Source organism: Ixodes scapularis, unplaced genomic scaffold (assembly GCF_016920785.2).
Source record: "Ixodes scapularis isolate PalLabHiFi unplaced genomic scaffold, ASM1692078v2 PGA_scaffold15__6_contigs__length_5221840, whole genome shotgun sequence".
Classification (NCBI taxonomy): Eukaryota; Metazoa; Arthropoda; class Arachnida; order Ixodida; family Ixodidae; genus Ixodes; species Ixodes scapularis.
The window spans coordinates 2488081-2632259 of record NW_024609841.1 but is presented as its reverse complement, the minus strand read 5'-3'; the positions used below and the strand labels follow the sequence as shown (position 1 = coordinate 2632259).

Below are 144179 nucleotides of genomic sequence, written 5' to 3'. Positions count from 1 at the left end.
CCACTTCTCTTTCTAATACACATTAACGACCTACCCGTATCAATCACGTCGCATATTTGCCTCTTCGCTCACGATTGCGTCATCTACCACCAAGTAACTAACCTTTCGGACCACCAACTCATTCAAGATGACCTCATACGCATTCAAGCATGGTGCGAAGAATGGAAGATGTCTCTTAACGTTCAGAAATGCCAGCTCGTGTCATTTGCATGTCGTGTAAACCCCTCCGTGTTTTCCTACTCACTTAATAACGTACCTCTGCAGAAAAGCCTTTCCTATAAGTATCTCAAAGTCCACCTCTCATCTGATCTTTCCTGGGCTACTCATATCAGTCACGTTCTCTCCACTGCTAATCGCTCTATAGGCTTCTTAAAACGTAATCTTAAGCTAGCCCCTCCTCATCTAAAGCTGCTTGCTTACTCATCCCTTGTCCATCCTAAACTGGAAAACGCATCTGCCATCTGGGACCCGCATCAGGCCTATCTCATCAATAACCACGAATCACTCCAGAATCGTGCAGTACGTTTTATATACTCAGATTACTCTTCCTTTTCTCGCGTAACTAATCTTAAAATCCGTGCAAACCTTCTTGTCCTTTCTGTTTGTCGTAAACTTGCTAGGCTATCTCTTTTCTACAAATTTTACTACAGTCAGTGCATCCGGTCATCATACATCATATCTTCAGAACACCGGCTTCGTCGTACGGGACATAACCTCGGCGTAAGGCGCCCCAAAGTAAGAACCGTCACTTTCTAGAATTCATTTTTTTTTTCACGCACTGCCATTGATTGGAACGATCTTCCCGAGAACGTTGTCATGACGCATGTTTCGACAGAATTTAAAAAAACGCTTGCTAGAGTCCCCACTTTAGGTTTGTACGAACCGTCTATATCTGTATAGTTTGCCTTTTACGTTCGTGTGATTTCGCTCTTTGCATGCGAGTTGTTTTTGGCGTGTTTTCTACCCTTTTGTTTTACGCTGTGTACCCACCCCTTATGTAATACCCCCAAGAGGGTCTTTAAGGTATCTAAACAAATAAATAAATATACCGTAATATGAATCAGAAAGATTCAGATAACTGGCAACCATGATTTTAAGCCACAATATGGCCAAGTATCGTTACTCTGAAGCGTAGCTCATATCGTGGCACTAGGTACTACAAGAAAGCAAGTTTAGAGCGGGTTATTAACGCTGTGTCGTAGGGAGAAGACGACGAAGTGCGAGTAAGTGGACGCCGGCTGTTTTGCTTGTCTTCATTTAATTCAATTTCATAGGGCCCCTGTTCGTCCCGGGTACCATTGTACTCGCAGCGAGAGGTTTAATGAACGAAGTAAGATGAGCTCCAGCGGGAGCAGATTTGACGGCACTTGGTGTCCAGGTTTCTGAGCGGGCAGCAGAAAGCTCATAGGACTAGATGGCTAGGTTGGAAATTTGCATCTTCATTTTATAAGGTAACAGAAGTGTCGTTTCGCCGTCTAATTATTGGAGGCAATATACCATTTACTAAATCCCCAAGCACCCCAGCCCGCACTGGAGGAATCATGGGAACGCTGGCTGTTCCTTACGTTCCCCAGTGATCGGTGATTTCAACAAATTCGATGCTCACTCACGTTTGACTGTAATCTGGAGCTATGCTGAACATGCGTCGTGCAGATTGCACAGACCTGTCATATCATTTGGAAAATTTGTCGTCAATGTCAGCGTTTTTCACACTGGGCATGCAATTCACCTTTCAGCCTGGCTGAGTAGCCGAAATTTCTTACAATATTACCAGTCTCGTGATTTTTGTTCTATCTGGAATTGCTTAAAAAAGTAAGAATTCACAATAAGCAAAACCAGGATTTAGATCATAGTCAGCGGGGTTGTTAATATAATTTTTAACGTATTAGGATGATATAAGCTTCCTTGAAGCCGTACGAGAATGATAATAAAGTAAGAGGTTTCTGCATACGTAGCGAGGCTGAAGGGCGGATCGCATGCACAGTATAAACAATGCTGTAATTGACGGAAAATTTTAAAAGCTATATGACGGGTCCCTGCAATCTGGATGACGCTTATTCAGAGTAGCCCCAAATTACAGTCAAAAGTGTGTAAGCATCGAATTGGTCAAAATTGCTGATCACTAGGAAAATGTAGGAACACCGTTCCCAAGATTCCTCGAGTGCGAGACGGGGCTCTTGGGAGATTTAGCAAGTGATGTATTGCTTCCCCCAATCAGACGCCAATACGTCACTCCTGCGACATTTTAAAATGCACATGTTAATGTCCAACCTAGGTGCGCAGGATTATCCTTCCTTGACTACCGTCAGATATGCTCGTTATTAATTCCCGTTTTCTGCATGCTCATATTACCAGACGTCCGTACAAGGCTACTGACTTGAAGGAAGCTTTATTTTCATTCACAGAGCGCAAGGACCTCCTTGGCTTTGGCCCGTACCGAATGCACCAGGTGTAGATGGCCAACTTCGCCTTGAAGCAGAAAATGCAAGATCAAAACATGCGAGCAGCATCAGATGAAGCAAAAGGGATGCATCATCACCGATTCATGCTATAAGAAAACAGGATGAAGCTTTTATGGCGGCCATTGCCTTTGCCAGACAATGAGATCCAGAAGGTCCTTGAGCTGTTTCGCACTGCCAAGGACATCCACATAGAAAGGTGGAGATTTTCGCATCTTGATGGAACGGAAAAACTGGCGAGAGTGGCGATGGTAGTTCTGAAGGGACATCTTAATGTAGGCAAGGTACCACGTATGCTGACCATTTACGGGGTGAACACGCTAGTGGTTATCCCTGGACGACCTCCTCTCTGCTTATGGTGTAAAGCCATTGGTTTCATCCGTGGACAGTGCACCACCACACGTTGCACCAAGTGCTGGCGTTATGGGCATAGGAATGAAGAATGCGTTGTCACGTATGCGTTTAAACTGTAAGGAAGCGCTGACAAAAATGAGCATATCATGGACGTGGAGGATATGTACAAGGATTAAAGCAGCACTCTAGACTCCTCTGGCGTTGTAACAACAGAGTTCAAGTTCATTTCGATGCTTCTGAACATCAAAATGTTGAGCTGGTTTTGGAAGAGTACGAAAACGCAAACTCAAACCAGCACCTTCCTGCAAGCCCATAAGCTGTTGTTCAGGCCAACAAAAGCGAGGACTCAAGAAAGCAGCCTGAATAAACAAGTCTACGGAGAGGGAGGCGAAGGATTGAAGGGCATGCAAAAAATTGACCATTGAACAATTGAACACTTGACGTTTGAGGAGCCCTAAAGTTGGAGAGATTACTTTCTGGTAACAGAGGAGACACATACAAGCATGTTCTTCTAAGAACAAGGTCAGCCTAAATTGAAGGTTTGGGGAAATGAGTTGTAACCTGATCGGATACCAACGCCGAACACGACTAGAGTGATCGAGCACCACTTAGATTGACCCATTCGGTATTTCCACTTGCAGTGTCCATGAGTTCAATTCATCAATTATTTAAGTATCAATATTTTGTTTTCTAGAGAACAATAACTGCGATATAGTTACCTTACAGGAAACAAAAGTTTGAAAAAAAACGCCTAGTTTTTTGTTAACCTAGCACAAAGCTACTCAAATGACGTATTTCACATTCCAGCTATTAAGTACTCTACTGAATGCACTATTATGTATAAAAAAGATGCTCATCATCGAATGTGCAGTTTCCTCGAAGGCACTAATGGCGCTAGACTTTTGGCCGCTAACCTGCTCATTCATACCTACCGTGGAACAAAATTGGTTTTTATGCTTACAATAAAGTAGTCCAAAGAGTAAATTCGTTCAATTAAGTACGTATCCACGCTGATACCAGGTTCAATGTAATTGTTCTAGGAAAGTTTAACTGTGGGTTGCGTATCAAGCAAAACGCCGTAAAAAAAAATTGAGAATTTCAGCACAGATGTCCTGCGAGCTATTTTTCAGGATTGTGATTAGTTTGACTCATCGTAAACGGAATGTGCTCAAATACAGAAACTTTTAAAAGTCGTCCCATGCACGGCTAGACCGTATCGGTAGTACGCTCAAATACTCAAAATTTTAAGGGTCGTCCCATGCACGGCTAGATTGTATATATATTTTGGAGTCAGAAATGCCGTGGGCGATTATAAATAGGTACCTGCTTTCTTTTTTCCTGACCACTGTATGGTTAGGGTTAACGTAGGTTATAAACAAATGTCCTGTACAACATGCCAAAATCATGATGAGTCTGTATGGTAAATGACAGGCTTCTCGACAACGATGACTTGAAACAAAATGTGGCTAAATTGCTAAAGAGCTTGGTCAGGCGAAAGGTGGACGGTGCCAGAAATGGGAAATATTCAAGCTTTAAGTAAGTGAGATAGCTATCAAAATATAATCAATTATAAAATATAAGAAAAAAAACATGAACGGCGCTTAAACAAAGACATTTTGTATCTTTGCCATATCGAGTGCCATCAATCTGGAAAATGCAAAACTGATATCAAAAACCTGGAAAAACAACTTGAAGATCATGACGAGACGTTACAAAGGAGCTGCTGTTAGAACACCAACATTAAAAATAATTAAAGCGGAAAAATCTACAGAACGATACTTATACGCTGAAAAAAAGTACGCAGAAAGAAGTTAGTGTCGTTGCTAAGACAAAGTGGGAGCGCATTAACTGATAAACAGGATATTCAAGCCGCCTTTGTATCCCATTATGAAGACACCTTTTTGCAAAGACCAACATCTTCACATCCAATAACGAACGAAATAATAACTGGAGTACCAACCCTTCGAACGAGACGTCGAAAAGGCTAAGTAAGCGATAACCTCAATGCTTAAGAGATTAAAACAAATATTGTTAAAATGAATACCCGAATGACGGATGGGCTGCCAGCCAGTTTCTACTAAAAGTGGAAAGAAGGATTTGTGCCAATTTTTCTTGACGTCTTCAGCAAGTTGTACGAATTTTTTTTTTTACCCATATTGTTCCAGAAAGTTTACACAGTGCTGATCCCGAGATCAAAAGACCCAAGGAAACGCGCAGAATGTTGAAAGATATAGATCGATATGTCTCCTGAATTACGACTATAAAATGTTCGCCCGAACACTTGCGACCGAATTCGAAGTGTTATATCCAAGGTTGTAGGTGACCATCAAACTTGCTCTATAAAAGTTAGAAACATTCCAACAACCTGCACATTGTGCGCTCAGTATTAGAGATATGCCCACAATCTAATGAAGCAGCTGATATATTACATATTGATCTTGCTACGGCCTTCAATCAAGTGGAGAATTATTTTTTTTCTCTATTTTGAAGCATCTAGAAATTGATAAAAAAATTTAGAAAGGCGTTCGACCTTGTTTCAGCAAGATTTCGACAAAATTAATATTTAACGAATTCTTTACAATGCCCATTCAAATACAGCGCTCCGTACGTCAGGGGTGTTCGCACTCACCGCTACTCTTCGACTTATACTTGGAACCCCTTTGTAGATACATCATTAACATCAGCACTGTGCAAAATGTTCGGCACTATGGCCGTCAAGTCAAAATCCTCTCTTATGCTTAAGACCTGGCACTTGTGTTTTCGAATGAGTCAAGCATGAAAAAAGCGATGACGTGTGTTTCAGGCTTCTGTGCTACTTCTGGAGCCGCTGTTTACAAGGAAAAAAGCTGTGGCTCGTGGTGGTTGGTGGACTGCGTCGACTAGATTTGTGCACATTGCATCGGACACCGCAGCTTTTGGGTGTGCCTTTGAACGCAATGGACAACCCCAAGCAAATGTGGAACAGCTTTGGCTTGAGTGTTAAAGCGGCTGCTCGTATGTGAATTATCACGTACTTTTCTATTTTTGGCCGAAGTGGAGTATGTAACATTCTTTTCCTGTCGAAACTGACATAACTCCTTCAGAACCTGTATTGTTAAAAGAAGACGGTGAATATATGCAATTAATTTTCGTCGTATTTATTTAGAGTTTTAGAGCGCAGCTCTTAGGGTCCCGTTTCCGGCTTGAGCGGCGTCGGCGTCGCCGTCGGCGTAACCGCGCGCTGCATCATGGGAAATGTCCCATAATGCACCGCGCGAGCCCCCCACCGGGGTCACGTGACTCCCCGAAGTCACGTGACCCCCTCCTCGAGGTCACGTGACTCCCCGAGGTCACGTGACCCCCGCCGATGTCGCGTGACCCCCCGATGACGTCATCGTCACTGATGACGTCACCGGCATTCACGTCGTCATCGTCATCATCACTGATGACGTCACCGGCATCCACATCGTCATCATCATCATCACTGATGACGTCACCGGCATCCACATCGTCATCATCACTGACGACGTCACCGGCATCCGCATCGTCATCGTCATCATCACTGGTGAAGTCATCAGTGACGTCACTAATGACGTCATCGGTACCCGCATCGTCATCGTCACTGATGACGTCATCAGTGACGTCAGTGATGACATCATCGGCATTGGGGGTCACGTGAACCCCAAGGTCACGTGACCCCCCAAGGTCACGTGACCCCCCCCTGGTTAGTTTAACCCCCCCCCCAGTGCCCTTCCCTCCTCCTCCTCAAGAGCTGCGCTCTAATTCGGCGTTACAGGGAGTTGTAAGCGGCTTTCACTTATTTTCGTATGAACCAATGAGAAGATGAAATTTATTTCTTTTAATTGAAGATGGCGGTCTTTTTTAGGTTTAGGTCACATTTTCGTGAGGCAGTTAATTGCCAGGTGGAGGTTCTTTAGATTACCGCAACATCCGTCCTTCGATTCAAGGAAAACTATATTTTCGGCAAAATACATAAAATTAGATGTTTATACAAATAACGTGCTTGAAATAAAAACGCTGCGAGATTTGTTTAAGAGAGCAGCAGACACACTTAATTTTTTTAGGGTTATAGATAATCAAACCTTTTTAGAATTCTGCTCGAAAAAGACTTTCGTCGAGCAGCTCCTCGTTGTTGATCATCTGCACGCGTTCTCGCGCAAACAAAACCATATAGATGAAGCCACGCGCTCGCGCCAGTAGCTTTGACAACGTTGCACGCTAAGTATGAAACAGAGTATAGGTAATTCAGGCAAGAGGTCTATTAAGCTCGCTGCACTCACGACGGCGCACCCTCTCATTTCCCCCTCTCCCTCAGTTTTTCGGAGCAAAGCTTAACTAACTCAGTAGTTACAGGAATGAGCTACTCAATCGTCTGCAAACGCGTCCAACGTTAAATTTTTTTCAGATTCTGGATAAAAAATACTGGGGTTTTAAAGGAAGATATTTACGCTTTGAAAGTTGACACGGCAGAACTGACCTGCTCAGTGCCCATTCGGTGAAAGTTTCTTGCCAATTCTTGCCGCTCCTCTTGCCACCCTACATCAACAAGATGTGCTTGCCACCCTACATAAACAAAGCGCGCCGTAAGTTCCACGTCGTTACTCTGACCCCTTGAGGCAATGGGGGACGGGATTTCCGACGAATCATTCAGCGCGAGTTGCCCGCCGTACCGGATCACGACTGCGGCCACGTGGGAATGGCGAGCGTATACATGTGCGCGCCGTCGCTGCCGCTTCATCGCACCGTGCGTTGCTCGGCAGTCCGGCGGTGGCCTCCTGACGCTGCTCGGCCGTTCCAATTCTTCCCAGGGAATTGTTTTCCCGATGCTGCGGGGTTTTCGGAAAGAACTCGGCCGTTTCTCCAGAACGCGGTCTCTGGCGCAACGATAAAGGGTGGGCCGCGACGGCATACGAACTGCGCGGACGGAATCGCCGGGCCAGTAGGAGGAGGAGGAAAGGAATGAAGGAGGAAGAGGGCGTGAGATTAACTCGGCCAGAGGCTGAAGTGTTCGAAACCGTGTTTCGAGTGATCACGATTGCGAGGCAGAGAGAAAGAGGGAGCAATGGCAATTTCGGAGAGCGCCTGGTAGAAAGAGACACGGTGTATTTTTGAGAAAAACTCTATATGAACTGTTAGTACGTCGATCATACGGATGTGATTCGCAACTTTCACGACCTATAGGGGGAGCGCTGACACCTATTAAAATGGCTGTCATCTGGATGATCGTCGTAGAACGGCGGTACGAGGCGGGGTCTGCGACGCGTAAATAATTCTAGTTTTCCGTTAAACGAGAGGCATTAGAGCCTTAGTTCATTTATTCACGCCAGGAACGTTTAGGCAAGCATCTTCATTGGGAAGCCGATCATCCAGGAGCTAGGGAGCGCGATTCTCACAGCGTGGTACCACCATCACTGAAAGTTGCGAATAGCAATACCCGATAACGATAGAAATCACGACCAAAGGCATCAGCGGATTATTGTGTATTGATATGGGGGTCATCGGGACGATCTTCTAAAACTTCCTTATACAGTTATTGTTATCGGTGTTACAGGAAGGAGCTACTAAACCTCCCTAACAATATACTCTGTTGCAGCTTAGCTTTGCCGACGGCGAAAGCTACGGTCAGCAAGCCAATCAGGGCAACAGATCGGAGCAAGGCACGTGACCTCGAAACGTAGAAGTATAGACGCGTATACAATGATAAACTATCGCGTGTTCTTTTTGTCGCCATAATTGGTACGCGGGAGCCGTACCTTACTGCCTTTACCACATTTTTCTGAAACTGAGAATATCACGACAAGCGGAAAGTTGAATCTCGCACATCATATTAAGGCCGTCGAAGGCATACGGTTGTAGCTGCTTGGTTTGTGTATTTGTTGAATGCCAAAGAGCCTCGTTTGGGGAATTTAAACGCAAGCACTCGAATTCCGGCATCAAAATGTTCCACACCCCGGACCATTCTTTCCAAAGGCACTGAGTATGCACCGCAACGGTTTGAGCTAAAAACGCCGGTGATTGGTCGTGCTTAAACCAGTTTAGCCCAATGAAAACGATGATTGGTATCGTGACCGAATGGCTTCGTGGTGTCAAAGGCGGACGAGGCAGACGCCGCCGTTTTTGCCCCTGAAACCGCATGATTATTGGAGCGCGACACCGGTGCTTTCATCTGCTGCACTGACAAAAAGAAAACCAGTGACTAGTGTCTCAAGTGCGCCGTCGACACACTACCGAGAGCGCTCCTGCGATCCTTGTCACTGACATACACACGCCAAAGTTCCCCCTTAATATCGGAAGCGCTCTAGCGATATCAGGGGAAGATACAAAAATAAACGTGGGGGCAATAAATGGTCGTGCTAGCCTTCCCATATCGGCTTGAATCAAGTGGCGAACACCAATCACTCCTAACGACGTTTCCCTTCGCAGCAAAAGAAGAACCGAGTGTAGTGACGATTAGCGGGACAGTGTTTCCCTGTCGAGGAACCGCCGAATCAACCAACCGCGCAAGTACGGTTCCTCAGCAAGACTGCTCAGAACAGTTTCCAGTCCGCCGCCGCTCGGCTCTCGTACATTCTCGATACGTGCTGCAACTCTCGACTCCCGCTGCGTGAGCACAGTCGACACTCAGAGACAAGCTCGGGAGCCGGGCACACTCTAAGAAGAAGGAACCGCAACCCCTGTCTAGAAAAGTCCTATAAATTAACACATGGAATGAAGTATTCAAGAAATTATCGTTTCCATTTCCTTAGAAGACATCAAACAGTCGTTTTGGGAAGTGAATACCATATTGTTAATTTATTGACATCACCCTCCCTATAAGTTTATCATGCAATACGCAGAGTATCGGTATATAATAACTGTACCAAGAGACGCAGGGCACATTGGTTAATTGGTGCGCGCAGAAAGTCGTCAGCTGACGCAGATGTAGAGTGTTGAGATACGAACCGAGACGTTATAGGTTCGTTTCTCGTAGGGGGACAAGAGTATATTGGTTAAAGTTGGAGGAAGTGTTTCTGTGTGTCGGTTTCCGTCTTGATGGTAAGGAGGGGGGTTTTGCTGTCATGCTTTACCATGGAGTATGCTCGGATGTATTGGGAAATGGACGGACGAAAGAAAAAAAAAACTTCGGGAGGTGAGGGGTTTACGAAAACACTCTGTGCTTAAAACAAAATTCAGCGTGTTTAGATTTTCCTAGTACACTTCTGGGTTCAGTCCGCCCCCTGCCCGTTTCGATCTGGATGAGCATCATACCGGCGTGAGCTCGTGTATCACCACTGCGTGGTGCACGTTGGGGACCCCAGGCTAGCGGTTGTACTGCACAGGCTGAATTGCTCATCTAGAGCGAGTAAGTCGTCGCAACTTTGAAACGGCTGACCACCAACACGCTCTATAAATATCCACACAACCCCCATTATTATTCCTAGTGTAGCAAGAGCTGCGCTCCGCGGAGGAACAATAAACATGCCACTTACTTTAATTAGTGATATTTTGCACATATCGTGTTTCCGAGTAAACTTTTTTTATGCAGTACACAGTATTTGCACGCGTCGTGCAGATTATTGTGATTGCCATGCGGCGTGCTGTGGGAGAAAATGGGCGCAGAGACAGCTGTATCTGTTTAGAATCCGTTGCTCGAATTACTTCTCTACAAGAACCGAATCTCAAGAGCTCCGACATGCGTGTACTGCCCGCACTGAATTCGGAGCATCACTTTAAACCGTTCAGTCATTAACGACTAGAGGTATCTCAGTGGAAAAATGGCGGTCACTTTTTTTTTTTGCCACTGTCTTAGTATAGACCAACCTCACTAGCCAGTTTCAATATTGCGCTTCTCCCGCATTGCACTGAGAGAACTGTAATATTTCTGCATGTGGAATAACCACTGATGTCTATTGTGGTAGGCTGGATCGCGGATCGAGGAAATGCATTGAACAGTATAAAAAAAACATATCCCTGGTCCAATTAAATGCGCCACGCGTATATTGTCAGAACTAGGCCGAAGGTTTGGCGCTACTCACGACATGAGATGTGCGCACCATCTATGAAAATGGCGGTCCATAATATCAGGACCATTTCGAGCTCGTGGTAAAAAGAGAATGCGTGAAAAATTAGAAAACACATACAGATCCGAAGTAGGCCAGAGCTGCCCGATAGATAGCGCCAGAGTATTATCTGAAGACTTCGGAAGCGGTTTTAACGCAGTTGGTCATAACTAAACACAAAAGCCTGAACCTTTATAGATCCTTTAGAAAATCGCCATCTGCGCGCAGCAATCTTCGTCTGCTAGGCTATGGAAGGCCTTCTGAGCCCGCGCTGTTGCTCTGTTGTGCAAAATATCAGACGCTGAGCACGCGGCCACCGCTCAGTGACTCAGCATTTTCCGCCCTGAGTGATGAGCTCCGGTAATATATATACGCTAGACGTGCTCCAAAGATCGCAATACGTCCCGCCGCGTGCTCTGGCAGAAAGCAGACTCGCAGTCATTTCCCTTTTTCCGTTTTGCAGAGATAAATTTATCATGAAGACAGTGCACGACCAGACATACACGTTACTAAAATAAAGTAACTAAATACTCGAACTCGTTACTCACTCAAAAAAAGGGGCAAGTGCGTTACTCCTTTCTTCAATATAAAAGGAACGCGTTAAATAAGCCTGAAATGAGCGCGACAGTTTGTCCTTATACTGAATGTGTAGTCATAGCGCGTCAACTGCTTCTAATATTTGCCGTCGTCACATGAATCCTCGCGTTTTAACCCGTTCATTATAGCATAACTATGGCTATTATAAGATGTCTCGTGCATATTTGGAACGGTCTATCTAGTGCTTTCTCGTGGTTCACACTAAATGCGCGAGCCGGACTGAGAACTAGGTTGGGTGTTGTACACCTCCACAAGTAACAAAACGCCGTTACCCGTTACTTGATAAAAAAAAAGTGACGAAAATGCTCGTTCCTCGTCTTAGCGTGCAACCAGGTCTTCCCTTCGTTACCGAAAAAATTACGCAAGCTTTAGCGTGTTGGTAGACTGAGCGATCACGTAACGTGTTCAGCACAGGCTAGTACGCCGAAGAACCCTCTCGAAGAAATTAAGGTCATGTGACTTCAGGTCACATGACGTGGAGACGTCAATTCTGCCGCTAAATGCAGCAGGAAAATTGACGTCTTAGGACTTCAATTCACATGATATGGTCACGTGACATCACTTACCCGCTAAATTTAACGGGTATCACGTAATTTAGGTCACGTGACGTCGTGTGACACGCCCAGAGTGTCGCTCGTTCGCGACACTAGTTTATGACGCTCATTCTCGTGGAAAACGACCCAAAAACACATTCTGCGTTAAAAGTAACTAGGTACAAGTAAGCCATTACGTACAAGTCTTTGCACGACGCTGGAGCGTGGTCGACGAACTGCTCCTGCCGCTCCGTTGGCGAGTCGCTGAGATGGGGACACCTTGGACTGCGCGCACACCGGCGGAACCTGGGCCATCGGCGACGCGACAGAGCGGACGGCAACCACTCGGCGGGTTCGCGAGGGGGTGCCCCGCTGCGCCGCGCTTCCGCGGAAGCCAGGTCCGGGCTCAGTCGCTCTTCGAACCGTGGCGGGGAAAGGTCGGTCTCCGCCGCCGCCCCGCACAGGAGGATACGCTTCCGCCGCGCTTCGGGATGACGCCTCCTTGTGCCTCCAGATCGATTGATCAGAGACAGCGTCGTCGAGGGTAAGTCCTGCAACCGAGCAATTCATTAAGTGGCTGCCACTCGATCTAGAGGGCAAACAGACACTAAAAAGCACCGCGCGCATTCCTTTCTGCGTAGCTCTTAACTCTACATCTGCGCTGAGACTGCTAAGACGTCGTACAAAAGTCAGCCTGTAGTCACTGTCTGAGACATTCCTTGTATGACGTTCCCACTGGACGTTCAAAACCTGTCTGTAGGCTCTTCCTCGAACAGCGTGTCTTCTGCATCATGTACGAGCACTGGGATAGCGACTCAAAACTTCCAGCGAGTCTACTTTCCCACAAGGCACTTGGGACAGCGAGTCGCTGTAATGCATGGACGGCATTGGGAGAGTGGCGGTGCTAAAAATATGTTTAGAACAATAAAGGTTTTCCAATCCAAAATAGACCTAGAGAACAAACAAAAATGGTCTGCGAAGTGGCGTTTCGCTCGCTTACGTCTCGCCCAGTGTCGCAGTTCAATCTGTCTCTCTGGGAGTCAGCACGTCATTTGCCGAGCTCCCTCTGCAGATTGCAGGGCCTCCCAAATGCTTTGCGGGGAAGTACACGCGCCTGATGTCTTAGATGATTGTTGTTTCCGCTATACGCGAGGTGCTTACGGCGATATCTCTTATAAGTCTCTACATTTAAGCTGTCTCGCGATGCAATGGGAACTTCGAATATTGGTCTCTCTGCAGTCAGTTTGAACAATCTGAACGAGTATCATCTTCCAGTTTCGGTGGTCAAAGGGGGCGGACGCCTTCCCGCCACTGAGAGTGCGTGCGTGACTGACTTTGATACCGTTTCCTCTTCTCATTGGGTAAACTGATTAAGCGAATAAGTGGTGCTCCGAGTGCATCGGGAAGCAGTATTCACACGGAAAATTTGGTGAGTGGTTCAGGTGAGGTGGGTTCGCGATAAAAGAAATAAAACGTTGTAAGAGATGGAATATCTAAGATAAAAACGAAAGAGCGAGCACAATGATGCCTTGGAAGCACATCTGCTTGATTGTCCCCTTTTTGTATCTGTCTATTTTAATCGACAGTCGACTACTTACGCGAGCTCAGTTCCTGTCTTCTTCTTCTTCCAAGCGTGCAGCTGTTTTTTTTTTTCCTATTTTGTTCATTGATCTCGCGTTCCTTTGATGTGATCATTAATTTTGCTGTCGGAAAAACGTCTGTGCGTCTGCTTTTCCACACAGCATTCTGACAAAAGTTCCTATACATTCTCCTTGCTTTTTGCGCCGTCAGTGCGACGGTGCATGGCCGACTTGCTAGAAACAGAATTTTAGCCAAGACTGTGTGAAAGAGAGCTCTGCCAAAGCTACCGCACGACCGGACTGCCACGCGACGTAGCAATCTCGCCCAGATTGTAGTAAGCAAATAGCGCACAGCAACCGAATAGAGACACAGACTGCGTTTTGTACCCTCTTTAGGTTTTTCGTAATGCGTGTTGTTTCTTCTTACTTGTAAAAGAAAACATCAAGGCTGTTAAATTTCGAGAGACGATCTCTGCCATCTGTGGAGAAAGCTGAGCGAATGACGAAGGCGGCACGAAATAATTTGACTTAGAAATGCAGTGCACACTGTGACACGGAGTATGACATGATATCTTGAAAAGTCATGAAAAGCGTCACTGCGCAGACTTTATTTTTTTATTGTTTTGGCCTCATGATTTGCTGAGCTCCTACCGTGGATCACAGCTATTAGCTTTACGAGTTCTTTGATTGAAGTGAGCGTACAAGATTTTATTTACTGGTTTGCCTGTTTATCGGTCAATTTGTTTTACTCGTTAAATCCAATTTGGTTGTTTTTGTCGACCAGGCTTCGCTCGCGTGGGTTCGACTTCTATCCCAGGCAATAAATCTTACATCGGAAGCTCGGGAAGCCTTTCAACCAGAGCGATGAATTATCGGAGGAGTTACGTCAACCGCTTTAAACCAACAACGCAGTACAAATCAGCGGGAATGGTAATAACCAGATATATAGGCACAGGCGCAGACGCGGCAACCCAATAAGGTCAGTCGCAAACGTAATCATTAGGACACAAACGCACGCACACCATGTTACAAGGTGATCGACCCGTCAAATCGGTATAACACAATTTGAAGTTTCTTTATATATTTTTCATTTATCGACACTATATCTTATGCAACATTCTGTTTATGATAAACTCCGGCAGTGAGCGATGCATACAAGTTCCACGACGGATACATATCTTTGTTTTTATATTTAGCAATTTCAATTTGTCACTTGTGCCCTACTATGTCTTCTAGAAGCAACCGGGCTAGACAACACTTTTTTAAACACCGCAATATATATAACAACATTGTTCTATTACTTTACCACTCAACACATTTTATTGCTCTTTATTCCTTTATTCGTCTCCCCTTTTTGTGGCACCAATTAGGAAAAAGCACAATGCCGCACGATTGATCCCTTTATGTTTTTCCCAGTGAACTAACTGACAATGGCAGTTTACAAACAGCATATTGCTGAATCAGTCGGCGACCGCTACTTCCCGATTGACTTTTGACCGCTCTTCCTCACCGATGCTGCAATGTCCGACATATCGCGGATTCAAGGAATTGTTATGGCTGGCCTTGCCCATAGATCTTTTGAATAACTGCTTTCTGAGAACTACCTTCTTTGTATACGGGGCAGCGGCGTGTAAAAGGAAGAAATCACGTTCGGCCACCCTCGGTGCGTTCAAAGACGCTACGTCTTTGAACGCACCTGCATGTACTGCATGTATTGCGTGTAACCTGCAACGCGGCGTACAAACTAAAAAAAAAAAAAACAATTATATAAAAAAAAATTTGTTTAGATCCGATTTTTTTTTTCGGGTATCATGCACGGTCAGTGGAAGAAAAATACAAAAAAACGCATCTCCACGTGGTGAATGATGTTGATTGGGGCGACGCTCTGGTGGGCTTGTCTGCGTAGAGGGTGAGCCGCAGCATGCCGAGCCTTTCGTTCGTTTTCATCCATGTCAGAAAGAGAATGTGTTGTATGGAACATGGTTATATACGCATTTGAGCATTTGACCGCAGAGTGACATGGATGAAAACGAACGAAAGGCTCGGCATGCTGCGGCTCAGCGTCTACGCAGACAAGCACCCACCAGAGCTTCACCCCAATCAACATCATTCACCACGTGAAGATGCGGTTGTTTTTTTTTTTTTTTCTTGCCCTACACGAGCATGGGAGCACGTGCTCGCGTGCTCGTGAACACGAGCACCCGACGCCGGACTACAGTGTACTACAATACTTGGGTAGTGTTGGGCCCGAGCGGCTCGGCAACAGGAGCTCGTGAGTGCGCGTGTATTGACAGTTCGTGGCGGCGCTGTAGTCGAGATATACGGAAAAAACTCGCGCAGCCCGCCTTTTTTTTTTTTTTTTTGAGCGGTGCACGTGTCGGTACCACGATTTTATAAACTCCGTTTCACCTTATTTTGTACCACAGCGAAGGCTAGAAGCGCAAGCTCATAGCGTTGGGAGGTACTTTTACCGCACGAGAGCTTGTGCCGCCGAGATGTGTCCTAGAGCAAGGAGCTCGCATGGACCTCTTTTTTTTAATTTTTGCGGTAGGCAGAGGATCAATGAACGGTTTAATGGGCCATGTTTCAATTGCAGCTTTAAAGGGAGCCATTATTAAAGGCCAGCCCAATTGAGAAAGTTCGGGAACAAACAACGAACTTCGAGCGAAACTTTGAGTGTTGTGTTTGTCCGTCCCTTCTCGTTTTCTTCCTCAAGCTTAATTAACTCTAGAAACCCGTCGTTCTTTCCTGAGGTATTCATCGCTAAAATTGTGCCTTCCTTTGCTTAATTAAAAAACCGCGCGCTGAAAGCGCGAATGAGGTTGTGCTGATATTGGTGCGTAGAAGAATGACACAGATCGTTTCTGTCCCCTCGTCACTAACTCGACAGCGTGTCTTCGGTGGACTCGCCGGCGCCACACATCAAGACGACTAAGTCACTATTCTACGTATTATTTTCATAACGCGATTTTTGAATCAAGCGAAGAAATGCAAACTTTTACGATAAATTTCGCGAACCTCGTTGCCTTTTCGCGAATTGTCGAAATTGTGTTTGCCTTTAATATTGACTCCTTTTAAAACTGCATTTGCACCATGGCCAATTAAGCCGTTAATAAACAAGTTAACTAACAGATTTTGGTTAATTATTAAACATTGCAACGGTTATTAACCCATTTGTTGTCCACCGAGCCCTACTCGGGTACAGCGCTTAGGGGGGCGTCGCGGCGGGCCACGAAAAAGGGGGGGGGGGGTGGGGGGGCGGCGGGCTACCGCCCCGGGTGCCGCTGACCCTAGTGACGCGACAGCTGCCGCATCCTTTTTTTGTAAGATATGTAAAGTTCTGTAAATAATAAAACAAAAACACCCTGTATGTCTGCGTGAAACAGATACGCTCCATGTGGAACCATGGGTCTTTCCCTTCGAATACCCAACTCAGGCGAGACTTACCTGGTTTTCAGAAAGCAGCTGTCGGTTAAATGTATTGTTATGAGCGTGTAGGTTTAAGATGGTTTACGCCCAAGAGGATAATGCGCTGCATATTGTAACCATGTATGCGCTGCACATTGTAACCATTATTTCAATGCCGTGCTGTAAATTAATTCAACTTTTGCCTTGCCTGATCTACGTGTGCTCATGTTTTCTGGTCAAAATGATGTGAAATAGTTGCTTGTTTTCTTTGAATCTTATAAAGCATTACTTGTTCAGCAAACGTTGTCTCAGTTTTTGGACTTATGTTCAATGTTAAAACGCGTTATTAAAATCGTCATGTCTTATAAGCCATTTCTTACAAGTGAACGTCGGCTGATCCTCGGATGGTCGTGGCAGCCACGAAGAAATAAAATATTCCCACCCCTTTGCGATTGTCGCTTGGGTGGTTCGTCGCATAAATAAACACAAGAATGAGTGACAAGTGAAGCGAGCTGATTAAGGTCAAGAAAAAGAAGACGGGCAGAAAAGAACACAGAGAAGTTAACCTGGGTTATTAAAAACATACTAAAACAATCTCGGACTTTGGTATGTGCCGTTTCGTTCCATTATAAAATAAGATAGAAAAAAAAGAAGTGCTTCCGAGTTATAGAAATATCTCTCAAATATCCAATGTTCGGCGTTTGCGACCAAGGAAATGGGCATTTCATTTAAAATGCTCCCCATCCGACAAACCGAAAGTCCCAGCTAATTCTACGCTGAAACAACTTGCAATCCGCTTCTTTAAAGTCGCAATTGTTTTTATGTAAAGGAATGGTAATGTGGCTTGTACCGTCCAATACATTGAAGCATCATGATGCTAACGATCGTGCCGCAGCTTAATTGAGGCCGCGGTACGACCGCTGGCAGGTCGTAGCTGTACAGTGTTGTATACGTTACCGTAAAAAGGAACTAAATACGTTACTCGTTACTTTTAAATAAATGTTACGCGTTACCGACCTACGTTACCTCAAAATAAAAGGAACGCCTTACCGTTACCGTTACTAATAAAAAGTAACGCACGTTACTGTTGCGTTAGTTTTTATTCACTAACTAAAACATTTGCTGTTTCGACGTTTGATATGTGCGTAAGCGCCATAGCTAAAATATGTCCATGCGGAAACTTAATTATCCTCTCTTTTTTAGGGTTTCACCCGAATAGTTACAAGGAAAAACACGGAAGTATATATGAAGCTGATTTATAACATGGAAAACGGGAAAGGGAATGACACGAAGGTGTCATTCTCTTTCCCAGCGGGAAGCGAAACGCAGGCTTCGACGCAGGAATCTCCCAAATCCACCCGAAGCCGGACCTCTTTGGCCTTCCAGTCGAGGCGACGGGGGTAGCGAGGTCAACGAGCCGCGGGAGAAAACCAGTGCCAGGTGGCGTGTGACGTCAAATCTGACGAGCACCGACGTCAAAGAAATGTGGAGGACAGAGGCATTTTTTGACTAAAGAATTTATGACTGGGCACTTAAAAACACAAGAAAAATTTTTTTTTTTTTTTTAAGTTTTAGGAAGTAAAGTAACGTAACGTAATTTTGTTACACGTTACTCAAAATAAGTAACGTAAGTACGTTACCCGTTACTTCTTTGGAAAAGTAACGATTCATGGTAATAAAACCCGAAACTCAGGAACACAGAAGGGGACGAACACAACACAACGTCTTGTAACGTAGTAACGAGTACGTTACTACGTTGCCAAGAAAGTAACGCGTTACCGGTAACGCCTTACTTGTAACGCGTTACCGCCAACACTGTCGCTGTATCAGAAATCCTACGTGCACTCCACCAAAGCGGCACCAAAGATTTATATTTTCGCGCGTGGAGCCGCGCATGCGCAGACCTTCTCGATAACGCGCCGGTGTCGACACCTGTCGCGATCAATACTACGCGCTTCAGGCGAGCCCTTCCGGTCCCAACACTACCCAAGTATTCACTGTAGCCGGACATCGCACGGACATACGGACATGGCTAGCCCCTAAGGAGCTTCGCCCCTAAAATATAAGTCTGTGCCAGCGGCATTTGCGAACGCGGAGCACTCGGGTCTTCAGAAGCGACCGGTTTCGAGCAGATGGTTCCTGCGATAGCCTCTGGCCTCAGCTTAATAATTCGCAAAAGCAAAACCAGAGGGCGATTTTTAAATTTCGCATCGTGCTCGCGATTAAAACTACAGGGCACTTTATAAACCCTGCAATATTTCTTTTGTTTTCTGTATTTTTTTACGCGTTACGTTTTTGCGCTACGCTCGCTTGACTTTACTCATTGGTTTGAAGTTTAACGACGCCGTGCCCATGTTTCTCAGCTCAGATGCTCCTGCGCGAAAATCCCCCCCCCCCCTCCTCCACAAAATACCTTATCCTAAAGCCGCTCTATCCTGTCAAAAGTGACACAATTCATTATTCTGGAAATGCTCGAGACACGTGCCGCGCGCCACTGCTGGGAAAAATGCCTCTATACTCACTTTGTGAGTATAGACGCTTTCAGGCAGCTGTGAATGGGCGCCGCCATAACCGACCTTCAGTTTTTGTTCCCACTTACTCCGTTCGCTTCACTCCATCATTACCAGAGGAGGACAGGTGATTGCCGTTTTAAGTATTGCCACGTCCTTATCCCCAGCATAGGCCTTTGTGGAGACTCGTCAACGCCCGCTTCAGTAACTCGGCATCTCGGTAAGACAGGAAAAGGTCGGCTATGGCGGCTCAATCTGGCGCGCGCTGAAAGCGTCTATAGAGGAGCCGTAGCCTCCTATATACTCACAAAGTCTTGCCTTTCAGCGACGGAGCCATAGTGTGCCCGGTCGCACACCGTTACTGAATACCATTACTGTATTCGCACTTCAAAAGTAACCAGCATGTTACTCGTTACAGCGACCGAAAAGTAGCGCGTTATATCAGCTTAAAAGGGACTAAATATTTTCTCGTTACTTTCAGTCTGTCGCTTTTATGAACTAGAAGCCACCTGCAATATTCGTCGTTACTAATAATCCCTCGCTTCTTACAGCGTCCAATCAGGAATAACAGTGACCATACTGATATACCTTGTGCGCATCTTTGTGTGATCTTCCTAGCGTTTTCTTGTCGCAAAAATAAAAGGCGCGGGACGGGGTGAAAAGGAGGTTGGGTACTTGGATTGTACACGTTCCCCTCCAGACTTAAGTAAACATCGTTAGTCGTTACTCTACCAAAAAAGTCACAAATATGCATTGGTTCTGCCTTCTCTTAGAAAAAAACGAGGGCGTCACCATGTTACTAAAAAGCAATCAGAAACGAAAAAATTCGTTACTGGCAACGCGTTACGCACAAGTGAACGCGGACAGACAAAGGCGTTCTTGCCGCATTTGCTGGTTATATGGAGTCATTTGTTGTTAACACTGCGTCCAGTTTAAAACTAGTATTTGTACGTTTGAAACTGAACTACCAAACCATATCGCTCGTGCATGTGATAGTCCGCCTCACCTTAAGGCCGACCTACGTAGGACGTACTCTCGACATATTTACGTACGTTTTAGCGGGCGAAATCGCGGCATTTGGCGGGCGCTTATCACAGAAGGAAAGAGGGCAATGTCGTTAAACCACATGACCCTTTTTTTGTCGGCACCTCCGAGCAATTTGGCACAGTGCAGCAGGACTCGCGCTACTAAATAGGAGTTTAAATGAAATTATATAGACGAGACAAGAAGCAGCTCGGCGGCTATATTAGCGCGTTCCGCAAAGGGACGGAAATAACCGAATGGTAGTCAGCAACGAAAGCCTAATTTGCTAACACTTATCTAAAAACTGTGCATTGAAAGTGTTAAGTGGCCAACAAGTTCCAGGAGGAGTACGATTGGAATTGGTGCTCAAAGCCCTTCTTTTTTTTTTCTTCTTTTTTTTTTACATCGTCCGCCATACAGAAAGCCCCTTTTCCAGTCTCGGTCGGTCATCGCTCGTTCAGAGGAGATATGGCGGTTATATGCAGCTCACTGATAAACCGCCGAAGGCAACAGGCGAACGGCCCTATTCGGCAGCCGAGTCGAGCAAGTCAGCCGTCCGCAAAGCTAGATAAGCCGATACTCAAGCACGTTAAGCAAGTTGCGGCTGTCAATTCGCAAGCTGATTGGCAGGCACCGCGTCGTACGCTTCTGGCCACGCCCTGCCGAAATACGCAGAAGCGTCGAGATCTGCCTCAGTCGGATCACCGAAAACATGCGTATTTATGTCGACCTTGAGGCGTCGAAGATGCGCTCGATTCCACGGCCACTCTACAATGAGAATACGCCCGCTAAAATCCTCAAAAATGCCTAAAAAAACGCACGATGTGCTTCGGCCTTTACACTTTATCGTGTTGCTGCGTGATACTGTGAACGTTATTGCATTCAGGCTTCAAACCCCCCGTTATTTAATTTTGGCAATTTTAGTGGCCAAGCCAAGTATTAGTTGGTTTCAAGGTACTCCCGTGTGTTCCTTAGTTACCTGAAAGCGAGGAGCTCTTAAACTCTTATTACGACTCTGACCTCGCACAACTGGCCCCCACTGAGAATCACATCTTCAGCTGCCGATGTCATTGGCCTTGTCTTAACCCCGTCGTGTGACCCCGTGGAATCAATTTATAACTTGTCCTGTCTCAGTAGCCATTTAATCCAACCGTTTTCCTTTATGAAGTTCCGAAATATTTTCTCTTCAAGTTTGCTAAACGCATTCGGGATTACCCCAGAGCCGATTTTGATAGTAGTAACCATGAGCTGATCGATGTCATGGAGTCGTACCTACAGCATTTTTAGACTGAACTTTTGAAGCCCAATTGGGTTAAAAATTAAGTTACATCATGGACCACCATGTGCGTCACCTTCGTGCTGTTAAATCAAACTTCAAATCACCCTGGTTTAATGCTGCTCTCAAGAGATTGAGAAATACAACGAATCGTTTGTTCAGAGCAACTAAGGAATTGATGTTATCTTGCAGTTGATTAAGGGTAAAAGGCTATCAATAACGCTTCAGACGAGTCTGTGCCATAGCTTTTAAGCTTAAAATTGGCATCCACGTTTACTAAAAAAAAAAGATCGAGGTACACCTAAGCATTTCTCATGAGTTGTGAATGCTAAATCATGCATGCCGCTCGACCGCTTCCTTTTACAATGGAGCTGTTGAGGGCCAATTTCTCCAGCATCGTGTTCCCCGACGCTACGATTTAATGGCGGTAATCAAGCAAACACCAAAAGTGCTTCGTCACACTTTGCTATCGGCATCTGAACCAATCGCGGACAGAAAAAAGCGCAGGATGTGCGGCGCAATCACTGCACGTGATTGGTTTATTCAATGGTAAAAGAAAACAAAAGCGATGGGTGACGTGACTATGGGCCTTTGGCGCCTCTTGGTTGACTCCATCGGGTCGTAGCGTGGGCTGCTGTCGGATATGAAACGGAGAATAGAAACATTCCAAGATGTATACAAGTTTCCGAGTAAAATCTTATGCGGAAGTCGTCCGTTTCTTACGCAGGAGTTGCGGTAACGTCAGAACAATGCCCAGCACTGATTGGCATTAGTTGAAAGGTAAGTGGGTAGACCTCAATGCTGGATGGCTCAAGGTCTGCCCACTATTTTTTTTTTCAATCAGTCATTAAGAGCTCGACGTTCTCTCATCATCGCAAATCCTGTGCAAGAAGCAGACGAACTTTCGCTCGGCATGGGGACATGCTGGGCGTGGAAATGCTGCGTCATTAGATTATAATAAGGCCGAAAAAACGAACCACAAAGAAAGAAACGTGAAGATAATGAGCCACGTCCCGCGTTGCTCCGAGGATAAATGACGGTATACCTGGTTCACCCGAAACATGTTCCCGGGAAGGGCGGCAATGATACGCGGACGCATAAGATACATACGTGTTACTTGGAACACAGTATAAAAACAGCTGCCTGCCTTCCCGCCAAGAAAAAAGAGAGCCAATTGCTGCGATATACGAGAAGGGCACGGAAGCACTTGTCGAACGGTGTTTGTGGAGCTTTTTAGAGAGCAGCTCTTAGGGCGGCCGTTTCCAGCTTGAGTGGCGACGCCGTCGGCGTAACCGCGCGGTGTATTATGGGACGTTTCCCATAATGACGCCACACGTGACGGCACGTGTGACGGCACGACGACAAGCTTTTCTTGCTAAATTTTTTGCGAAATTATTCGCTGAATTTAGCGGTAAAAATTCTACCCTCGTGACGTCCCACGTGACGTCATGTGTGCCGTCACGTGACGACACACGTACGTGATCCTCCCCTCCGTATTCTTTCTCTTCCCCCTCAAGAGCTGCGCTCTAATTCGGCATTACAGAGAATTATAAACGTAAAGCTATTTCATATTTTCGCGAATTTGACTAAAAATAAGCATCATTAACATTGTAAGGCCGTTGGAGGTCATCAGACACGTTCAGCCGTCAAATGCTCTTTTTACCTTCACACTGAGTTACGTTCGACATGTTCGCGTGTCCGTCTATGCTATTCGCCGAGTTCCCTCGGTTGACCGCGGTATCTCCACAGCCAATATGATTGCGGCCGTTGCATAAAAGGTCGTCAAAGAATAATCACGTAGCAAGAAACGTGAATGTATACTTTTATGAAGCTGTCAGTGGCCATAGGTCGAAATGCTCGCAGTTTGACGAAGACGTACTGCGGAAAAGACAAGAGAGATTTTTGCTGCACGCCAGGAGATCCCCAGGTGAACCTTCGCGAGTCCTCCACCAATCGTTGGCTTACATTACTTTATACTTGCTTTATCATAGCCCTAACCTTTATGAGGGATTACATAATATAAAGTGGAGGGAACAGCGGTTCGATTCGAATAGCACCGCGTCTTTCATAGCCTTCACTGTGCTGGGAAACCAATGACATTTCATTGCAGTGATAAAGAAAAGAATGACGCGATTCGAGTCGAACCGTTATTCGCCCACTCCCATTAAATACCGATTATTTGAAAGCAGAAAGGAGACTGGGATTCTTGATTCGCGTAAGACCATTAGTCAGGTTTTGTCGGGAATGTTCGATGGCGTGAGGTGGCTCCATGAAACACCGGCGGGTGACAGAACGCCAGTGCGGTGGGCGATCTAATCGGACGTCGTTCTGGCAGGCAATTACTCACCCCGAACAAATGAGGGCCTGCACACCCTCTATCGCAAAAAAGAAACATACACAAAAAAAATATCAACAACCACAACACCTGTGAAAATAACCTAATCACAAGGCCGGCGGGGTGTTCTAACAAAGGTTTATATAGTCCCTAAGAGCTTTAGGGTTATTGACACAGGGGGGAAAGTTCTCCATTTGCTCCCCAGGATGCGCATCACGTGGTAACAACGTCACACCTTTGCGCGGAGCTGCGCCGACGTAAACATCTCAGGAGAATGGGGGAGCTTTTGTTTGGGCTGGACAAGCGCCTTGGCTAGGGATCCCTCCGTAATTGGCGGTATTCTGTTCGCGTGTCTGGTAACCTTACAGGTCGCCTAACTTGTTGCGGCAGCTGCTGCTGCACTGTAAGAAAAGGAGACATAATGTAGCAACGGCGCGTTTTCCTCCGTTCAACTGACGGGCCCCCAAGCGGACACGAGAAGAAGGGAGGAGCGAGACGTTTTTCTCCTCCAGGCCGACGGGAAGACAGTTCCGCCCTTCCGCCTCACCTTCTTTCGGTTTCTTTCTCGAGCACGTCGCGCGCATTAGTGAATAAACGTTGTTGAGTTGGTTGCATTACATTCGAATTCCTTATTTCTGGATTTTAATGACAAAAAGGGCGTTTATCGCTTATGCCACTGAAACTGCCTCAGCACTGAATAACGTTACTGGCAGCCCGTTTTGTTAACGGAACTAATCGCAGGTAACCCAATGATTGGCGGGCCAGATGCATCAGAAAAAACACACACCGTCTGCTCAGGGATTGCCGACAGTACATGTTTTATCTGTCAACAGCAATGTTGGACAAGGTACTCGACAAAACATATTTAAGATAATTTACTAAATACCTCCTTCATAAATTACTTAGAGTACTATTTAGGTTACGCTCCTTGGGAGGCCATTGAGTAGAGTCCAAATACTTATAACAGTAATTCAATTACGGACGAGGTCACTTTCACATTGCGTATTTTGTTTCGACTTCGAATTCTTTATTTTCAAGCAACCAATTCGAACGAAACAAAATTACAGTGAATTTATAAGCAGCCCCAGTAGAGGAGTATTGTGATTACTGGTACATGTTGCAAGATTATATTTTTCAGACAAACGAGTAAAAATAGCTTTATCTACCAGTCCCATCACTAAAAATTAAAGATTTTCCCGTTTTTTTTTTAATTCACAGACTGGAAGTACCGTTTCACTAGCCGCCGTAACCGCTATATCCGGAGTGCATATTAAAAAAACAAATATAAAAAAAAAAACATTATGTACGCAAAATATGGAATTGTATAGCACGAAAGCTCAGGTATAGTAGGCATGGCACTTGCCTTGCCTTCTTTAAGTAGGGCACGCCAAACGCCGTATTCAGATATGACTGAACTCCAAAAAGAAAGGTAGAATGGGACACAAAGAAGCACTGCTGTCTTTCTCGCGGTTGTCGACTTCTTCATTCTTTTCACCATACCATGCTTAGGAGTCCTTTCAGAAAGGCGTATAAGTTCGAGAGGACTATGCATTTTGAGAGTTCATCTTGCTCGTAGCTATTTTCTACCTTGGTTTTACAATCTTCTTCCCTATGAAATGGTCACGCTATCACGGTTCGCCCACAGACAGTTCCTAAAAGTAATTGACAAAAAAAAAGCTGTCTTTTTCTGGTGCCCCTCCTCATTTCCTTCCATATATTTTGTTCGTTGGATGTTGAGTCTGCATATGAACTAAGGCTCTAATGCCTCTCGTTTAACGGAAAACTAGAATTATTTACGCGTCGCAGACCCCGCCTCGTACCGCCGTTCTACGACGATCATCCAGATGACAGCCATTTTAATAGGTGTCAGCGCTCCCCCTATAGGTCGTGAAAGTTGCGAATCACATCCGTATGATCGACGTACTAACAGTTCATATAGAGTTTTTCTCAAAAATGCACCGTGTCTCTTTCTACCAGGCGCTCTCCGAAATTGCCATTGCTCCCTCTTTCTCTCTGCCTCGCAATCGTGATCACTCGAAACACGGTTTCGAACACTTCAGCCCCTGGCCGAGTTAATCTCACGCCCTCTTCCTCCTTCATTCCTTTCCTCCTCCTCCTACTGGCCCGGCGGCCACGTGGGAATGGCGAGCGTATACATGTGCGCGCCGTCGCTGCCGCTTCATCGCACCGTGCGTTGCTCGGCAGTCCGGCGGTGGCCTCCTGACGCTGCTCGGCCGTTCCATTTCTTCCCAGGGAATTGTTTTCCCGATGCTGCGGGGTTTTCGGAAAGAACTCGGCCGTTTCTCCAGAACGCGGTCTCTGGCGCAACGATAAAGGGTGGGCCGCGACGGCATACGAACAGACTTTCGTCGAGCAGCTCCTCGTTGTTGATCATCTGCACGCGTTCTCGCGCAAACAAAACCATATAGATGAAGCCACGCGCTCGCGCCAGTAGCTTTGACAACGTTGCACGCTAAGTATGAAACAGAGTATAGGTAATTCAGGCAAGAGGTCTATTAAGCTCGCTGCCCTCACGACGGCGCACCCTCTCTCAAAGGCGATCTAAATACCTATCACTTTTATATGGATTCAAAAGGCCTTGTCTATTGTCTGCGGGCCACGTAGCTGCCACGAATCGCAGAGTAGCGTGCTCTCAAGCTGCACGGGTCAAACGACAGCAAATAAAAAGCCACCAAGACGGCAAAGCAGCGTATTTTACCGGTAATGCAAGTAAATTCCAATCTTAAACCACGTCGCGTGATCACGTAACATTACCGATCGCCGCTTTCGAGAGCCATTGCCACTGCGCCGTCTTGTCCTACCTGATTTTATTACAGAGTGAACCACCAAAATACTTTCTTATTTTACACTCCGTTATGCTACAAGAAAGACACAGGACCACTGACGAGCGTACACCCCCTAATACGTGATAAAACAAAATAAAAATTATTTAGGTCCGTTTACATGCTCCTGACGATATTATTTTAATATTTTGTTTATTTATTTAATAATAAAAACAACAGACCATGAGTGGTTCAAGCAGGAACCAAGAAAAACAACAGCAATGATCTTGCAAAAGAAAATAAACAAAAAAGTAACTAACACTGGTGGAGGAAAATTGAAGAAATCGGAATCACAAAACACATATAGAAACCCACGTTTATTGAATAGCCTAAATAACTGACAAGGTCTCAATAAGATAATAAAATCGTAAGGGTAGTTCAGAGCTCAAATAATAGAAAAGAAATAAGAATATATCCTATCCACTTCCGTCAAATACCGAACTCAATTTTGTCCTTCATAAATTATTAAATTTTATCTAGGAGCGTATGCAAACGGTCCTTGCTTACCATAACGTCAAAAGTCACTTACACAACAGCTTTCTCCTTTCAAGCAAAAAACGATAGAACATTCAACTCGTCAAAATATTCATGACAGCCATCCGAGTCAAAACATCCACCGACTCAAAACATCCATCGAGTCAGAACATCCATCCGAGTTTAAACATCCATGGGGTCGGCACATTCATCGAGTCAGAACATCCATCCGCACCTAAACATCCATGGGATAAAAACATCCATCGAGTCAGAACATCCATCAGAGTCAAAACATCCATCGAGTCAGAACATCCACCGAGATAAAACATCCACGAATGGATGTTTTGACTCGATGGATGTTCTGACGCGTTGGATGTTCTGACTCGGAATCTGGTGTCACGTGACATGTTGGATGTTTTGACTCGATGGATGTTCTGACGCGTTGGATGTTCTGACTCGGAATCTGGTGTCACGTGACATGTTGGATGTTTTGACTCGATGGATGTCTTGACTCGATGGATGTTCTGACGCGTTGGATGTTCTGACTCGGAATCGGTGGGGGGGGGGGGGGGGGGGGGGATGCCTGGCGAGGCGTTTGGGGGCGCTTATGGCCAGAACATCCATTGGGTCAGAACATCCATCGATTCCGAGTCAGAACATCCAACGCGTCAGAACATCCATCGAGTCAAGACATCCATCCGAGTCGAAACATCCATCGAGTCAAAACATCCATCGAGTCAGAACATCCATCCGTGTCTAAACATCCATCAAGTCAAAATATCCATCGAGTCAGAACATCCATCAGAGTTGAAACATCCACCTGAGTCAAAACATCCATTGAGTAAGAACATCCATCAGAGTCAAAACATCCATCTAATTCCAAACTATTATTTGAATTGTATATTTGGCTATTTGTCATCACCAGTCCCGACATTTCAGGGTGTCCTTAACTATCTGGACAGAATTACAATCCTTGCAGTTCTTCCGTAGAATGAACTAAACAGCACATATGGGCCAGTTTCCTTGAATGCCTCACGATGTCTTGGTGTCTTATTCAACTGAATGACTTCATGCAAACGATATGCACTACGTTGTGTCCGGTAGAAATAATCGTGACAAAAATGAGTGTAGAGACACTACGACAAGGTACGAATACCTAAAGAGTTCTAATACATGAAAAAGCAAAACTGTAAAAATTGTTCCAATAGTGCTTCCGTAATTTAAAAACTATTATTTATATACAACTGAGCAAATTCATGCAGAGTGCTTTGTGCGAGAGTGAGACTAACTTTAAAAAACCACGAACTAGAGCTGCGATTTTCTCGGAAAAACGTTACTGATCACGGCGAACGTCTGGGACAATTGACTGGCGAGGTGAAATTAATTTTTCTGAAGAGCTTATGCTGCATAATTCACCGACAACAGTATTTTGGTCCCTCGAGCAATCGCGCAGAAGCCAGCCCGTCGCGCGCTCTGCTGCTCCCACCCATGTCAAAAAAAAAAAAAAAAAGTTTTTTTTTTTAATTAATGCGGCGAAGCAAGACACTTTTAAAACAGAGCCATTCTGTTTTGAAAAGTGTTTCATCATCACAAGCTTGAGAGTGCTTTAACTTTTCATATGAATAATAATATCGCTCTTTTCATTTGGATGATTTTTATCACGTTGCTTTTGAATGAATGGCTAAAAATTGTTACCGCACATTGCCTCGAAAAAATACACTTTTCTTTCCAAACCTCTTGGGAACGCATTGGCATACACCAAGCTAAAATGAAAGAATGGCTGTCACACCGGTTTCTTCAAAGGCGATCTAAATACCTATCACTTTTATATGGATTCAAAAGGCCTTGTCTATTGTCTGTGGGCCACGTAGCTGCCACGAATCGCAGAGTAGCGTGCTCTCAAGCTGCACGGGTCAAACGACAGCAAATAAAAAGCCACCAAGACGGCAAAGCAGCGTATTTTACCGGTAATGCAAGTAAATTCCAATCTTAAACCACGTCGCGTGATCACGTAACATTACCGATCGCCGCTTTCGAGAGCCATTGCCACTGCGCCCTCTTGTCCTACCTGATTTTATTACAGAGTGAACCACCAAAATACTTTCTTATTTTACACTCCGTTATGCTACAAGAAAGACACAGGACCACTGACGAGCGTACACCCCCTAATACGTGATAAAACAAAATAAAAATTATTTAGGTCCGTTTACATGCTCCTGACGATATTATTTTAATATTTTGTTTATTTATTTAATAATAAAAACAACAGACCATGAGTGGTTCAAGCAGGAACCAAGAAAAACAACAGCAATGATCTTGCAAAAGAAAATAAACAAAAAGTAACTAACACTGGTGGAGGAAAATTGAAGAAATCGGAATCACAAAACACATATAGAAACCCACGTTTATTGAATACCCTAAATAACTGACAAGGTCTCAATAAGATAATAAAATCGTAAGGGTAGTTCAGAGCTCAAATAATAGAAAAGAAATAAGAATATATCCTATCCACTTCCGTCAAATACCGCGAACTCAATTTTGTCCTTCATAAATTATTAAATTTTATCTACGAGCGTATGCAAACGGTCCTTGCTTACCATAACGTCAAAAGTCACTTACACAACAGCTTTCTCCTTTCAAGCAAAAAACGATAGAACATTCAACTCGTCAAAATATTCATGACAGCCATCCGAGTCAAAACATCCACCGACTCAAAACATCCATCGAGTCAGAACATCCACCGAGACAAAACATCCACGAATGGATGTTTTGACTCGATGGATGTTCTGACGCGTTGGATGTTCTGACTCGGAATCGTTGGGGGGGGGGGGGGGGGGGGGGTGCGATCGCCCTTACCGCCCCCCCCCCCCCCCTTTTGGATCCGCCACCGGAAGCATCAAAGGCTTCAGATGAGCCTTTTGACCAAATCATCGTTCACAGCCGCACGTGCGATGACTGTACCCTTTATTTCTCTAATACCCGAATACTGGGCGGGCACACTAAAATATTTGGGAGAGATATCATTAAATCATTCGCCATAGGGACTCTCAACATCATTTCTTTTCCTTCACTATCCCTGACAAAGACAGAGGTCGAATTCCTAGCACCACACATGACTAGATTATTTGCACCTCGTCGTGAGGCTATAGTGCTTTTTAAACTGTTAGATGTATAGCCATTTCCACCTTGGGACTGTCAACATTATTCCTGCAGCTTTATTATCACCGACAATGACAGAATTCTAATTGCACCAGAAATAACTGGATAACCTATAGCTCATCGTGACGCCAACGCATTTTAAACTTTTTTTTTATAAAAAAAAATTCGTTTTCTTTTTAAAAAAATTTTCTCCTTTCCTCCTTTGAAACCGTTGGAAACTTGGGGAGGGGGGGGGGGTTATATTTTGCGCCATTTATTTGTTGTTGCTCAATGAAAGAAGTCCAGTTTCCGTCCCAGTTCTGGATGTTTTATCCTTTCAAGTATTCGTCACCAGCCTGTCACCTTTGATTTGAAGGAATTGCAACGCGGTGAAGAGGGCCTGTTTGAGACTCTAGTCCAAGTGGCAATACTTATTGCTCGTCAATCATTTTTCAACCGGGGTCACACTGCTTGTACCTTGTACGAATTACAGTATGTATACAGCTTCGAACGCGAGTCACCGCGAGATCCGTGCTTCGAATGCCTCATGCCAATGAGTTCGATGACGAAACTTGGGCACACGGCATTCAAACCACGAATACTACGGCGACTGGTGTTTGCAGACTGTCTCTCGTACGGTGTATGAGCAGAGTGAACCCGACTTCATTCGCGGTGTGAAGCTCGCAAGGGGCGCATCTGCTTTCCTCACTATGGGTAGTGCACGTGCTACCTACACGGCTATGAATTAATTATCATAACGCGTAGAAGCATAGCATCGCACGTGCTTGCATCAGCAAAGGAAGTAGAAGTATCCTCACTCTGGGCTGTGAAAAGAATTCCACCAGGCGGCGATACCCAAACTTCTTGTCGCGAATTTGCGATTCCAGCGACCTATAGGGGGCGCCACCACCAAACAAACATGGCGGCTGGGTCCAGGTCGCGTCGGCTCGGCCGGGCCGCCTCAATGGGTGGCGCATTCAATTTAACAGATTTTCTTTTGTTTAATACCCAATTTTATGGGTATTTGAACTGAGACGGTTAAGTGTAGCCGGTCCGCATAAACTCGCCGGTGTTTTTTTGCTCTTTTCATGTCAAACGTTCGTTTTGGAGACTTCGTCCAAAACCGAAACTATGGGCTCCGGAGAAACGGTAATAGTCTCTAATTAGTTTTGGTCATCTAAGGAAAGCGGCGATGGCTACAAAATGATTCCACCGAGAGTAATTTTTAGCTAACTCGCATGCCTCGACCATGCGACTTATCTGTCCGCGAAATTGAGCTTTTGTGCGTGTCCGCGTTTTAACAAACAGCTCCAGTCGCGTGCTCGGTCAAGAACACAGGCTGCAGGAAAATTACGAAAATTAAGCAAGCGCTTCTTGAGCCAAGGAGCATGTTAACCCGCTGGCGCTTCACTAAGCAGCTGATACTCGTATTTAAATTCAAGTTTTAGTAGCAATCGAGAAGTCATTTTGACGAATATGCGGATTGTGTATTATATTACGTACTATGTCCCACTAAAGCGATATTAGTATATTCTTCGGGTTGAAATATGAACTTAGTTGCCTAACTATTAGGTGAACTGCTGAATAAAAGTATATTTGACAGACAGAAAGATACTACTTAAACTTAGCCAAATGGTTCTAGCCGGTAGAACGGAGACGAATGCGGACAAACTGAGGAGAGTCTTCATCGGAGATTCACTCAGACCTCTCTGCAATGAACTTGACTTCGAATCCTGAACAGATAAAATGAGTATTTTTTGTGGCCGGTCAACCTGAGCAATATCGACGTATATTGCTGCTGGCTTCGACAGAGGTTGTAATATAAATATTGGTGGCGCGATAGATCCTAATGCCGTGACAGCTTCTAACTTTGCGAGACGCGTCCCCCACCTTTTGAAAGCTGACAATTTCCCTCATTAATCATATGCAGCGAGCAAGTTTTCTGAATCAAGGAATTGCGAAATCAGCCCAGCTTCTTCAGTGTGGTCTTGTTCGGCGAGAATCAGCCAAGATGAATAGCCAACGCACCGGCCGGCGTTAGTGGCTCAAACTTGAAGCTAATCGAGCACAACCAAACTCAAGAAAAGCAGATATCGAACCTTCCCATTCTCTTGACTGCAACATTGGTGTTCCCTTCATTGAAACACCTCGTCTGTCGACCTCAGTCCACTGTTCTTGGTAACTAAGAAGCCACTTATTAGTTACCAAGTAGTCGTCAGTTTGAATGTGATTCGATACAGACAAGAAATCAAAAATTTTTCCGTGATTCCTCCCCATCCAAAAAAATTGAAAGCACGCGACCGTGTGTTGAGGAGTAAACGGGCTTTCAAACACGTGATGGAAAGAAACAATCTACTGAGACTTCACCACCCTAATGTACACTCAGGCAAACTTAAGAAATTTTCGGACCTTCGTGAAATTACATTGCTCGCCCCCCGCGCCGAGAGCACGTGTCCGCGGAAGCCACCAGAGACGCGGCGGGGCGCGGAGCAACCTGGACCGACTGGTTCCCGGTTTTCCCGCTCGGCGGCGTCCGTCTTGCTGGAGTCGTGAGTAGTCCCTGTATAGCAGGGTTGGGCAGAAATACTCAAAAATGAATTTGGAAATACAAATACTGGTATACATGAAAATAGTAGTTAAAATACTTATACTGATATATATCTGTAAAGGTGTATCGCGATACGTATCGGAAATACATTTTAACTAGAGGCAAAAAGTATTTGGAAATACAAATACAGGAACACATTTTAGGGAGGGCAGAAATACAAATACAGAAATACTGATACTGCAATACATTTTTCAAATTTGTTTATGGCGCCAAATGAGATGAAGTTTGAAGTTTGAAGTGGAAGTTTTTGATCCTGAAATTACTTTCCCGTAGGCTTTGCACTTTGCCTTGAAGGTAGTGATTTCGGACGACAAAAAGTCTTCAATGGAATCAAAAAAAAAAACAACCAAAAAACGTTCCATCAAGGACTGACCGCGGTCCCTTTCCTGACATCCTGTCTGTCTGACGAGGGATGCGAAAAGGCTTCGACCTCTAAATAAATGTTATGTCATCCTAAATCAAATCAATGCGTCACCACGCCTCTGTCCAATAAAGATGCCCCTGTCAACGTTGATCACATGACGTCACGGTGGAATGAACTGGTATTTTGTATCTGTAGGTGTGGCTTTCAACATGAAACTTTACCAGGCTGCTGTATGAAAGGACAATACGTATTTTCGTTGTAGGTTACCTCGTTGAAGATCGTGCAGGCAGTGTCATTTGAAAATTTTTAGAACAGTGGACCACCTGGAACACATGTTCCAGGTGGTCCACTGTTACGGTTGATAAAACGATACGGTGGTATCCCTGTTGTGAAGGTCCTTCTTGCCGACCCTCTGCCACCGGCGCATGGATTGCAGTCCTCAAGTTTCGTCTTGCATACTCCAAATAGGGACCTCATGGATTGCGACCTGCTGTTGCCGGCACAAGTGTGAGCTCTCCGAGGAGCAGCGCGCTCGAGACGAGCCGCAGGTGTACGAAGTCTGGGTCGTCACAGCGAGCCCAAGTCTGACCTCCTTTCTGGGCTTCGGATCACCAGAGCAGCGGGTCCCTTTCCCATAGGCTGATGATGTACCCTTGAGCTGTGCAATATTACGGACGCAGCCGCAGACGCATTCGAATATCTGTTGAGCTTCCCTGCGTGAGTCATCCTACTCTTTCAAGTCAACCACAACCAGGCTGGGGCTGCAACGGACTCTGACTCAGGTTTGCCGGCTGGGTGTACTGTGTACGCTACGACAAGAGAGACGGTTAGCAGCGAGCTTTGGATGCGAGCAAACAATGACTCAAGAAACCCTTACCTAAGAACCTGCGACACAAGATGCTCTCACACCTCTCCTAGTATGCCACCTGGTTCGAGTCCCCTACTACGCAAGACTTCTCAAAAGAGAGAAGAGGACGCATAGAAAAAATAGTTTGGAGAATCGGAGGGAACCTTGGTCATTATGGTAAAAATGCCCGAGCATCTCCTTGACCCTGGTGAAAAAAAATGTATCGCGATACAGAAATACAGATAGGAAACGTATTCCTGGGCCCGTTTGCTTGAAGCAGTAACCGCAGCTAAAGATAGCCGCAGTACCTAGGAGAGGGATTTTGAGATCACGTGACTGGCTCGGTAGGGATGCGGGGAAAACATGGCGGTGCCCCAGTGAGTGAGCACCGCTCGGTTTGGAACTAATATGTCGTTGTGGTTGCAATATCGGGCGCGTTAGTCAGCAACGAATGGTGCAGAAGGCTTTCGCTTTGCCTTACCTCACTAAAACCGCAAAGCACGGGCAATGACGTCGCCGCATTTTTTAGATAGTATTTCGATTTTGGGCACTCCTAAGCCTAAATGAACGCGATAATTGTCGGCTTAGCAACGTCTTTGGAAAGCGGATTGTTGATAGCACACAAAAGCAGACGGCGTCCCAACAGATCTCTTTTTTGTTTAAAACTTTTATCGATCGGCCATATTGTTTACCACGCTTCCTGCATAGTTCATGCAGATATGGCCGATCGATAAAAGTTTTAAACAAAAAAGAGTTTGGTATGAGTCTAACCATACTGTGACTATGTGAAACGTCCGACCCAGTGCCATATCCCTGACTCTAGGGGAAAGTTTCTGAAGATATATACTGAACTTGTGGAACTTCCGCTACCAAATGGTCCTGGTAGTAGGAACCGGAGAGTTATTATGGCAGCGGCGGCGATATGTAATAGGAGACGTCAAGCCCAGTAGCGCGGTTCCAGATCTCCGTGGCGATACATTGCCGGTTCGACTAAACGTCGTCGTGCCAGCGATCGCTCCAGTGTCTCTCCAATATACAGTATGTAAACTACCGCTTCTACGAAAATAATTTCGGGAGAAGGGAAACACGGGGGACAAACGAGAGACACAAATCTCCAAACACAGCCAGGTTACTGGTGTGCGACCGAAAAAATCCGCGTGGTCCTGGTATCGGACCATGGACCTCTTCATTTCTAGTGGAGTGCTCTACTAACTGAGCTAAAAGTTAGATGTCAGTAGAGGAAACGGGTTTATCAGGTGCCACGAGTCTGATACCAACAAGGCTCGCATTTTAGGGATATGATTATAATACAAGTCAGGCACGTAGGGGGGGGGGGGGTTCACTCATGACAAAATGCTGTATGAGGGGGAGGGGGGGAGAGGAGGACCCATGCAAAATGGAAGATTTCGGGGGGGGGGGGGGGGGGGGCGGGCCCCATGGGCCTCCCCCCTGGCTACGTGTCTGATACAAGTACATGCAAAGGTGCAAGCAAGCTGGACAAGTATAACGCAAATATTCCCTGGAGAAGGGGAAGAAGAGGGACAGATGACAAACACAAATCTCCAAACACAGCAAGGTGACTGGTGCACCACCGAAAAAAATTCCGCCTGGTCCGGGTATCGAACCCGGGACTTGTCCATTTCCAGTGGAGCGCTCTACCAACTGAGCTCACCAGGGGTTAGACGTCAGTAGACCAAACAGGTTTTATCAGCTGCCACCAGTCTGACACCATCATGGGTAAATTGCTTGCATTTTAAGGATATGATTATAGTGCAATTAAATGCAATGGTGCAAGCGAGCTGAACAAGAATAACGAAAATAATCCCTGGAGAAGCGGAACAAGAGGGACAAAGGACAAACACAAATCTCCAAACACAGCTAGGTTACTGGTGCGCGACCAAAAAAAATCTGCCTGGTCCGGGTCCCGGGTATCAGACCCGGGACCTCTTCATTTCCAGTGGTGCGCTCTACCAACTGAGCTAACCAGGGGTTAGACGTCAGTAGACGAAACAGATTTTATCAGCTGCCACCAGTCTAATACCAACAATGGTGAAAGTCTGGCATTTTAAGTTTATTATTATGATGCAATTGAATGCAAAGGTGCAAGCGAGCTGGACAAGAATGACAGAAATAACCTCTGGAGAAGGGTAACAAGGGGGACAAAGGACAAACGCAAATATTCGAACACAGCTAGATGACTGGTGCGTGGCTGAAAAATTCCGCCTGGTGCTGGAAGTGAGCCAGGGACCTCTCCATTTCCATTGGGGCGCTCTTCCAACTGAGTTTATAACCAGGAGTTAGGCATCAGTAGAGCAGACGGGTTTTACCAGCTGCCACCAGTGTAAGACCAACAAGGGTGAACGGCTTTCATTTTATGGTTATGATTTTAATGAAAATAAATGCAAAGGTGCAAACGAGCTGGACAAGAGTGACGAAAATAATCCCTGGAGAAGGAAAACAAGGGGAGGAAAGAACAGAAACAAGTCTTCAAATACAGCTATAGGTGACTGGTGCGAGACCGAAAAGATCCGCCTGGTGCTGGTATCGAACCAGGGACCTCTTGTCCATCTCTCTTGCAGCTTTCATTTTAATTGCATTTTAGTACTGGGGGATACCTCGAACCCCCGCTACGTCATCAAGTATTACGAACCAGATATTGAAAAAAAAACGCTCACTTTTCTCCTTAAAATTACATTGCAACAATGCGGTATCATGGACAATGGCGCTGCGTGCGAGTATACTTTGATTCCACTGGTGCCAATAACCTCGTGAAAAGTGTAAAAACATATCAACTGAATATCATTGCGCCAGCCCTTTAAGGGTAAAAGAGTATAGCATGGTCTCCAACGCAGATCTGCACAAAACCTTCAGCGCAAAGGTTTTGTATATTGAAGCCTAGAAACCGGAAAAATGTAGCTCAAGTTTTTTGTTGGGTCGTTGCGCGGGCTCGTCGGTTCATTCTTCCAAATGGAAGTGCAAGATTATGGTCTTCATAAAAAGAGGATGTTTGTTGACGCTGGGATACTCCAGGGCAAATTTAATCCTCCTGCAAAAGTTAAGGAGTGCTCCGGGATCAAAGTGAAAGAAAACGCGACATTGTAGTATTCCAAGAAACATGTGTTTCTCAAGGTTTCTCGTCGGAAGGAACTCTCAATAATGCACGACGGCTCTGCGTCGAGAGCAGTTTATAGTGCTTGTTTAAGTGCGCCAGGCTTTCAGGGCGGAGGGCGAGGAAAAGATTCAAAGTTTTTTCGGGTTGTTTAATGTCCTGCTTTTAACTCTTGCTATAGAACTGAAAGATGTATACCCACGAGGAAGCGTCGACGAGGAACATCGATGTAACGAACTATTTAATGTGTTCCCATCTCTAAAACATGTGAAGGTAACTTTGTTGCGTTCTGGGAAGCCAGGGAACCGCCGAAACGACGCTGATTCTACTAAATGTAGATTCATTCATATTTTCAGTTACAGAGATTCTCAACCACACATTTTAGTGTTCGTAATAAGTGGCGCAGGATCTTTCCACGAATCAACAGCCGCCGATTTGCGCGAGGACACGCAACGAAATTCACATCATAGTCCTCCATTCACGCTTAAAATGACAATGAAATGTGTGGGCGTCGGGGAAACTGAGAATAACGACAGGCTTTTCATCTCCACCGTGGGGTCTGGTGTAAAATGTAGATGATTAATTGGCGTAACAAGCACGGAACATTCACTTGTGAAGATGAAAAGCCTGTCTTTATTCTCCTTTTTCCCGGAGCCCACAAATTTCAGTCATCTTAAGCGTGAATGAAGACAATGACGTAAATATCGTTTCGTGTCCTCGCGCACACCGGCGACTCGTGGCTTGTGGAAAGATCGTGCGCCCCTTTTAATACCCGTGCCACACAGGCAGCTCGAATGCCATTTACAACGAATGACATTTGAACGATCGGTTGATCAGCGCCACACTCTCGGCGTGGCGCATTCCACGCGTGACAGATCGCGAGCCGATTCGTCGATCACACGAATGTCATTCGTTGTAGATGGCATTCGAGTTGCCCGTGTGGCACGGGTATAAAATGTTTGGTTCAGTGTGCCTTTGAGCTAGATCAAGGTAAAATGATAAAAACTCCGCGGAATCATTTCTTCTTCCATATCTCTCTCTTTCACCTTCCCCTCCCTCCCCTTCCTTCATTCACTCGTTATTCTTCTGAGGAGGTTAAATCGTCGGGAAGTCAGTGTGCTTTAAAATGGCGAGTGATGTATTTTTTGGAGATACGCAATTTGGGCACTGCTGCATACGATTGCTCATATGCTCATATGTTCTGTCTCGAACAATGATCTACAGTGTTTTGTTGGCTTCCTGGTCGCACATAAAATCACTTTTACGTTCGCGGGCCAGCTCGTTTCTATACGTATTATCATGACAAATAAAATTATTACGATTATTTATTGTCAAGAGGGACGTTAACGGGTATTATTGATCGGTGATTGTAGGAAACTAAACTGCGCAACACTGTTAACTCGAACACGACATCGATGTTTTCTTTTTGCTTGCTACTTAGTAAGAGTATTGACTAACATGAAACTGCAGAGCTTACCTTAAGGATCCGAAGGATCACTTTTTACCCCAATACCAGCTTTGACGACAGCCTTTCAATTTTGAGACAAAAACGGAAAACAAAACGGCGACAGCTTGTCCGTGCCAACAGTGTCGCGCAATCTACATGGGTACAATGCATGGCCGTGTTAGAAGAGTCAACTTTCAGTGCAAGCGAGAACACAATAGAACACAACGGACGTGCAACACTCTATAAAATGCTTCAACGTCTTATTCCTACTTTTCTGCACCGCGCTTTTGGAGTCAAAAGTACGATTTACGAAGGCAGCTGGGCGATGAACCAGGCCGGAAACATGTTCAGAACTTGTATAATACCATCGACGCTCCATATATCGACGTTTTTAACCAATATTTTATCGCGTTCAGGTCTTTCCTTAATACGCTGTAGAATTTCTGCTTCCACTTTAATGCTATATGAATATTACGCTTCATTAGAAAGCGAAAGCGGTTTATAAGCACGAGAAAAAAAGATTGAATTGATAAATGAATGTTTGAAACTACCAATAAATTCTGTGATGCGACAGTCATCATGACGTCCCACATGCTGACGCAATGCTCAGTATCATCACTCATTGTAAAGCCTCAGCCTTTTTTTTATCTTTTTTTTTCTTTTTTTCTTAGCCCCATTATTCGCCGAGCCATTTCCGGAGATCGCAGTCGATATCGAGTTTCAGGGAACCATTTCTGCACATCCGATAGGCTACGGTTTGCCTTCCGGTACGAACTGCGCATATGGGAGTATTCTATGGCAGCGCATGCGCAGTTCGTACCGGAGGAACCACCGTACCGTATCCGATGTGCAAAAACGGTTCCCCAAAACTCTCTCTTGGCTCTCCGACTGCTGTGCGGGAAAGTAGACGAACAAGGCTTTTTTTTTTTCAGATGGTTGGTTGTCTTATGTCAGTTCAATCAATGTGAAAGACGGTAGGTAATCTACACCAATGTTAGTGTTAAAAATAAATCACAACATCGGCGTTCTTTTTTTTTAAATTTGACTAAAGTTACTGACAGTTTAAGGTACGCAGGCCGTGTAAGTTCTGAGACTTTTATTATCTGTCCGCAACGAACACTATTGCGGCATTCGGCAATAAGAACGCCGACGTACTGATCACAAAACGAGTGAAGATATGGGTTATACCTTGCCTTTCTTTAAAGGGGCGGTGCAACGATATTCGATTGGAATGTTTTTCACTTTACACGAGCTTACTGGCAGTTGTGGGACTCAAGGATACTCGCACGCAACGCCACTGGCCAAGAAACTTCTTTGTTGCGCTGTAATTTCGGAGACAAAACCGAGTGTTTTCATTCAATCTCTCCTTCGCAAAACCTGATGACGTAGCTCGGCGGTAGCAGTACCGCCCAGTGCCGATATTTGAATGCGGCTCATAGATTGGACCCGAGCATGGCGTGGACACTCGATTTGGGCTCGTGATAATCGATAGCTCGAGAAGCATTCGGGTAGTGTCCCGTGTCCAATCGCTGCAATGACGACAACAACCGAACCACAACAATGTCTACAACTCGGCGCGTTTCCTGTGCCTTCCCAACCCCAGCGCGAGGCTATGATCAACATTGGCGGCATATAATCGGCTCCAGATCACGTTGCCGCTTGTTCTGGCTGCGAGTTGAGGGGCTGAACTCTGCTCGCTTTTCTTAATTTATTCCTGCGACTTCCATTGCTTGTGGTGAAAAACGAACGGGTATTCCACAGGTCATTAACGTCATGGATCCGTTCTAAGCGGTATTTGGGCAAAATACAGAAATCGTTGCATCGCCCCTTTAAGCTGCTCCAATCAGGGACAGCTTGGGAAACGCATAGAGGCAGTTCATATGTTCACGCGCTACATGCTTCGTTCTCGGGCGTTTTGATGGTTAATGCCTAAACCCGACTGCCGTCGGAACATTAAGGAAATGCTCACGACTCGCCAGGCTTTGCGCTTCTTCAGCTTTTAGTGACTATACAGCAGGGTTGGGCAGTATCGCGATACAACTGCATCGCGATAGTATTTCAGAGCCCGTTTGCTCGAAGCGCTAACCCCGGCTAAAGTTAGCCGCAGTACCTAGGAGAGGGATTCTGAGATCACGTGACTGGCTCGGTAGAGATGCGGGGAAACATGGCGGTGCCCCAGTGAGTGAGCGCCCGTCGCTTTGGAACTAATATGTCGTTGTAGCTGCAATATCGGGCGCGTTAGTCAGCAACGAATAATGCAGGAGGCTTTCGCTTTGCGTTACCTCACTTAAACCGCAAAGCATGGGCAATAACATCGCCGCATTTTTTAGATAGTGTTTCGATTCTGCGCATTCCTAAGCCTAAATTAACGCGATAATTGTCGGCATGGCAACGTCTTTAGAACGCGTATTGTTGATAGCACACAAAAGCAGACAGCGTCCCGACAGACCTTTTTCTAAATTATCCAAGCATCGTGAGGATAATTCTGCGGTTCACGCGCGCTGGCCTTCCTCTTATAGAAGATTTAAAGTAAAAAATCATAATAAGGCTGTAACGAACGCGCGTGCAAGGCAAAATTTTTTTTCTACTTTTTGCTTTAGAACGGTTACTACTGCAGACGCCAGCACGTGCGACGCGTGCAACTACAGTCGTAGCATACACGTCGATGCTTGGATATTTAGAAAAGAGATCTGTTGGGACGCCGTCTGCTTTTGTGTGCTATCAACAATCCGCTTTCCAAAGACGATGCTAAGCCGACAATTATCGCGTTCATTTAGGCTTAGGAGTGCCCAAAATCGAAATACTATCTAAAAAATGCGGCGACGTCATTGCCCGTGCTTTGCGGTTTTAGTGAGGTAAGGCAAAGCGAAAGACTTCTGCACCATTCGTTGCTGACTAACGCGCCCGATATTGCAACCACAACGACATATTAGTTCCAAACCGAGCGGTGCTCACTCACTGGGGCACCGCCATGTTTTCCCCGCATCCCTACCGAGCCAGTCACGTGATATCAAAATCCCTCTCCTAGGTACTGCGGCTATCTTTAGCCGCGGTTACTGCTTCAAGCAAACGGGCCCAGGAATACGTTTCCTATCTGTATTTCTGTATCGCGATACATTTTTTTTTACCAGGGTCAAGGAGATGCTCGGGCATTTTTACCATAATGACCAAGGTTCCCTCCGATTCTCCAAACTATTTTTTCTATGCGTCCTCTTCTCTTTTTTGAGAAGTCTTGCGTAGTAGGGGACTCGAACCAGGTGGCATACTAGGAGAGGTGTGAGAGCATCTTGTGTCGCAGGTTCTTAGGTAAGGGTTTCTTGAGTCATTGTTTGCTCGCATCCAAAGCTCGCTGCTAACCGTCTCTCTTGTCTTAGCGTACACAGTACACCCAGCCGGCAAACCTGAGTCAGAGTCCGTTGCAGCCCCAGCCTGGTTGTGGTTGACTTGAAAGAGTAGGATGACTCACGCAGGGAAGCTCAACAGATATTCGAATGCGTCTGCGGCTGCGTCCGTAATATTGCACAGCTCAAGGGTACGTCATCAGCCTATGGGAAAGGGACCCGCTGCTCTGGTGATCCGAAGCCCAGAAAGGAGGTCAGACTTGGGCTCGCTGTGACGACCCAGACTTCGTACACCTGCGGCTCGTCTCGAGCGCGCTGCTCCTCGGAGAGCTCACACTTGTGCCGGCAACAGCAGGTCGCAATCCATGAGGTCCCTATTTGGAGTATGCAAGACGAAACTTGAGGACTGCAATCCATGCGCCGGTGGCAGAGGGTCGGCAAGAAGGACCTTCACAACAGGGATACCACCGTATCGTTTTATCAACCGTAACAGAAGATAAGACATGTGTTCCAGGTGGTCCACTGTTCTAAAAATTTTCAAATGACACTGCCTGCACGATCTTCAACGAGGTAACCTACAACGAAAATACGTAGTGTCCTTTCATACAGCAGCCTGGTAAAGTTTCATGTTGAAGGCCACACCTACAGATACAAAATACCAGTTCATTCCACCGTGACGTCATGTGATCAACGTTGACAGGGGCATCTTTATTGGACAGGGGCGTGGTGACGTATTGATTTGATTTAGGATGACATAACATTTATTTAGAGGTCGAAGCCTTTTCGCATCCCTCGTCAGACAGACAGGATGTCAGGAAAGGGACCGCGGTCAGTCCTTGATGGAACGTTTTTTTTTTTTTTTGATTCCATTGAAGACTTTTTGTCGTCCGAAATCACTACCTTCAAGGCAAAGTGCAAAGCCTACGGGAAAGTAATTTCAGGATCAAAAACTTCCACTTCCAACTTCAAACTTCATCTCATTTGGCTCCATAAACAAATTTGAAAAATGTATTGCAGTATCAGTATATCTGTATTTGTATTTCTGCCCTCCCTAAAATGTGTTCCTGTATTTGTATTTCCAAATACTTTTTGCCTCTTTTTAAAATGTATTTCCGATACGTATCGCGATACACCTTTACAGATATATATCAGTATAAGTATTTTAACTACTATTTTCATGTATACCAGTATTTGTATTTCCAAATTCATTTTTGAGTATTTCTGCCGAACCCTGCTATACAGGGACTACTCACGACTCCAGCAAGACGGACGCCGCCGAGCGGGAAAACCGGGAACCAGTCGGTCCAGGTTGCTCCGCGCCCCGCCGCGTCTCTGGTGGCTTCCGCGGACACGTGCTCTCGGCGCGGGGGGCGAGCAATGTAATTTCACGAAGGTCCGAAAATTTCTTAAAGGGGCACTCAAGTGGATTCTGAGATCGTCTATTTATTGTCATAACTCAATCTGCGGGCTCTAAGCATCCTAGAAATCCCAAAATTACATTCAAGGGCGGCCGATTTCCCTATTAAAAATCCAATCAAAGATCGCTGTTCTGCGCCTAGGCGCACGCCGTCAGGGGCGCTGTCGGACGGGAAGGCAGCAGGGAAGGGCGTGCGCCATCCAATCACGGCTTCCCGGCGGATTGATCCTTCGAACCGGCGGAGTGATCTTCCGAATCTGCGCGTATTTGATGGATCCTCGTTGGGACTCATTTTGTTTACTTCGGGTCTTGCGTCGTGCGGACATGGACCTGCCAAATCTAACACCGTTGGAGGTGGAAATTCTTCGGCGGACGGCAGATATCAGCTCATTCTCCTACGACGCCACTCCTACGAGCGACGCCGATTCCTCGAACGCGACGGACTCGGACGACAGTTCGCGATGCTCAATGTCGACACCGGAGGAAGACGACGAAACCGACGACGCAACCCAGCGGCTTGGGAACACCAACTGGTAGGTGATGAGCTGTTTATTATACCTCTCATATGTATAGCTGATGCTGGTTTTCTCTTTTAAGGTGCCAATGCAGTTGCTGCGTGCCGATGGAAACCGTCGCAGAGTGTGTCTGCTGCCGTGACTACCCGGCCGCCGTTCGCAAGCAGCAGGGCCGGCAGAGCTGCGTGACAAGCCACCCGGATTTCGAGGGGCTGTGCCTCGATCCGGGTGTGCTACAGCTGGTCTGTAGCACACCCGGGAGTGATGTGCGTGGGCACATCACTCCCGCGTAACAAGGCGAGGAAAAAACGTAGTTCGCTCTTTTTCAAACAATAATAGCTGTATTACGTCACCTACAGCCAAAGATTTGGCGTTGTTGTCAAAATATAATGTGCATGTGCCTAAAAAGAGCAATAATAATAACTTTAGCAATCTTTTCGCAGTTCGCTATTTCTATTGGTCGAATCCTATGGAGGTGGTGGAGACACGGGATGGACCCCGCAAGAGGATATAGTGCCTGTGTATTTCTATTGCTGTGAGCTTACTAGGGCGCCTTGCCATTTAGAACTGGTCATTTTTATTGACTGAAGCCCAACAAACAATATGCTTCCAAAAACAAGCTTCTCCAAAAAGCACTTGAGTGCCCCTTTAAGTTTGCCTGAGTGTTCATTAGGGTGGTGAAGTCTCAGTAGATTGTTTCTTTCCATCACGTGTTTGAAAGCCCGTTTACTCCACAACACACGGTCGCGTGCTTTCAATTTTTTTGGATGGGGAGGAATCACGGAAAAATTTTTGATTTCTTGTCTGTATCGAATCACATTCAAACTGACGACTACTTGGTAACTAATAAGTGGCTTCTTAGTTACCAAGAACAGTGGACTGAGGTCGACAGACGAGGTGTTTCAATGAAGGGAACACCAATGTTGCAGTCAAGAGAATGGGAAGGTTCGATATCTGCTTTTCTTGAGTTTGGTTGTGCTCGATTAGCTTCAAGTTTGAGCCACTAACGCCGGCCGGTGCGTTGGCTATTCATCTTGGCTGATTCTCGCCGAACAAGACCACACTGAAGAAGCTGGGCTGATTTCGCAATTCCTTGATTCAGAAAACTTGCTCGCTGCATATGATTAATGAGGGAAATTGTCAGCTTTCAAAAGGTGGGGGACGCGTCTCGCAAAGTTAGAAGCTGTCACGGCATTAGGATCTATCGCGCCACCAATATTTATATTACAACCTCTGTCGAAGCCAGCAGCAATATACGTCGATATTGCTCAGGTTGACCGGCCACAAAAAATACTCATTTTATCTGTTCAGGATTCGAAGTCAAGTTCATTGCAGAGAGGTCTGAGTGAATCTCCGATGAAGACTCTCCTCAGTTTGTCCGCATTCGTCTCCGTTCTACCGGCTAGAACCATTTGGCTAAGTTTAAGTAGTATCTTTCTGTCTGTCAAATATACTTTTATTCAGCAGTTCACCTAATAGTTAGGCAACTAAGTTCATATTTCAACCCGAAGAATATACTAATATCGCTTTAGTGGGACATAGTACGTAATATAATACACAATCCGCATATTCGTCAAAATGACTTCTCGATTGCTACTAAAACTTGAATTTAAATACGAGTATCAGCTGCTTAGTGAAGCGCCAGCGGGTTAACATGCTCCTTGGCTCAAGAAGCGCTTGCTTAATTTTCGTAATTTTCCTGCAGCCTGTGTTCTTGACCGAGCACGCGACTGGAGCTGTTTGTTAAAACGCGGACACGCACAAAAGCTCAATTTCGCGGACAGATAAGTCGCATGGTCGAGGCATGCGAGTTAGCTAAAAATTACTCTCGGTGGAATCATTTTGTAGCCATCGCCGCTTTCCTTAGATGACCAAAACTAATTAGAGACTATTACCGTTTCTCCGGAGCCCATAGTTTCGGTTTTGGACGAAGTCTCCAAAACGAACGTTTGACATGAAAAGAGCAAAAAAACACCGGCGAGTTTATGCGGACCGGCTACACTTAACCGTCTCAGTTCAAATACCCATAAAATTGGGTATTAAACAAAAGAAAATCTGTTAAATTGAATGCGCCACCCATTGAGGCGGCCCGGCCGAGCCGACGCGACCTGGACCCAGCCGCCATGTTTGTTTGGTGGTGGCGCCCCCTATAGGTCGCTGGAATCGCAAATTCGCGACAAGAAGTTTGGGTATCGCCGCCTGGTGGAATTCTTTTCACAGCCCAGAGTGAGGATACTTCTACTTCCTTTGCTGATGCAAGCACGTGCGATGCTATGCTTCTACGCGTTATGATAATTAATTCATAGCCGTGTAGGTAGCACGTGCACTACCCATAGTGAGGAAAGCAGATGCGCCCCTTGCGAGCTTCACACCGCGAATGAAGTCGGGTTCACTCTGCTCATACACCGTACGAGAGACAGTCTGCAAACACCAGTCGCCGTAGTATTCGTGGTTTGAATGCCGTGTGCCCAAGTTTCGTCATCGAACTCATTGGCATGAGGCATTCGAAGCACGGATCTCGCGGTGACTCGCGTTCGAAGCTGTATACATACTGTAATTCGTACAAGGTACAAGCAGTGTGACCCCGGTTGAAAAATGATTGACGAGCAATAAGTATTGCCACTTGGACTAGAGTCTCAAACAGGCCCTCTTCACCGCGTTGCAATTCCTTCAAATCAAAGGTGACAGGCTGGTGACGAATACTTGAAAGGATAAAACATCCAGAACTGGGACGGAAACTGGACTTCTTTCATTGAGCAACAACAAATAAATGGCGCAAAATATAACCCCCCCCCCCCTCCCCAAGTTTCCAACGGTTTCAAAGGAGGAAAGGAGAAAATTTTTTTAAAAAGAAAACGAATTTTTTTTTATAAAAAAAAAGTTTAAAATGCGTTGGCGTCACGATGAGCTATAGGTTATCCAGTTATTTCTGGTGCAATTAGAATTCTGTCATTGTCGGTGATAATAAAGGTGCAGGAATAATGTTGACAGTCCCAAGGTGGAAATGGCTATACATCTAACAGTTTAAAAAGCACTATAGCCTCACGACGAGGTGCAAATAATCTAGTCATGTGTGGTGCTAGGAATTCGACCTCTGTCTTTGTCAGGGATAGTGAAGGAAAAGAAATGATGTTGAGAGTCCCTATGGCGAATGATTTAATGATATCTCTCCCAAATATTTTAGTGTGCCCGCCCAGTATTCGGGTATTAGAGAAATAAAGGGTACAGTCATCGCACGTGCGGCTGTGAACGATGATTTGGTCAAAAGGCTCATCTGAAGCCTTTGATGCTTCCGGTGGCGGATCCAAAAGGGGGGGGGGGGGGGGGCGGTAAGGGCGATCGCACCCCCCCCCCCCCCCCCCCCCCCCCAACGATTCCGAGTCAGAACATCCAACGCGTCAGAACATCCATCGAGTCAAAACATCCATTCGTGGATGTTTTGTCTCGGTGGATGTTCTGACTCGATGGATGTTTTGACTCTGATGGATGTTCTGACTCGATGGATGTTTTGATCCCATGGATGTTTAGGTGCGGATGGATGTTCTGACTCGATGGATGTGCCGACCCCATGGATGTTTAAACTCGGATGGATGTTCTGACTCGATGGATGTTTTGAGTCGGTGGATGTTTTGACTCGGATGGCTGTCATGAATATTTTGACGAGTTGAATGTTCTATCGTTTTTTGCTTGAAAGGAGAAAGCTGTTGTGTAAGTGACTTTTGACGTTATGGTAAGCAAGGACCGTTTGCATACGCTCGTAGATAAAATTTAATAATTTATGAAGGACAAAATTGAGTTCGCGGTATTTGACGGACGTGGATAGGATATATTCTTATTTCTTTTCTATTATTTGAGCTCTGAACTACCCTTACGATTTTATTATCTTATTGAGACCTTGTCAGTTATTTAGGCTATTCAATAAACGTGGGTTTCTATATGTGTTTTGTGATTCCGATTTCTTCAATTTTCCTCCACCAGTGTTAGTTACTTTTTGTTTATTTTCTTTTGCAAGATCATTGCTGTTGTTTTTCTTGGTTCCTGCTTGAACCACTCATGGTCTGTTGTTTTTATTATTAAATAAATAAACAAAATATTAAAATAATATCGTCAGGAGCATGTAAACGGACCTAAATAATTTTTATTTTGTTTTATCACGTATTAGGGGGTGTACGCTCGTCAGTGGTCCTGTGTCTTTCTTGTAGCATAACGGAGTGTAAAATAAGAAAGTATTTTGGTGGTTCACTCTGTAATAAAATCAGGTAGGACAAGAGGGCGCAGTGGCAATGGCTCTCGAAAGCGGCGATCGGTAATGTTACGTGATCACGCGACGTGGTTTAAGATTGGAATTTACTTGCATTACCGGTAAAATACGCTGCTTTGCCGTCTTGGTGGCTTTTTATTTGCTGTCGTTTGACCCGTGCAGCTTGAGAGCACGCTACTCTGCGATTCGTGGCAGCTACGTGGCCCACAGACAATAGACAAGGCCTTTTGAATCCATATAAAAGTGATAGGTATTTAGATCGCCTTTGAAGAAACCGGTGTGACAGCCATTCTTTCATTTTAGCTTGGTGTATGCCAATGCGTTCCCAAGAGGTTTGGAAAGAAAAGTGTATTTTTTCGAGGCAATGTGCGGTAACAATTTTTAGCCATTCATTCAAAAGCAACGTGATAAAAATCATCCAAATGAAAAGAGCGATATTATTATTCATATGAAAAGTTAAAGCACTCTCAAGCTTGTGATGATGAAACACTTTTCAAAACAGAATGGCTCTGTTTTAAAAGTGTCTTGCTTCGCCGCATTAATTAAAAAAAAAACTTTTTTTTTTTTTTTTGACATGGGTGGGAGCAGCAGAGCGCGCGACGGGCTGGCTTCTGCGCGATTGCTCGAGGGACCAAAATACTGTTGTCGGTGAATTATGCAGCATAAGCTCTTCAGAAAAATTAATTTCACCTCGCCAGTCAATTGTCCCAGACGTTCGCCGTGATCAGTAACGTTTTTCCGAGAAAATCGCAGCTCTAGTTCGTGGTTTTTTAAAGTTAGTCTCACTCTCGCACAAAGCACTCTGCATGAATTTGCTCAGTTGTATATAAATAATAGTTTTTAAATTACGGAAGCACTATTGGAACAATTTTTACAGTTTTGCTTTTTCATGTATTAGAACTCTTTAGGTATTCGTACCTTGTCGTAGTGTCTCTACACTCATTTTTGTCACGATTATTTCTACCGGACACAACGTAGTGCATATCGTTTGCATGAAGTCATTCAGTTGAATAAGACACCAAGACATCGTGAGGCATTCAAGGAAACTGGCCCATATGTGCTGTTTAGTTCATTCTACGGAAGAACTGCAAGGATTGTAATTCTGTCCAGATAGTTAAGGACACCCTGAAATGTCGGGACTGGTGATGACAAATAGCCAAATATACAATTCAAATAATAGTTTGGAATTAGATGGATGTTTTGACTCTGATGGATGTTCTTACTCAATGGATGTTTTGACTCAGATGGATGTTTCAACTCTGATGGATGTTCTGACTCGATGGATATTTTGACTTGATGGATGTTTAGACACGGATGGATGTTCTGACTCGATGGATGTTTTGACTCGATGGATGTTTCGACTCGGATGGATGTCTTGACTCGATGGATGTTCTGACTCTGGTGTCACGTGACATGTTGGATGTTTTGACTCGATGGATGTTCTGACCCAATGGATGTTCTGGCCATAAGCGCCCCCAAACGCCTCGCCAGGCATCCCCCCCCCCCCCCCCCCCACCCCCGGGGTTCTTCGTCAGCTCGAAGAAAAAACGTAAGCAATCGACGCGAGAAACAAAAGATTGAAACAGCGGTGGGTGGACGCGCCTGCTGGGGGCTTCCAAAGTGGGGTTTATCTCCGTCAAGGTCACGATACGTCTTCCCGAGAGGGACGGCGCCAGGAGTTTCGAAGTGGAGAGACAATGGGGAGGCGCACCAAATATCAGGGTCCTCGACTGCAGGCAAACTTCCAAACAAGGCCAGCACGTCGAGCACGGGGGCAAAATACCTTCAACATTTCTAGTCCCCTTTCTCTCTCTCTTTTTCTCTCTCGCTTTCTCTCTTTGGGGGTTGTCTGTGAAAAATTTGTGCGCTGAAAGCTCCCAAACGCAGACGTCAAGCAGCCTTCCTCAAGGGTAGCGGATTATCCTTCCTCTCTAGCGGCCGCCTTTTTAGAGCGCAGCTCTTAGGGGCCCGTTTCCGGCTTGAGCGGCGTCGGCGTCGCCGTCGGCGTCGCCGTCGCCGTTGGCGTCGCCGTCGGCGTCGGCGTAACCGCGCGGTGCATCATGGGAAATGTCCCATAATGCACCGCGCGAGCCCCCCACCGGGTCACGTGACCTCGTGGGGGGGGGGGCACGTGACCCCCCCCGAGGTCACGTGACCCCGGTGCATCATGGGAAATGTCCCATAATGCACCGCGCGAGCCCCCCACCGGGGTCACGTGACCTCGTGGGGGGCATGTGACCCCCCGAGGTCACGTGACCCCCCGAAGTCACGTGACTCCCCTGAGGTCACGTGACCCCCGCCGATGTCGCGTGACCCCCAATGACGTCATCGTCACTGATGACGTCACCGGCATCCACATCGTCATCGTCATCATCACTGATGACGTCATCATCACTGATGTCACCGGCATCCACATTGTCATCGTCATCATCACTGATGACGTCACCGGCATCCACATCGTCATCATCACTGATGACGTCACCGGCATCCGCATCGTCATCGTCATCATCACTGATGACGTCACCGGCATCCGCATCGTCATCGTCATCATCACTGATGACGTCATCAGTGACGTCACTGATGTCGTCACCGGCATCAACATCGTCATCGTCATCGTCACTGATGACGTCACCGGCATCCGCATCGTCATCGTCATCATCACTGATGACGTCACCGGCATCCGCATCGTCATCGTCATCATCACTGATGACGTTACCGACATCCGCATCGTCATCGTCATCATCACTGATGACGTCATCAGCGACGTCACTGATGACGTCACTGACATTCGCATCGTCATCGTCATCTTCACTGGTGAAGTCATCAGTGACGTCACTAAAGACGTCATCGGTACCCGCATCGTGATCGTCAATGATGACGTCATCAGTGACCTCAGTGATGACATCATCGGCATTGGGGGTCACGTGACCCCCCAAGGTCACGTGACCCCCCCTGGTTAGTTTAGCCCCCCCCAGTGCCCTCCCCTCCTCCTCCTCAAGAGCTGCGCTCTAATTCGGCGTTACAGGGAGTTGTAAACGGCTTTCACTTTTTCATCACTTTTCGTTTGATGGTTTCTTCGTGGTTCTGGGCTTGTCGTTTGGCATGTCTCTTTTTGCTTGCTTTGAGATGCTGTCGCCCACGGGCTCACTAAAGGTATCTTATTGGCACGGTGTGCTCATTGCCAAGGCAAGTGCGGAGGGGACGTACCGGGAGGAGACGTTCCAGAAGGGTGGGGGGGGGTATGCAGCTTGTACAACTAGGTGACCAATTGCTTCTCTTCTCAACTGAGAGAGGAAACAAATGCTCTGGGTACAGTGTAGTCTTGGTCTCAGCTTCTCCTGAAGACGCTCCGGACTTCCCCACGACCTTGGCTTAAACATAAGCCCGCTTTCGTCCTCGCCTCCATCCCCCATTGAGGATCAGCGCCGCAGCGCGGAACACAGAAAGAAACCGACGAGCGCCAGAAGGGGGAGATGTTTCCTCTAATGGCTTCATACTGCCTGCGGTACGACTTCTCGTGGCGGGAAGCTAATAAAAGAAAGATAAACGGTACGAGCACTCTAAAGGCTGGAGGCTGCTTACACGGGGTCCTCAAGCCGACGCCGTAAGCATTTATTTGTATACAGTGCCGTTTCAACTTAGGGTGGCGGGACATATTTTAGGAAAGGCGCCCGCTACCCCTTGTCTACCCTTGGCGCCGTCTTTTCCAGTTAAACGCCGCTTCTGTGGATCGACGGCAGAGCTTTCGCGCGGCTTTGCAGGAGCGAATATGTTTGCGTCGAACGGACTTGGGGGAAACGAGCCCTTTCAAAGATGCGGCTATACATAAATTAAATAGACAGTGCCTGTGCCCGTTCGATTGAACACCGACTCCCAAACATCCATGCTGCAGTCGTGATCGGCCTTTAGCCCAGGTGAGATTCGCCGACCTTACAACCGCTTTTTCCTATCAGATCTCCGCACCTATCCTCTCGACCCTGACGAATGAGCTAACTACCCAGAAACAAGTAAGTGTTCCTTTCATACAGAAAATATCCAGACGAAATGCAATTGAATATAATTTGGAAGGTTCCATTTCTGGTTTAAGGTGTTGTCTAAGTTCAAAAGTTATAGTTGCCGAACTGCAACATGCTTTCAAAAATATTCAACAATTATTCGCTTTCGTTCTCTCAAGTTGCATCCAGAACACGTGAAAACACGAGTTTGGGTCGGCAATGCCGCATGTGGTGCGCTCTGGACATTCCAAATATACGGCGAACAACCGACGAACTTGCATGGCAGCGTTCGTTTCGCTCGCTGCGTCAACAGTGTTTTGACGCCGCGAGCAGCGTCGAAGCCGCCGGGCCATTTTTGTCGCTTGTTTGCTACGTACTCGCTCCGCTGATTTAAGCCGCTCTTCCCGTTGCCGCAGCAGTTGAGCACTAGCTCCAACCAGAATGTCTGCCAAGGCAATGTCTTTAAGCTTCCCTAAATCGACTGCTCACGTAGTTTCGGTCTGAAACCCAAGTATCAGAAAGGATAGTGTCACCACAATTTTCGAGATACTTACCTCTAGCGTTGCCACCCGAAAGGTTTTAATTCGAAGAGTTCATCCCCGACAGGTAAACCGATACAAGAGCTCTCAAGATCTATATTATGTTATCAGAGTTCAGTAAAAACGATAACTCCATAACAAATATAAACACTCCCCCCTCCCCCCCCCCCCCCCCCCCCACACACACACACCGTTTTACACCGAGGAACCGCCTCCCCTAAAATGGAGGTCTGGATCCGCCCCTGGATGCTTCCAAGTTGTGTTCTCTGAGTCACGGGTTGATGCATCTCCCAATTTGTCCGATGTACTGATTGACGCAGCTTACTGGAATTGAATAGAACTTTCTCCCTTTGCACTCCACGAACTTTGTGGTATGTTTTACATCGTACCCTCTGGGACTGTTTGTAGTTGTCCCCGTGGTCAATTTGGTTAGCTGATAGAAACTAGCAGAGGGAAAGTCCGTTGGAAAGAAACGTCATTCTTGACAGCTCTTGGAGTAGTTCTTTCGAATGCAGCAAGGGGGCGACTGTATCAATAGAAAAAAAGAATAATCAGTACAGAAGCTACTGATGCCGATCTAAGAGATGAAGAAGCGGATGAGCTGTATGTCAATTTTCACGACAGACTTAGTTATGTCCCTCCCAATTTCGGTGGTTCAATCTGGCGCGGGTGGCGCAGGCTTTCCCCCTTGTATAGACATTTTTCGCACAACCTCATTACAGTGCAGCTGACTCATCCTCGACTCATAAATCCCCCGTAGAGGACCAGATCATAAAAATAGCGAGGCGCACGGTACGACCGTTTCGTCCAGGCGCTTCAAACCCGCTTACAAAGGAAAGACAAATTGTGGTTTCGGGGAAATTCCGGGCACATGCGCTAAGCGTTACATATCGTTGTCTGTTGCGCAATTCGGCGTTCTTCACTGACTTAAAGATTAAAAAAAAATATATATATATATCCGCTGCCGCCGCACTTCCCTTTGACGGTTGTAGAGCGATGACGCATGCATGCATCCCTCTCCAACACGTCCCTCAAACAGAAAGTCAACCCGAAAGAGTAAACGTCATTTATTTATTTTGACAGCGTTTACTGTATTTATATTTTTTCAGATTTTTCGCGACTGGGCATTCCGGTTTTTGTACTTTAGGTGAAGTTTTTCTTCTAGAGGTGGCTTCTTCAAAAATGTTAGCATATATTTATTCACGAAAAAAGACACACACAGACGTTAAGAACGAGTAAAGGAGATATTCAAAATCAATTTTGAACGGAATAACCTGATTGTTTACAAGAAAATATTAAGGTCACGCTTTTCAGTAAAAATGGTGCAATAAAAATAACTGGGATATTTGCAGTTGCGAAAAATAATTGCCGTGAGCCGTTTCTTTTTTTTTTTTTTCTTATAATTCGCGCAACTTGATGTGTAGTTGGGTAATGAAAAGTACTTGGCTTTGTCAATTCTGCTCAAGTTATAAGGAGGAAACGTTCACGAAACTCTTCATTTAGAGTTTGTAAAGTGTATAGTTAAGAAAATCCACAATACTTTAGGTCGCAGTTTAAAAAGAAATCAAGCGGAGGATCAGCGTTTCCTACTGTGCCCCGTGAAACGATGCCTTTGCGTCTACATTCGCGAAGAGCACGGTAGTTGGCGTTCAAGTTTTGTGGCAGTGACGTAAAAGCTATGGTAGCCTATGAACTCGCGCCTTGCACTCTTCACTGCTTCTGAAGTGTCACAAGTAGTTCTTCCCAGAATATTTATGAAGGAAGCTCAGAGAATGCGAATGCCGGAAATACGTTTTGACTCATATACCAAGTCCACATATGCCGCGACACTGAGGCACAAACTACTGGGAGTTCGTAGCATCTCGTGCCCTGTGTTACGCAGATTGATTAAGATTTCGGTAAATAAATATTTCTGACTTCGTCCTTTGCCGTCTTTCCTCTGAAGATCAGATCGTTTGCCTCTCTGAGATTTCTGCGGATAAAGATTGTTTTAAAACCGTTCATATACCATATCACAGCACCCTTCAGAGCGGCCGGTGTTATTTGCTAAACTATAATCAAATTTGCTATAGCTATCGAAGTTTCAAGTACTGCTTCACTGCGTGAACATAACACCATTTATCTATAGCAAGATAAATATTTTTAGTAACGTTTATTGTCGTGAAGAGAGAAGTAACATTTCCACTCTTCCAATGAATCCTCGCTGTGTCCTTGACTCTAATCTTTGCTCCGCTGTTAGCATTTTATGTGGAAAATGACTTGCTAATTGCAAATCTGAAGGGGCTGCCTAATTTGTTCGAGATCTTGAGAAAAGGAGATGGTCAAAAAGAAGCGGACATGAAAAATTTAGTAAGAAAACTGAATCTTAATAACAGGGCTTTAGTAAGGATTGAACCAGCGAGCAGTCTCTTGGTAAATCTTCTCAGCACCAATTAAGTTAATACTTTTCACGAGCCTTCAACCACAAAACCGGTCAGGTCCAAAAAGAACACTGGTACGTTATACAAACCGAACGGTTACTCAAGCATGATGTCTCCTCGGAAAGGGAACCTTTCTATGACATAGAATGGACAATAGCCGGAGTGGGGCTGCAATCACGGTGATTATTTTCGGACGAGACCATGCATAGCGAACGTAACACTCCGAAGGCGCGAGAACTTCGCTGCAGTTTTCCCATCTAATTAGGCAAGACGGTGAGAGAAGAGGCCCTAAAACACGTGGGTCGTTGCCTTAAACTTTTCAATTAGCTTTCATATTCGATGCAGTTGGCCATCACACTGATTACGGTCTTTTTCTGGAAGAAACTCCGAAGATGGCTGTCCGCTTGGTACTATAGCTATACAGTTGCAATGTTTCTGACACTCCTGGAATGCCAAGTAGAGAAATCAAGTGAAAATGGGATTCGAGCGGACGGTCTTCTGACCAAGAGCCTCCCGACAAACATTTAAGCCGCTGAGAATACAGTCGTGCTAAAACATAATTTATTTGCAACCCGCACCATGCTTTGGTGAAATTGATGCAGGGTGCCAGCGTACCTCTAAAAACGCATTTTAATCCCAAGCCAGCCACATCAACTCTGCATTTGATTGCACCTGTATTTCATAGTCCTCTTCTTTATTGCTCGACATTTGCGGAGTTCCTCCATAAATCGGAGCCGTTAACTTGCCACGTGATTTCGAGGGACGAACCCTCTCGGAGGCTTCTGCGTGTATGTCTTACCGCGATGCGCGCGAGCTACAAATCTATTTCTAATCTTCTCAACCATTAAGAACGGCTATCCGTATTACACTCCAATGGCTGGCCTCGGTTGCAAAATCAGAGGAGGTTCTTTTTTAACTGCAAGCTGAATGACCACAGGAGTGCCATGGCGCGCCCGCTGTTACCGCTGCCTAAAATGTTTAAAAAGAAACAGTGACGACTGTTCTTTCGGATGCATCGTTGGTCAGGTTGCACTCGGGATAATCAAAGAGTGTCGAATAGAGTAGGGATATTTTCAACGCGTGTACGTATGACACGAATCCCCCAGTTTGCTACGCCCATTCCTCGCAAATCCTTAGGCGGCGCAACCCCGGTTCGCTTTTACAGGTTTCCGGTACTCTTCCTTTTGGGTCTGCTCACGGAGACGCATACGATGACGGGAGCCACAGAAGAGCTGATCCCCAGTGTGTGCGAGCCCGGAGACCAGCCAGTGTCCTGTCGCTGCGATGAGGTGCGGGACCCCGGCATGGTGGGCGGCACGGAAGTGACGTGTTTCGTGGTCAGGACGTTGTCAGCCGACCATGCCGTCTTCAAGTCCCTCGAAAGGCTACCGTCAGTCGTGGCGGTCACCTTCACCGCGTTCGGAGAGAAGTACAAGTTGGACTTCGTACCCAGTGTGTTCCTGCGTCGGAAACCGCACCTCGAGCGCCTCAAATTCTCGCAGGCCGAGCTGGGCGCTCTGAAGACTCACTCTTTCTACAACCTCTCCAAGCTCGCCGTCCTTTCTCTCGATTCCAACGGGATCACGCAGCTCCAGAAGGATTCTATCGCCCACTTACCACGGCTGAAGAAACTCGAATTGGGAGACAACAAACTCGAGCGTTTAACGACGCGCTCCTTCACCCACCTTCCCCTGCTGACCTACCTGTTCCTCGAACGGAACCAGATCGAGGTCATCGAGGACCTCGCCTTCGCGGGGCTCTCGAAGCTGAAAGAGCTCGACCTGAGCGACAACACGATGACTAACCTGACCGAGCGCACGTTCGAGGGCCTTTCCCAAGTGAAGCGTCTGGACTTGTTCAGGAACAAGCTGCGGCGGTTGGACGCCCGGGTCTTCGGCGCCATGCCCCTCCTGTCCGAACTCGACCTCAAGTACAACGAGATCTCCGAGGTGGATCCGGTGGCCTTTGACGGACTCGCGCACCTGACGGTCCTGTACCTGTCCCACAACCGGCTGCGCGTCTTGCCTGCCAACATGTTCGTCGGAGCGCCCAATATGGTGAACGTGGACCTTTCGCAGAACAGGCTGCTCACGCTTACCTGGAGGACGGTCGAGGACTTGAGGAAGATCGGCGCAGAGTCCTTCGACATGAGCCTCACTGGTGAGCTCCTTTTAAGGAACCGCGAAGATATGTTTTCTTTTGGTAGTTACCTTATAAGAAATAAGGTAACTACGTTCAGTTGCTGGATGTACATATTATGGTATTGAAATATGGTGCTCATGCATACCTGTAATGCCAAATGAGTAAAACATGTTAATTCATAAATGCAAAACTTAACGTGCGTTACTCTTTAACGCTAACGGTAACGCGTTGCTTTTATATTGAGGTAACGTAGGTCGGTAACGGTAACGGTACTAGTGACGGTAACGGTAACGGTACTAGTGAGAAAAAAACCTCGGGACAACGAAATAAAAAAAGGGGGATGAATACAACACCGTCTCTAAATTCCTTCGACAAGAGCCTCACTCGTGAGTCCCTTTAAAAGAAACGTGAAGATATGTTTTCTTTGGGCTAACTAGAGCTCAGAAGAGGCAGTTCACAAAACTTGAATCAGAAATCAGCGTTTGATTATTTGCACTGCTTTCTTTCTTAACAAATTGCATTTGTGAAATTCACATTCATTTTCCACTCCAACTACAAATTTGTTTTGTGTCGACCCGGAAGTCTAGCAGTATATTGATAGTGAACCATCAGCTTCGTCTCCACTCTCCACTCTAGAACCATCAGCTTCGTCGGGCTTGCCGGAGGATTAACACGACGAAGTCGTAAAAACTCAAAAATAGAAGAAGAAAAATATTAGAAAACGTTGCAGCCGACAGCCGCGTCGGGCCATGAGGCGCGACAGGAAGGAGCCTTTGGCGCCTGCGACCAGATAATACTGTACGGGAGAGAAGGGTCATCCGATTACCGGCCATCAGCACCCTATTTACGGACCCTCTAAGTGTGTTTAGTTATCGAACGCATCAAATAATTTCAATTTGTCAGTCACTATAAAGATTTTACATTCTAGCTTCCCGAGGTTAGAATCCACGAACGTGATCGACGCTGGTAGGTGCGATAAGTCACGCGCTGGAGGCCATACTAAAAACAAAACTCTATTGAATGTTACACTTGTATATATATATACTATAGTATTTGCTACCAGGTCGCTGTACGCTTCGCGACATGACAGTGCATTCCGAGACCCAGTTATCGCAGTAGAGATGGAACCCTTTAAAAATCTCAGAGGGAGCGCATCGCAGTAGAAATTGAACCTTTTAAAAGTCTCAGAAGCAGCGCATAAGCTAAGGAAAGAGAAGTCTTACGTTTCTTATCAAAACGTCGGCTGCCACTCAGATGCTTCTAGATATACTGTATACCCCAATTTAGTCACCACGCTGCATTTAGAGATGATCCTCCCCTCGTGTGACCTACGCACCAATTAAGCTTCCGCCCTGAATTTAGGGGCATACATCGATATCACATGATTTGACGTCATGGAACCTATGCACCAATTCAGTTTTCCCGCTAAAACTAGCGGGAAAATTGACATCACGTGACCCAGCGTCACGTGACATGTATAGACCGGTTCCGCCTAGAAAATATGGTGGAAAATTTGATGTCGAATGACCAGTGTTGGCGGTGGCGCGTTATAGGTAACGGCGTTATTTCTAACGAGTTCTTTTTCCAGTAACGTTCTAACATACTAGAGGGTTTTAAGGAACCGTTTTTGCACATCCGATACGGTACCAATTACAAAAAAGTGTAATTTGTTTTGTGGAATGTCTGCTGAAAAAAGTCAACACAGGGATTAAATGTAAACAGCTTTCCATCATACTCCCTGCAAATTGTATTAATCTTTTGACTTGACTTCCAGGAGCGGTTTGGCCCAAAGTTCATTAGAAAGGCAGTAGACTCTTGGCGCCTAAGTGTCAACGTTTTGTTGACACTCCACTGAAAAGCTAAACCTCTAGCATAAGACAACCTTGTGACTCAGAGGCGATTCATTGGCACCAGACCATTTGTAGTCTCTGTGTCACCAGAGCCTACAGCTTTTCTTGTGACTACCTTGTTAGTATGTTACTAAATCAGTACATGTTAGTAAATTGTGTGGAATTTGAAGGCGCAACTACATATATCCCACAACTACACCTTAGAAACAAACAAAAACGCAAATACTATGAAGCAGTCAACACCTGAATCATACTTCCATTGACTGCTCCAGAGCCTTATATAGGCTACTTATTGAAGGTAATCATTTGGCCGGTGACCACCTTAGCACTTATTAAGGTTCCAAGTCTTTAATGTTCTCCGCGGGAGTCTGTCAAAGGGAATACAGTGTTTCGAAGTTCGTGGACAATATCTCTTACTAACGCGCATTGGTATAACTAATAATAATTCGGCGCAGTCGCTAAAACAACATCCACAAACCGGCTCCTAGAAGAAATATTATCGCTTGCCTACATAGTACGACTCAGGACGAAGCGACTCAAGGCAGTTTCTCCCCTTTCGAATAATTATTTTAATTTCCTTTACTATTTGACTATTTAATGTGGTCATTAAAGTCCCTATACTCACAACGTCATAACAGCAGGGCATGCCTTTCGAATGGCTGGCCTCCAGGACGCATCCCATGCCTTTCGTCGTGCTTTGACTGCGCGCGCGCGCTCGAGGTTCATGAACGCCGAAGCGTTGTCAAGGGTAGTAGGCTCGCGCTGGAGGCGGAACAACTGATGTTGCTTCCCGTTCTCACCTTGTCAGAGGCTACTGAGAAACACAGCGACTTTTGGCATCTTGTCGGGGTGTACTATGTTCCACAGAAAGTTAACAGAAGGTCTGTAGCTTTTCTATTGGCATCGGCTACCGAGAGTCAACTGAAAATTTTCAGCACAAAGTAAACAGAACGTCTGCAGTCATTCTGATGGCACTGTCAAAAGAAAATTAGCAGAAAAAAGTCAACATGAAGTTAATTAAAAGTCAACAGCTTTTCTTTGACTCAGGCTGAAGAAAGTCACCAGAAAAGTTTCAGCAGATATTGAACAAACTTTCTGTTGACCATGTCAACAGAAAGTCAGCAGAAAAACGTCAACATGAAGTCAATAGAAAGTCAACAGCTTTTCTTTTGACTCAGGCTGAAGAAAATCTTAGAAAAGTCTCAACACAAAATCAACAAAACTTTGTTGACCATGTCAACAAAAAGTCAAAGTCAAAAGAAAGTAATCAGAGTCAACAAGAAGTCAACACGCTTTGAATAAAAAGTCAAAAATAATTTTTATAGGGGACGCCATGCCCCCCAGTACGAACTGCGCATTCGCTACTGCAAAAGTCTCTCACATGCGCAGTTCGTACCGAACGGCCCATCGCACCGTATCGGATGTGCAAACCCGGTTCCCTAAAACTCCCTAATCACTAAATTTTTTAAACTGTAACGGGTAACGTACATACGTTATTGATTTCGAATAACGTGTTATGTAGTTACGTTACACGTTACATATTCATCCCAAGACTTTTTTAAAAGAACTAAAACGTAAAACATAAGGTAATTACGTTCAGGTTCTGGACTTACATAATAGGGAATTGAAGTAGATCGTTTTTCTCCTCGCTACGTTTTCCCCGAAGAAAACGCCGCAGCTGCGCATGCGCGCCACCAGCCTTGTTCTTATAGTTCAAGGTCTTGTGGCGGACTACGGAGCGCTATCCGGGTGCTTAGCGAGCTGCGGAAACGGTCTACTACAACTCCCTAATACTACTTGAAGTATGGCGCTTATGCATATTTGTAACGTCAAAAGAGTAAAACATGTTAATTCATAAATACAAAAAAGTAACGATAAAGTAACTTACGTTACTTTTTAATGGTGACGGTAACGCGTTCCTTTTATTTGCAAGTAGCGAGTAACGTATTTTGTTACTCTTCTACAACGCTGCACATGACCTGCGCACCGTCAGTTCCATCGCTAAATTTAGCGAGGAAAATGATATGCATGTGGGTTCTTTGTCACTCCTGCAAGTGTCTGTCAAACGTATTTTAAACTAATTTACGTTATCACTGCCTAAATACTGCATTTCGCTAATTTTCATACTTTGGAGCTAAAAATCACTGCCACTTTAATTTTTTACTATATGAGTTTTTCGTTTGAAGTTGCACGTATATGAAAATATGATTCGATTTCTAAGGCTAAATGCAGGAACTTTCCACGGGAAGCCGGGTGTCGCGCCGCATCAGGGTCTAGAAACATCGAGCAGGTCATTGTATCCGTGAGCCGCTGTCTCGCTCCGAGCCGAGCACACGACTCTCCGGGGTTCGCTCAATGAGCCCGAACGATTTCGAGTGAGGCATGGCGGCGTCCTTTCGGGGCCTGATCGGTCCGACCTTGCGGCCCCTCCCCGAAATCTCTCGGGTCTTTCAACCAAACTCGGAAGGCGTCGTCGGCACCCTCCCACCGGCCTCCCTCGGGGAGAGCTCCTGTGACGGAGTAGTCGAACAATGGTGCCCCACCTTCCTGCTCGCGGATCGGAATCTCTTCCGTATTCTGTGTTGCCGATAGAGTAGAGCAGCTTGTTATATTGCTACGCCCTACTGTCCGGAAAAAAAAGGTGACATTACTGGGAGTGTGACTGTCCTACCCGAAGATTTGTCATTTCAATTGGTAAGGGCCAGTACTGCGGCAGTTGTAGAAACCCATAAAACTAAGATAAAAAAAAAAAAAGCTCACTAGATCTTTGTAATCGTGACTAAAATGCACCTCATTGCGACGTGGTGATTCGTGTGTCGTAAATATGGACTCCGTTGGTATGGATATCCAGTTATCAGGGAAAAGGCTCAAGGAGAGGAAATGATGCGTGCGGCGGCGGTGGCGTCGGAACGCTGAGCTCTGGTTGAAATGATTAGGGAGTAAATGTAAAGCTAGCTGCCCTTCTCTCTACTCCCACTTCGAACGCGTTCAAGCGTCAAACGCCGGTGTCTGGCTTCCGGTGTTCGCGTTCGAACCCATTCAAAGGTTGAGCAGATACAAAGGCAGCTGGCTTTGTGTATACCCCTTAAACATTTAACCAGACCTCCGCGCTCTGGCGTCCCCGCGCGCTCTAAAAATGTCCACTCCCTCACTTTCTCTGCGAACATTGAAATATTTCTCGGGAACAAACTGGAAAAGTGCATGAATTTTTTGTCTCATTATTAAGGACACCTCATGTCACGAATAATGTTTTGGGAATGAAGGTAGTCGAGACCGAAGACGGTTATAACGAAATAGCGGCTACATGGAAGCGATCACGATTTCCCATTCCCTTATGCACGTCGTTATAACCGAACTCGGTTATAACAAAATAGCTGCTATAGCGAAGTGACTTCCTATTCCCGTTGACTTCGCTATAATAACCGCTCTCGAAAGAACCTATATTAATGAAACATGACTCGAGGGGCGAACGCTAAGCTACTGTGTGCCAATCACAGGAACAGAGCGAAGCAGGTTAGAGCTCAACACGGGAGCCTGGCTCGCCGACGCTACATTGTCAAGTGACTCCTTCCGGCGCTCTAATTGGCTTGCTAGGGAAGTAGCTTTGATTATTTCTCTGATACTGAAAGAAAGTATAGAACGCATTGAACTAGGAATCCGGTTCTCTGAGGCGCTTGTTGCGAATAAGCAACACCCAACGACTGAGACGCCACCCTTGCAATCTCCCTGCAGACAGGCATTTTGCTCCATGGCATCGCAGAAATGAGCATGCAACAGTACAGAGGATCACTTTTACCATCGCTAATACAAATTCTTTCGTGCATGTGTAATGACCGTGAGTCATACTATAACCACGTGTAATGCCTTGCTTTTATCATTCGCTTGTCAGAGATATTGACGTTTGAAACTGCGCCGTCACTACAATAATGTGACTGAACCCACATATATTTTTTTGTTTTCAACTGCAGGTAACCAGGTTGAATTCCTTTAATGCAAAACTTGCACCGAAGAGTTCTGGCGACGCGATGTTCGCCGGGCGCACGACGCAACTGTAGTGAAAATTGCAGAAGGACACTTAAAACTGCTTACGTGTAGGAATGCAAAAAGCATTCTGGTCCCGGATGGTCGCATTACAGTCCGCCTCAGGAAGCACACAACGAGCACAGATGAAGTCCGAATCGCACCTTTTGCAGATGGCGCTCCGGTGGTGATATCATGCTCCCCCATTGAGCAGGCGCGGCTCCCCGCCGCATTTACGGCTTCCGTGACGAAGCATCCGCGTTGCTGTGCTTTTCTTTCTGTTTTATTGCTAAGGCGCGTCCGCTGTATCTTGAGCGGATCGTGCTTGATGAAGTATTTTCATCTCCATCTTTTGGGAACAACGCCGACGCCGCCTTTTCCCGTAATGGGACATATAAGGCTTTCACCTTAAAGAAGAAAAGTCGGGTCAAAGTGGATTCGGATATGCTTCGAGAAGACTTCGTCAACCGCGAACGCTTCGAAAACAAGAAGTAAACGGTTCAAAACGGGGACGTGGCGACCCCTGACACAGCATCGCGCGTCTGACAATGTTGAAACTGGAGAGTATGTTGTTGGCGTTCCTTGTAAAATGCAATTCTGCATATATCATGACGGCATGATCGCCAGGCTGAAATAGAACGGCAGTATTTATTTCACACATGGCCAGGGTCACATTCTCTCTAGAAATATCGGCTCTGCCACGTCACGAAATCCGGAATAACGAAGTGGAGACGTTCGTCCTACCCTTTGGGAGACATCACCAATCGCGAGGGACGTGTGCCTCGGCGTCCGAGATGATGACTGGAGTGACTATAACCGACGTACTAACCCCTGTAAGTGGCCTCAATCGTAGATACCCGTAGGGGAGAAAGAGAAAGCAAGAGGGGCGCCGATTAGGGGGGGGGGGGGGGATCAGTGCTGATTGTTTACGTCACGACCGGAGTGGTCCGTCTTGTGTTTGGACGGGTCCGCCTCGCTCTTCCTTGCCGTCATGGGTTTCGTCACGCAGAAGGTCTTGTTTATCGAGACGCACGTACTCAGGAGCTCGTGCCCGTATGCCGCCTGGCCATGACCTCGGAACACCAATCACGGTTCTTCCTTTTCGGAACCCATCAATTATCTATCGGTTTTTTTTTTCTATTGTGTTTCTTTATTGTGTTTATGTAGGGGAGAGTGGTGAGGGTTATTGATATATCTAATTTTATCCCGTTGCGATTTTTTTATCGTTTGCTGTGTATTGTCGTTTCATATGTGTATTGCTCACCCCTGCCATAGCCCCAATGAGATACATACCTAGATAGACAAATAAATATAATAATCCTTTTTTTTCTTTAGATAACGTTCGGATCTATGACTTAATAAAATACTACTACTACTACTACTAATACTACTACTGCTGCTACTACTACTACTACTACTACTACTACTACTACTGCCACTATTACTACCGCTAATAATAATATTAATAATAACTTTATTCACACGATTTGCCGGGTGTTTCTGCGAAAAGTTACAAATATTCCTGAAAATCGTGTGGTTGAGAAAAACGAAGCACTTTTCTGGAGCAAACAGCCAGTTTCGGCGTATTTAAAGGATAGCAAAAAGAAAACATGCTAATAATCGAAATAATCACCTAAAATTAAATAAATACCTTTTTAATGAGTGAAAATAAACTTATGGTTTCATTTAAAAACTTGCTGAGCGTCATCGAACATTATATATTAGTCAATTTTCGGACGACTCACTGCTGCACGTGGGAAGTGTGGTGATGCACTAAAGCGCAGCAGGCGCTAGGCCGGCGACGAAGAAACGCGGATGACGTTCCTATCCCTTGAGTTTTCGCATCACCGTCCTTGCGCTTGCTGCACGAAGGGCACATTTAGCGTCCCTTCGCACTTTCCCAGTCCTTCTAGTCGTGCTACAATTGTCCGATTTAGGGGTTCTCGATGACGTTCGAAACATTTCTAATTGGAACCATCTGTTTATTTTCCCTAATAAAAATAAATTATTTTGCTGATTAGAATGTCCATCGTCTGCCGTGAATTGCAGTTTGTTCCCGAAAAGTTTCGTTTCTTCTCGGACACCCTAGACACCCTATCTTTAGGGACAGTTGTGGGTCCTCGCATATATATACATATGGCGGGAGCAATGGAACAAAGTTGCACAGGCAGCTTGACTGGTCCCCCCCCCCCCCCCCCTCCCCGCTGATGCACAGCTGTGCAAAAAAATATTTTTATATATAAACATTCCTCGGACAAACGCATCGACAATAAAAGAAAATATCAACAAAAACAAAGTGAGGAAATAAAGCTTTGAATGGCCGTTACCCTTCATATGGATAAAATAGTAATACACAAACTTTGTAGAAGTTTATTCACTCTATCGTAATTTCGATGTGAAGGAAACTAAGCAATAAAAAGCAACACAATCTTATTTTGAAAGATAACATTCACGGAAGTTCACGTGAGCTAGAAGGTATCTTCTAAACAAACGTAACACACATTACGGGTGGAACCAACTGAACAATGAAGGAAGAAGAAGCAGAAAAGACAACCAATCGCTGGTTGTCTTTTCTGTTTCTCCTTCCTTCATTGTTCAGCTGGTTCTACCCGTAATGTATCACAACCAACTAGCTCAACTCATCCCCGTAGTAAACGTAACATAATTTGTTTTTTGCACGCCTTAGATTTGTTAGATCATTAAACTGTGAAGCTCACGTTCTTGTTCTCTTGACCACTTATTTTTTCATGCAAAGGAACGGTCGCAACGTTTTATTGATGCAAGTAAAAAAGACATACCTTTTTACGATAATTCATCTGTCTAAAAGTGAATGTTGTCGTATGCCTGCCTTGGACCATGACGAGTCACGAAAGGAACTTGTAAATCTCAAATCACAGGTTTTCTTTTTGTGAGCGTGGAAGAGAAGGCTTAACTCGCTTTTTGAATTGAACTTGACAGGTGTGAGTCTTAAAGCCGGTTCCCTCATCCAGCGAAGCGCTGATGTAGCGTTGCTCACGTGTTGTCAGCTACTTATCGTATGCCACGGGCCACAGTTTTGACGGTGCAATACAAAGCTGGTGAACACTCCCGTCAGCACGCGATTAGCGGGAGGTCAGCGCTAGGCTTGTAGCGCTCCGCTGCATGTGGGAACAGGCGTAATAATCATTGGTGCGATCGAAGTTGGAATCTGCCAACATACTTCGGAACCCGGACACAAAATAAAAAGAAAAAGTCCGAACTTAATAAGGTAATATATATATATATATATGAAAAGCATAACTCCCTAAATTTTACATCTTCATAATTGGCTGCAAAGAAAATAAAATATTCCGAGCAGCGTAGAAAGATTGAAAGATTGAACTTTTTCTCCATATTTTATAAGAAGCTGCCCATTGATTTTGTTTATATTTTATTATCGTCTAGAAAATCAGGAAATCGATCAGTATTCTGTAGTCTCAATATTCGCTCGAACTAACATTTTAAAATAATATTATTTTCGTCGCACATGCGCCCCAAGAAGACAGATTAATCAGTAAAAACCTTGTCAAATTATAATAAAAGCACTTTCAGTCACTTAATCCCGCCCATATGTAAACGAATGAATGATAAAAAAAATCGAAACTTTCACAATGCCGTTATTTTGTGTTTTACATGCGCCTTTTGCGATTCAGACGTTACAATATAAATGGTTGGCTGGTGATTGCTTATGCTTGAAATGTAATTATATAGTTATTTTGTTTCTTCTTGTTTTTTCTGAGACTGTTTATTTGAATGAAATATAGTTGTGGAAATCTATTTTGCCTTTAAAATTTTCTTGTTAGTAACAAGAAATTTGTAACCAGTAAGAAGTAACAAGAAAAAGGTTGCCTTGTTTTGAACTTCACCCCTGCTCGGGTACACTCCAAAGACCTGCCGTATGTTCAAAATGCGCATAAGTATGCCACAACAAAATACACCTAAAGTAGGCTTTGTATATGTTTACTCTCCTTTAAATTTAAGTTTCGGGTACTTAGGGTATTCTAAGCTTTATTATTTTCGGTTGATTTTTTTTAATATGTAAAAAAAGGTAAGCGGGCAAAAGAAAAAGTTATTGTAAGTACAGTCGTGGACCATACGAAAAAGTCCAGGCGAGTGCGTGGCTCCGAAGATTTATCGAACAAAAGATGGCTGATTTATCATCGAGGCTATTGTGAACACGAGCGGAATTTATAACAGATTGGCCGATTTCTGTAAAGTTCCTCCTCACTTGGTTAGCAAGCCATTGCCGAGTCAACACGGATAGTAGGTGCGCTAGGTGAAATGAAACAAAAACAGCGTGAAAAAAAACATAGAGCGCGCCAGGCCTTGTGAGCCACATTCTCGCATGGTCTGTTAATGTCATTCGCAAGTGTACACCACTCGCACGTTGCTGAAAGAAATATGCGAGTAAAAAAATACGCTTTTGGATTTTTTTTTTTTTTTACGAAGGCATTTACACGATGAAGGGAAGCCAACTACGCGGAACACGTACAAATATCCAAAGTCAATTGAGGAACACAGGTCCGCAATATGGAGTTTTAGCAGTTTTCTCCGATATCGTCAACAGCAATACCCCATACACCCCCGAGGCCTTTGCGCGTGCAGCGTATCATCATAGGGTACCGTTTTCGAATTTACCGAAACGATTTACTAAAGCTCTCTAATATTCCACACCGGCCGGCATTACCCCGAGTTTTCCTGGACGCTAAAAGCACAGTTTTGATTTTGCTACACAGTAAGCTCAAAATATAGAGAAAAAATGATACACGTTGTATTTGGGAGAGACTGACTTTGGGCATATCTGGTAGAGTGTTCTATTACTTTTTACCGAGCCATAGCCTAACTAGATAAACCTCGAGCCGAACGGATTTGCCTTCCAATTAATGAAAATCGAGGGAAGTTGTCATTTATAGAGGATTTGGTTTCGGGAAAGTTGTTCCCCACTACGATGATCAGCGATACCTGTCAAAGAAAAAGTTCGATGGAGCAGACGTTGGCAAATGTTGTAAAGAAGGCACATAGAAAAGCCTTAAAGGGCAACTCCGGCCTAAATTCAAAATGAATTAAATTACTGGTATCGCTTTAGTGACACAAAATACGACTCCAGCCAAAATTTCACGTCCGTGGGACGCCGCATTCTCAACTAATGCCGATAATAAAAACGCGACCCGCCGCGAGCCGCTGCTCCTTAGCGGGCGGCCAGCGGGTTGCCGATCGCTAAAGCAACATTGGGCCGTGATGTCAACATCGTTCTCTTTTTTTCCTCCGTTCCGGACGGGAGCACGGCGCAGCCGTCGCGCGCACTTCTTTGTGCCGCTACCACCGCTACTTCGGCTTGTAATTGCGTGCTTAGCCGTTGCTTTTGCCTGTAGCCCGTGTAGCTTCGGTATAGCCTTTTGTTAATTTGCTTGTGAGGTCTCCTAGACTCGTTTTAGCGAGCAACTCGGTGCGCCCAAGACTGCCCAGCTGTTCCTCGAAATATGCCGAGTACAACTTAAAGCGCTGTGGGCTGCTCAAACAAGCCGCTGCGCAACCCGGAGGTGCTTTTTCACAAGTTTCCAACGGATCGGAAATTGGAGAAGGTGAGGGTGAACGCTGTTCGACGAGTGGACTTTGGAAAGCCTTGGACGTCGACCCCCAGATCGAAGCTCTGCTCCGGTCATTTTTCGCCGGAGAGTTACGAACGAAACCTAGGGGTGTTGGTTGCTTGTGGCTTGTCAGCGAAGGGGTCGAGGCTTAAAAAGGATGCCGTGCCGTCGCTCTTTGCCCATCGTACATGTACAGAAAAGGTAAACATGATAAAAGTATCCTGATCAATAATTAAAACAGTCATTGTCAAGTGCAGTGTTGAAGATTGAGCATTCATGCTCCATTGAATGTCTGTTGAATGGGGAATGGTGGGCATGTAGAGTACAACCACTAACTAGCTCCAAACACTGAAGTTTGTAATGAAAATGAAAACAATGTTCTACTTTGCGTCACTGCTTGTTTACTACGCAATCTCGTGCGTAGTATTCAGGTCCGTAACGACTACTAGCGAACAGCCGGCTCGTGAAGCTCATGCGATATAAACATTCGCCTCCCATGCGTTTCAACCCGTCACGCGGCAGTATTAATTAACATTGCGCTTGTGAATACCATAAGGGACTTTAAAGAAATCGCGAAAGTTCGGATTTGTAAGTTACAACTCTCTAATTTGCCCGAGTTCGGCTGGAGGTAAATATAATATTTAAAAATGCAAAAAAAAACAACACTTGCCTTAGTCAAAAGTTACGAAGGAAAACTTAAAATCCTATGTATTCTAATAAAAAAACAATTGTTGTGGGGGGGGGGGGGGGTGGGAATGCGGAAGGGAAAGAAAGTGTTCTCACCTTGCTAACGTTCTCTGTTTTCCTTTATCGCCCACAAAAACTTTTGCTACCTTTGAGAAGAAAATGACTGCCCAAAGAACCTTTTTTTTTCTTTTTTTTTTTTTAGTGCGGCAAGTTTTTTTTTTATTTGTACAAAGATTCACTACCTGGACGAACTTATGTGGTGAATTAGTGTCGTAGCTTACAAAATCGGCTTTTACGCGCCTGAGGAAAAAATAACGAAAAAACAGACGTCTACAGCTTGACACACGTCTGCTCGGTTGTTGCGGATAGCGCCGGAGAGCCTCAAAGCTTCGTGTCTGGGACTGACCCGCTGCGCGAAAGCGCCAGCACTGTACGTCACTGGCAGCGCGGCGTAGAGCAACGCCGCTCCATCCACGGAGCCCCGACGACAATTTAGGCCTAGCGACGAGCGCGGGAGACCGTACGCACGCCGACAGCTGCCGAGTACGGCACCGAACGAGTTCACTCGTTTTCCAGTCGCTAGCTTTTTTGTATACAAGCAACGAGTACGGCACGGCATAGCGCACGCGCGGCGGCGGCCGCCGAGTACGCCATCGAACGAGTTGACGGGTTTTCCAGTCGCTAGCTTTTGGGTATACGCACTAACTCTTGCTACATATGCTGGATAACTACCACATATACAGAATTAAAACAAAATCAGTTTACCTTCTATCTTTAGACGGCTAGCGCAACAGAGGTAGGTGCCGCTTGGACTGCGTGCTCGCTGAACGAGGACGATCTTGGCGTCACGTCCACATAGCGGCTGATTTCCAGTGTTGCCGGAACCTCGAGCGGCTAGTTTCGGTTTTGTCGGCCGCGCCCCAAACAAAACTTTGAGACGTCGATATCTTTAAAACTACGCACAATAACGAGAAAAAAATTACACCTTGCAACTCAGGGGCGCTAACTGCACTAAAAACAGCCATAATCCCAAAATCGAAAGTATGGACCGGAGTTGCCCTTTAATTAGAAATAAAGGCAGCAACTGTCTCTCCTTTACCCAACGAGGTAGAGGGGCTTAGAGTGATAAACCGGAAGTTCGGAAGTGGCACCCCCCCGGTTGCCGCCATGTTTTAAGCAAATGTGACCACTCGTCACGTGACCTCACAAGAGCCGTGACGTCGCAGGTAAGATGGCAGCGCCCAGAGCTGGCGGATGCGCGTTTGTTCGGTGCGCGGCAGCCGTGATGTGCAGCGGCTTTCCGACGATTTCGGGCTTTTTCGTGCTCGCTGACGCAGGTGTAATGTGAAAATATGAAGGAATGAGGCTTTATACCCTTTTTGCGCGAGATCGCTCTGGATCATCTGGATATTAACAACTGTGAGACAGCATCAGCCGCATCGCCGTACCGGTGCTCGGATTCGGGATCTGTTCGAGGATCTATAGAACTTTGAGTGGTTTTAGCATAAAATATTCGCATTCTCTTAGCTTTGTTTGAACGTTGGAATGTCTGAGAATCGACGCGAGAGGTACACGTCGCGTTAGGGCCTAGGAGAAGTTGTTTCAGGCCCGCGTAACCGAATAACCATAGCAACTTTTAGCGAGGAAGCTCCTGCGATCTTTAACCCTTTGTGCTAATCTACGATTCTACATTCGATCACTTTTTTTTCTTTTTTGGTGAGTGCGAAGTGCACACTTATTTTCAGCTACGAGGATGACGTTTTATTGAGTGTGGGGATGAATAAATCGTTGCAGGCACCTGCTTCAAAGCTATTCGACTTGCAATAAGAACAACTGTTTTGGTGTATGCATAGATTAACTGCACCTTTTTCTCTTTCGTAGGATTTATTGCAGCAATACTTTTTTTCATCGAGAGTGCATTGTATTAGTCTGTCAATTATTTACCTGTTCTAATTACCTGGATAAGATGATTCATATTCGCGTTCATCCCTTGCCTTAAGAGCAGTCTTGTAGAAAAATGTTGACCATTCCTTTCGGTCTCTTCAATAGCCTTTTTTTTTTAAAGCGTGGGTTGCCTATACTTCGTATCATTGTAACCAACCTGGAAAAGGGCAACCGCCACAGCCCCCTCGAGCCAATCTGAGGGACAGAGCGAAGGTGTGACAAATCTGTGCAGATGAGCACTCTGAATGGCATGTTGTCATGTGCCTCTCTCCAACGTGCATATTGGCTCACCTAGACTCTAGCCTTTGCTGTTTGCCAAATTGTGATGAAACAAATTACAGTAGCTACTACTCTACTTACCCCAGGCTTTCATACTTTGGTCATTTGTTCGACAAGAATGTTATGTCCGCCATCACTGTGCACTCGGCTCAGCGCCTATTGGACTCGAATATGCTGCATTAGCATTCGACGTGAACTGGGGCCCCTTTGTGTGCTTTACGGCGGAAAAAAATGGTAACAGTTGTGTTGCTTGATAGGGTTCTGCAAAGGGTCTATTGTGTCATACGTATAGGAAGTATCCTGCTACATTGCAATGCATCAACACATACGATTAAAGTATATGCTCAGAGGTGTGTTCAGGAGAAGTGGAATGAGTGCAGCCCAATGCAACAAGTCTGCCAGTCTGGTATGTCCCATTAATTAATATTGAAGGGTCAGAGATGCGAGTGTCTTCAAAAGGACCTGCGCATGTGGTGAGCACAATTCTTGGTGCATAAACACTCAAGGTGTAAAGGCAAGCGGAAATAGGTTTATCTGGTTAATGTATCAAATATGTTTATTTCCACTGGATTACATAATTATTGATTCTTAGTTAATGGTTCCAGAACGAGTTCTTTCTGCGACAGTCTCCTGTCAGGCGTTCAGTCGTAATACCTGTGACCTTGTTGTGGGATGACGCTCTTGGCACGTCGGTATTCAGTTTGGTCGAGTGGCAACTTTGACCGACTGATGCCGTCTTGTAATCATATGTCATGTGCGACCACTGACATCTAATGCACTGAAGCTGCAGGGCTGGCTTCTAATACGCAAAATTTTCCTGGTAGTTTTCTGCATCAATGCAGCAAGCTCGGGCATGTATTGGTTATGTGGCTGTGCCTTTTGCTGTACCGTTGACTTGATAGCTGGCAACAATGTTTGTTTGCTATCCAAGCCATTTCACTTCCATTTCGTAATGGAGATTTATTCTGCATCCCATGACCACTGCAACTTGTGCAAGTCTTGTGTGGCAAAGTGAAGTCTCGTGATGCTCGCAGTCCACTTTTGAGAGCAACCAACCATTCTATTTCTTAAAATCACCGAGCGGCATTCTCCCTCAAAGTTGGAAATTGTGTACTTCGTGGCGTGGACACAGATAATTAGTGTCAGCAAATTATTAGGTATTGTCCTTGGACGACAACCGACACCAGACCAACTCTCCTTGCATTGCCGCTCACCTGCTTTGTCGTGCTTACCTCCCGTCCAGATGAAGTATAGATCACGAGCTTCGGGGTAATGTCGGCACCAGGGACAAAGACCGCCGAAGATAATCCTCAATCTTCCCCGGACGCTCGTCGAGACGTGGTCGAGGGTCGTTTGGCACGAACCCTTGCAGGCCAATTCATTGGTACGGGCACCTCCATTAGACATGGTCGGCCTCATGCAGTGGTAGCAGAGTGGTTTTCGGTCGGCCATCCGCAGTACCTCCGTTTTCCTCGGTGTACTTTGTTCAGCGCGGACCTACACTGGTTCTTCCCGATGTCGGGAATGCTTTGGCGTTGGGGTGTCTCGTTGAATTGGCATTGAATAGTAACAGGTAGCCGGTGGTGGTCGTTGTGACTTTGTGGCATAAGTCGCCCTCGTTTCGTCAGATGCCGCTTTGCTCGAAGAAGTCTCCAGTTGAAATGCCTGTCTAACTTCTTCTCAAACAATCTCGGCGATCAAAATAAAAGCCGGGCAACTGATGGCAGGAACAAGCTTCCGTATCTCCTCCCGGACACCGTTGTGAATGATGTCACGAATGCCTGGGGGGCTGGCGTCGAAGTTGCAGCTGGACGACTCGAGTGTCCAACGCTGGGGAGTTGTTGATAGTGACATGCTCGGGCCTGCAGTGTACATGCAATGTTGGAAGCTTCATTGATATGAACCCTTTGACTGTTGTCGGGGGGGGGTCGCGGACAAGACTGCTGAAGGTGTTGTCTCTCACATGAGTAACATAGGATTCTTATCTTTTGTAGCCTCAGGGTTGGCGTGGGTGCTCGATCAGAAGCAAAACATCCTCCACGAAGGTGGTAACGCTTTCGTTGGGGCCGTGTCCTGGACAGAATCAGAAATTCGGCTCTCTCCCGTCAATGTTGGCTGATGAACATGCACTTCAGCTCGATCTTGCAAACTTCCCACGACGTTAAGGAGGATTCGTGGTTCTCAAACCAGTGCCTCGCAGTTTCTTCCACGAGAAGTATAGGTTCTGCAGGAGCTGGTTGTCCATCTACCCGCTGTGGCGGGTGACACGGTCATATTGTTCAGGCCAGCCCTCGACGTCTTATGCACCTTGCGTGAAAGGGCATCAGAGTGTGAGGTGCGACGGGCATGCAAACGATGGTGGGAGCGGACGTGGTTTGCTCCTACAGGTTTGTCATTGTTGGCTTAGTCAGCTTCGGTTTTTTCTGGCAAAAGACCTAAGTCCGGTGGTTTTTGCTGGTAGCAGCGACTGGCTTGGATTTCAAGTTCTTCGTGATGTATTTCTGAGTTTTGTCCTTGTGGTACTCGCTCGTCTTGCGGTTTTTCTGCCGGGCTCGGGATAGGACTTGGTTCATGGCTCGCCGGGGGCTTAAGACTCGGGATAATGTGCCACCTGTGTCTTGTTATCGGGCAACTTGGCTGAGGGGTCGCAAGGGTACAAACAGAGTGAAGGGCTGTCGGTAAAATGCCCAGCACCTCCACCAGAACGTACAATGACAGCTGAGCATGGCCTGGAACTTTCCAGAATCAGTAAATATTGATAGAAAATAGGACTGGAGCAAGCATCCGTGACAATATAATAAAACAGACAGAAAAGAGTCGATCCTGATCACTAAAGAAGCTGCACTGCTTTAGTGGCATTCTGTCCGAATAAATCCTCTCCTTCGAGGTCTGGCAACTGCCGTGGACGAGCTGAACTGAAATCGATGTGAGACCACTTTTCTGGTAATGAGCCGCTGCAGACTGCCGTCGCAAAGCGGCGTGAGTGGGTGGACTGGGTAGGTAACACACGCGATGAAATGTCCATACAGCTTGCTATTCGCGTAACGAGTGTTGATGAGACTTTGATGTCGACGAAACGTACGACAGACCAGCGGAATCAATACCAACTGCAACACCTGTGCTCCGTGAAGGTGCACGTCTACGCCAGAACAATTTAGTAGGCAGCACAGCATTACCTAAAGCACGGCACAGGAACTCGCAGCTTGAAGGCAGCTCTTCGGCGCGCCGCACACCTGTGCTCCGTGAAAGTGCACGTCTACGCCGGAACAATTTGGGAAGCATCACAGTATCATTTAGCACGGCACGGGAACTACAAGCGGCAAGGCTGGCTCACTCTGGCTGTGCACCGCACAGCCAGAGTGAGCCTTCGGGCATTTGAACGAAGCGGCACCACGATTGCACACTGCCAAGCACGACTCACGCAAATTCCGTCGCTAAACTGTTTATCCAAATATATTGCACACGCTTTACTGCAGTTCTCGAAGGTTCCGATGCTCAACGAGAGCACAAAAACGTCGCCTTAGAGTTTATCCTAGCGGTGTCCGAATCAATCCGAGGTCCGAGCAACGTAGGGCCGATTGTCTCCTTCGTGGCAATATCCTCGTAGGTCACTAGCGAAATGCTCACAGTTCCTCCGCATTTTCAGATTATACCTACGTCAGACACCACGCTGAACTCTGAAGCCGCTTTCGACCGTCCTAATACAACCTCATATGACGGCTTCCGCGTCTAAAATCAACTCGCCGAGACGAACGACAACGAACAAAGCATCCGACAAGCTCCGGCCAATGCTCCGGCCCAGCTGGGGCCAGCCGCTGCATGGGCGCTGCCATCTTTCCTGTGACGTCACGTATTTGGTTTGGTCATGTGACGAGTGGTCAAATTTGCGTACAATGGCAGCCGCCTTAGGGGGGTCACTTTCGAGTGCAGACCGGAGCCCCGGTTTATCGCTCTAAGCCCCTCTACCTCGTTGCCTTTACCTCTAGTTTTTTTTCTTCTGGGGGGAGGGGGGGTTGTAGGTGGTTTATGAAAACGCACTCGGTGCGTTTGTATAAGCCGAGACTGTCAAGCACCGCTGGTTTGAAAATACCCGAAGGTGCATCTCGCTCTGTCTTGCAGCGGAAGCAGCTCTATACGGTTCGGGAACAATGGGCGCGTTGTCGTTCCGCCGAGTCGAGATTTTTTTTAGGCTGAATGCACACAGACAAAAGCGCGTGCAATCACGACTTTAAACAGCCGTGGTTCCTGCATGTACGCCCCTACTGTGCATTCCTAAGTTTGTACGGGATGGGGTAAGTAGCTATGAGTTGTTCACGCTGCTTTGGCAAGCTGGTCGCCGAACCTCGCTCCTTTCAAGGAAGCTACTTGAACGCAAGGTCTGTATGAAAAAAAGCAAACGTCGTCCCACATAGAGAGCGACATGTGAAAGCTAGTTTGTTTCTGCTTCTATAAACTTTTACGGCTGACGCAAGCACCAAGGTTCTGTGAACCTCGGCGATTACAGAGCTATGCGAACTTCCGGAATGTTGGGTGGCCTGTTTCTTTCACCAACAAAGGGTCAGCGCAGATCATTCGTTAAATTACTACTAAATTGCTAAGTTAGAAACGCGTTTATTGTTTTGCACGTGTCTAGGTGCTAACGTCTGCAAACTGCAGCGCTTCACCCAAAACGAGTGAACTGAAGAAGCGAATTCCATTACGCTATATTTCTTCTCTCTTTACTGATCCCTCGAAGGGCAGAGTGTATAGATTTCCGGGGTGCACTTTCCCAAGTTTCTGCGTGAGTGCTGGCTACTATGCTCTTGGAACGCCAGTATGCATTTATCGAGTAACAATCGCCGTCTAAAGTGTCGTCTGCGAACTACAAGGGAAGGGCAGCCTAAGTTGCATTCACCCGTCAGATAACATTGATATATTTTGCCGCTGTATCATTTTTTATTGCGCTTTATACTGCATACTACCGGTGCTCATATATACATGTCAAAAATACGCGCGAAGATGGGTGTTGACTAAGTTGGTTTTGCGGAAAACTACTCCAAAAATGGCGACAGCGGGAAACGAGGGAAAGCGGAGAGGGTGTACGCATGCGCAGAGGCTCACTGGAGAAAGGTCAATTATTTAGATATTTTTTGGGTCAGCTTCACCAGTAATTATTGGCAAAAACAAATAGGGTTCCATAAATGTTATTGAAGCAGAAGCAGCGTTGCCATCGGACCGGCGCAGAGCGGTCATCGTGTTCACTGAGTAACTAAATGGACACCTTAAAGGTCTTCTAAGTGCACAGCAGGGCAGGATTTCTGTAGACAATTCTGTTGTCTACAGGAATCCTGTTGCACTTCGTGCGAAATTTATTTTTTGACGGACATAAGACCGGACTTAAACATTAAAAAAAAGAGACGTCCTACCTAGAAAAACAAATACGGGAAAAAAAAATAAACGCATCATTCTCGCCGCAAGTGGGCAAACCTTTCTTGAGCCACAAAAAAAACAGGACTAACGAAATAAAGATTGAACTCCAGACGAGATAATAACAAGTGACAGAAAAACAAAGTAGTCGAATCATGGAAAAACCTCGTACCGTTTCCTTTCTCGATAACACCCGCAGTGAGTTCGGTCACGATAGCGGCATCCTCGGACGCCCTTGTCCCGGGTTTGAAGTGAATCCGCAAGGTGCTATTTTCTCGGACGCCGTGATCGACCCAGAAACGTGTTCGGAGTATGGATAGTGCAGCCGAAATCAAAAAGAAATTGTGTCGAGATGCCACTTTGGACAACCACTGTACACTCTCGAAAGTGACCCTTGTCGCATCTCTTTGTTGTCGCGCCTGGATGGTGAAAAGTCATTCTTAGTATTTCTTACATAAAAATAAAAAGAAGCCCCGGTACAGTCCTATAAAACATGCTGGCTCGCGCCTAGTTTTAGGGGCGCACCTTTTTAAGATGAACTTAAGTTTAATATATACCGCTCAGAGTTAATTCTCGGTGTTCATAAATTACGAAATACAGAGTGTCCCAAACATTTACAAGGTGGTTTTCTCCGAAAAAGTGAACTACGAATCTTCGAACGCTATTCTCCACCCAAATGTGACTCAAGTGGTCCAAACGACACACCAGAATTTCAAACTGACCGTGACCTTACACAAACGTTATGAGTGATATATATATATATATTTTTTTTTTTCAAATTTTCTTTGGGAAAATGGCACCCGACGGAGCTTTCGAATACGTGGAGCTGAATAACGCCAGTTAGCAAAAAGAGGCAAAAACGGGCCCTATTTCTCTACTCAAATTTTCGGGAAACCTCTTATTGCTTTTTAACGATATAACAGTGAGCCCTTAAACTTTGGGATCTGGTTAGAACCGCTACTGCTACACTCCGGGAGAGAATTAGCTTTCGGCATTGCGTAGTTTATTTGTTCGGTAAATGAAAACCCGTAACTGTTTTATATCTTTTGCGATTTTTTCTCCACAAAATGGCAGTCACAAAGAGAAGGGAGGAACGAGCAGCGTTCGCCCTTTCAACTTGCAAACAGAAGGGACCACGTGATCTGGCGCCTACTCCGCCAAAGTTGATCATAGCCGCGCGCTGGGGCTGGGAAAGCACGGGGAACGTGCCGAAGTCCCTACATTGTTAGAGTTCGGTTATTCCCGTCTCCGCAGCGATTGGACACCAGTTTCTACACGAATGTTTGCCGAGGCGTTGATTGCTAGGGACACACGTCGACTGTTCACGCAGTACACCTGTCCCATCAGAGTCGCTTTCTCTGATAGGCGCCGGGTGGATCTCAAAAACGCCCGATGTCAAAAGCCCCGTGTCATAGTCCGCGCGGCTAACGCCCCGGCCTTTTTGCCCCACTTTAAAAAGACCTAATTTCAGAAGGCCATGACGCGAATCCCCGGTGTCAGGTGGCCGGGTTCTCAGCGCGAGGGCGGGGCATTCAGCTTTTAACTAAGAAACAGTAAGTGTGCACGCGAGGTTGTGCAGCGTAGTCATGCCGTATCCGGGACTCAAGTAAGAAATAATTGGATGGAGCTTCCCGTTCTTCAGGCGTACGCTATACACATTCCCGCCTTGTGACGTTACAAGGGACAACCGGCAGAAAATATCAGTCACTGGAAAGACGTTTAAGGTTACAGTTTTTACAAATAAGCCTTGTACCAAAGCTTTCGTTGACTCTGAAGTACAAGCGAATTCACAGTTCCAACGGGTCTGTCGAAATTGTTAAACCGCAGCTCTTGGCGCCGTACTTGTTACATATACAGCACCAAACACTACTTCCATTCTTACGTTGTCTTAAAAATATTTTTATCCATCAAGGTAGATGAAGTGTATAATTCTACGTCTGACATACTTTCATGACAGCAGGGTGCATCGCTTTATGTTGCTGTTTCTTGCACTTAAAAAGCCTTTGTAGACCCTCAAATGATTAGGTAAATACATAAAGCAATGCTTTTTGAAGGCCGACGAGGATAGGAAGGGGGCAATAAGGGCGAGGCTTTTGGCACTTGGGGGATACGGGACGGGGTAAATGAACGCGGGATTTTCAAAACACGTAGGGATAATGATGCGGGGTTTTTACGACGGGGATTCTGCACGCAAAGCATTCGTGCTACCCCCCCCCCCCCCCCGCCCCCCCGAGGGTGCACTTCCAGAGATCATAAGCCTACCCTGCGATACCGATGACTACCGTAATATAGCGAAAGATAAATCACCCCTATTTTTAACGTGATTTTTTTTAAGCACTACAACAGTATTAACATTAGTAATGGTAGTGCCCTGGTAACATGGTGACCTCGGCCCAAATGGGGTTAGTTAGCTACGGCGGGATATAAGCTAACATTAATAACTGGAAGAGCAGCTGTCCATGCTTTATTGCCCCTCAATGTGAAAACAATTTTGTAAGGTCAGAGAGTACAAAAATATTATATTACACTTTTTTTCCCCGGTCACCGAAAGTTAGTGCACTCGTGATTTTCACATGATTTGCGCTCGCTTTTATTTTGGCTACCTCTCGGGATGTTACTGTAGGTTAGCAAAATGCGCGAAGGAGAAACAAAAAAATATCGCTGAGTGACGTTACGTGCCAGTATACTTATACAAGCACTGTAGTGCCCGTAAGCTCGAATACACTAAGAAACATTCCAATTCTATGTTATTACACTGTTCTGGCAATAAAGTTAATATGTAGTGTAACAGTTTATCCAACGAAGTCAGCTTCTGCAGCTATACGCACAGTTGAGTATCACAGGGACAACTACCAGAGAGAGGCTTTAAGAGCGCAACCTCAGACAGATGACGTGAATATGCGCCGCACTGAGTTGTGGATCGCTCCCACCGGAGATAGCTAATGGTGAATTCCAATCGTAGATCCGGAGCGCTTTCCAAAATCTGCGAGGGAGTCAAAATTCCGCCCTGTGCGACCCGCTCCAAATCGACGAGGGGAAAATAAACTTTCATTTTTGGAGCGACCTCCCCCACACCCCTCCCCACTGCTTCCCGGCTTCCCCCTCCGCCGTTCAAAATGGCCGCTGCTCGAACTTGACAATCCCACCAACGCCTCAACCGACTGATCTTTCCGACGACCAGTGACGATTGTCACTGCTTAGCTGCAGAAATAACACGCGACACAGGCCGGGCGAAATTGTACGTACCACGGCGCCCATGTCACAAATCAGGAATACGTCCGCGTTCGGCACCGTCGCATACCTTTGGGCCTCCTCGAAGGGGCGGGGCACGCAGAGCGATTGCCAGCGGTGGAGTTCAGATTTGTGGTACGACTTTAATAAACAGAGAGGTAAGAAACCATCACTTGCGCGGTCGTTGCCTAATCACTTCTTGATTTATTTCACGGTAAAACGCCGGCGGAACGCAGTGTAAAAGGTAAACAATCATGGCTGCAGAATGAACAGGCCTAACCAATGCGTCTGCCTCCGGCTTTTCTGTCGTTCTTCCTCTCACGATCACTGATGTCAGCGCTTACGATTTACCACACTCCACCGTCCCGGTTTTGTATCCCTGATCAACGCGAGGTAGAAGCGTTCGAGCCGTCACAATCCCGCGTAAACAACCGACGCACCCACACAGATCCAACTCGACGACCCGACCGGCGCGCCGAGTCCTCTCCAACCTCGCCGCGCATGCGCACTGCCGATTTAGACGGAAATCACGTGGGCCGCTCTGTTAACTTCCGGAGAGATCTGCGAAATACGACAGAGCAAGTTCGGCGGGGTTTGATGCGGTCCGTGGAGCGGGCGCTGCCAGGGATCTACGAGCGGAAGATGACCAACTCGAGCCAGATCAGCGAGCGGAATATGCGCGCTCCAAATGGAGCGCTTTTGGAGCGCTCGAGATCTGCGAGCGGAATTCACCATAAGTCACTCGAGAGAGTGAAAATCGAGGAACCAAACATTTTTGCTGGTAGTAGAGTTTTCACGGGATACATCTAAGATCTTGTTGGTTTCTAGTTAGCGCCTTTTTCTACGGGCCTTATTGGAGAAAGCGCTCAAATACGTGTTGCCGTTTCTGCTTTCCTCTGTAACCTATTGAGCCGGATTGACGACTTCAACTTACTGCGATCTGCAGCGACGTAAGTTCTCCGATCTATGCAACACGCTGTTGTCATCAACGGGGGTTCCGCAGGTGACCCATAAGATATATAGTTCGGGTTTCGTCGGCGACGCAAAGTTTGAGAAGCGCTGCTCTAGATTCGAAAGGGGTGGGAACTACTTACTGCTGTCAGTGGGCGCTCTAACCGAGCTTCTCCTCCCTTTGGTTCTCGGCCAGGGGCGCCGCAGCTCGGAGCACGTGGAGCGAAAGAACGCGCTGCAGAAACCAGAGATCCTGGGTTCATTCCCCACCCCTGCCCGTTTCCATCTGGATGGGCATTGTCGTGCGGTTTTGAGCCACAACTGCTTCATGCACGTTAAAACCCCAAGGTAGCAGCGGTACTGTACCGACTAAATTTCTCATCTAAAGCGAAACCAGTGTCGCCGTACCTCAAAGAGGGGCAAACCTTATGATGTCTAAACATGTATGGTAAATGGTGACTGGTTTATTGCCCGCAACCTCAGCGTAAGTTGGAGTACACCTTTAGCATAATTAGAACTCGGAGCCCCTCGAGGGCTTGCGTGGCAGGTCGGGTATCCATCACTCTTTCAGGTGTTTCTTGTATATGTCATAATTGTTGCAGCCCACTGCGAGAGTCGGTGGGCACAGTCGCCGGTTGCGGTGTAAATTTTTAATGGCGTGCCGTGCTCAAGCGACAAAGGTATCTGTACTCGAGGAACAAAATCTTTTATTGACAATACGAAAAGTCTAACCTGCTTGTTCTCTTTTCAAGCTGGGAAAACAAGAACGGAAAATAATATTTAGTCATTTGAATAGTAAGTGCTCAAAGTAGCATACAAAATCAAGATATATGAATTTCACGGGTAAAATAAGGGTCACATAAGAAATGATCCGAATATTAATATTTATAACCATTTTCCTCAAATACGCAATTTATTACGTTTGTGTGCATCCACAACAAATAATAGGGACGGAAAAGATACAGGTTGCTGCATTGCTTTCTACTTCATAATTCTTGCTAGATTTACTAAGGACCGAGAGCCTTCGTTATAGTAGCGATTATACCTAAAAATGAACAGCCTACTGCGCATCTTCAACCGATAAACATGTTTGGCAAAGTGGTTTTGGTTCTCACTCATTGGCACTGAGTCACGTACGGAAAGGCTTCTTGATGTTGGCTACAGGGTCTGGTGAGGTGTGATATGATCTTGTCTGTTCCGTTCTCGCGGTACACATGACTAGAGACGAATCGATTTCGTAATGTCACAATGCACCTGTTGCCGTGTTAAGAGTTGAAACAAAGGGAAGAGCGAATGGTGCTTCCGATGCAATGCAAAATATGTGTCATCGCACAAATTCTAAGCTTTCGAGACAGCAAAATTTCCGTGAAGATTTCCCTTATTTTTTTCAAATTTTCTTTTACCTCCCCTCCCATTCTTTATATTTTAGTGTTGATGTTACTCTCTCAGATTGGATATCTTTTTTTTTCACTTTTAAGCCATTTTTTTTACCACGACGATACACAAAAAGTTCATATATGGCCGAAAAATGGGAACTGTGCTTAATTAGATTAGAAAATAATAATGTCGCAAAATGAAAATGGGAGGGGGGTTTACATACCGCAAATAGAAACTTTTATCAGGCGCTAAAATTGCAGTACCTGCATAAAATTAATTGATATGTTCATTCCTGAAGTACCATTGCCTTTCACCAAATCCGCCCGCAGAGTGAGCTAATAAGAAAAGGGCTTGGTTCGAATATTTTAGTTTATTTACCTTCTTTTTAAATATGTTTTTCCGGGTGAGAACAGTCGCTCTATTTTGCTAGCCAGTACAGATGACTTGAACAGAATATCTGGAAGCGGGGATGTTAGAAAATTAGTTTGTACTACGTGTAATTAGGTTAATACCGGGGAACGTTAAAACGAATACCTAAGAACTGACTCTCATTAGCAGCTTCAATATGGAAAACGTTTTGTTAGACGCTTTTGTAATATAGTAATATATAAAAAAATATATGGCTTCCACCTTCTGGCCGGGGCATCTGTATATCAAATGAGGCCCCGAAAGCATTCGTAAATTACTACTGCTATTCATTCTTTTGATTCGCGAACAATCTGAAATATAGAAAGAAAGAACAAGCATGTCCAAAGTCACTATTTTCTAGCACACTTAACTTCCAAACAAAGAGTCTCCATATATTTTCAATAAGCATGGAGGTATACCGTGTTTCAAACTACTACTCATAACGTTTTTCGCTGCAAACGTGTTTTTTGCTTTGTCTTTGCTATCGCTTATGATTGGTGCTTCCTAGCTTGAATGTCGTCTTTTTATTTCCCTTTTTATTGTTTCATACTCACTTGAGTGCTCTCGTTTGTTTGTTCCACTTCTGATGTCCGATTGCTGCTCTTCAGTCCCCCGTTCCCTTGTCTCGTGCGCTACACGTCTCATCGTTTCAGCTGCCAATACCATCATTGACCAAGTGAGCGGCCCGGAAACCTACATTTTGGACGTTCTTCATCTCCGAGCGTGGCCTCGCCGCGCTAAGCCCTCCGAAGCTCAGAGCTCTTGGAATGAGAGCCACCTCCGCGCCGGCAGCGCTCCATTTTCGCAGCGCCGCAGCGAGCGTCCCGGCCTGAACTACAACCACGATGGCTTCGTCAACGCCAGAAACCTCCCTAACTGACATGGAAAGTACCACGGCAGAAGATTCCACCAATACCCGTAGCGACGGCTGGTTCACAGCCTACTACCGCGGGCACAAGTTGAGAACGATTCCAACCGCTGAAGTGGATGTCACCACCGGCAATCCCCTACAGCCCAGCCCACCAATACCCCGTCCACAAAAAAAACCTCAGCGCCTATCCCCGCTGCCGAGGGGAGAATTCAAAGTCGTCATGCGCCCACGAGACGGCTTCAACCTCTCGAATTGGAAACCGTACCAGGTTGCCCAACACATCAGCACGGAGGCTAAGATCACCATCGAGGAACCAAACTCCAACTCAATCACGACCGCAACATCGATCGTGATAGTAAGCACGGCCCACATAGACGTCGTTCAAGCCATCACCCAGATCTACCACCTACGACTTGGCGGGAAGGACTACCCAACATACATGTACCTCGCCTCCCCGGACAACTCCATGAAAGGGGTAGTCGACGACATCGAACCGGGGTTCAGCCCCGAAAAACTCCTCCATCACCTAGAGGCCCCAGGATACAGGATCCTGCATGCCCGTCTGCTGGGCAACACTGGCACGGCCCTCGTCACGTTTGAGGGACGCAAGATCCCCCCGTACGTCCAGAGCGCGCTTCAGCGCTGCTTCCCCTACCGGCCCATCAGACAGGTTTGCACTAAACGTCTGGTGGCGGGGCATCGGGCCGACGTCTGCCCCACGCCGCACATAAAAATATGCCTCAAGTGTGCAGTACCCAACCCCCCAACCGACCATGTGTGCGCCCCGAAGTGCACCCAGTGCCACGGCGACCATCCCACCAATGATACAAGCTGTCCGCAGCGGTTTCCCAAACCCCGAGCAACTCGGCGCGTCAGCCGCCCAAGTAGGAGGGGAGGACACGGCAACACAAGCCGTGACCGCAGCAACAACAGGCGACAACAGAACCAGACCCGCTCCCAATCCCGCCCGGCCTCTCACCCAAATTCCCGTCCTGGCCAGCAACCTCGGGGAAACCTGCCCGGGCCCAAACAGACACCGGCGGGAGCATCCGCCGAGCAGGAAGCCACCAGTGGCCAGGCTCTTGAATCGGACAACACCCGGACGGAGCCCTACACCAACACGCACCAGGTGAGCTGGGCGACGCGGCTCACCGGGTCTCAGACCTTGCCGCCAACCACCAACCCATTACCAACACCCCCCCCCCCCTCCCGCGGCACCGACAACAATCCCCCTAGCTGATGCGCGGCAAGAGAGGGTAGAGAATCTCCTCCTCCAAATCATGGAGCGCCTCACTCGCATGGAGGAGCGCATTACTGCGCAGGAGCAGCGAGACACTGATCCTGCTGCCCCCGTTACTACGAGTATCCCTTCCGGAGAAACAATCTGCCACACCCTTAAAGAGGTTACAGATAACATCCGCGCCCACAACCGAAGATTGGACCAAATCCAGGCCGACATTCATGACCTAAAAGAAGCCAACCGTGATTTTTATTTTATTTTATTTTTTATTTATGACATACTGCGGACCTAAATGGTCCAAGCAGGAGTGAATACAGATCGTAAAATACACGACAAAAAACAGTCTTCAACAAAAGATATCAAAAAAGGCCACTAGGTTAAAATATACAGTAAATAACAAATGCAAAAATACAGGACAAGAAGCTTCCAAGAGCAAGATACACATTACCAGTAAAAAACCTATACGGTCATGAGGTAGGAAGAAGGAAGCGACTCAATGGGCAGGGAATTCCAGTCATTGATTGTTCTTGGAAAAATGAAAAGATTGCTGCGAGCAAAGTACGGAGTCAGTGAATGTGGTTGGTGATGTCTGGTCTGTCTCGTAGCAATGGGTTTTAGATATGCATGGCGATTAATAGATAGCTTATCATTTGCAAGAAGAAACAGAAACTTTAGCCTTCCTATTTGCCTTCGTTCCTGCAACAATTGAATGTTGTTTATCTGCATTAGAGAGGAGGGAGAATCTGATCGCTTGAACTTATCGTAAATGAATCTGACTGCCCGTCTTTGAACCCTTTCCAATTTATTTATGTCTTTTTTGGTAAAGGGATCCCATACAACGCTGGCGTGTTCCAGTTTACGTCTCACAAGCGTGTTGAACGCTAACAATTTTACGTTAGGGGGTGTATTTTTCAACTTGTGTGGAATGAGGCCTAGCTTTCTAAAAGTAGCAGATGTAATGTTGTCGATGTGTCTTGACCAGCCCAAATGACTATCAATTGTCAGCCCTAGATACCTGTAATGGTCTACCTCAGAGACGTTATAATCTTTTATTTTGTACTGAAAGGAGAGGTACTTCTTTTTTTTTGTGATTTTAAGAAAGACAGTTTTCTCGAGATTCAATTTCATTTTCCATTGGTAGCACCAGTCTGGTATAGAGTTTAAGCTTGAGTTAAGTGCGAGTTGGTCATTAGTACACAAAACATCTTTGAACAATACACAATCGTCCGCAAATAAACGAATGTTCACTCCTGGGTCCACAACAGAAACAATATCATTGACGTATATCAAGAACAATAGTGGCCCAAGGACACTTCCCTGGGGTACACCGGAAGTCACATCAAGCATCTCTGAGCAACCAGAACCAACCTCGACATACTGTCTACGACCATGTAGATAGGATCCCATCCATTTAACGATGGCTGAGTCAAGACCAATACTTTCCAATTTAAAAAGCAGTTTACCATGTGGCACTCTGTCAAATGCCTTGCTGAAGTCTATGAATACGGCATCTATCTGACCAGATTTATCCAAAGTGGAGGCAAATTCGTGCACCGTGGTGACTAGCTGTGTCACTGTTGAATAGCCCTTTCGAAATCCATGTTGAAACTGGGTTATTAAGTTATTTTTATCAATGAAGTCAGTTACTATATTTGAAATTATATGTTCTAGTAACTTACACGATGTACACGTAAGCGAGATTGGCCTGTAGTTGCTCAGAGATAAGTGGTCTCCTTCTTTAAACACCGGCACAACACGTGCTAAGAGCCAATCATTCGGCAGAACTCCCGATAAAAAGGACGTGCGGAATATCACTGTTAAGAAGTGTGCTAAGGGTTCCGCGAAACGACGCAGAAAGGCATTGGGTATCTTATCAGGCCCAGGTGACTTTTTCGTTTTCAAGTTCAATACCATGGAAAATACGCCTGCAAGCGATATGCAATCAGCATTCAGGTAGGACCGCTCATGATTTTCACACTCGTACGTTTCAGCGTCAGAAAAAACTGACTGGAAGTATCCATTAAAATGACGAGCGATCGCTATGGTGTCATCAATCACTGTACTGTCAACACATATTTGGTCGATGGGTTTTCTTTTGTTGCTTAGGTAGCTCCAAAACTTCTGAGGGTCGTTTTTAATAAAATTAGGCAGAATCTTAGAAAAATAATAATCACGAGACTGCTGAACGTGTCGTCCAAGCTCATCCTGCATGTCCTGAAGGCGACCGTTGTTTCTACGTTTAGTTTTTTTAACGCGTTTAATCCTTCGCTTTAAGTGAATTATTTTCCGGTTCACCCAGGGGTGAGCCCTATTAACACGCTTTTTCTTACTGGGGACAAAGTTATCCAAACAGTAGTTGCAAATAACCTTAAATTTGTTCCATAAAACTTGCACGTCTGAGTCGTTAAAACTATCAAGTGCCAAATCCAGATAGTCCAGAATACACTCATCATTGGACTTTGAGAAGTCTTTAATTTTCTTAACTACACTTTTCCGTTCAGGTGACTCTTTCGCTAAAGTACAACAGAAATAAACAAGTTTATGATCCGAGATCCCCCTCTCGACACTGACCGTATATCACATAAGCATCTACTAAGAAAAACGAGATCAAGGATAGAGCAGCTCGAGCCCTGCTCTCGCGTGTTTTCGGTTACAACCTCCTGTAGATCATAGGCAAACATGGTGTCGAGAACAATCTCACTGTCCTGACATGAGTTAGCGGACAAATTGGCCCAATCAAAACCCGGAAGGTTGAAGTCCCCAACAACTGCAAGTTTATTGTTCCTGTATGAGGATATGTGGTTGTACAGTTGGTTTAGGAAGTCTGGTTGAGAATTGGGAGGTCTATAAACAGCGTACAAGATAATTGTGTTACCCCACCAATTCAGCTTTAAACATAAGCTTTCATGCTCTTCAATCTGATCTAGAAGCACGGCATGAATATTATCTTTCAGTATTACAGCAACCCCCCCACCACGCGATGGGCGGTCTCTGCGGAATATGCTGTAGGATGGTGGAATGATACTATCATTATTAATGTCCTCGTGCAACCATGTTTCCGTTATTACCGTAATATGGGGATCATAATTCAATAAGAGAAGTTCCAGTTGGTTAACCTTGTTCACAATGCTCCGTGCATTTATGTTTAAAATGCGGAGTTGCTGTGATTCTGGAGTACATGGGCGTCATTCATTCGAACGTGGTTGTAATTGTGGCAGCTGAACACGGGAGTTTGCGACGTCATCCCAGATATACCAGTCATCATTTATACGAAGCTTGTCATGTACCAAAAACACTTTTTTCCCTTGGTCCTTATCGGTCTTAGCGCTCAACCAAAGTGCCCGACGTTTTGCTAACGTGCTTGGTGAATAGTCGTTGCAAATGGATATCCGTGTATTTTTTAATTTTTTGGCATTGCGAAGTATTGCTTGTTTTTCGTTATAGTCCTGAAAGAACAAGATGGCAGGCCTTTTGTCACTAGGTTTACCGAGCCTGTGAATCCTTGAAATGGAAGTGCAAGTTACACATAGTATGCCATTCAGGACCTCTGTGATCACTTTACTCTTAAGCTGTGCTTCCGTTTCATCTTCCGTTTCTGCTATCCCGTAAACGACTAGATTTGATCGACGGCTCCGATCCTCGAGATCTGTAATTTTCTGAGTTCGAAAAAAAAACAGTCCTTTCAAGATTTACGAGGCTACTTTCCAGCGCCTGAACTCGTTCTGCTTTCTGCCTGAGCTCGTGAAGAATTTTGTCAAATTCAACAAACCTGGCGTTAATTCCGCTTATGATGACTTCAGTTTTACTTCGTTGTGTTTTTAACTCTGTAATTTCTTTGTGGATTGCACTCTGTCCGTTCATTATTTGTTGAAACATCTCCTCAGTCGCAGGGCCAGGATTGGTCTCGACATCACCGCAAACAAGTAATTTGCATGCATAGAAACAATCACACGCAATGTCAATACAAGTTTGTGGGCATGGCATAACAATGAGCATGAGAGTATTGCTCGCAAAAAGAGAGGTTTTGTGACCAACCTGTATAAAAAAGAGCGTTGTCTTAGTTGACATCGTGCTCTTGTCGCTTTCGCCGAGCCCACTGAAGATGAATTCCTGGGTTAGTCCTTTTGTAGGCGTTGAAGCACTTGACGTCACGAACCCAGAGGGCAGCACTTCTGCGACTGGCGATTGTAGAGACTCTTGGTCATCGTTGGCGGCTTGCTTGTCGCTTCCACACGTGCTGTAGTCGATCGGTGCTCCAAGATAAGAACAGAGCAGGGCCTGTATAAAAAAGAGCGTTGTCTTAGTTGACATCGTGCTCTTGTCGCTTTCGCCGAGCCCACTCTACACAACCCGCAAAAATAGGCGGATAGAAACACGCTGTCAACCATACCCCCCGCTATCCCTGCCTCACGATGACGGCACGACGCCCACAGAGTTGTAACCCAACTCGGGTGTGGCATTGGAACTGTCGAGGGTACCGCAGGAAGCGCGCTGCTCTTGCGCAGCACATTTCCCATCAGAAATTCCCTCCAGAAGTACTTGCCCTGCAGGAAACTGGTATCATCCCTGCCCTAGCAGGCTACCAAGCCTTTACCTCCCCAGACCATCCGCAGGTGGCCACGCTAATTGCTAACCACATCACGGCTAAGCAACACACCATTGCGGGGAGCTCAATTGGATACGTTCTTGTTGAACTCCTCCCCACGCGCAGGCATTCCCCCAGTCTTTTCGTACTTAATATATACAGCCCTACGAGTCACCGTAAAGACGCATTTGAACGCATATTCCCGAGTGCTTTAACCTTATCCCAACAAAATCTTTTCATTGTTGGCGATTTCAACGCCCCACATCAGGCTTGGGGCTATCCCAAGGCCATGGCCAAGAGATATCGGCTATACGAAACGATATGTCAACATCAGCTCACCACCCTTACCGATCCCACTTGCCCGACGCGAACGGGCAACAGCATCACAAGGGACACTTGTCCCGATCTCGCATTCGAAAAATTCACCCCTCACGCGGAATGGACCAACACAGAGGAAACCCTCGGGAGTGATCATTCCATAATTGAAATTGAAATCGCTCTCAATTCGCAAAGAAAAGCCCCTCGGAAGCAGGCGCTTACTGACTGCGACGCCTTCCAAAAAGCGCGAAAGGTCATAAACTCCCCCTCACCTCCAGACTTCGAATATTGGCTCCAGCAACTATGCGCGGACGCTAAAGAACACACAAAATTACTTTCCCTCACCCCAGATACCACAGCAGTAGATCCATACCTTCTTCGTCTCTGGGAGGCCAGGCGAGGCCTCCTTAAACGCTGGCACCGCCAAAGGCTTAACCGCAAACTTAAATTAAAAATTGCTACACTGACAGAGGAGGCGTTCCAATATGCCTCCAAATTAGCGCAATCTCACTGGCACCAGGTGTGTGACAGGTTTCAGGGCACGTTGGGCACCGCGCGCACGTGGTCCTTCCTGCGGCACCTGCTCGATCCCACCAAAGGCAAACGGCACTGAAGCCAAACGCTCCGTAAAATGATCCACGATCACCCGGGCACGAACGCTGATATTCTTCGGGACCTCACCGAGAGATACATTGGCCCGGCGATCAACACAGACTACCCCAACTACAGGGGGTCCGCCAATCCCGACCTGGACAAACCTTTCACGACCACGGAGATCACCCATGCTGTGCTTATCCTAACGGGAAACACGGCCCCTGGTAAAGATGGAATCCAGAACTGCCTCCTTCGCAACCTCGATCCTGACTCCCTCGAAGACCTCACCACGTACTTCAACCAGATCTGGGAAGCCCACAAACTCACGGAAGACTGGAAACATGCTAGATTGTTCTAATCCCAAAGCCCGGCAAACCACCCAGCCTGAACAACCTACGGCCTATCTCCCTTACATCTTGTCTCGGGAAACTGTTCGAGCACGTTGTACTTAACCGTCTACAGCCCTTCCTCGAAGACACAGAAGCCTTCCCACACACCATGTTTGGATTCAGAGCCCACCTGTCCGCTCAAGACGTGCTTCTACAACTCAAAGAAGACCTCATAGATAATATATCCTCCTGCAGCACCCAAGCTCTCCTCGCTCTAGACATTAAAGGCGCTTTCGATAACGTCAGCCACACCCCGATTCTTGAGAACCTAGCCTCCACAGACTGCGGAGAGAAGACTTACAACTACATATGTAACTTCCTTCGCAACCGCACAGCGACCATTGGCATAGATTCCATCCGAACGGACCCTCTACCCGTCCCCAACACGGGCACCCCACAGGGCTCCGTTCTCTCCCCCACACTTTTCAATCTGGCCATGCGCAAGCTGCCCGAACAGTTGGAGGAAATTCCGCACATCAGACACACCCTATACGCAGACGATCTCACCATTTGGACCACCTCGGGGTCGGAGGGCTCCAAACAAGACGCACTACAAACCGCGGTAGACACTGTCCAACGATATCTTACTTTAGGCAACTTGCAATGCTCGGCCGAGAAATCAGAGCTACTCCTTCTGCATCGCCGAAACAAGCGGCACCCCGACCAGAATAGCAATATCGAACTCTACCTCGATGGCAGCATCCCCATCCCGACGCTGCCAACTCTCCGGGTGCTTGGCCTCCATCTGCAGGCAGACGGTAGGGCAAACTACACCATACGAACCCTCCAAAAAAAGTCACCCAAATCATGCGCATGGTGGGACGCATCACAAACCGCAAACACGGGCTCAAGGGGACCGACGTGATCCAGCTCACCCAGGCTGTCATCACCAGCCGTATCACCTATTCCATCCCATACCTCAACTTAAACCAGGGTGAGAAGAACAGAATAAATATCCTTATCCGGAAAGCCTTCAAGATTGCTCTGGGCCTGCCACTTTACGCCGCCACAGATAAGCTCCTAGCCATGGGCGTACATAACACCCTTCAAGAGCTCATACAAGCACACCTAGCCAGCCAGCAAGAACGGCTGGCCCTCACCCCCACCGGCCGCACAGTCCTCCAGAACTTACACTTCCCGATACCCAGCTCGGTGCGGAACACGGTTCGACTACCAACGGCCATACGAGACCACATTCAAGTGGCCCCGATCCCCAAGAATATTCATCCCATCCTTCACTCCGGCCGCCGCATTGCCCGAGCTCGGGCCCTCCAACACAAATATAGACGCTTTGCAGCAGCTGTGCATGGACGCCGCCATAACTGACCTTCAGTTTTTGTTTCCTCTTATCTCGTTTATTTACTACATCATTACCATAGCAGACTAGGTTATTGCCACATTAGATTCAACTGTGTCCTTTTCTAAAGCATCGGCCTTTGTAGAGGATCGTCAACTACCGTTTCAGTTGCTCGGCATCTCGGTAAGACAACAGAAGGTCAGCAATGGCGGCTGTAATTTGGCGCGTGTGTAAAGCGTCTATAGCAGCAAGGGCGACACCCGTTTTACTGACGCTGTCATGTACTCGGATCAACCAGCGGCCGCAGTCAGCGTGATAGACCACGACCTAAAGACGGTAGTTACGGCCTCCATCCGCACTATCAATCCAGTGGAGGCAGAAGAAACGGCCATCGCCCTGGCAATCGCCTCCGGCAAGGAATACCTCAATATCCTCTCCGATTCCCAAACCGCCCTGCGACGATTCCGAGCGGGCAGGATTTCACCCATGCGCTCTACGCATCTTAACAGACCTCAAAACCCCGCTTCCAGAAACGAAGCTGATCTGGACTCCTGGCCATGAATCTGTAGATGGAAATCGGCAAGCCCATGCCGTAGCCCGAGCCTGTACACACCGGGTGCCACAAACAGAGGACCACAACACAATTCTCAAATTTATTCCCGTACCCAACCAATAGACGCTTTCAGCGCGCGCCAAATTGAGCCGCCATAGCCGCCCTTCTCTTGTCTTACCAAGACGCCGAGCCACTGAAGCGGGGGTTGACTCTGAAATCCTAATTCATCAACGAGGCGAGAGATTTAGATACCCCCCTCCACATCGGAGCCTAACGCGGGAAGAGGCCTTGATCTGGCGCCAACTCCAATCCCACACCTACAGACACCTCGCCCACCTCCACAAGTTTTATCCCACCATGTGCCCTGCTAGCTGCCCACATTGCTCAGCGTACCCCTCCTTATACCACGTCACGGGGGCCTGCCAATCCCACCCATCCCTTTTCCCCATCTCCTCCCCTTCCCAGCAGACTTGGGAAGCTGCGTTGCTCAGCTCGCACCCGGACGACCAGCGTAGTCTGGTTGAGCGGGCCAAGGCAGCTGCGGCCAGCACTGGAGCCCTGGACTAGGGGCCCCACCCATCTTCGGATATTTCCATATTCAAATAAAAGTTTGCATTATCATCATCATCGTTTCATGTCGTCCACTGATTTCCACTCGAAACGTAGCTCTGCTTTTAAGACATGTTAGCATCTTTTGCACTAATCTGTTATATCTTTTTAATTGAGTACTGTTTGGTCCTACCTTTTGTTTCTCGGCTCTTCCTGATGTTCATCACCTGTACGAGAATCCCCCCCCCCCCCCCCCGCCCCATAGGCTACAAACACGATCCTTCTGCTCATGACGCACCTCGAATTCACGAACACTCGCTAAGAGGGAACAACTGTCAAGCATAAAGCCCCAAGCGCAGGCTTGTAACCGAGAGAAATTTCAATTACAGTACAAATATTGTCTGATTCCCAAGTGCATTGAACGACACGGAAGCGACAGTGTGCTTGCATCAGTTAATCATTATATGTATGGGCCCACTGTAGTTGATCAAAGCAAAATATATCAACGGCAAAAAGGATAATTTACAACAACCAACGAGCACGAGCTGGCCCCTTCTCTAAAAAAAACAAAGACATCTGGAGTGTCGTTCAGAGACTTGGCTCCTTTGCAACGTAAAACACCATTGCTTTTTTAAATTTTTTTTTAAAGTTGGCTTTGGAGTTTTTTTGGGTAGTCTATCTGGCGCTCACACTTTAATGAGTTTGAGACCCGTGCATTAGAGTCTTTCAGGGCTAGAGAAAAGTGCTCTTTCTTTGAAACCGAAGGCGATTTGGAAGTGGCCTTCCGTTTCATCTAGCCAACTTTAGAAGGTTGAGCTCAACTTGCTCTTCAAGTTGAGTTGGAACCTCTAAAGAGCGACGAAGAAATGTTTTTTTTGCCCGCTCTGGCTAACTCAACTTCAGAATATACAAGTTTCTTACATAGAACGCGCGGGAAAGGAATTACTTTGTTGTTCGTTTACACAGGTAGTCTTTTCTTTTTCAAGATATATGTTAGGAATATTCAAATTCCTTTTTTTATATAAAATTTTGTTTTTCACTTTTCCCGGAGAATGAAGCGAGTCCCTGACTGGGACCAATGATGCGTCTAGTAGTGTTTGCCGAGGGCTGAGATCAGAGCTTGCCGTAAGCCCCACAGAATACCACGTAGGAAAATAAACACCGATAAAAGCAATAGCTGCTTTGGAACATAACGCAATGCACAGTGGCTTCACATGGCACTGTGATGTCACATGACCTCACATGTGACGTCCAGTGATGCGGATTGACGTCACGTCAAGTTGGTCGCTCACGTGACGTAACGTGACGCTACGTCATGACGACATAGAGGACCTATAAATGCTATGCATTTAGAGCGCCTTGTGGGATATGCAATTATTTTTTTCATCTTAGTGGCTGTCAAAAGTTCGCCTTATTTCAACATTGATTTTAGTACAGTAATTTGTGGGGGTTGGTTATGTATAACTAGACACAAATAAAAAAGCGGAAAAGAAAAAAGCCGAGTGGCCGCCTGTCCCGACTGCTCTCTTGTCTTTGTCTTTTTTTAGCTGTTCTATTTGTACCAATTTTTTAAAAGTTTCTAGAGCCGTCTGCGATTTTCTATGCGAATATACACTATTTTTACTTATTTCTAAGTAGTACTACTTTCCGTTTCTTATGCGTATCGAGGCTTCCTTCGTTGTTGGTTGCGGATGTAGCGGGTGTTTCACTTTATACATTGGAGGAACATTGTAGTACTTCCATTCCTATACGGCGAACATCACGTTCAGCAGAACACTATTGCTTTCGTAGTTTTGAAGCTCGTGTTCATTTTGTTTTTTAATTACATATATATTTTTTGTCCCCTTTCTAGGTCACGCTTCAACATCACCTTGAGTTTCTCTTTGTTTCTTTTTTGGTGGAGTTCGAAGGAAGAGAAGCATCTGGAAAGATTACTGCCCTGAGTCGAAAGACACTATTTCGATGACGACCCTTTCTCCTTCGAGCTGGCCGATTATTCTTCCCTAATGAGAAGTGATGTTTCGTGCTTAGTAGACGGCGACGTGGCTTGTTCCGCCATTTTTATGTTTTGGTTTTGCTCTCTTTTTTTAGCGAACATCACCGGAGGGGCTACAAGTAAGCTTACAGCCAGGTCCCCCTCCCCCCTTTTTTTTCCGAGAAAGAAAAGCGGGAAGAGGACGAATGGGGGATTCTTGCGCCATTCCTCACACTCGCGAGCGAGGAGAGAACGAGCATGCAAAAGAGAACTGGAAGAAAAACAAAAACAAGTAACGGAAACGAACCATGGGGTTTCGACACGGACGCCTCACCGTCGCGATATTCTTTATGGTGGGAGGAAAACAGAAAAGTTGTCCCCGTTTGACAGTGTAAGCTGCATCCATCATCGCCGCATCCCACGCAGGGTTGCGTCTACGTCTACGAGATCTAGCCCAAAAATAGCCAAATGTCGATCCAGAAAAATAGCCCAAAAATAGCCCCCCAAAAAAACTTGTCATTTGAAACGTTTATTTTGAGCAGAAAAGACACATAATACATTTTTATCCAACAAATGCCCCAGAAATGGCGTCCCTTGCACGTTCGGCAAACTTCCTCAAACGCTCGTACAAGCGCATGACACGGGAGAACTATGCAGAATTCAGACAACATAAAGAATGCGCAGAACAGGTGCTGTTAAGGCCGCAAGGAATCGCGCCGTCACTTGTTGAGATGGAGGAATAACAGCACATGCTTGCATTCGGAGGTAACCAATTGCACAAAGCGCGCAAAAAGAGGACGAATTAGTTTGTTGTCGCACACTTATCAGGGTTAAGGGACTGAAGCACCAAATGTTCACGTAACTTACTCTAAAAATACATTCAAACCTATAAACCCAAGTGCTTTCAGGCAGTTGGTTCCAGCACAGGTCAGAAATTGCCCAGTGCACAGGTCAGAAATAGCCCAATGCACAGGGTAGAAATAGCCCAATACTAGCCAAATAGCCAACTACCATTTTTTCCCGCCAACTGCAAATAAAACTAGCCCTATTTGGCTATTTATTGCCCAACCTGGCAGCCCTGATCCCACGCGTGGTGGAGACTTGGATTTCGGAATTCGGTGACAGAGGCGCCTCTCTGTCCCGCCCAAGGGATGATGGTCCTCAGGGGATGAGAACGATTCGTCACATGCGCACTCGTCACAGGACGATTGGTCACAGGACGATTCGTCACATAGGAACATTCGTCACAGGATGACTCGTCATGCGGGCAACTGGTCACATCGATCGGGCAGGGGACGATAGTAAATTGTAAATCTCAACAACCGCCCACATTCCCTGATGAGGAGTTTCACGACTTCCCATTGTGACATAAACCAAAAGTTAGAAAAACTAATCTTACGATACTCATCCGCTTTTCCTTTCATCATATTACGACTTTTCAGCAGGTTGAACTAAGTTGCTGGCTTGAACGAGCAATAACCCGACTGGCAGCCAAATACGTTTTTACCTTGCCTTGCATAGACCTCTTCGAGAAAACCAACAAGTATCGGAATTCTTTCTGCTGCATGCCATGTGTACGAGTACCCCTCGTGCAGCTGTATGGCTCCACCTCTCTCTGTTGCGATCACCTCCATCCTTTTGAATGTAGCCCGAGTTCGAAAATGGTCGCTTTTATGTGGCCTCCCCATTTACCGTTTGGGACGGACCCAGAAGTTAAAACGTCTGCTACAAATTCTTCTACCTTGAGAAGCGAAAGACGTGCTGAGAGAAGAGGTGACCCACTTTGTCAGGCCGAACCAACATTCAATGTTCGGGACCGAACCAGAAGCTAAAACGTTTGTTACAAATTCTTCGCCTTTCAGAAGCCAAAGACATACTAAGATATGAGGTGAGGCATGTTGTCCGCGCCCGAACCAAATTGAACAGTACATTTTTGGGGGGACGAACTATTGTAGGACCGGTTGGCCGCGTGACGAGTCATCCTATGACGAATGTTCCTGTGTGACGAATCGTCCTGTGACCAATCGTCCTGTGACGAGTGCGCATGTGGCGAATGGACCGTATCCGGTCCTCAGTCGGCCCTCTTCAATACTACGTCACGAAGACGCTAAGATCCAGACAGGATGTAGGAAAAACCTTCTGACAGTATTTTTTTTTTGTTTCCATGTTTTATTTGTTAAGAATATCCAACCGTATTGTCGGGGGGATCGCCAAATACCTCTACGAAGGTGAGAATGCCGAATCGAAAGGCTCAGCATTTTTTTGTTCATGAAACACACGCTTCTGGGGAAATAGTTAAACCTCACATAAACAAACAGAAAGTGCAAAGAAAGATGTAAAAGGTGGGCGTCCCACAAAAACACAGACACACAGAATGGTCTTTTTTTTTCAGGTTTTTGTTTCTTTCTTTTTGCTATTCCCCTTTTCTATTTTCTCCAATTATGCGCACTCTTAATTGGCACTTAACTGGCTCCTTTCCATTAGAGCTTAGTGAAGTGCCTCACAACCAGATTTGCGCGAGGATATTGTTCAGCATGTTCATCGGAAAGCTTAACGATCGAAAACGCGCAGTAGCAACAATCTTGTACCGCATCCTAGACCCAAATTGAAGACATGATGATACAGTCGTTTCAGAGACGCACAGAAGTACAACCTGTCGTTGAAAGCTGGACTCGGTTGCGACACGTATCTCTTCTAGGCTCACTTGATGAAATGTTACTCCATTCCTCTTTTTTATTTGGTTTATTGTTGCGTCTTCCTGAACCGCGTGGTTCAAGAAGACGCAACAAACTTACGCTCCGTATAGAATGTCACGCTGGCTCACGCGCGCGCGTGAGCCAGCGTGACATTCTATACGGAGCGTAAGTTCGTCTGCTTCCTTTGCGGGGGCTGCGGTGACGTCAGAACGCCGAGCTCCGATTGGTTCTGAAGCAAGGATAGTGGGTATACCTGAAGACAGCTTGCTATGAGGTCTACCCACCATCCTTTAATCAGAGCCAATCAGAGCTCGGCGTCTTTCTGACGTCACCGCAACTCCTGCCAAAGAAGCAGACGACTTGCTCTGCGCATTACCATCTCCCTCGTTCCCTGCTCTCGTTTCTTTCTTCTTGGCCCCCTCAAGGCTTCGCCATAATTATCTTGCGTCACCTCCTCAATATCATCCTCTCCTCCCAATCGCAAGGCTGATATACACAAACTCAACTCTGTGACGGCACGGCGCGGTGGTGGCGCGTCGGTCGCACTTCCGGTCTGGGGCTGTAGGCAGAAGTCCCCATGCCAGACGTGTATTCCAGCGTTGTTTTGAAAGGAACCAGAAAAAAACCTGCCTTCTCGTCAAAACGCCGCGACTGAGGCCGTACCAAAAGTGTCGAGAATGGTTTGAAGGTCAGTTTTCACGTGCTCGGTTCGTCCGAGGATCTGGATATGTACCTTGAAAAGTGAAAAGTAGACGCCGTCGGGCAAGGATTGCTTGGGCGGGAAGCACTTTGGGTTGAATTCACGGATAGTTGTGGTCATCAGACCTATTTGTTTTGTTCCGACATGGACGCCAGAGAAACGTCAAGTTGTGTGCACTACCTGCTGACTACGTTCAGTGCGTCTTTAAGTTTAAACGGCCGCCTGATCGTTCGAACTCTCGTCTGCTGTTTCAAACGTTTCTGCTTGTCGTCTGCTCTCTTAGACGACGCCGGCCCGTAGACCGAATGTTGGCCCGCTACTTGCGATAAGAAGTGCAGGCCTCAAAAGATTTAAATTTGAACGTTGGTAAGCAGGCTCGATGTAAACAGTAGATACAGGAGATGTTCATCATTGTTACCAGTGAACATCACCGACTTGTTATGCCTAATTCACTCGGTCTGATTCTGCTTGCAATTTTTAATATCGACGTCGACCATCTAAGCTACGGTTCACGCTTTTGCAGCCCGAGTGGCGTCGCGACTGAAAATAGCGAGCGAAATCTCATTATGCGAATCAGGCTTTAGCGTACAAACTGCGGCGTCCACGCGGAATGCATTGCCACATATTACATTATTCAGGCGACGTTTTGCGGTGTAACGAGCCTCGGTAATTCCGCTGACGCCGCTCAAGATAGTCAGACATCGCTAGGAAGACGTAGAATCAACAATTGGAACGCAAAAAAGGGTAGGAGGACTCACACCGACGCCGACAACATCGCATTTCAATGGTTTGTTTATGGGCGACGGCGAGCTTCTTGCCCACTCCCCCATCGCGCATGCGCGGCTCCAGTGGCGTCCGCTAGGGGCGTTCCGGTTTGTTTGTAAACATGAGTTTGTGTATAAACTAAGCCAGCGATCAAACCTGAAATGCCGATTGGAATGATTCCTACCCCGCCAGAAGTAATGGCTATCTGTCTCTGCAACTCAACCTATTTCGATGAGTGGGGCACAGCGAGCCATTTTCATTTAATTAAAAGATGAACATCTAATTTTATTTTGTTTCCGTGGATTTCAATGCTTCACCTTGGATTATTTCAGTCTTGCTGTCGCCTTTGGAACCTACCAGTGCTTTTTGAACTACAAAAAATCTCCTCCAAAATTACACTTTTTCTTAAAAAAATAAATTACACATTGCCGTACGGTCATTTTTCACACAAATGTAGCGTTAACGGTTCAAACACAAAGCCAAAGTTTCAGAAATAAACGTGATCTTAATGAAAATGATACGATTTGTTTGAAAATTTTATTTTAATATGGCGGCCGACTGAATATGTCGGACAGTTTTTGAAAACTGGCAAAAAACTGGCCCCATTTTGCATTGAAGTTTTTAGGAGAAAGTAATTTTTGATTGAGATAACGGTAATTTTTTTAATATGCAGCTAGTTCAGACAGGCTAGTGCTACCTTTGGGCGGAGTGTGAGCCTAGGGCAATGCGTAATACAAAAAAAAAGAAATAAAAAAGTTTTGTAAGTTTCAGTGGGAACACCTTCTAGATAGCGCATCTTGTCTAGCAAACAAATAAGAAAAAGATAGAATTTTAATTCCGCGCATTCTTTTTTTTTTTTTTTTGCCCCATGGGTTTTAAAGAGTCAGTAATTCGTACGATGCCGAGTATACTATAACCGGTATTGAAAGTAGAAAAAAAGCGAGACTTCTCATTTATATACATATGTGTCGATTTTTGCTCCACTTATTTTTGTTAGCCACTCCTGACTCATGTCAGTTCAGTTGAGGTTTTAAAATGCAAAGTGTTTACGACCCTATTCTATACAAAAGTTTCTAGAAGCTATATTTTAAAAATACTTGAGAATTATTTTAGTTAGCTTAACTATTGCACGGTTGACAATTCTTTTCATGCCATTTTCAGTACGGACTAAAACAACGCATAGCCATCGGGATGTAAACAGCGATGAAAGTAAAAACTCACAAACACTATTGGTTTAGGCGACATGAAGGCAGGTTGTTATTTAGGTTCCAAATAAGACAGATACTGACGACCCCGCGATCCCTACGAAATAAAATATGAATGCAGTAGTATGATCAACTCAGAAGGAAAGGTTCAGAACTTAACCCTCACCCATAGAGCTAGCGACCTCTGCCACCCTTCAAAACACTAGAGTAGTACCGTTTCTTTAAGTGTTTGTAGACGACCTATTTAGAGCGACAATATAAACTCTAAAAAAAAATCTCAGTATGTTTTATATTCTAGTTTTATTTTGCTTCTTATATCTTCTATGCTTCCGAAACCAACGGTCCGAAGACTGGAATCTTAAGGGGGAACACTGGTCTTGGAGCTTTTTTTCTTATTTTATGACCAAACCCAATGAAACTGCACAAGCTTGTTCAGCTTTTTGTGCTGATTTCATATATCTGATCATTTTCTCAGTCAGTAGAATTGTCCTCAAAATAAATAAAACTTGCCTGCCTTTGTTTGGAAAAACGATAGAAAAAAAAACTGCTCAACAAAATATTCTTTTTAACACATGGCTAGATACTACGAAGTGTAGAAAATACAATGTTGGAAGCACTTTTAAGATAAACTCATTATTAGTGATTTTACCACACATTGAAGTTCACTGCTCAACGCAAGACTAACAAGAAATAAAGCAAATGATCAAATATAATTTTTTCTAGACTTATATAAAAAATTCTGCTCTCAACATTGTATGCTTCACACGTTCAGCTACACATTTCAGGAACGGTTATATTTCTATCTGCTCTAGATGCTGAGATATCCCTCCTGCAAATTCTCAACGAGTCCAAAATTTGTGTTTTGTGAAAACAATGTTTTAGAGTCAACTTCGACGCACATTCAGCCCGCATAGACATTATAAAGTTATTTATAGGTCAAATATTCATCCATGAAATTATAAGCCTGGTAGATTCAGAAGAACGACAGCCATCGCCATTTTCAAAATAATGCAGTTTTAGGAAGTTTTTGTCTCCAAAGACCCATGTCTCCCCTTAGGCTGCAGTTATGACCAGACTAAAATGTCAAACAGCCGAGCCAGGAAAAAAAAAGAAAACAAACTCAAATTGCCCTGCAATTGTGTTGAGACGGGAGGAAACATTCTTGGTGTAGCGCTATACTCTATTTCACCTTACGATGTACCACAGAAAAGCCTACAAGCCCGAGCTCCTTGCTCTGGCGCAGATCTCGGCCGCACAAGCTCTCGTGCATAGGGGGCAACTGCCAACGATACGAGCTCGCGCTTCTAGACTTCGCTGCAGTACAAGATAAGGTGAAACAAAGTATGGTAACCTCCAGGCATTTCCTTTCGAGTTGTGCCTCCGGGTCTCTCCACACCACTTCACCCTATTCACTCCACCCCACTGACTCCACCATTGGTTCCTCTCCATCCTACAGAGTCATTGACTCGCTGGCCCACCGACTTTCCCCGACGGGTCGGCCTGTGTCCACGGAGTTTGGAAGTGATGACTTATTGCGTGTAAAGGCCCGTTCACACAGATGCGTTCGGAGCGACCACTGTGTTTACGAACGAATGCAACCGCTGCGACGTCAGAGACAACTATGCGCGACGTCTACACACACATGCAACCACATGAAACCACACGAATCAACAGCCAATCAGAAACGAGCTTCAGCTCTTGCTCCTAGTCAATAGTAAGCAACCTTGCGATGCTTACAAAAATGGCGGACGGTTTGCTGCCCGACGCGAGGTCCTCACCGGAGCAGCCTGAGGTTTCGGCTACGGCGTACAGTCACGAAGATCTGCTGTGCGCCTACGATTGCTGTGTAAAGACTGGTTCAGACATCTGCAACGAACCCGTTATCCACGACTGCGTCCGTTGTGACCGGAGCGACCGGAACGACCGCTCTGCGCCGCGCGTACACTCCTGCAACCACTGCAACAAGTGCAGCGCGTCGGCAGCACGGCGACCGCCTCACCGCCGACGTCAGCTGTTTCAGCGGTTCCTCTAAAAAGAAGGGGACGCGCTGCCACTCACTTGCGTACCAGAAAATAGACAGACCGTCTTCTATGACCACAAACTTTATTTATTTTTCAGGATACGCTTCCAGGGTGTTGCAATAAAAAAAAATATGCAGTACATCCTCTTGCACGATCACGAGTTCGCCAACAGTACAAATCTCGCCACACACCTTTTCTACGGTTATAAAAGACGATTTAATCTTAGCAGTGATATAGCAACGTAGAAATATAATTTCGTGGTCAAATAAACGTTGCAAGCATACAAGATTGCTAACACTAATCACCTTTCTCGGGTGATGAAAACGCGTGAAAATTCGCATCCTTTATACGGTACGTACCAGTCCGGGCTATGTTCGAGGACACAAGTGCTAAGAAAGCACCACTATAGTCGAAGTAAACAAACACTACGGCACGGGCGTTTCTGCTGTCTTGAGAGTGCCCTCACGAGATCGCCGCACGAGTTGGTGGATCTTACCTTCTGGTACGTGCTCGGTTATCATAACGACACACGACGAAAATTCACAGTCAAGGATAGCGCCTTTACGGGGAACGATGAGCTTCCACCACGCCGTCCACGTCGACGATCACCACCGACGCCATGTTTGCAGATAGAAGGAGCTCGGCACGACCGGCATGCAACGCGCTCGACCGAGCTCTCCTCGACCTATATGATTGGTCTGTCGTTGCGGTCGTTCCCGAACGTAACGAAAAAGTTCAGCCCGGCTCAACTCCTTGCGTTGCAAACGAACACAAACGAAACGACCGTTTGGCGCTTTGTTGCTATGGTAACTCGTCGTTCCAACCGGTTGCATTCGTTCGTAAGCGTAATGGTCGCTCCGAACGCAACTGTGTGAACGGATCTTTAACTGATATTATGCCTAGGTTACGTGACATCAATTTTCCCGCCATATCTAGCGGGGAAGCTGAATTAGAGCATAGATCACGTGACCATGTCACGTCACGTCAATGTTTTCGCTAAATTTAGTGGGAAACTGATTTTGTGCTAAGACTGATGACTGGGCGAGTGGGCGGCTCATATTATTTAACGCTACAGTGCGACAGAGGGAAACAAACTCAAGGACACAGGCACACTTAAAAAAAAATCACAATCGCTCAGCGTGGTATTGATTATATTCTTCTACGTACAAAGTCGTGTACAGGTCACGTGACACGAAGCGCCGTGACGTCACATTTTCCCCTTAATTTAGCGGAGAAATTCGCAGTTATGCTTGTTGAGGCTTCACTTCACCTGAAAACCCGACCTATAAACGTTTCATGTTAAAAGAACAAACCCAAACGACAGAAGGCACAAAGAGGTAACGCGGTGTCTGGAAAGATTGATCCAAAGACTCGGACACTTATCATCGTCCCGGATGACGTGGCTCGGGTAACACTCGGTATCTGTTTCTCACATCCTGTCGCTGTCCGGACCGCCCGAAAGGGCCGTCATTGCAGACAATTAAACAAACAGTCAGCAAATACTTGGACAACCGCGTAATCGATCGGAGGAAACAGAACGGGAGTATTGGATGTACGGCCTTCTAGGATTGCCTGCAACATCATGTGGGGGTTTGATTTTGGAATCAGGCAATTAAAAAAAAAGGGAGCGCTTCCGCGGCCGCTGATGAGACGGGATGTCAAACCTCTTTGTAGGGCGAGACTTGTCGACAAAAGGGCGATCTTTGTTCGCGAATGCGAGATGGGGATATTTTTAGAAGGCCTTATAATGTACAAACGGGTGCTGCCGAAGATAAGGCGGGCACCGAAGTGCTTGCCTTTAGGGTTTTGATTATTATAATTACTATAGGCCTTTTGTTGAAGGCCATTAGAGGAGAGGTTTAAAAGTATATGGGCAATTGCACCAAACCTGTAATGGAATGCACTCATTCTAAAACAAATTACAAAAAAGAGACATTTGAAATATTTTTCAAAAATGAATCAGCGGGTAGCTGTTTGTGCACAGAAGTAATGCCAACCGACATTTGCTCACAACTTGTGCGAAGCTTACTTAGTAACGACGCTAACAAAGCAATACACAGCCTCCTAATCTTCACTCTCCAAATTCGTTTTAACAATTGTGCCGAAAAATCTCAATAGACTTCTTCCGAAATCGAAGTGCCCCACCGCGACGAAATAGCAAGCAGTGCACTCCGGGAACTAGTTGGCCACTTACTTTCGGTTTCGGTTGAGCAGCTTCATTTCATGCCATCACGCCGTGACCGAATGCGCTGCTTGCGTTTTCGATTTTGGCTTTTCACGAATGTACCATACAATCATTCTCGAGCGATACGAAACGAAGACCGGGCACTTTCCTTAGTTCCCGAAACACCGGATATTGTGCGTGCGTATGTAAACGTGTGTAAGACGTGGTTTAGTCACCTCACCCCACGAGTACATCTTTGAGCTCAATTTCAATAATCCCGTCTACTATCAGTGAACTACGACTCAAATTCGGTCGCCTTGAGCCTTATACGTATTTTGTTCGCCAAACGTCCGCTTCTTGTTACTTCATGGGGCGAAAAGCAAGCCGCATCCTCACAGGAGTATCAAAGTTGAGCCCAGCGATGACGCATCAACGTTTAAACTACTGCACAAAAGTTACTATGAAGTCTTCCTCGTGTCATTATATATATCCCACTCAAATTTTATGGTGATCGGAGATTAAGTTTTCGCAAACGCTGAGATCGGCGGAGGCCCTAACAAGCGTCCCCTACTCCTCGCTAAGGCTTTTTAGATGAGCTGCTGCTCACGCACAAGATCTGTGTCTGAACGATTGTCTGAAATTATCTCGGCAGACTCAGTCATTGAGAAAGCAAGCACATAACAAATATTATGGCCATTAGTAACCGTCAAATGAATAATTTCTTTCGTTTGACGCACCTCCTAGCGGTTCACGCCAGTCCGGCGCACTTCCGGCGAACGGTGCGACATTCTTTACACAATTGCTCGACTTTTGCATTCTTAAAGTGGTTTGTATGTGTGAATGTGCCTATATGATTGCAGGATAGATTTATTCGCATATGCGATGTTGAATAGTGAAATTCAAGCGGGTGGGGACTTCGCGTCGTGCAGTGCTGGGGGTCAGTACACATATAATAGATAAGAAGTGTGTCCGATTTGAGCTTTTCAATGGCACCTCCGAGTTTTACCTCGCATACTCAGGCGTATTAAGAAAAACTGTAATTGCAAAACGCTATACTTCGTCTATGGACGCACAAAACAAACGAACTTCCTGACCAGCAACACTAATGTAAAGGTGCGAGCTCGATATATGCATACTTATTGGTTGTTACAGCCTGTTGACTCGTACACAAGCAAGATCCCCGAGCTTTGCAGCGCCGAGATTCCCAGCACTGGCTCGTTCACGTACCTCGAAACGCTAACTGGAAGGCTCGAGTACAGAAATACAAGAAGCATGCGTTAAGACACGCTACACGTCTCGGGCTAGTGCTAAAGCTTCGATGTCTGGCCATTGAGGTTAGTTTAGAGATCAAAAATGACGCTCTCGGTACCAGAAAACATGAGATACGCTCTGTGTATTACCTCTTGTCGACGTTTCGATCAAAATCGAAACCATGCCACTCTTCTCCCTGGCCAACTAGTTCCCAGAGTGCAACGCGCACAGTGTTGCATGCAGGGTTTTATGGAAGTAGTCTATTCATAGCCCATGAATCATTTTTTACAGCGGAGCTGTTAAGGGCTATTTTCCCGAGAATTATGTCCGCCAGAAAACAAATCTCGACACAACACTCTGGACAGCTACCGCCATCTATGAGCGACGGCGCCAACCAGACAACCGGCTTGCCGGTTCTTTGGCTGCCGCCTTCGCTCATAGAAGTCGGCAACATTTCGAGCCTTTCACTCTGGCTTGCCAACTTGCGGCCGGTTATTACTTCATTTCCACCATAGTACAGCTTCGCTGGTCTTCTTTCTTCACCAAAGTAAAAAGGCTCAAATTTTTTTCGTTCACTTCTGCTGAAATAGCAACTGATGTGTTTGATTTTATTATCTTCGCCGATGAATGGCACTTCGAAAGGTTTCGATGTGTGCTTCGTTAAATTTGGTGCATTGCACATTTCACTGTATTTTATTTTGTTAAAGTTCATCAAGTACTCCCCACTGAATGAACTTTCTTCTTATTATACTATCGTCCTATGCTCGTCACATTATATTGGCTAGGAAGAGAGTTAACCCAGTATTTTATTATACAAGTTTGCTCGTAATTTTATGCTTCGAGAAAATGAGGGAGACGAGCTCATGGGAAGGATAAGTGGGTAGACTTATATCTAGCTGCCTTTGTCTCCGCTGCACTCATCGGACGTGTTCGAATGCGAACGCCTGACGCCGGCGTTCTAACGCGTTCGACGAGTGCACTGGAGGCGAAGGCAGCTAGCTTTAGGTCTGCCCACTAATCCTTCAAATCAGAGCTCAACGCATCAACGTCCCCGCGCGTATTCGTCTCCTCTTCTCCCTCACTTTCTCGACGCATTTGTTTTCAAGTACCTGGTTTCTAAACTATAGATCCATTGTTCTTCATCCCATGAGATGCACAAGAATCCTTCAGAACACGCGTTGTACGCTTAATTTTATGAAAAACTGCGCATCTAGCCCCTTTCTACACGGGCATGAGTTGTAGACTTATCGTCATCGTCCTCCTGTGTCGAGAGCTATTTATGGTATCAATTTCGGATGTCTGCTGTCTCCTTGAATCTTCTATATTAACATGTGCACAAAATTAGCGGCAGCGAACGCATCCAACACACTGGATTTTCTTCACTTTTTCATCGTGCGCATAAGTGCACACGGATATCCAGCCGGTCGTATCCATGTCGAGGGCAACTTGTTTAAAACAAAAGATATAATTTATGAAAAATATTCACTAATTTCAATGCTTTCTTCAATTGCTACGTTCGTGTCGCTTCGGTAAAACTGTAGAAGGATTGACTCTCTTTTTTCTTAGAATATTTTGTCGAGTGAAATATTTCGTTTCGTTAGACAAGCAGTCATCGTGCGCCGAAAAGGGAGCACAACGAATGAGCCCTTGGCAGCGCATGTCGGGGACAGCTGTGGGTGACGAGCAAGCGCTAACGATGCATGACGGCGTTAAAACTGTGCCGTCGTGCTCGGTCCTGTTCACACGTCACTGAGGAGTTTCAGGAGATCATGTTTGCGCTCCGATAGCGATACTCCATAAAGAATACAACGCTTGCGCAAAGACGCCGGGAAAGTATCGAATACAGTATTTCCGGATTCTTGTTACCGTCTAATATTACTCCCTTTTATCTCGCGCCTCGGTCTCGTTTGCTATGATGCCTACTGCCTGGTTGTTCAATATGCCAGATTGGGGGAGGGGGGGCGGGGGACGGGTGATCATTGGAGTATGGGGCAGATCACAGCGCAACGATAATAGATTGTAAGGCGTCGCTTAGAAAGAGAGTGCAGGTTCAACCGTTCATTCACACTGGAAGCAGATCCGCGTTCGCAAAGCGGTTGCGAACGCGGTTCTATAAATATCCAGCACAATTGCACGCGCACTCGATGACATCAAGTGGGCGTGCAATTGTACTGGATCTTTATACAACCGCGTTCGAAACCGTTATGCGAACGCGGATCCGCTTCCAGTGTGAATGAGCGGTAGGAAAGACAAATGTGGCCTATCCTTGCCGTAGCAACTAAATGTCGCCATGTTCTTAAATTATTCTTCGTATTGTAATATTCAGAGGAGAAAGAAAAAAAAAGGATTGCCTGGAAAAATCTTTCTCAGATGAAGGAGTCGCTACCGCATGTGGAGACCGGAGACGATAAAAAAGAAGGTATCAGAAATTGAGTAAAAATTCAAAATGCAAATTGGACGTTATAGTGATTTATACAGCGTAAGGTCTGTCTGCCACTATGAGGCGACACTGGTTTACACCGTAGATGAGCAATTTTGCCAGTGCAGTCCGACTGCTAACCTGGGGTCTTTAACGTGCTCTCCCAGTAGTGATACACGACCGCACACCGGTACGATGCTCATCCAGATTGAAACGGGCAGGGGTGGGGCTTGAACCTAGGATTCCTGGGTTCTGCAGCGCGAGATTTCGCTCCACACGCGTCGAGCTGGGCGTGCGTAGAAATTGAGTAGTAGTCCGATTTATGGCGAACCAAGATTTAGAGCCCAACTCAGAGGCCGAATATGCCGCGGAGGAGCGAGTCAGCGGCGTTCGCTCTGCTGGCACATTCGGCCTGGCTGTTGAGATGCGTTTGCGAAGCGGCTGCGGATGCCGGATGCGGTCCACAAGCAACCCCGTTCAGACACACCGAGACACGGCTTGTGGTTTCTCGGACATCACTCGTGACCTTTCGAGACTTGCGTTTGGCAACTTTGTTTTTAATCCAAAATACAGTTTAAATCACGATCCGAAGCCAAATTTTTGCTATTTTGGTATTGAAGGCTTTTTATCAAGATGTTTTCTCGCAGCACGAGTTCATGCTGCAAAAAAATAGACGTGGACCTGCAAAACCTGCCTGCTATTCTCTCGACTTTGTGGTCGGTTTGCCTTGCTGCATACCCGACCCGGAGGAATAACACGGAGCCAACGGTTTCAACAACAAGAAACTACATTTAATTGGACATGGACAAGACGATTAACATTGCTACCGGCGCTGCCGGAGTCCGGGCAGCGACTCTCCGTGCGCCGCCTCTGATCTCCCTTATCAAGGCGGCGCATCCGATGTGCGCGTGGCTGGCGTGACGTCGCCGCCACGCGGGAAAACTTCGGCACCTTTGCCTCGCAGTCGGGCAACTTGGCTGGGGAGCCGCCAGGGTGCCCACACTTCCCCCCCCTCAAGCTTCGTCCGGCATGTCGATGACGGGAGACGTTGTGGGCGTCAGGGGGTGGATGGCGCTGTTGGGCGGACTGACGTTGTAAGTCCGGCCGGCGCCTGCTGGACGAGCGCGGCGGCTGCTGACGAGCGCGGCGGCTCGGTCAGCTCCAGCTTGTCACTTGAGCTTGTTCTGGACCAGGCCTCCAGCAGGTGGCTGTTCTGCACGTGGTCCATGGTTCTCTGGGCTGCCCCTGGCGCGCCGACGTCCTTGGTGGCCCGGTCCACCATGAGACCGGCCGCCGTGTCATTCCGATGGCGGCTGTGGTGACGGTGGTGTCCATGAGCCAGCTCCACAGAAAAACAAGGAAGCAGACGACATGGAGCTCAGTTGAGGGTTGAGCCTAACGTTATCTTCGCACCCCTTCCAGAAAGTTTGAAATAACGGATCTGAGGTGGGCACACAATCTTCTCCCCCCTCTCTTGAAAAGGGGGCAGATCCGTGGAAGTAGAAAACTACCCCCAAAATGCGAGAGAGGCAAAGTCAAGGAGACAAAAAAAAAGGTTCCTCTCTCTTTGGTGTCACCGACGTCGCAGGTTATACCGCCGCCTTGGTGGAGACAAGGGGGTTTCCGGAACGGGACTGCCGTCAGTGTCGTTCCGGTCCTGCGAGGAATCTTCGTCTTCTGCTTGGAAAAATCGTTTAAGGTCGGTGACATGAACAGGTCCGGTTTCCTCACTAGACTCACAGTTAACTAGTTTGTAAGTGAGTGGCGAGCACTTTTCACGCACGCGAAACGGACCTTCCCACCTGTTGGCGAGGGAGGCTGCGAAGCCTCGAGCTGCGTCACTCAGTGGGTGAGTGCGCCGGAGCACAATATCTCCCACCTCGAACTGCAAGTCACGTCGCCCCCGGTTGTACTGTTCAGCCGGTATCCACCACCAGAAAAGTCGAGCGTCATGCTTTCGCCTGTAATGAAATCTCGGCCCAAGATCACTGGTACCACAAGTCCCGGCATATAAAGAAATCGCTGACGCCGCTTCTTTCCATTAAACCGAATCTGCAGCCTCACGGCTCCTCCAGCTGTTATCGCTGTACCAGAAGCTAGCTGCAAACGGGTTTCGCACTCCCGGAGGCTTATCTTTTTTGCTTTGCAGAGTTCGAAAACGAAATCCCCTATGAGCGAGATAGCGGCCCCGGAATCCAAAAGTGCGGCAATGGAAAAATCGAGCAGTGAAATCGTCATGCGCGGTTCAATGATATTAGGCTCGGGCTGGATTCGACATACCGATGGAATCTGTGCCACGGCCTCACTGCTCCCAGGGACTGCAACGGCCGTCGGCGAGTGGCTGTCTGGTTTCAGCGTCGCCGGCCGTAGTAGTTTCCCTGGTTCTGGTTCCGGCCCTTTGCCGCCGTCTTGTGCCACCTCTTGTTTGTAGTGTCCGGAAGTCTTGGACACTGGTTTCGGTGATGACCGGGCTGCTCGCACTCGTAGCAGCAGTCCGACGACAGTTGCCTGCTTAGGTCACCCGCACCGAGGTGCCCGTCGGACTGCCTCCAGTGATCGGATAAGGAACCACTATGGGAGGGCCTCCACCAGGCTTGCGACTGGCTGTTGTGGGGAGGGCTTGTTCCGTTGCGGCGGGGGTCAATGCTGCTGGGCTGCGGGTTTGCGACCGCACCGTGCCAGTTTTCGCCAGCACTTGCAGGAGCAGACTGATGAAGATGGTTCGCTTGAGTGGTGAACTCCGTTGGGCCCCAGCTTACGATAGGGCACGGCCAACGACCTCCCACCTGTCGTGGCGACCCCCGCCCGAAACCCTCACGGGCCTCGCTGTGACCTCCGGGGACCTCTCGGGGAGAGTTAGGCGAACATACGCTTATCCCGCACGGGATATCACCATGCATGCCACGCCAACTCTCCTGGTTGACGTGGTGGGGAAGGGAGGTCTCGTTCGGACAGTCCACTTGCGTGGAGGCCTCGGGGCCCCGCCATGCGCATGCCGGCTCGAGCGCGTACTTGGCTGGTGGCGGCGGCACGTAGTTCCGCTCGGCATGAAGAGCTTCCTCGATGAGGCGGGCGCCCCGGGCTAGCTCTTCAAGGGTCTCAAAGGTGCGGTTGATCAGGTAGCCATGGTACCTGGGGTGACACAGTCTTCTGACCCGAGCTACTCTGTCCGATTCCGGTAACTTCGGGTCCGCCCTCTTGAAAAGCTCTTGCATGACCCGAACGTACCGGACAAGACTTTCATCCGGGCGCTGCGTCCTGCAAGCATTCCTGCAAGCACAAAAAAAAGAAACGCCCCCAAAAACCCAACACAAGCGCGCAAAACGATTGCCGCGTTCACAAAGACACGGTCACAAACACGCCAATACAACAAACGTGGACGTGACGGAAGCACGAAACAACGATAGGAAACACGGGGAATATGAAAAAGGCTTACCGAAAGAAGAAACCAAGCCCCGTGAAATTCCTTCGAGTGGGTAGCATACCACGGTTGGGCGCCATTTGGGCCCCACGTCGACACACAAGCAAAATCCAGCCAGGCGCACATTGGTGACTCAGAAGAGGATGCCCCCGACCCTTTCTTCAGTGTGGACCCGACCCGCATGAATAGCTCACCTTGGTTTCGGGACAGAGGGCCAGCTTTCCCCCCTCGTTGTTCGTTCTTATCATTTTGGGAGTAGCGAGCGTCTCTGGCGGACCGTGGAGCGGGAGAATGTGTTCGCTGCTAGCCGGTCGTGGCTTCGCTGGCAGCGGACTCTGCTCTCGTCACTCGCACGTCGATCGAGTCTGCTGTTTATTTAACGTTAAGCTCAAATGAACGCCGTTTGGATTATCTGTGCATCGTCACGTATCTACACTTCATTTATTGAATAGAATCCCCTTATTATTTTGGGTACTCGAAACGTTACAAGTTGAGGTAGCTCTGGTACCTTGCCAGCTCCGCTGTAGGGTGTTCGATACGCAGTTGGGCTCACGACATCTCTATCGGCCTTCGTGGTGGTCCTGCACGGTGTCGAAAGCTTTCAATCGTTCACGCGACTGTGTTAGTGGGTACTGTGGAGATCTGGCTGCCCTCCCCCGCGCCGAACCTCCGGACCCCAATTTCCGGCAACTCGCACTCGATGCCTCCGTCATGCGTCATGCCTCGGGGGACCGGCCATGGCCTCGCGCAGCACATGGTCCTTCTGGACCACTCCTCTAAGCCGTCTGACGTCACGGGACTGGCTTCCCAGAAGAAAGGACCCAAGGCTCGAAAAGGGGAAGCCGGACAAAGGAAGCTTCTCTTGGACGGCAGCGCTCTCGAACGGCGGGACACGAAGGATGGTGCAGCGGTGACAAGGAGACGAAGACGCTGGCGCGGGATTTGGCGGGAGACGGACGCAGGCGCGGGGATTGTGCGGGCACTACGTTGAGTGGCGGACTCGACAAACGGGCCGGACAGCGACCCTGGACGACGACGTCCCCATGACGCGGTGTGGACGACCACCGCTGGGACTTGGAGAAGCTGCTTGGGCAGCGGACTTCCCCCCGGCCTCGCTGTTGACCGTCCCCCGATCCCGAAACCCCCCCCCCCCCCCCCCCCCCCCAAGGCAATGAGTGAGTGAATAAACCCTTTTGCCGAGAGCGAAGTTTTGCAGTGTCATATTCATCCGGGAACGGGGTATGAGGGAATCGGAGCTAGAAGATGCCCGCAGTACAAAAGCGGTCATTTCGGTCGATTGGGTGCGGGGTCTGATGTTCTATACGGGCAAATACTGACAAGGCGGCGCAGAGACGAGCTTTGGCACCCCGAATAATAAACAAGCCAGCTTACCCGAAACAAATCACCGGAGCGAAGCCCGTTAAGATTACGAGTAAATTACTTTCGCGAGAGATCCAAGTGACAGACGTGAATATCACGTTTCTACGTTGATTTATCTGCTACACTACAGCGACAGATGCCATCTTGTTTCGAAAGCAACCGACGTCACGTTAGCGTCGCGTTGCGATTGGTTACCGCTTCGCAGTTCGCGAAAGCGGTTGGGAGAAACTGGTTTCGAAGCGGTAGGCAAAAACGCGCCTCAACCGCTCTACATCAGCCGCTTTACGGTTGAGAACGCGCAAATTCGCTTTGCGGTCGGGGATCCGTTTTCAGTGTGAACGCGCCATGAGCGCGGCACAAGAACAGTGGCTCAGTTCAACACCTCCTAGAAGACAAGGCCGTAGCGCTCTTCTCGTGACGTCGCAAAGGAAGGCCATCGGGGGCGCGCGTCGAAGCGAAGGCAACGCGCGTGGATCGACCGTCGTAACGCGTTTTTAGTCACATACGCGTGTCATACTAGCTAAAATGAAAGCTGCACATAACAACGGGTATAGAAAACATTTTATTACACGAGCAAAATATTACACCGGTAAATAATCGGTACGAAATGGCACGAGGTATGCGTATAAGACGTCTATAGAAAAATGTTATTGTTTTAAGTCGAAAACATTGAGTCATGCAATTGTTGTTGTAGGAATGCATATTTTATACAGAAATACTTCGACAAAATGGCGAGACACGCAGTGATTTGGAAACAGCAAAGCAGAACAGTTAAAAATCAGGTAGACGTAGTCAACCCGGACAAGGCAAGACAAGTGTTTCTCACAATCATGTAAGCGACGTTATCGCGTGCAGTCACTAAATTCTTGCATCATACCCCGGCCACATGGCAAAATTAATGTAATTTCGATCGAATGACATTATGGGGTCGACAAATCCGCTTGCGGTGCTCGTATAATCATTCAAGACCGCGAGCTGATTAAATCCTATATGACTGAATGAAAATATATTAACTTTTCCTTGTGGCAGGGGTACTAGACGTACTACTTAGTCTACTAATTTACCTCTCCCTATGGGCTCAACCTGTCTTAGAACAAAACATAACTTATTTTGTATATAATAATACTATTACCTTAATAGTTAAGATTCTAGTATAATCGCGGTAAAGGCAATACAATAACCTTAATATAAATAAACACAGAACCACAAACAACGCACTTTCAATAATCACACAAACTTGTTTTTCACCTTCCAGTGAAAACTAGGTTACCGCGCATATTTACAAATGTCGACGCAACTGCATACGAATAACGACAAAGAACAAAATTGCAATCTATCATGCGATTAAAAAAACGACTGCAGCATTTTACTTGCGTCCTACATGACGAAGAAAGCCCGTAAATAAGTTGTTTCTCACCTGTCGATCGCATCCATACGTCCCACAATATCCGTGACGAACACATTTGAACACGAACTCCAAGAAGCCTCTCTTTGTCGAGAGAGAGGTCTATCGATTAGTCGACCAGAGCCTTCGTTGACTAGTTGTCACACGTCACTCAAACCGTAGCAGGACTTGTTTCACGAATCCACGTAAATGCCGTAGCATCAAGCGAAAAAAAAAAAACAAAAAAAAAACTACCCGAGACTACGGTGATGACAGAAATACGACGGGAAACAAGTCTCAAAAGTACCACACACGAGAGCAGCGGCGACTAAAGGCTTAACGTTGTCGACCCATCTCTTGCTGGTGTGCGCTCCCTGCGACAATGACTGGATTTCTTTTCGGTTTCCTTCCCTTCTGAGATGTCTCAGCGTTCCTTTTCAGACAGTCAGCAGCTCACACACAACGTAAATTTACTAGAATCGGAGCCATGTGGCATCGGCAGCATCGCAGCCGGTCCTTTCGAAAAGTGTGAGGTGCTGCGGAACTGCACGTAGTCCCGCGGTTACGGGGATATTCATAAATATAAATTTGGTACTCTCAACCTTGGTAGCGCGTTGTATATTACGTTTATATTATATATATTATAAATTGTACAAGACTGCTCCTTTAAAACGTATATTAATGTCGGATAAACGCGCATGAACGAACACCACCGCGCCGCTTGTCAAGGATCATTTTTTTTTCACGTCGATAGCGTATCCTCACGTAGTTGCGCCATGGACTTCCTTCCTCCGCCATTGTGACGTAACCTCTCAGAGCGCTATGGCCTTGTCTTCTAGGAGGTGTTGCTCAGTTGCGTCGCGCGCATAGCGAACGTGCCTTCGGGAGAAAGTTCGTCGGTCGTTCGTCACATATTCGCTCCCTCGAGTCCAGCCTTTAGGGCTACTGACAAAAACACGAGGGTTGTAAAGTACCTAAGTATAAGTAACTGGAAATAGGTATCTAGGTACTTACGTTTTACAAACCTTGGTGTCTTCATTCTCAGTATCGGTATCTGTATCTTAAGTGCATTATCCAGTAACTTGTAGCTAAGTTAAGTTACTTTTTACAGGTTCTTTTCCATCCACTTGGTCAAAATGGTAGAATCTATGAATCTTGAACTATTAACGCACTACTATGTGCCGTGATAAACGTTGAGTTGGATGCGAGCTGAGAGGTAGACTTGATCGAACCACGTTTTAGCGAACGATTTTTCATGGAACGACACCTTAGCGAGCTCGGTGTTCATTTTAGCGAACGGTGGATGAGCGATGCCCTTCTAGCGACACAAATTTGTCGAATCGCTTAGGAACTCCGTTCAGGGAAAATAGCAATCTAATTCGTTCTACTCAAACCGAAATCGATTTCATTACGTGTTTGAAGCTCCTCTGACAGCTTTCCAAGAGAGGAGATAACTTGAAAGATGTGCGCAGTGTCTGTTGCTTGTGTGTCCTGGTGGTGGCTCTCTTTTGCGATGAGAACAATATAAAATGCAATTGAAAATAAAATAAAATAACAATCGTAAAGCAATGTAACGTCGCGTATATAATACAATTTCCGCTCAATAAATCGGAATCAAATTTTGCGTTTATCAATACTGAAAACGTTCCGAAGGAAAAAGAAAAGAAACTTAGTTTTCTTCCGACTGACGACAGAAAAAAAAAAACAAGCTTGAAGTTTTCTGCTTGTCGTCGCGAAGGTTAGGTGCATATGCACTCGACTCATGCCTTTCTTCATGTGGCCGACGTCTTCTGGGCCCGTCGACGTCAGCATCGGTTCTGAAGGAAAGAAAGTCAACAAGCGAGTTTCAGCGGTTTCGGCGTGACATGGTAAACAGTGGAAGCTGTGGCCTTGGAGAACCAATTCGAGCGGGGGGATAAGGCACGTGAGGACTCAACTTCGATGTGGGCATCGCATTGACACCTATAAAGCTAATTTATCAAACTCGTTTTTGTTTGTATTCTTATATAAACAGCTTTACTTCCAGTATATTCTTACAAATCTGAGGAAAGTAAATAAAGTATCTTGAAAGTAACTGTAGTTGTGCCTGGGTATATTTTTAAGCGAGTACCTAGGTGTGGACGTATGAGTAACTGTAACTGTATGTTAGGTACATTTTTGAAGTAACTTTCACAACCCTGTTTAGGACTGCTGGGTTTGCGTCTGTTCAGGTGTCTCTCTTCCTCGGCGTTGGTCGAGCAACCACTTTTGCAAGTAGTCCAGGGGTCTGAGCTGCACTCTCGAACCGCCGCAATAAGCTGCAGCTAAAGCTTGACCCTCGCGATGGCCAATCGCAGCGCGGCGCTGGTAATTCGCGGCTGTCAGCGATCTCGCGCACTTTCTCGCCGAGTGTTCAATTTAGAGCTCCAGCAGTGCTCAACACTCGCTGTTGCCGATTCCGCTAAGTAAATTGAAACACGGTAGATTTCATCACCTGTTGATGACAGTTTTTTCTCACAAAACAGCCTGCTCACTTGTCGAATAACCTGACTGATCCAGACTCTTCCTCTCCCTCCGCATCCCAGGCAACAAGTTCAGCTGCGACTGCCGCCTCGCCTGGGTCTTGCACCTGGAAAATGCCACCAGGAGCGACAAGTTCCGGCGCGAGCTGCGACACGTCAAGTGCGACTTTGAAGCCCAGGGCAACCTGAGCAGCAGCAAGGTGTCCCGACTCAGTGCGAGTCAGCTGGGCTGCACCGAGGACTATGCGAAACCCAGCTTCGGCACGGCATCGCGTGGCAAGGTTCCGCCGCGTCGTCCGTCAGTCGAAGACAAGGGACGGCGCGGCGACGACGACGAGGGAAACAAGATCGTCGACGAAGGCGCCATTTCGAACGTTCCTGACGCGGTGACCAAAAATGAACGCGGCCGAAACGCGCAGTCGATGGACAACAACGTGGAAGTGGTGCTCAGCCAGCAGAAGGCGCTGCGCAAACATACTTTTAGGTCTCGGAAGAGCAACGGGAGTGCGCCTCGTGTGGCGTTTGCACTTCACACACTCCAACTTTTGGGACTGGTTGCGTTCTCCACGACACTGTCTACGTGTAGGTGATCTATGAAGTAGCTGGATAGTGGTCGTTTCGTTAAAAAAAAATTATTTGTCTTCGACGAGTGAGACATCTGAGTGATAAGGAGATCGGATTAGTTGGAAGGCGGCGATCTCAGTTTTCTACGATTAGCGAATGGATGACTGATTGCCTTTTGTGCCACACGATTTAACTATCCCAGCCTCCAGCCAAGCAAGCCAGATCAAGCGTCAGATATACGGAGCTGTACAATGAGGGTATCGCGCTAATTTACAGTTTTGCATCAAAGTTGTTGATCACAGTGGCGTGGCCAGGAATTTTTTACAGCGGCGGCTGAGGTGTCTGGGACGTCCATGACTTGGGGTGAGGAGAGATGGAGGGGGCCTCAAAATGCACGTATATATTATAGTGTCGGCTGGATTTAGGAGTTTAGGAGGGGGGGGGGGGGGCTGAAACCGCAAAAGCCCCCCCCCCCCTCCCCTAGCCCTCATCCCCCTGGCTACGACCCTGGGTGGTCACGTAGTAGCTCAATCTTGAGCCGGACGACCGAATTTGCAATATGAAATAGTTGACGGCTCGCTTCGTGCAACAGTGGTGCGGCGCCCAACTATCATTAGACGTTCAGGCCTTCCCGCAAAAGATATTTTATTTGCAGGCTAGTGCATGCACCTCAGGGCTGAGATAAGACCGAAATCGGCGGTGCTTCGACGCTGAGGCAAGGTCTGCGCTGTGTCTATCCACCAACGTCGCGTTTACAAACAAGGCCGTGTTTGCCCACATCGGGTGTGGGCACTGAGCCTGCGCAGAAACCACATTCACCTGAGGCGAAGCATCTACGCATGCGCAGTACCAACAGCAGGGCAGCGCCACCGCAGTGACGTGACGTCAGAAAGTGGAGTTGGTCTACACCGCTGAGTTAGAGCTGTGGTTATTGCGCTGAATGGACCTTTTCCACATACCGACGGCATTAGGTGGTGGCTGCACAAACTAAAAATCGAGGAAGTGACCCACCTGCGCTACCAATCGATTATGGAGGCTACACTACCCATTCGCTTTCTGAGCAGCTGCGCGTGCCCAGCCGGCCCAGCGCGGCTTTAAAGAGGGGAATCCGTGGCGTCCACCCAAACGTCGTGTTGTCTTTTCCGTCGACGTTCTTTTTTTGTGTAACACAATTATATATATGCTGCAGTTACGTGTTCTACTCGCTAATATACAGCCTCCTGCCGAATTTCCTCGATTTTTCGTTCCGACTTCCGCCGCTTGGCATCGGGCGCTCGCGAGTGCGCAGAACACTTCTCGGAAAAGGTCCATTGGCACTGGGTCGTATGTCTGAACAGGCCTTAAGTGGAAGCTGCTATAAAAAAAATAACTATTTCGCCCGGTAAGATGCAACCGCAAGTCATGGTCGGCCAATATTAAATTTGCCAACACACACACAAAAAAAGACCACACCCCGCAAATGCTGCAGTCGTAGTAGCTATGACACAAAGTTTTCGTGGCCCATTTCCTTTATCACGTGTATGGTTTTTATTTGAGTGTTCATCGTGACGTAATTAAAGTGTGAGTGCGTACTGTGCGTGGAGCAGTGAGATCTGATGCACGGAGTGTGGCACAGTTAACGGGAACACCCGAATCCCGTCTTTCCCGCGCTTTTATTTTTCATTAGGAGGTCTGACACAAAAAAAACAACAAAAAAACAGCATAGTAAATTCTCTTCAGGGCCTCAATTTTTGGCGGCGATTTTTGCTCATTACTATAGTGTATGAGTAAGATACGAGAAGTCAGGAATGTTGTGCACGTCCTCACCGCGCCACACACTGTATATTTGACCTTGTATATAGTGTCCTCTGTTACATCACGTTCTCGGAAATTTATAAGGGACAAATTTTCAACCACGTCGGGTCAGCGTATGAGAGTCAACCATTATATTTGTACCGTATCTCTGGTAGTGCCCATCTTTCAAAGCGCTTGTTTCTCCAACACCTTTCTTATAAAATATGAGGCTCTATTTTTACCTTAATATGCCTCGTCTGAGCGCAGCAAGGACATTTTCACTGCATCGATCACAATAGTTTCGAGTGTGTTCTGAAGTCTCTCATCTCGGTCACAACTCATACAGGTAAGAGTGGTGTAAAGGCTAGGCCAAGGGAAATGTCTGATATATATAGCATAAAATATCGAACATAAAAACTTCTCATTAAGTTAAAAAAAAGAAACTTGGAAACCTTCCAGTGGCTGTGGATATTAAGCTACTAATTAGCTTACCGAAACGTCGGCTCCCGGTTTGAATATTCCTGGATGTTCCGTTGGAAGATCTTCCCCCCCCCCCCCCCCCCCCCCCAACCTCGACTGCCTTTGTCCTTTGTATGTCTTGAAAGCTTTAGTATATGAAAGAAACAACGTAAAATGAACTTTCAGTGTTGGGTATAAATGGCCCATCTTAACTACTTGGCGGATAACCTTGACCCTTTTTAGTAAAAAGAAAGCATCGTCAAAAATGGTGAATGTCACAACGCACTCTGAGTTGTGACATTAAGCCATGCAAAACGTCACGCTTGCATTGCTTAATGTCACAACTCAGACTGCGTTTTTTGGTCTAAGCATAGGTTTCGGCATCATCATTCGCTGAGCTGACTCCGTAAGTTGCGCTGATTGGTTCTCCGAGTTCTGTGCGTGAAAGTAGACGCACAAACTTTTTTTAGAGTGGTTACACGATTCTTGTTCTGTGAGTGACTCTATAAGACTCTTTCAACGTAATTCGCGGGGTTTTGTTTTGTGCTATTGAACCCTTGCTTGGCAGCGTTTGCCCGTGTCATCAAACTGCAAAATTAATACTTCATATTTCGCCTTTATTTTGTGATAAGTTTCCTTTACAAAGAAACAAAATTCGTAAATTTCCCATTATTAGCTGGGCGAAAAAATAGGTGTGATACAATTTAGGACTGCGAATCTGTTTAAGCGATAGTACGAAGGACCAGTAATGACTCATTTTGCCTTGAATTGGGACTGTATTTAAGAAATGTGCGCATGTTTCAGTGTTTTCTAAGTGACCCTTAGCATGGTGTTCTAGACCCACGTACTGTTGCGAGATTCGTCGAGCGGCCCCAGTCGCTCTCACTAAGTGTACTTTTTGCACCTGCACAACAATTACGAGGGAGCTTCAGCTGATCATTTTTGCACTTTGGTAAGAAATATCCCATACTGCTCCAACGCCGTCACGCATTCGCGAGAAAATGACACACTTCGTACAAAAATGCTTCCCGGTGGTGCCTGTCTGGAAATCTGGAATATCTGAAGTCTACCGATTGTTTTAGTGTTGCTGATTGCAGTTTTTATTCGACTGCCTTGAATGTGTGCTGGACGTATCATCCTAAACGACTCTTTTTTGAGTGGTATTTTATGACACGATGAACTACCGTATATTTTTCTCAAGCGAAATAATTACCGCTCTATATAGTAACTGGTTTTCATTTCTCATTTAATCATTATAGCAGTGTGACATACATGCCCAACCAGGTGTCAGCAAAGGAGCCAACCCTTTCACCCGATAAATACGCGTTTTAAATATTTCCGAGAAATTTAACAAATATTTAGCTGATACCCCCGCAATAGTACAAAAACGAGACTGCTCAAGCTCCCAATTTTTGAGGAAAGGACTGCGGCCGCCCTTGCCGATGCCGTGGCGATTCTTGACATTCTGTAGAAATGAGGCACCGTTCCGGAATAATATTCACCGTGCACCACACATGTAGAGTATTTTGCTGTCTTCGTTCAAAGCATTCTATTTTGACGTCCATCATATTGAGGTGTACATATGTATGATACTCGACTACCCCCACACAACTCTGTGAGGCATACTCCAGTTTGGTTTCCGTGCACAACACTTTAAAATCAATATCTATAGCATTTACCCTTTCCAAAGCACTCGTTCACAAAATTACTGCAACCAAAGGAGTGAGCTTAACGATAATGAGTCCAAAACACGAAAGGCATTGATCTAAATGTGCAGTGTGCGCTGTGAATGGGAGCATACGGTGAATACCGTGAAAAGGCAGGCGCAGTGTCGCTGTGAAATTTTATCTCGTAATACATTTTCATGACTGTGGGCTCTTTCGATTTCCGCGCATCTCCTGCGCCAGCTGCACTTGGTGCATACCGCCTTATTCGATTTACGAGTGCAACCTATCTGAAAACACAACCAGAATTATGCATTTTCTTGCACTTTTTTGCACCGCTGCCGGCTGGTGCAGGCCAACCGAATGAGCCATGTGTCGTTTATTAATATAGAAGAGTTCAGTTACACAATTCGTGGCACAAAGTTGCAGAACTAATGCTACGGACTAGTAAATATAGGAATTCATGTCTTAACCGATTTACGGAGTTCCATGCCTGTGTCACTCTTTCATCCAAGGTATGAAAGCACCCGTTTTCATAGCTTGGATAAATGTATTGGTCCTCGCTGGAGAAAAAGTGTGTGAACTCCCGAACAGACTCCCGAACAGACCACGTATAAAAATAACAAAACTGACTATAAACATTTCAAACAACGTTCGATCAGCACATGGTCAACGGCACGCCACAGTGTACAGCAAACGATTGGGCATTTGTTTTCGTTGTAATCGGGTCCGACTATTTGCCTAAATCAGTTCATTGTTACAGGCCTCTCGACTGGACCAGATGCGCCCGTGATTGGGCCCTGGGAACGGGTCACGTAATGCAAAATGCTGCTTTTCATTGTGTCACCCTGTAGTCGACTACAAAGGTGGTGGTGTAGTTACCCAATGAAATGTTCCGACTATACGTTTGCTAGATTACGTTTTGTATATAATGTCCTGCAGATTCCCTATTTTTATGATTCTGACAAACTGATGAGTCTACTCTCCCGCCTCTATAATGCCTCCGCCATTGCGACTGAATTCGAAATAAAATATATGAAAACCTAACCCTTCTTATCCCAACAGTCAATTCTTTTAGACTGGGCCGTTGATGCGGCGACAGCCTTTTTTTTATATTTAAAATACTACGAACCAAGAAAGTGTTCCCATGCGTTACGTAGCGTCGTGTGCTTCAGATTTTGATTGGATGCCTTCCGTTTCTGTTTCAAAGCGCAGTCACGAAATGTAGCTCACGGATCGGCACAATGACTCTGTTGTTGTTGTTGTTTGTTTCGCGCTCCGACGCATCCAATGCGTAGCCGGGTAGTCCAGATTTATTCCTTTTTGACCAAACATACGGGATGGAAATCACCGAACTCTAGCCGAAGCAGAGCGCACGCGGTGAACAACGCCAAGCTAGGCACCTGGACCAATATTGGCGGTACAATACCGGCGACAGAGGACGCGATAGCTTGTTCTCGCGCTAACTGATCCAGAAAAGACTTTGAACATTTCTGAGACAGTTAACTCGCAGAGCGAAAAGTCCCACGACGGGACCTTAAACTCGAAACTCGGCTTCCAGAGACGTCCGATTTACGTCGTTAAAAATCGTTCTTGGAGTTTAGCGTGGTCAACTGACCTCAAAATATCCTGCCTGTGGATAAGGGACATGATCGACAGAAGCTTGTTTGGACAGTCCTGGCCAAAACGAATACATTTTTTTTTCTCAGCAGATAAGCAAAGCCGTTTTTCTATTTAGTGGGAACAGGGCGTTGACGGACATCTTCGTTTCCTGAAAACATCGCTCATGATGGGAGTTTAACAAGATAAGGAGACAACAATCTACATATAAGGCCAATTCGTTCTCCGGTACTTTATCCATAGAGCTGAGAATTCATATTAGCGGGCTTTATATTAACAAAACACGAATCGGCCAAAATTAAAAAAAAAAAAAATATATATATATAAATAAAGTCAATGTGCCTTTGACATATTTGCAAGCAAAGGCAAAGAAATAAGACAAAAATAAGCGTTGTCACGTGAGTAGCCGAATCCAGAAGCACGCGACTCCTTAAAGAGGTCTTTTTCTGCTGCCTCCTCGTCGTGAGCAACGACCACTCGAGAGAAGCCCCATCGTCACATTGGAGCGTGGCCCCGGGCTAATGTGACCTGTCGGCGGCACACAATGCCGACACGGTGCTCAGGTCCAAGATGCTTCCTGTTTGACGGCCGCTTTCTTCGGCGACTGCGGTCAATGAATCGAGGGGGTCAGCCGCTCAAGCATCGATCCGAGGACGCCTTTCTAGCGTAGAACATCTCTCTCTCTCCCTCAGTTCGGAGCTTCCATCTTGCGCGTGGCGAAGCTCGTCGTTCTTGTTGATTAATTCTCGACGAATCTGGCGAGTGCTGATCGATACCGTTCGCTCGTTACTCAAAAATGAAAAGTACAACTCCAGCAAATATTGAGCTCTCGATCGTCTCTCGTTCTTTAACGTTTATACTTTTTTTTAAGGAGAAAGGGGTTTGGCTCGACGCTAAGCAAAAGTAGTAAGCTGTACCTGATCACAGAGACGATAGTATATTCGGTAAATTTTATATGACCGAAACAAATGTGAAAAAAAGAAACGAAACTTTGAATAATGATGTAAGAACGATGTATCGAGACCCCTTAAAGTTTGTGTCGTTTTTACCTGCAGTCTCAGGGCTGATGCCATATTCATGCGTAATTCAACGCGAAAAAAAGTTTCACTATTTAACAATTTATTGAGTACAGAACCCTTTAAATAGGGTTGAAAAAAGAAAAAATGACAGGGAACCCTTCTTCACACCACCTCTCTCAACAAAAGATACGACAATTTCCTCCTTTCTTTTTTCAACCCTATATAAAGGGTTCTGTCCTCAATAAAGTTTTAGCTGTGTTTGAAACGTTCTCCTTCTCTTCCTTGTCGTCGTCTGTCAATACTTCAGTCTCGGGTTTTTCACTAAAATGTTTGATATACACTTGCGCCCTTACGTTCTGGCCATTTCGCTATTTGTTGAAATAAGGGAACAAAATACGGGCGAGCGTGTGAAATTTCACATATCATGGAAACCCGCGACTGAGGAAGAAAAGATGGGACGACACACTCACGAAGGTCTCAAACTCAGCTGTGACGTTTATTTTCTCTTCCTAGTTTGTCAGAAGGACTCACAACCGGTTTTTCGGGGTTCGAAGTCCATTTCTCGCCATAGCACGAAGGCTTACCAGATGTTCACCCGCATCTACTCGCAACGGGTAACAGCCATTGAGTGCACCCTGAAACAAAGGACCGCACCAGCTCCAATTATTCCCCGCCTGATGATCATCCCTCCCCACACGAAATCCGCTCTTCCAGACATCGCCATTTCTAGAGCTTCACCCCTTACAGTCTCTCAAAACGTCCTGGCTAAACTTACCTTTCTGCACCCAGCAGACTTTGAAGCCAAATTCCTACGTACACCGGTAATCAAGAAACTCAAATCAAGTTTAGCAACCATAAACTGAAACAATTTAGAAAGTTCTATAATGGAAATAATTGCCTGAACCCCCGTGTCGCAAAAGAAAAGAGCAACGAGACCTTATGAAGCCATTTAAGCCAAAGTCCCACTCCTCATCCATCCTGTCATGCATCATGTCGTTACTCATGGTGTTGGCGGTGGGCATGAGGAAAGAATGATCTGGGGACACGCGGCAATCATGTTCGACGCATGTTTGTGGCATTCAGGCCGCGAACATTTCTGCAAGCAGTTTTTGTAAAACCAATGTGACCGACATAGCAGGAATGCCTCAGACGTTGTCAGTACGCTCTCTTTGCTAAGACATATGAGCAGTGCGAATCCGGCCTTAGCAACCGATTGAAAGGAAAGCAACGCTGCGATGATAGAATGAAAAACAAATTCAGAAGTCTCTTAGTTTCCTAGGTTACAACTGTGAACCGATTTACGTGGAATTTATTCTTGTCCCTTTCTTTCGCTAATGCGGTTGTCTTATGGCAAACCGGGGCACAGTCTTTGCCTTTGGTAAAATTACTTATTATTGAAATATTTAGATTTTGAAGATACTTCGTTTTTATATTCAGCAATGCGGGCTTATGTACACAACTAACATTGAGGGGTCAACTTTTAAAGGGGCCACGAAAGGATTTTTCAACTTCGTCCTCCTTAGCTTTCCTTCTGAACTCAAAAACGAAATTAGAATTCAAGTGGTCGTGACGTGCTAGGGATGATCAATGCCGTCACAGAGCTCATTGGCCACGAACGCGGATTCTAATATTCGCCGACGCGTTTATTATTGACAAGCTGACGTGCTTTGGATACGGCGAAAGTGCCGCCGTGAAAAAGTGGAGAGCTTTCGAAGGGAAGGAGGCACGAAATAGTCCGATATATTTTGGAAATTCCGTACCGAAAAACAGGCTTTTGACTTTCTACTCTCTTTTGGACCACTAAACGATATGCGATTAGTAAGATTCCGATCTAAAATTATTTATCCCAGCCCAAAATTCATTTCTTAGTCCCTTTAAGGTAATCAATCACGCCTGGTTCAGGAGAAATGACCGATGTGTTCACCGTAAATGTGTTGTCCTTGTGACGGCCCCCTCCCTTTCCCAAGCTGAAGAGGGTTGTTAGGGGCTTGAATAATTGAGAATAGTCTTCGCAGGGCCTGTATTAAGTAGAGTTTTCCCTCACGTCGTGGTTGATGGGCAACCCCCATACTCGGGCAGATCCACCCCCCAAAGAAAAGCATGAAAGAATGAATTTTTACTTTCGTAAACCACTAAACCGAGGACTCTTATTCCTTTTTAAAGTACACGAAACTGCAATAAAAAAACACAATTAATAAAGAACTCAAATAAAAAAGATCACCCCACATTAGAACATAAGGCACAAATAAAAGAGGCACGCGAAATTAAAAAAAAAAATAATCGAACTCGTGTTTGCTAACTCTTTTTCACGCGCAGCTGTCAGATCCGGCTACGAAAAGAGATCCCTGGTACAAGCAGAACGTGCGGTGATTTCTGTCGTACCTCGTAATCCCGGAGGATATCCACGCTTCCGGTACTACCCAATCACAAAATGGACTGGCTGGCTTCGGATCCTGACACGGGGAAGGACTGCGCCTGGCTTCTTGGATACCGGAGGTCTCGGGCCCTGAGACGGCCCTGGCAGCTGGGCAGTCTCGCGAGATGTGGTCTAATTATTGAGAAGTTGGGAGATCCGTCGTAGCTAAATTGCTGCTCTGAGGAGCGATATATTACCTTGGTTGGCACTCCTGCATGGAGCATCTGATATATACACTCTAAGAAATAATGGAGGAAAAAAGTAGCAACGGCGCGCCTTCCTCCCTTCTACTGGCGCACTCCCAAGCGGGCACCAGAAAAGGGGAGGAACGAAACGTTTTTCTCCTACTCCAGGCAGACGGGAGCAAGCTTTCGCCCTCCCGACTCATCTTCTTTCGGTTTCGTTTTTCGAGCACGTCGCGCACGTTGTTTAATAAATAGCTGTTGACTTGATTGAGCTTCAGCGGCAGCGAAGGCCGCCTGTAATTCCGTCTTCTAGTCTAAACGTGCAGAACATTTCGGTTGCATTGACGTTTTTATTACCAATCGTATCAAACGAGCAAACGAAGCCGCCAGAAACAGCGAACTTCCGGAGCAGTGCCAGCAGCGCCACGTACACTGGGTAGGATGTCCGTCTCCGAATTGCGAGACTCACGCGGCACGGAACTACAGACTACAGTAGCGAAACCACGCGGAACTGTGTCGACGTTTTCGAGGTTATGGAAATCGCAGGAACTGCGTCCAAGACAGGCAGGTTTTGCTGCCGGCTGTCTGGGTGCCTTCCGTGCTCAGTTCGGTTCTGTTTTCCGATGCCGAGTGCAACCGGCGTTCAACGTGGTTCTGTATTTGTGCGTGTCAGCAGCATAGCAGCAATATCGTGATGGCAGTGTTGTGGGTTGTGAACAGAAGAGTGGAATATTATCGCCGATGTGACCGTCTGTTCGCGTATCAGTGGTGTAACAACAAGATGAGATCGTAAACCGTCGGGCATTGATGCCGCTGGTCGGGCCGTGATCGGAGGGGACGGGGTGTCGCAGGTTGACATTCCGCTTTGCATTAAAAAGTTTAGTACCACTTGAGGGATTAGGTGCAATCGATCGACGTGCGGATAGTCATGTTGGTACGCTGGTCTGAACATTAAGCTCCTATCTTACAATTGCCAATGTGACTGTCGGTTTTGACGTCCCCGAGAGCGATTCCTCTCTGGGGAAAGGACAACAGTACGAAATCGTGACGGAAAGTACGTATATATATACTGTGGAATTTTAGCATTGAAAAACAATAGTAGGTAAAATGGAGAGAAAAAAAAAAAAGCTACCCTTTATTTTGCTGTTTAAATATACTACGGTTCCTGGAGAGACTGCCCTCCAAGTGGCGCGCTGGGATGAGCGCTAGAAGTTTTCGAGCTCGCCACGGCGTAGCTCCGTTAACACCTGCCGCAAGTCGCGGCTTTGACCGCATTCAAGTTGATCGAAAAGCGATTTCTCGGCCCGTGAAGCATCACTTCCAACTGAGTGAACATCCGCTCTACAGAGATTAATTCAAGACGGCAATTGCAGCTTTGCGCGAACAGCACGAATAGAAAAACAAACACTACAATAGAAATACAGGCTACGACGTGCCGTGCGAGGAAACAAACTCATGGCTTCGAACCGCATTGGAGCGGCTTGGTTTATTGCTCTCAAGTAATTACGGCGTGATCCAGCGTTTGCTTGTTAATAAGAGATTCATCCCCTGAGCCATTCCAAATACTCTCAGAGGTATGACATTGCTGAAAAAAAATCAACATGCTGGTAATAATTTTATTGCTTATTCAGTCACCGAAAAATTCGGTACGTTCAAAACGGCCAGTATAAAAGACGGACGTGCCGGGTGTGGTGTTCGGGCTAGTGTGGTGTGCGGCTTTATTGATGTTTGTATGTGCCATGTATATGTATGTGCTCAATGTATGTTCACCTGATGCTTGTACTCTGCGTAATGTGTGGTAGTAGAGGATCCCCATGCGCAATAGTGGCGTGAGAAAATAAAATTATTTTTGTGGGACATGAATTGGGCGGTACCTAGCGCCACCTAGCCTAGCAACTTGCAATTACTCTGCTTGACCCTGCCATCTGGTGGCAAGCGATTTAACCTTCTTTCACGCTACGCGATAAACAGCGGCTTCGAGTTTGTTCTTTTGAGAGCGGCTTTGGTTTCGCGGATTGGTTTGCAATTTCTCCGTGATGTGCGGTTGGCGAAAGAATTGTGACTCGAGGAACACCAAAGGTAAGACGCGAAGTAACTGTGTATTGGGTGTCTCCGTTTGACATCGCAGTGCTGTCGACGAGAAGACCCAGTAACCGCTTTAGAAACTCAAGTTTCGGTACCTGTGGGGGGAATCTGGCTTCGGAAATAAAACACAGTCGGCGGAAAGCTCGTGTTACGCTTTTATTTGCTGCTCCTCTCGTCCCGTACACGAGACGTAGCGTCCTCGTAAGCCTTATTGAGCTCGATTTGCTCGATTCAGGGCCGCCATAATGAGATGCAGCCGACAGAGGAACTTTGCTCCCCTGCTTCAGGGACGAAAGTTCCTCTCTTTCTAAAGGAACATAGGTTACAAGACCGTTCCTCCCCTAAGGGAGGACTATCCATACCCTTTTTTCTAAGAGTGTAGAGAGAGATTGGTCGCTGAAACAAGCCAAACAAACAACCATACAATTTTACGTTTGTGTTTAGTCAGCGTAAGCTCGGCCTACTTTTGATTTGCGGCGGCACTGGTTTACGCTCTAGATGAAAAATTTAGCCAGTGCAGTACGACTGCTAGCCTGGGGTCTTTAACGTTACCACGCAGTAGCGATACGCGACCCCACGCCGGTACGATGCTCATCTAGAACGAAACGGGCAGAGTTGGGGATAGGAACCAGCCCTCCTGGATTCAGCAGCGTGGCCTCTCGCTCTATGTGCTTTGAGCTGCGGTGCGTAATGCACTGGCCCCCGCCCTCCCCTTCCCCGCTTCCTACCCCCCGGCAGGGGCCACGAAAGCGGCTTGGCCATCACAAGCGATAGCGGTGAAATCTCTCGCAGTCATTGTTTCTGTCAGGTATGTGCAAAGACGACCTATGTAAGGCTGTGCGTGCAATACATTGACGTGCGTACAGACTCCATATTGTTTAACAATAACGCGCGAACGCCAATTGACCGGTAGATCTGCGCCTTATCGCGGCGTAAAACAGAATGTCAGCGAGACTACGCGCTTGTCGCCGAAGGCACACGCATGGCCTCACTGACTTGCTGTTTCAAGCCACGATAAGGCACTGACATACCGGCGGGTTTGCGTTCGCGCGATATCGTTGAAAAATCTAGAGTCTGCACATCAGGCTAAACTCGTTATTCAGCACCTTTTCAAAGTTCTACTTTTTCTGCAAATTGAAGAATCTGAAACCTCACGTTCAACAGGCGTAGATGTTCCACCGGTGACAGAATTTGGAGCATGACGTTCAGCGCATTCAGGAAGCATACCGGCATCCACGCACCAATGACGGTGAGGTGGTTGCGTAGTCGTTCGCATCAAAATTCGTGAACAAAAATCGCATTATTTTGACATCGCGTGATCTTGGTTAGGATTTTATTTCTAATAGAGTGCGTAAAGTTTTACATATTCTTCTAATTGGGTTGAATTTTACTCCAATATTATCCAAATACACACCCTTTTGTTAACTGTGTTTTACAATAGACGACACAATCGGTCGTGAAGGGCTTGATCGAGAACGTTAGAGGTAGAGGAAGGTCATTAACTTACGCAAGAAATAAAAATGAACCAGGAACGCTGCAATGGATAGATATAACGGGAAGGCAGCCTGATTTGGACCTGACCAAGAGGAACAGCCCGTTTACGTTTATGCACGATTTCAAGCAGGACACCTGACTGCCGCCATACCTCTGCTGATGTGGGCAAGTACGAGAAATTGCAAGCTTGGCAACGCTACGTCCACGCGCACGCTGGACGGGCTTGACGCATGAGGCACCAGGTGGGCGCCATGGTTACAATTGTCTCTAGGGGGCACTGACTGGACGCCATATTTGAGGGTGCTGTTTAAAGCGCATGCTCAGGACGAGCTTACATTAATAGACTGATACGACTGACAATCTTGATGGTCTGGAACTCCCGCTGCAAAAGAACCATGGAAGCTCAAAAACAGCACGCGTTCAGCATGCGCACACACAGCTATGGCCGCCAGTAAATACTAACTACATGGGGTATACACTGGACGCCATATTTGAGGAAGCCGCTTAAAGCGCATGCTCAGAGCGAGGTCACATTCTTAGGCTGCTCAGAATTGGCAATAGTAATGGTGTGGAGTGCACGTTGCGAAACAACTGTGTAAGCTCACCTTCAGCATGCGCTCAGCAGTCGCGCATGCAGCTATGGCCGCAGCGAATACTCCCTATGCACGTTTCCCAGAAGGGCGCAGCCACCCTAAATGTCGTCACTTCTAATATACGTTGAAATATTCTTTTGATTTATTTACGACGCTAGAATGTGTACACGAAAAATTCATGAATGTCAGAGATTCTTGTTTTGCCTCACCTTGAGTTTCTCGCATATTCCAAGTTGAAAATTTTTTTATTATTTCTTCGTCCCGCATACTGGATACGGAACCCACGTGACTGAGAACGGGAGGAGACGAAGGAAGTCCATAGTTCGAAGATAGGCGCCGAAAAAACAAGAACGAGAAGAGACGTAATCACTGGTGCTTATCTTTGATCATAAACCAACTGGCCCAAATTGCCATCTTAATGACGGCTATAGTCACTGGCCGAATGAAAACGGCAGGACGTGTTTCCAACGTCCCGGCCTCACCCCCCCCCCCCCCCCCCCCCCCCAACCCCATCACGCTCTCTACACCTTTATTTAGTCTTGAAATTGACCTGGCGGAGAACGCTAACGAGTCTACTACGCTGTGTTAGCCTCAACAGTGTTTCCTCAACGCGTATTTCACACCATAGAGATCGCCGTTCTTTGCAGACGTTAGGTAGGAGCTTGATCTGAAGATGCAAGGACCTCTGCCAGGCCAACCATACCACTCTCCCCCTTAATTCACTCGGCGATGCGCTGTCAGCAACGCGCTCAAATATGGCACCCAGTGAATGCCTGGCGTAGAGAGTTTGAAAGTGTCGCCATTGCTAATTAATGACGGTTCTTTCCATTTACTGGTTCCCTCGAGCTGCGGTGTAAAACTAAGAGGGAGTACCGAACGCTCGTGGCGCATGAAATACCGGCGTGACCGCGAACGACGTTACGGGCAAGCTATGTACAGGACATAGGACGTACCGTCCTGAGATATTACTACTAGACGAGATTGTCACGGCGTTTACACCACCAGGTGCAGCGCTCGCAACAACAGTACCTTTGGCCGTGGAGAAGCCATTGACGTCACGAGCGTAATTCGCATTGGGCTTCGCGCTGCCCATTTTGAAGCGAGAGGTAGTGAGCTCTCGGCCACGTCGTTTCGTTTACGTACCCCTTTAAAATTAGTGGGTTGATTACTTTCCGCATCAATATTCGCAGTGCTAGGAAGCACTAGGGCCAATTTTGACTTATATTTGATTCTTTGAAAGATATTGGTGACATTTGGGTCTCAAGGAGATAAATGTATCAGCTGTTGATGTTGATCCGGTCTTACTACCTCGCTTTCGAGAATTTTCTCGCACTTATTCTGGCGAGGCAGGCGGTGGTTTTGGAATATTCGTAAAAGAATCATGGGCTACACAGCATATGGACAGGGCCGTACCCAGAAAAAAATTTCGGGGGGGGGGGGGGGGGGGGGGGTTTGGGGACAACGGCGGCCATTTTGTCTTATTTTCGCCTATGAATCATGTGCATCGGTGGAATATAATGGAGAGTTATAGCAAACCGAAGAACCGGTCCCGGTTTGGTACCCGGTAGCCGACCGATGCCACTGCGCGTGCGCAGAGGTGGAGAATAAAATCGGCTGGCTGCAAGTGCACATACCAGGGCCGTACCCAGAAAAAAATTTCGGGGGGGGGGGGGGGTCAGAACCCCCTAACCCCCCCCCCCCCCTGGTTACGGCCCTGCATCTGGATGTTACTTTTGTCCACGCAGAAGGTATTGCGATTAAAAAAAGGTCACTCAATATTCTCTGTTACGTCTTTGCATGTTACCACCCCTCATTCGAAAGCGTTTCAAATTTCCTAGATGAACTCAGGACGTGCCTAGCTGACTTTCTGCGAACTGCATGGGACTGTCTAAACGTACTTTCAGAATTCGGTTTTGACAACACCACCCAAGCCCCTGCCAGGGAGAAAATTTTAAACGTACACTTTTTTTCTGCTTGTCTAGATCACATAGATATACTGGTCATGGACTTTCAGTTAACTCTACTGTGGTTCTGCAGACACTAGCAGACAACTACCTCACCGCAGTTCAGATACCCGTATTGAACACACCTGTCCTGAAAAAGGACAGATAGAAGTGATCGATCGAAACTTATTCGACCAATTATTTTCTTCTTATAACTGAGATAGTTTATTACAATTCCAGTGTCAAAACGAGCTTTACCCATTCTTCATTCACCCTGGGCAAAATTTTACACAAGGCAGTAAAAAAGTCATTACTGTTAAAAGGGGTCAGATTGAACATAGCATGTGACTGAATAATGATATAATCGCCGCCACTAAAGGCAGAGAGCTCTTTTGGGCGCACTACCGTCGGTCTCCCGACAATACTGATCTGCGGATTAATTTCAAAAGTGAGCGCAATAGGGTATCCGCACTCATTCGCTCAGCTCAACGTGGCTACATTAAACAGAAGCTAATTCCCGCCTAACTCGTTCTTTGCTCAACGAACTACGCGTCGGCCACAGTTCACAATATTCTGCCGATGAAATTATTTCAAAGTAATTTTCTTATAACGCACAGTCCACGGCGAATGAGTTTTATGTGCACTTCGGAATGTTGCATCTACCTTCCTTCCGGAAATAACAGAACAAGGAAGACACGCTAAGCTACCCAGTTTCAAGCCAAACCTTTTATCTGCAATTGATAAAACACGAATAGCTGATTTATGCAGAAAGGACGACTAGTTCAAGAATAAAATTCTCAAGATGCTGAACAATTTCATGAATTCAGGTATTTTTCCAGAAGACCTAAAACACCAATCGTGAAGCCTTCATACAAAGATGGAGGTCATAATGAGGTCGAAAGTTAGCGTCCGATCTCTGTATCACCTTCATTTGCGAAACTCTTGGAAAAACACAATTTCTTGGTGGTGACAGCGTTTTTAGATAAATTTAATATTTTGTCCCCACCACAGTACAGATTTCTACTTCAGAAAAGGCACGTAGCCCGTGCTTGAAGATTTTTCCGATTTACTTCACAGTAGATTCGAAGGTAATCGTTTCACGAACAGGCTTCTTCTTGATGTCTCGAGAGCTTTTGACTATGTATCACCTAACGTTCTTTTAAGTAAGTTATTCAGCCTCGGCTGTAGTGGCTTTTTCTACGCACTGCTCGAGAACTTTCTGTCGAATTGTAGGCAGCTTGTTCTAATATATGGCGCTCACCGTACAAAAATGTCTTTCAAGGCTGGCATTCCATAGGGTTGCATACTGTCATGTAGTGATATTGTATATTTGTTGTTATCGCTATCAGCGCCTATCACCAACGCAAGCCGCGTTCGCTTATCATAACATGCGCAGTGTATATAAACGCTCATACGGAAATAAACCGTTGTTCTGTTCCAACTGCGCTGTCTGAAGGATCTATTACATTGGCGACGAGGCAGATCGACGGACGGGCGAGTCCCGGTCGAGTAAGGCAAGATGACAGTCGGCAGGATCGGGGAATATCGTCTCGGCACGAATGCGTCCTGGGATGAATACGTCGAACGGCTAGAGATGTTCTGCGGTGCAAACAAGATGACCACCGACGAGCAAAAACAAGCGGTTCTGCTGAGTTGTTGCGGCGAGGACACTTACGGGCTGATCGTGACCTTGGTCAAGCCAGCAAGACCGACGGCGGCGAGCTACGACGACATCAAGGGGGCAGTGCGGAAGCACATGCATCCAAGGCCTTCGGAGCTGTACGCAAGATTCTTATTCTACCGAACAAACCAAGCTCACGGTGAGGCGGCATCGGAGTATGTTACGGCACTCCGCAAGCTGGCTGAATACTGCGGCTTCGGTGATAAACAGCTTCCACTGGACGTCATGATGAGGGACCGGTTCGTATGCGGCACCAAGAACGAAGCGGTTCAACAGCGGCCGCAGAACGTGACCTTACGTTCGAGGTGGCGTATGACATGACGCTGACGGCGGAAGCAACGGAGAAGCAGCAGCGCGATATACGCAAGCAAGCTCAAGACGGAACCAAAGAAAACGAGGGTCTGGTTCAAGCGACACGCATGAAACTGGACACCAAGGCGGACGACGTCAGCTGCTTCCGCTACAACGGTAAGCACGCTCCGAATGTATGCCGTTTTAGAAAGGCTGCTTGTTTCAAGTGCAAAAAGATTGGACACGTGGCAAAAGCATGTCGTTCAAAAGACGAGAATCAGACGCCGCGGAAGCCAACTGACCTCCGCAAGCGGGAGGGGAAAATCAAGGGCGTCTATGAAATGAGCGCCTTGTTTTCTGTATGCGAAGTGCGTGAACAGGCTGAAAAGTTCAGGTAGAAGTGCACATTCAAGAGCAGAAAGCTCCGATGGAAGTCGATACAGGAACAACTTGCTCGATTGTGAGTGAAGAGACGTTTCGGTTGATCGAGAAGAATCAAGGCCAGATACCGCTGCAAGAAGCCGGCACAAAGCTTGTAACCTGGTCGAATGAATCATTGTCCGTGGTGGGTCGGGCAAACGTGGAAGTGAAATTCAAAGGCTGTAGAGCAGAGCTACTTTTGTTAGTAGTAAAGAAGCATGGTAACAGTTTACTCGGACGTAGCTGGTTTGAGTCGCTGGGCATCCGTTTTAGTGGAATTAAGCAGATCAATGTGGAGGACGTGACATCGCGTTTTGCTGAGGTTTTCGGCAGTGACCTGCCTGGACTCAACGGACCGCCAGTTCACATAGAACTTCGAGAGGACGCCCGCCCGGTTTTTCCCAAGAGTCGTCCTGTCACGCTGGCCCTGAAGGACGACGTGGCCAAGGAAGTGGATCGTCTTGTGCAACAAGGCGTCTGGGAGCCGGTTGAGTACTCAAACTGGGTGACACCGCTGGTAGTGGTGAGGAAAAAAAACGGTACCTTGCGTTTATGTGGGGATTACCGTAGTACCGTAAACAAGGCTATTAAAAGTAGCGGATATCCTTTGCCCACGACCGCGGAAATGCTAGCGACATTGGGGTCGAGTAAAATGCTTACCAAGCTCGACTTAACTCAGGCGTATCAACAGCTCAGCCTAGACGATGAATCAGCAGAAATGCTGACCGTCAACAGGATTAAAGGGCTAAGCAAGGTCCGGCGGCTGCCATTTGGAATCTCGGTGGCGTCGTGGGTGTTTCAGCGAGTCAAGGACACGTTATTGGCGGGCATTCCAGGGTGAAGGCTTATCTCGATGATATCATGATATCGGGAAGCAACGCAGACGAACACTCGGAAAGGCTTGCAGCCGTGCTGGCGCGTCTGCAAAGCGCACAGCTAAGAGTAAACAAAGAAAAGTGTGAACTCAGTCAAGCAAGCATTGAATTCCTGGGACATAGAATCGATTCCACAGGTATCCACCCGAGCCAGAGCAAGACTGACGCCATTCAGCAAGCGCCACCGCCGACAAGCAGGAAGCAGCTGCAAGCTTTCTTTGAATTGTTAAATTTCTACGCCAGTTTCCTCAAGGGGAAGACAGAAGTGGCGGAACCCCTTCATCGGCTGTTGGACCACGAGCAAGAATGGAAATGGACAGGTGAGCACCAGCGGGCGTTCGAAAAGCTGAAGAAGTTGCTTAGCTCGGATGCAGTACTTGTTCCCTATGACCCCAAGCGGCCGTTGGTTTTGTACTGCGACGCGTCGCCTGTCGGGGTAGGGGCCATGCTGGCGCATAGGGCTGATGACGGGAAAGAGCAACCTATAGCGTGCGCCTCACGAACTCTCGGTGCTAGTGAACGCGACTGTGCGCAGATTGACTAAGAAGGTTTAGCAGTCGTCTTCGGAGTGAAAAGATTTCACCAGTACCAGGCCGTCGAGGCAACCGGACAAGACGTTCGCGCCTTACGAGGTAAGGAAGTCCGAGTTGTCGTTGCATCGTGATTGTATACTGTGGGGAAACCGTGGGGTCATCCCGCAAGTAGCAAGAGAAAGGGTACTTCAGTTGCTGGAGGAAAACCACCCGGGAATAAGTGCCATCAAAGCTTCAGCACGAGGGCTTATGTGGTGGCCAAAGATGGACAGCCAGATTGAAGAATTTGTGCGGTACTGTCAGCCGTGCCATAGTAACCGCCAAAGCGACCCCAAGGCTCCAGTGCAATTCTGGGTCAAGCCAGATCAACCATGGAGTCGTCTACACATAGACTTCGCGGGGCCAGTCAAGGGAGAAGTGTTTCTAATTGTAGTTGATGCGTACAGCAACTGGGCAGAGGTAGAAATCATGCCATCAATGAAGTCTTTAGCTGTTGTCACCAGCTTAAGGAAAATGCTTGCGACTCACGGGGTGCCAGACGTAATTGTCTCTGATAATGGCACAGCATTCATTGGTGCTGGATTACAAACGTTTTGGAAATTGAACGGTGTTCGTACAGTGTCGCAGCACCTTATCATCCCGCCAGTAATGGCAGGGCCGAACGGATGGTAAGAGAAGTCAAGGAAGCTTTGAAGAAACTACAGGAATGCACAACTCAGTGCAAGATTGCGCGGTTCTTGTTTAAACAACACACCATGCAGCATTCTGTCGCGGGAAAGTCACCGGTAGAATTGATGATGGGGCGGAGGTTGAGGACAGCCTTGGACAGACTTCACCCAGATCGTCAGCCTGAACCTGAAGTTCAGGTGTCGCCAACAAAGTGTTTTGCTGTGGGTGACGCAGTCTACGCAAAGAGTTTCAATCCAGGACCTCGGTGGACAGCAACTACCATGGTGGAAGTGCGAGGCCCGGTGTCGTACACGGTCCAACTGGACAACGGGGAGCGCCGTCACAGACACCGGAACCAGCTGAGACGGGCCTGGACGGCGCCTCAAGGGGACGCTATAACAAGGGTGGACTACCACGTCAGGCTCTTACCCACAGCGGGACCCTCGCAGCGGCCGGAGGCGAGCCCGGAGTCGGCAACGCAAGCTCCGACTCCACCTCGAAGATCAACACGCAATCGACATCCTGTTGTACGCTATGGAATTAATGATTAACCAAGCGTTCTTTATTGTTTTGTGCATTTAATCGGAGGAGAAAGGAGTGTCATGTAGTGACATTGTATATTCGTTGTTATCGCTATCAGCGCCTATCACCAACGCAAGCCGCGTTCGCTTATCATAACATGCGCAGTGAATATAAACGCTAATACGGATATAAACCGTTGTTCTGTTCCAACCGCGCTGTCTGAAGAATCTATTACACATACTGTCACCTCTCCTTCTTTATATCTATGTCAATGACTTTCCGCAGGTGGTCAGGTTCTTTAAAGTATATCAATATGCCGCTGATACTGTTTTGTAATTGAGTAATATACGTTACAATGAAGCAGACGAATTACTTTGTTAAAAGTATTGCGAGTTATGGATTGGTTTTGGGCAAACGTCATGCGAAGAAACGCAAAAAAAAAAGAATGATCTGCTTTTGTAATCTACTAAATACTACTTTCATCAATACTCCGACTTTTCTGCACACATCGAATTGTGTTTCTTCCGAATGTTTGCCAATCGGCTATGTGAACTCGACGAAATATTTACGAATCTATGTTTACTCTGATCAATCTGGGAGCTCTCACCTCTCCTACATCTTCAAGAAGCTACGAGCAGCTTCATGCGCCCTAGGCAACCTCTGAATATTTTTTCCGATGACAACTAGAAGACTTCTTGCGGATGCCCTTGTTTAAAGCATACTGCGATGCTGAATTACTCCTTTCAAACAGTGTACTGACCTAATATAAATATGAAGTGAGGTATTCGTTGAGGGGCATTTTGCGTAGTGTGGCAGATGGTTCAAGTCTGCAGTCTTCTGATAACCTCTTTGTCTACCTTTCCTCCCCAACATCTCAAGCTTCATTTTTGCAAGCTGTGATACTCACACTACCGGGATATTAATTTTAAGACCCCAAAAAATGTTTGTCGCGTCCGTCGAGATCTGACGCCATGTTGAACGCCGCGCGTCAACACCCATTTTGAGAAATGCATTTAAACTTAGTATGTACCACAAATTTTTAACAAACTCCTTTTTGAGCTTGTCCGCGTCAGATCTCAGGGAGTCTTGACAAAGACATTGAGAACTCTTTGTACATAAATGTAAAATCACTTGATTCTGACGGTACAATTTCTCTCTCTTTTTATATACGTTGTTTCTTTTTTTCGCTTTCTTCACTGCGACTTTGCTTGTAAATATTTCTTTGTCACGGATTCTGCGTTTCTACTCATGTTTTAGATGTGCCGTGACTCTAAAGTTGAAGGGCCGAGTCCTACAGGTTTTTAGCGCTTTGTCGGTCCCGATATATTATATTAATGTACTTGAAGCCCTTGCATTAAATTATTATTATTATTAATATGAGTAGTAGTAGTAGTGTAGAAATAGTAGGAGTATTATTATTAGTATTATTATTCAAAAGCAGCTACCCGAGGAATAATACCTAGAAGAGTGAAGGTTTGTTCAGAAATAATATACAAGTGACTTTGGCAAGGAACCATGTCGAGAGCTTTTCAAAAATCAATGAAAATTACATTAGCGGGTATAGCTAGACGAGTGAACCTTGTTACAAAAATCAGTAGCTAAATAAAATGGCTGGTGTCACACGAATTTCTATTCGTATAATTATGTTACTTGTTACATATTGACTGATATTGTAAGAAGTAGTTAATAATGATGGAGTATGTTACATATTCCCTAATTTTTCAAGGCACAGTAGTTGGAATATGGGCCGACAATCTAAGAAGTAATTTTTGTTTCCCGTCTTAAAAATAAGTTATCTTCTCCAGAGTGTCCCGTCGTTGGCTAGGGCTTTTTTAACTCGCGTGGCTCTTGATTTAAGGGATAGAAAAAATTTCCAGGTATGTATTTTGTTAGCCTGAGAAGCTTAAGGCCCATATTGTCATCGCCAAAGGTTGAGCTTCTTGAGAGCTTTTCTATTGCATCCAAAATGCCGTAAGATTCAAGGGGATGGTTTTACAGAAAACGTCTATCGCTTAACAGATTTATTGAGTGGCAGCGGTAATGTTTCTATTGTAAACACAAAGGCGAATTAATAAGTAAAGAAGTTAGCGTTCCTAGTTTTGCATGCATTTCGTTGAGCTCCGTTGCACAGTCTATACTTCGTCTCACTCTACGATGGACTAAAGACAAAAGCTACGGACCGCCAGGTCCAATAACGAGACACTTAGAAATTGTGTGGTATTTCGCTTCGGTGCACGTATCGGTGCCCGCGTCTCGGATCACTGATGAGGGGGGGGGGGGGGGGGGGGTGGACAATGGTTCGAATCAAAGAACACTGAGTGGCTCAACAATTTTACATCGGAAAGAATGCAACGACATATAGGCTCTTTGCAGCGTCGAAGCTATAGAAATGATGCGGCGCCTTTTAAATTCGAGCATTTTTCGTCCAATCCTAATCAATGTTAAGCGTGTCATTGTATAGCGTGGAACGTGATTGGGCCTGCGGCCCATGGCTTTGGCCTTTAGTCCATCGTAGGATGAGACGAAGCATAGGCTGGGCGTCATGATGTAGTTTTACGAACTTTACAAGGATTCGTTACTCATTTAAGTAGGTCTAGCCAACACATTTAGCCTTCGGTTTTTTCACGCTACTTTCGAATTTTCTGAAACGATTATAATACTTGGTGAAGTAAGACTTTAGATTTAGTCGTTTAGCCTTCACAGAGGCGTTTACTTATTATCTAAATTTCTAATGGTATTTGTGAACCACGGTTCATCCGCATTGGCCTTTAACTGTTGGTGCTCACACGTGTGTGCGTGTGTTGTGTTCTGTGTGCGTGTGTGCGCGCCTGTGCGCGCCTGTGCATCTGTTTGTATTTCGTAAGCATTTTCAGGAGCGAGTTCAAATGGAGCGTAACTAGATTAAGTGAAGATTGACGTTCCGGAGAAAAGAATAAAGCAAACCGAAGAAGTTTGCTTCTCCTCTCCGCCAAGTTATAAATTATTCACGCGAGAGCCCCACCTTCCCTGGGCAAGAAATTTTCTCCCTTGTTCATAGTATACCCTGAAGTTTTAAAATGAAGAAAAGAAACCTCAAACACCATTCCAGTCAAGAGCACGTGAAACCAAATCGTACGGGCAGCATCGCTGGCGTGCGGACCCAAGGTGTTCAGCTCCTTTTCGCTCTACAGGCCCTTCCTTACCTTGTGTACGGGCCTTGTGGCATATGTATTGTCTACTGAACATGAACCGCCTGCCTCTGTTTCCTCCGTTCTCTTTGGCTTTGTTTACCGATGCACGGATTTATCCGCAAACAAGATGCTTCCCCTGTTTTTGAGTGACAAAGCTTCGATTTGTGCATCAGGCGGCTGCATAGCGACATCGACAACAGCAACGAACTTTTTTTTGGACAAACGCGCCATTCGCTCTCCGCGGCATTTGAGCAAGGCGACACTGGTGGATGGCAAGGTTGGACATTTACATGTATGTTTTAAAAAGGCACGAAAGTGACGTAGTGGCGTCTGATTGATGTCCTCTCGTTGTCTTCTGAGGTTGTTCTCCTACCCTGAACCGATACAAAAAAAGAGCAGTGTTTCAAAGTGTTTTTTTTTCTGAAGCTCCAGGCATTTGACAAACCCTGAACAAGTTCATCGCTTTGTGGTGCTGCGCCGACCTCCTGACGGTATACTAAATTTTATCGATCTGATCAGGGTTATTCTTTATTCATACTTTATTCAGGAAAATCCCGCAGCTTATTTTGGGCATTATTGCGGGGGGCACAGTTCACTATAAAACAATACGAAATTCTTGCGGCACACCACTTCCGCTGATTATAAATTCCAGTCTTATGTGGTGCGCGCAAAAATTGAGTGTTTAAGTACATTTTTTTTTTGGTGGGATACGGTTGAAAATTGCAAGAGTGAACTGTTCGCGGTACTATTTAATTTGGTGGTTGTAAGCATGATGAAGCAGAAATTTCTGTCTGATGACGATCAATTGAATAAAAGAAAGCTTAAGCTGGAGATGTCTGAGGTACTTCGTCCAGGGAAACCCAGTTCAACTCTAGCTTCATTTCTGTTGTGCTTAAGAAGCGATCATTCTTCCCCATGACAAACCGAGCAACGACGGATTGAATGCATTTAAATGAACTGAAATAAACACGGTGAACCAGATCCCACTAGGGCATCTAAATTTTAGAATCGGCCTTACTACGCTTGATATGCGGCTTCTTGAACCTCGTTTCTGACACGTTTGCAGTTACATTTTGAAAAAAAAAAAAAAAAGAACTAAGAGACCTGACCGCCTCCCAAATTACTCTGTTTACTTGAGTTGACCTCAAAGCGACTTCAGGAAAAGGCCACCCTTAAGTGTTTTTATGTTGATTTTATTATGATTTGTTCGCTATGAAGGCAGTACTAAAAATGTAATTTCTTTAATTGTTTGCTAAAGTTTACGTGAACACACTTGCTAACATTCAGGGCATTGTATTACTCGTACTCTATGTCTTTGTGCATCTTACGTCTCTCAGAAGCTGTGCAGGATTTACCAGAGACTGTACTGTATAATACACAATCGTCCGCGAAGAGGCGTATTCTACGTTAGACTCTAGTAGAATTATTATGAATAAAAACAAGAAAAAGAAGTGTCCACTAAACAGACCACTGTAGTACTCCAGATGGAACAAAGAGCAAGCCCGAACATGTTCTATTTACCACAACGTGATGTTTTCTTGAAGCCAAGTAATCCCTAATCCAGGTAATGACCGCAATGTCAATTTTTACAGCTTCAAGTTCGTGATGCTGTATGAAGTGAAATAAAACGTTGAACGCTTTTTGAAAATCTAAACTTATAAAGTCAATTTGACCTTCGTTTTCAGGTTCTTTGAAGGTATCAAAATAAAATTCAATGAACTGTGTTGTACATGAGAAGGTAAACGATCTGAACAATCATCATCCTGATGATCTTTCAGAAACACTCTTAAACTAAGGCGCTTCATTAAAGCTGAGTACTAGAAGTGTAAAAGTATTTAAAAAAAATTAGGTAAGTAAAATTGGCCTGTGCTTCGACACACAAGATTTGAATCCACTTTTGAAAACCGGCACATTTCTATTACCGGGTAGTTTTCCCCCATAAAGCGATTTAGTGCATATAACATCGAGGTACATTGCCACTTCGCCAGAACTACGTTGCAACACTCAAAGCAAAAAATTTACCAGGACCAGAGGATTTTGATTTACCAAAATTGTCAAGCATCCTGACAATACCGAAAACAGAGAGGTCAACCCGCTTCATTGTAGTACGCTGATTGCTAACAATCTGTAGAGAAACGGGGTCACCAGAAAGAAATACTGACAGGAAAAAAGAAGAGAAAGCCGTTTACAACTCCCTGTAACGCCGAATGGGAGCGCAGCTCTCGAGGAGGAGGAGGGAAGGGTACTGAAGGCCACTTGTTCTTGGGGGGGGGGGGGGGGGGTCACGTGACATAGGGGAAAAGGTCACGTGCCCCCGAGGGCACGTGACCTTGGTGGGGTCACGTGGGGAAAGTCACGTGCCCCCCTCCGAGGTAACGTGACCTCGGGAGGGTGTCACGTGACCTAGGAGGTGCAGTCATGTGACTTCCCAGGTCACGTGACCCCCCCCGGTCACGTGACCAAAATTTCCCCACTAGATTTACCGGGGAAATTTTTTCCGCTAGACTTAGCGGGGAAATTTTTCCCCTAGATCTAGCGGGAAATTTTCCCGCTAAATTTAGCGGGGAAATTTTTCCGCTAGATTTAGCGGGG

At 46.4% G+C, this 144179-nt stretch overlaps 1 protein-coding gene and 1 pseudogene across 1 annotated transcript; both read left to right on the top strand.

Moving 5' to 3' along the window:
* The first annotated feature begins 53617 nt into the window (after positions 1-53617).
* On the top strand, positions 53618-118201 carry LOC121835613 (leucine-rich repeat and immunoglobulin-like domain-containing nogo receptor-interacting protein 1). The gene is made up of 3 exons (XM_042290045.1): positions 53618-53681; positions 56570-57592; positions 117675-118201. Exons 1-3 carry the CDS (start codon positions 53618-53620, stop codon positions 118199-118201), a joined length of 1614 nt encoding a protein of 537 aa, XP_042145979.1.
* Positions 118202-134945: 16744 nt separating this feature from the next.
* Positions 134946-135796, top strand: LOC121835612 (annotated as a pseudogene).
* Positions 135797-144179: the final 8383 nt, after the last annotated feature.

What these genes read in the sequence shown, in the direction of transcription:
- LOC121835613 (XM_042290045.1), top strand. Translation starts at nt 53,618, where the DNA reads ATGTCAATTTTCACGACAGACTTAGTTATGTCCCTCCCAATTTCGGTG. An exon ending in GGTGGTTCAATCTGGCGCGG is followed by an intron (nt 53,682 to 56,569) that starts GTGGCGCAGGCT and finishes GCAAATCCTTAG; the next exon opens with GCGGCGCAACCCCGGTTCGC. An exon ending in CTTCGACATGAGCCTCACTG is followed by an intron (nt 57,593 to 117,674) that starts GTGAGCTCCTTT and finishes TCCGCATCCCAG; the next exon opens with GCAACAAGTTCAGCTGCGAC.